This window comes from Thamnophis elegans, chromosome 2, assembly GCF_009769535.1.
Source record: "Thamnophis elegans isolate rThaEle1 chromosome 2, rThaEle1.pri, whole genome shotgun sequence".
NCBI classification, from domain to species: domain Eukaryota; kingdom Metazoa; phylum Chordata; class Lepidosauria; order Squamata; family Colubridae; genus Thamnophis; species Thamnophis elegans.
This window is the reverse complement of record NC_045542.1, coordinates 91,783,979-91,924,989: the sequence shown is the minus strand read 5'-3', so window position 1 is coordinate 91,924,989 and position 141,011 is coordinate 91,783,979. Positions and strand designations below refer to the sequence as shown.

Below are 141,011 nucleotides of genomic sequence, written 5' to 3'. Positions count from 1 at the left end.
ATTCTGATTCATGTTTATTCTTCAATTCCCACATCAATTTATCCATTTCAGTGCAGATCAAAATTTTCCTAATTATTTTCCCTTCATGTGGAGTTTCTCTATTTTGCCACTTTTGAGTAAAGATCATTCTTGCTGCTGTGATGTGTGTGTGTGTGTGTGTGTGTGTGTGTGTGTGTCACAACCCCTGGTAAGCCCCAATTATGGGAGGAAGCTAACTGCTTCCAACATCTGTCAATCGGCTCGTCACAAGAGTCCATCACGACAGAAACACAATATTTTTACTGTTGCCTTTTGTTATATTTGTGTTTTTATTTATTTATCAGCACAAATAAACACACACACACACACACACACACACACACACATATATATATATATATATATTAGATTTTTACAACCCCTGGTAAGCCCCAATTACGGGAGGAAGCTATTTATCAGCACAAATAAAAAAACAACCATCCATATATATATATATATATATATATATATATATATATATATATATATATATATATATATATATATATTCTGCCTGAGAGGCAATAGAGCACAAGTTCGATTCCCAACATAGGGTATGGCTAGCTGATGAGAGCTAAATAGCTTGAAATAGATCTATACTAGTCTCCCTTTATTTATTTATCAGCATAAATATAACATATTATATATATATATATATATATATATATATATAAAAATATATATAGTTAAAAAGATAACCCTCTTGTATTTCTTGTTTATAATTCCCAAGAAAAATAGTTCCGGTGTGAATTTTATTTCCTCTTCGGTTATCCCTATCAACCACTTTTGGAGATTCTGCCAGTATATTTTGGCTTTTTGGCATGACCACCACATATGGTTGTACGTGCCTGGTTCTTGGTCACATTTCCAGCAGTATGGCAATTCTTGCAGGTGGAAGGTGACACCTATAAAACATCTTATATAGGTTTTCCTTATGCGGTATTGACAATGTTATTTTCCTGTTCTTTTCCCATACTTCTTGGCATCTGTCCAAATCTATATTATAACTAAAGTTTATCGCCCATGCAACCATTTTCTCCTTGACCTGCTCTTCTTCCATCCTGTATTCCAATGAGAATTTGTAAATCTTCTTGATCAATTTATCATTTGTCCCCAAAAGAATCTTGTCTATTGCCATCAACTCTCCACTAATACCCCACTCTCTCATATCTTTCAAGTAGCGTGATTGGATTTGGAGGTAAGACCACCATTCCAGATCTATCCCTTTCTTTTAAATCTTGCCTTGTTCTTAATCTCCCTTCTTTATCTAGTAGATCTTTATAGGTGACCTGTTTTTCCTGATTAATAAGGTTGGAATGCACTACTGCTTCTAGGGTTGATAGCCAAATGGGGACCTTGCTATAAATTTTCCTCTTAAATTTATTCCATATTTCTAATAACGCCTGTCTGATGAAGTGTCTTCGGAAATATTGAAGTGCTACCTGTTTCCCATACCACAGGAAGGCATGCCATCCTAGATGCAATCTATTATTTTTAAAATCAATCCATTCTTTTACCCAGGTTAGCATAGCTGCCTCCTGGTATAATTCCCATTCTGCTACACCGAATCCTCCTCTTTCTTTTACGTCTTGCAAAAGTTTAAATTTAATCCTGGGTTTCTTCCCTTGCCAAATATATTCTGATGTTATTTTATTCAGATTTCTGAGGTTACTTTTTATCTAATTTTATGAGAATGTTTTGAAACAGGAATAATAATTTTGGAAGAATGCTCATTTTGATCACTGCAATCCTTCCCGTGAAAGAGAGTCTCAGATTTTTCCACATCTCCAGTTCTCCTTTTATATGATTTAATAATTTAATATAGTTGTCTTCTTTGATTGATGTGCACCTTCAATGATTGCATTGTTCCTCCAGGTTGACTGCACTCTGTCTGATAGACAATCTGCTTGAGCACTAAATGATGAGCAAACAGAGAACTATTTCCTACTAGTGTTTTATTTTTATTAGATTTGCATCCCACTCTTTTCGCGGCAACTCAATGTACCTTATCCAGAGATCAGCTTGAAGCTACTCCCTCAACAACCTGTTAGGGCTGGGAGACAGTCATCGGCCCACAGTCATCCAACGACTTTCACATGAAGCACATAAGCCATAATCAGTACTTGGAAGCTCAGATTTAGTGCTCTTTCAGACCATGTTCAGATAAAAGGAGATCAGGTTTGGGCAGATTTCTAAAGCCGCATTCCCTAGGAAAAGCACAAGTACAGAATATTAGTGGCAAATAACTGAGCCCATATTTTCCTACTTTCCAGCACTGCTTTGTAAATAGAAGAGCTCTCCAAGCTATACTGGGCATGTAAAACATGATATTATGCTCCTTTCACTGGCTCAGCTCCCTCTTGCATTCTTTGGTAGTCATATTGGAGATTCTAGGCTGAATCCAAGGTTACAATGGCTGCATCCGTCCAAAATTTTCTTTAGAACACTGTTTCTCAACCTCAGCAACTTTCAAATGTGTGGACTTCAACTCCCAGAATTCTCCAGCCAGCCATCCTAACTAGCAAAATCTGGGAGTTGAAGTCCACACATCTAAGAGTTGCTGAGATTTAGAAACGTTGCTTTACAGTATTTTCCAACAATACCTTTTACATACTTAAGAAATTAATACTGTATATCCATCCATATATGTATTTCTAGTCATCATTACTATAATGGGTAAGGAATGTCTTCATAAGTAATTGTGAGAAAAATATCCCAGATATATTTTCTACATATAAAAAAAAACTGGTCAAGGAGACTATGATCAACAAAAAGCATCTATTTTATTACACTTGCGCAAGTGGATTCCCAAACAAATGAGAATGAGAATAACTGCAAGGTACATAGGCGCCGAGGTGGCGCAGTGGTTAAATGCAGCACTGCAGGCTACTTCAGCTGACTGCAGTTCTGCAGTTCGGCTGTTCAAATCTCACCAGCTCAGGGTTGACTCAGCCTTCCATCCTTCCGAGGTGGGTAAAATGAGGACCCGGATTGTTGTTGGGGGCAATATGCTGACTCTGTAAACCGCTTAGATTGGGCTGAAAGCCCTATAAAGCTGTATATAAGTCTAACTGCTATTGCTATTGCTATATACACAAAATGGCGTATCAAATGTGTCATAACTTGGATACAAAAGTACAGTTGCGTGCAATAAGTACAATGTGAAAAATACATGGAAATTCTCCGAATGTTCCAAAAACTCCAGGTAAATTCCAGTAACATACGTGTTCAGAAAGCCCCCAAAGACCTCACTTTTCTAGAACTAAACAATGAGATCATTACCGGCTTTTCGCAAAACCTCTCCTGTTCCAACCCATCAGACTATTCCTGATCAGGTCACTGTAACTTTCTGATTTTGCTCCAAGCTGTGATTTTCCAGAGTAGCTTGCTGCCTAGTCAGATATTCAAGATAGAGTCTATCAGGTTCCTCAAATAACCTCATCCAATATACTCAAATAACTAGGATTTCATCCCTATTCTCACAATAAGATAACAATATTAATAAAAATATTAGCATCTTATAATTTTTTGACGCCTGCAATGGAAAATATACCCCCATTCTGGATATGTAACTTGTAATTTGCATAAGGGTCAGGTACACCTTAAATAGATGTTTATAAGGCTTCCGGAAACAGCACTAATATGGCTGTAACTAAAATTGAAAAAAATAGAAATATAACAATATCTAAAGTATTGATAAGTACTTCGTATATTTATAAAAGAGTGTTTTTAAAATCCTAGCATGGGAAAGCACAATTACAAATGTCAAAATTCCTAAAAATAATTTCTCCAAATATTACCAAGAATGGCAGAGAAAATATAATGACTTTTTAAAAATTAAATAAGAGGAATACTTAATATCTACATGGTAATGAAGCTATTTTAGGGCAGCCAGAAGGGTTCCCCAACCCATTCCATTAAATTACAAGAAATTAGTGAAAAGGCAATGGAGTCAAGTTTTCTTTAGTAATGGAGTATTCTGATGTCCAAAAACCCAACATTCTTGAAAGTGACTCTGTACTCTGTTCAGTTAAAGAAACATTGCTTCACCACAATCCTTCCACTCATGATAAAATGGTGGTTGAAAAATAAGGATATCTTTAAAAGATATATACAACGGCAGATATTATCCTATGAATGCTAGCGTTTGCAGATGACAGTTGAACCTATTCTGCAGGAGCCCACATGACCTGTGACAGTTGTGAGAGGTGGACTGATGATGAAGTAGCTAATTTGAGGGGCTTTTGAGTAGGTGAGACTCTACTTCATGGCAAGCCTAGGCACTACCATTAAGTACCACTGTGTCAGGGGTAGCCAGGGTAGCCTAGATTTGGGCGGCCGGGGAGTGGGGAGATAGGCAATTGTTCCTCTTTTGTTCAGAGGTTTGTGTAACACACTAGCAGAGTTAAGTTAGACATTTTCTGAATTTTTGACATGCCAAGCCCAAAAGGTTTGCCATCACTGCTTTAGAAATGCCTACCTGCAGTGACTAAAACAACTCACTGAAGGTTGCCCAGGGTTGTATGAGAGGATTAAATTTTTGAACTATCAAAATCTTTTCACCTCTGTTCCATGTCAAAAGGTGGGAAAACTAGCACTTTGTATCCAGGAGTAAATAATTGTCTGGAGGGAAAAACCCACAGAATTGAGGCTTTCCTTTGGATTACCCCCCTCCGCCGCTACTGCAGTGAAGGAGGAAAACAGAATTTTTCTCCATTTTTCTCCATTTCTGTTTGCCTGAGTTACTTTATTTGTAGAATACCCGCACAGATTTTTGAGATGCAAAATGTCTCAAAGCAATCTCAGATGGAGCTCTAAAGTATTATTAGCAGGGTGGTGTCCCTTTGACTAATTGTATGCAAAAAATGTTTGAGCTGCCAGTAAGGAGGACCTGTAAATCTGGCAAACCACTTCTCCTATTTATGTCCTGAGATCAAAAGTTTACCTCAGCTTCAACCAGAGAGCAAGCTGGAGATCCTACCCAAAAGGAAAACAGATTGCCTATAAATTTGGTGTACCATCCTTGTGGTGATCTCCCACCCCCACTTTAGCTGAGTGAAAAATGAATTATCCCAGCTGTTAAACACAGACAACAGGAGAACAAAACCCATGTGCTGGTATATTCTCATCTAAGAGCATTGGGTTTGAGCTGTACATATTTGCATTATAAAAGAGATGTAGACAGGTGGAAAATCCTTTTGTAAGAATAAACTACAGCTAAATCTATTGCAAAAACCAACTTACAAAGTCTGTCACTCACTTCTAAAAGAAAAGGAATAGCTTGTAAGAGGCTTTTCTTCAAATTTCACCAAAGCTCCAGTATTTAGAAAAAATACTGTTCCCTTTTTGAACTTTTCTCTGTTTCTAAGCCTTCACATTTAAACACACATTGTTTAAACAAGAACATGTTTGCTATGTTTTTTTTATAAGTCACTTTGGGATGCAGTTGAATAGAAAGAAGTATAGAAGCACATTAAGTAAATGAAATATAATTGGTTTTGATAAGCATACAGCTTGTGACCCAAGCTCCTCTCAGATGAATACTTCCATTTAGGAGGAGCCACCACTGGTTTCATAAATCTTGCAATGGAAATTACAGCTTACCCTGGGACTGTGAAACCAAAGGGTTGTCTGGCATGGCTCCACAGTACTCAGAGGATGTTTTCAGTTTTGTAGACCACAGAGCTTGCAGAGTTAATTGTACCATCGCAAAGAGTGTCACGTAAGATTAATCTTTCCCATAAAATAAAAGCCACACACCAATATACTTGCCACTTTATTTATTTAGTTGGATTTTTTTATCCTGCCTTTATTGTTTTATAAATAACTCAAGCATCAACACATAAAATGCTCCTTCCTCTTATTTTGTCCAAAACAACAACCCTGTGAAGCAGGGGTGGGTTTCTTGCCCCGTTCCAACCGGTTTGGTTGGAACGGGGCCAGCGGCGTCCTCGTGCACGCGCGCGGTGCACGCATGCGTACTAACGTCTGCGTGATGCTCCAGCTGCTCATGGACGATCGCACAGGCGCTGTATGCGTCCTGCGCATGCGTGGAAGCGCAGAACTCGTCAAAACCGGGTAAGGACCGCGGACGGGCAGGCGCGCCCTTCGCCGTTCCCGGAAGTTACTTACTTCCGGGTTCGGCGACCAACCGGTTCGCAGGGACCGCCACGAACCGGTTGAAACCCACCCCTGCTGTGAAGTGAGTTGTGCTTAGAAGAACGTGAACTTTCACGTCTAATATAGGACTAGAGCTCACAGCTCTCCTGGTTTCAAGCCTGGTGCCTTAGTTACTAAGCCAGTGATGGCGCACACTCGTCTGGGATGCAACCCAGAAGAGGAGCTGCCCAGGGAGCATGTGCACTGGCCAGCTGGTCTTCCAGTTGCTGCCGCGCATACGCACACAGCGATTAACTGGCTGGCGTGCATGCTGACTCCGGAAAACGGAAGACCAGCTCTTCCAGTTTCTGACACTGCCGCACGCATGACGGCCAACTGATCATTGTACGTGCTGGAAGAGGAACGGGTGATGCCACGCCAGGCGACATGGCCCCACGCGCCACTTTGAGCACACGTGCCATAGGTTCACCATCAAAGTACTAGACAAACTATTTCTCATATTTAACATAGTTAATATCTAGCCTCAATCCACTTGATAATGAAGAGACTCTTAGCTACTCTCTGCAGTACTGTGCATCTGGTTTTAAAAAGAGCTGCCAGCCTCTTGTGGTTTGTTATTCCTATCAGCAATAGCAATAGCACTTAGACTTACGGTATATACCACTTTACAGCCCTCTCTAAGCGGTTTACAGAGTCAGCATATTGACCCCAACAATCTGGGCCCTCATTTCTACCAACCTTGAAGGTTTAGATGAGATAGGACAAAGTAAACATTACAATTATGATTAAACAAGAACAATAAAATTAGAAGAGAACATGCTTCTGTTTGGGAATCAAAGTATTATCCAGAATGTAACTTCCTTGCTGCTTAGAACTGAATTCATTGGCTGCCCAAGAGGAAGGTTGTCCAGTAGGTCAAAAAGAGCCCTGGTGCTCTTGCCTATTTTTAGCAAGCCTGCATTTGTAACCTCCTTATTTAGCAATCCACCATAAGGAGAGGCCAAGTGTGTATATCACTGTGTATGCGAGAGTTTGGAGGAGATTGTGACAAAAGATGTGTTCATGGAACATATTACGGCTTCACACCAGGCAGGCAGTGACAACTGCTTTCATTATCTTTTGCAAAGGATTAAGCATGGTAATAAATAGTAACGGTTCAACATGACTTTCCCTTCCAGTTATCTATTGATCTGCTTCTGCTGAGATGATAGCAACAAAAGAGAGACAGTGTAAAATTTACACTGTGAATCATCTAGCATGGCTTGATTGTTAGTTCCTTGTTAGCTTTGAGAAATGTGTGTGTGTGTGAGTGAGAGAGAGAGAGAGAGAGAGAGAAAGAGAGAGAGAGAGCTTTGTGTATGTGTGTGCCTACATGCGTGCATGCTTGTCTTGCATGGGCTAGGCTGGCCAGCCAAATTTTGTCATTATAATCATCAGAACAGACTATTAAGCAACTCAAGAATATTCAGTCACTGCATTTGCTCATGTGTTCCACAACTGCTTGCCATACTGAGTCTTTGCTGGCTGGCTTGATACAGCTCTTGGTTAGACTTGTGCAAAACTATGGCTCATTTCATCATAGTTTATTGGAAAAGTCACCTACCGCCTGAGAGTGCAAAATGCACAGTGCGAACCACAATAGCTAAATTCACATAAGCGCCTAACTTTTGGGATTGGTGAGTACATTTGGAATATTTAGTTTTGGACACTCCTAGAACATGGTTGCTAAGAGGTTATTGTTACCCAAATACCCTGTTTCCATGAAAATAAGACCTCCCTGGATGATAAGCCCAATCGGGCTTTTTAGCGCATGTGCTAAAATAAGCCGTCCCCAAAGATATTGCAACACAGCAGCAGCCATGAGGTAACCACGCTCACCGCCTCCTACACCTCAAAAATAAAAGACCTCCCCCAAAATAAAGCCAAGTGCTTATTTCGGGAGTCAAAAGAAAATAAGGCCCTGTCTTATTTTTGGGGAAACATGGTAGATTTTTAGAGGAGTTATATCCAGCTATAACATAATAAATTGCTTGCATCCCTTTTCTTCGGCTCTCCTGTAGAATTTCACTTCCCTCCCCCTTCATAATTGCTCTTTTTCCAAGGCTGATGGGCAATTCTCCAGGATAGTAAAGATTTACAATGTAAGACGGGCAGCTATAGAAATCTAATAAGTAAATAAACACTGAGCTGGTGCCACATAACATTTTTGTTTTTTTTTTAAGAATTCCTGCAGGATTTGTTTTGTATGGTACAATTCTTTATTACTTCTTTTTTTTCTTTTTGCCTTGCCAATAATTCTTCACTTTCTCTTTTATTGTAATTTTTAATTGTTTATTTTATTTGTAATATCTTTGAAATAAATAAAAAAATCAGAAAAATAAAAAAAATGCCTACAGGATTTGTTGGAAGTTGCCATTTTGCATTGCTACATGTCAGCTTCACATATTTAATGTAGAATATTTATCTTTTACCTTAAAGGCAGGTGGGACAAGGAGTCATGTGAATGTGGGAGATGAATGTATAGGCAGGTAAGATAAAAGCAGCATTCAAGGACTGAGGCGAAGCCTGTTTTGGATGACGCTGCACTTCCCCTGAAAAATTTATTCAATTTGGGAGTGTCCCTTGATTTTCAGGACTGATGGATTTGCAGATGGAAGCCATAGAGAGAAGCATACTTTCACCCTACTGGTAGCTCATTGTAGGGTTATTGTTGTAGTCTGTTGGCCACCGGCCTCTCCAGGAGACAAATCAGATGAGGAGGAGGTATGCGAGTCAGGGTCAGCATCAAGGGGGAAGAGGGAATGGAGCTGGGAGAGAGAGGGGGGGCAGAGCTTGGACCGTCTATCAGCCCTCAGATGGAGAGCCAACAGCCTCCAGGACAGTGGCTGATGAAGAAGAGAAGGAACAGCTGGGTCCAGTGCCTGATGCGCAGAAGGCAGAGGAGAGGAGAGCAGTGGAAATCTGTGGGCCGATCCTTGAAACCGAAGAGCTACCGCTGCTAGCGAAGCCCCACCCTAGTTCTGATGATAAAAGGCAGGGGGCGGAAATGAATACATGTGGCAGACAACTATTCATCTACCTGTTAGTCTGCGGTGAGAGAGAAACTTTTCCCAGGGCTGCTGGCGCTCCCAATAAAGGAATAATTGATTTAACTACAGAGGAATTGTCGTGTTTCAGCAGCTGGGTCAGAACAGTAATGTCTAGTGCCAGGGTGTCAAACTCGCAGCCCGCAGGCCAGATGCGTCGTGCTGGTCATGCCCACTCCCATTTTAGCGAAGGGGGGAAAGTCGCGATACATCACATGATGAAAATGTGATGCCGCCAGTTTGACATCCCTGGTCTAGTAGGTCAAATGTAACTCTTGTGGAACTCACTGGCAAACCTCTCCATGCCTTGCTTTCTCCTGGGCCTCAGGCAGTTTTTAAATAACTACATAAATAAATACCATAATGTAATATGCAATGAATCTCTCATCTTGATTATTGCAAGTCCTAGGTGTGACTCTCTTTGAAAAGTGTCTGGAACAAAATGCAGCAGAAAACCTTGTGCAAGGTACAGCAATCACATGATGCCTGAACAGGAAGAGCGACACTGGCTGCCAACTGATCACCAGATAGAATTTGAAGGGTTAGTGCTGACTTTTAAATAGCTTAAGGCTTGAACATCTGGGGACAACCTCTCTTGCTGTGAACCTGTCCAAGTTACTTAAATCGGCAGGAGAGGCCCTTAGGAAAATGTCCCCTTGGCCACAAAGATGTCCATCCAGCATATTGAAGAGGAACTTGCGCCTTGTGTAAGTCACAAGCTCTGGAACGTTCTTCCAGAAAGGTATCTTTGACCGTAGCTTTCCCAATACTTAAAAAAGTGGCAGAGACCTACCGTATTTTTCAGAGTATAAGACGCACCAAGATTCTGAAGACGCATAAAAATTTTTAAAAAGTTTTTGCACTTTGCAGACCTCCCAAAAATAGCCCATTTTTTGAGAAAACGGGCCTGGTTATTGTCAAAAAAGGGGTATGAATAGCCTCTAGGAGGCTTGTAAAGTTCTCCTGGAGGCTTGGGAGGGCAAAAACAGGCCTATTTTTGTCAAAAAAAAAAAAGGCATGCATAGTCTTTAGGAAGCTTCCAGAGTGCCGCTGGGGGCTGGCGGGGCAAAAACAAGCAAAAATGTCTTGTTTTTCACTCATTTTTGCCTTCCCCAGCCCCCAGCAGCACTCTGGAAGCCTCCTAAAGGCTCTGCAATACATTTTTGCAAAGGGGGCGGGGTTTTGGGAGGCCAAAAATGCTGTATTCAGTGTATAAGACGCCCCCAGATTTTCACCCTATTTTTTGAGGGGAAAAAGGTGTGTTTTATACTCTGAAAAATATGGTATTTGTTTTGTAAACTTTAGTTACCCCAAGTTTATTTTCATGTTTTACAATTTGCATTTTGTTTAATTATGCTAACTGCATAAGCAGAAAAACAGGCCACGTATTTAATCAGGAGAATGAGGATGTCCACCCAGCACGATAACTTTTTGCAATGAATAGTAATGCATGAAGAAAGAGGCATATGTCTGAAATCAAGTCGTTGAATCAGTTCAGCAAATCAATGAATACAAATATGTTTTCATATTCTCAGGGATTATAATGCACATTAACTATTTGAAATCCTTACATCAAGAAGTATTGTTTTGTATTCTTACACCAAGCTTGCAAGTAAAGAAATTATTATAGCCCATCTTTCCATCAAAACAAAAATCTTTCCATCGAAACAAAAAAAAGCAAATAGTTGAAATGCAGTTAAAATGTGCGCAGAAATGCTGAACTGATCCTCAACTTACAACCATTTGTTTAGCGACCATTCAAAGAGACAGCAACATTGAAAAAAGTGACCTAACTATTTTTCATAACAACCACTACAGAATTCCTGTGATCAACGTAATCAAATTTCAGGTGCTTGGGGTCTAGCGTGATCCACTTGTGCGACTCTCTGACAAGCAAAGTCAATGGGGAAGCCAGATTCACTTAACAACCGTGTTACTAACTTAACAACTGCAGTGATTCCTATAACAACTGTGGCAAGAAAGGTCATAAACGCACTTAACAATTGTCTCATTTAGCAACAAAGAGAGGGAGAGAAATGCGCCTTCTGTGGTGGTGTTGCTCAACCCTTGGCAACCTTTGAGGTCCACACCTCTTAAAATTCCAAGGTTGAGAAATCCTATTCTATGAGAAGGAATTTCTAGCTTAGGTGTGACCGGATGGGTAGGTGGATGCAAAACACTAATCAGCATAATAATCTGGAATTTAGCTAAATTTAATTTAAGATAAGGTTAACTTTACTATCTGCTCTTCAATATGGTACAAATAGTCCTCGACTTACAACAGTTCATTTAGTGACCAAAGTTATAAAGGCACTGAAAAAAGTGACTTATGACCATTTTTCAGAGTTACAACCTTTACAGCATCCCCATGATCATGTGATCAAAATTCAGATGCTTGGCAACTGGTCCATAATTATGACCTTTGCTGTGTCCCAAGGTCATGGGGTCCTCTTTTGTGACCTTCTGACAAAGTCAATGGGGAAGGCAGATTCACTTAACAACCAGGTTACTAATTTATCAACTTCCGTGATTCACTGAACAATGTGGCAAGAAATGTCGTAAAATGGGGCAAAACTCGCTTGACAAATGTGCCATTTAACAACAGTAATTTTGGTCTCAATTGTGGTCGTAAGTTGAGGGCTACCTGTACTACATAAAGCCTGACTTGCAAAGACAGAGCCATATAAAGGAAGGAGAGGTGGGTGACAACTGGCATGAGTTTGTGACCATTGCACTCTTCCGGGGTCATGTAGTCACCATTTGAAACCTTCCTAGCTGGCTTTCCACAATGGGGGAAGCCAGATTCACTTCATGACCGCATGGTTCATTTAACAACTGCAGTGATTTGCTTAACAACTGTGGCAAAAAGGTCATAAAATGGGCCACAGCTCACTTAACAACTGTCTTGCTTAGGAACTGAAATTTTGGGTTCCGTTGTGGTTGTAAGTTGAGGGCCTGCATTGGTACATGGTAGAACTTCTCTATAACTCCAAAAAACGCTGCGGTTCAAAGAAAAATTGGGATCGGGAAAAAATACTCTCATATAACTTTTCACATCATACATCCACTGAAATGTTCTCCACACACTGGTGAAAATCCCCCTGAGATCTGCAATCAGATTGTCTGGTGTACGGCTCAATAAACTTGCGACATTGAAATGGGACATTGAAATTGCAACAAGGACAACTTATGGATCAAAGGTGGTATTCAGCTGGTTCTCTCTGGTCCGGGCGAACCAGTAGCGACTGCTGCGGGAGGCTCTGCCCAGCCGCCTTGATGTAATGTGCGAGCCCTGCGTATGCGCAGAAGGCGGTGCGATGCGTAGAAGTGGCACATGCGCTCAGATTTGTGAACCGGTAGGGAAGGTAAATGAATCCCACCACTGTTATGGGTGTAATTTATGATGTTTCTTCTGATCTGAATGCCATGCAGTCATGGTAGCTAACCAATTATTTAATCATTTATCATTTAACAAGTAGTTTAAAAAAAGTCACCGCACCTAATCTCTTATATTGACAAGGCAGGTGCCTGCTCTTGAAAATAACATTTCAAGTGCCCACTTCCTGTTTCCTGTTGTATTCGTTTTGATTTAGGCAGTTTGTGAAATACAGATGCAAAGATTACAGTTATACACAGTTTCTGTTCCTGAAATTTCAGTCTATATCGTGCAATTCACTTAATGGTTTCTTCTACTATGTTATGGCCTCAAAAAACAACAACATGGGCAACTATTCTGGTAGTCTATCACCTATCTTCTTTCAAATGGCCGGGTAACTAGCAATGAGTACTGAGCTCCTATAACTTGAATTACGTAGTAGAAGAAGAAATTCTACCGATGGTACAAGTTGGACATGCTACACCTGCTGAACTTGCTTTTCTGTACAACCACTGAAGGCATTTTTTTCCATTCAATCATTTTAAATGACTCTTCTTTTTTCCCATCCACTGATTTACTGAAATTCCCTTTCATTGTGGTCCGTTCTTGCTCCTGCTGTCTTTTCCTCATTCTTCTTTGCAGAAAAGAAGCAATTGCATGCTCAGCTTTGGAAATAGAATAAAATTCCTGAAAAGAAGCAGGGGTCGTCAACAAACCTCCTCCGATTTCACAGGTTGAGGCACACCATCGAGAAGGACTACCTCTCATCTCTTTCACCACCATTCTCTCCTTGGGATGGAATTCTAAGCAACTCTTCGTTTGTGATATATTTGTATTTATTAAACTGATATCCATCCTCTCGTTTAGGACTTCAAGATATAATATTTCCACCTTCTCTATTTTTATTTATTTATTTATTACTTATATACCGCTTCATAGGGCTTTCAGCCCTCTCTAAGTGGTTTACAATTTTTTTTTTAGCAAATTGAGTCAGCAACTTGCCCCCACAGTCCGGGTCCTCATTTCACTCACCTCGGAAGGATGGAAGTCCGAGTTGACCTTGAGCCGGTGAGATTTGAACCGCTGAACTGCAGATCACAGTCAGCTAAAGTGGCCTGCAGTACTGCACCCTAAGCAACCAAGTTCACAGAAAGCGTAACGGAAGCCTGGAACCAAGTTCCAGTGGAAGTAGTGAGTCAATCCTCAGTAACTGAATTTAAACATTCTTGGGATAATTGAATTGAATTTTATTATATGTATGCCGCCCTTCTCCAGGAGGGACTCAGGGCGGCGAACAACTCAAAAGGGAAAGGGGAACATAAAACAGAATACAAGTAATTAAAATAACCAAGAATCACAACAACCATACAAGTCGAGAGGGGAGGGGAACTCATCAACCCCAGGCCTGCCGGCAAAGCCAGGTTTTGATGGCTTTTCGGAAGGCCTGGAGAGAGGTGAGGGTCCGAATCCCTGTGGGGAGTTTGTCCCAGAGGGCCGGAGCTGCCACAGAGAAGGCCCTCCCCCGGGTAGTAGCCAGGTGGCATTGGCTGGTAGACGGAACCCGGAGGAGGCCAACCCTGTGTGATCTAATGGGTCTTTGGGAGGTAATTGGCAGCAGGCGGTCTCTCAAGTACCCAGATCCAATACCATGAAGGGCTTTATAAGTTACGACTAGCACTTTGAAGCGTATCCAGAGACTGATCGGTAGCCAGTGCAGCTCGCAGAGGATAGGTGTAATGTGAGTGTACCGAGGTGCACCCACAATCGCTTGTGCGGCTGCGTTCTGGACGAGTTGAAGTCTCCGAATACTCTTCAAGGGCTGCCCCATGTAGAGCACATTGCAGTAGTCCAGTCTTGAGGTCACGAGGGCATGAGTGACTGTTGAGAGCGCCTCCCGGTTCAGAATAATAGAGGTAGAAAGGACCTTGGGGTATTCTAGCCCTACTCCCTGTCCAAGCAGGAACCCCCTATACTGTTCCAAACAAATGGCTCTCCAGTCTTCTTCTTAAAAGCCTCAACTGATGGAGCCCCAGAGGTGATATTCTGCCAGTTCGCCCTGGTTCGAGCAAACTGGTAGTGGTGGCAGTGGGAGGCTCTGCTCACCCGCCCAGAGGGCGTCACGGATGCTCTGCGCATGCACACGCTCCCGGTTCCAAGCCGGTAGTGAAGATTAGAGCATTTGATGCCTGTGGGGCACCCACAACTGCTGAAGGCAAGCTGTTCCACTGGTTAATTGTCCCCACTATTAGAAAGTTCTAGGTTGCTTCTCTTCTTGATTAGTTACCACCCATTTCTTCTTGTCTTGCCTTCTAGAGCTTTGGAGAATAGTTTGACTCCCTCTTCCTTGTGGCAGCCCCTGAGATATTGGAACACTGCTATCGTGTCACCCCTAGTCCTTCTTTTCATTAGACTAGACATACCCAGTTCCTGCAACCGTTCTTCATATGTTTTAGTCTCCAGTCCCTTAATCATCTTTTAGCCTCCAGTCCCTTAATCATCTTTCTGGCTCTTCTCTGGACTCTTTCCAGAGTCTCAACATCTTTTTTTATATATTGGTGCAAAACTGGATGCAGTAGTCCAAGTATGGTCCTATCAAGGCATTATATAGTGGTACTAACACTTCACGCATTAATTGGGAGTGTTTATCCTAATTGGATAAGCACATATCCATCATCTGATAAAAATAAAAAATAAGTAAAATATAAAAATGATAATAATTTAGAAAAATAAATAAATAAAGTGAAAGTAAAACAAAAGTGAATAAAATCAAAGGGCTGACTCAATGGATCATTAGGTCTTTTTCTGCTGCCAGTTTTTTATGTTTCTAAGGTAGCTTGAGCTACCAGAGAAGAATTGGCCCAAAGTTACTCAGAGAATGGCCATAGCTGAGGGTGAACTAGAATTTTAATGTGCTCATTCTTCACTTCCATTACTAGACCACACTGGCACAGCGGGCCGAATGCCTAGACCAGGTAGTACTGAATGGGGATAGTATTAAAGTTAGAGGGGAATACTTTGTTTTAAATTGCACTTCCACTTTTATCCGCCAGGTGGGGTATCCTATTCCACAGGGTTTGTTCTGATCCCACAGCACTTGAGCAGCTGTTCATCTGCTTTAGCTCATCCCTGTGGCATCTTTTGCCACATAGTTCAGGAAGGGACCAGGCACCTTTGCACTAACTTTGCCTACTCCATTAAGGCACAGAATCAATAATATCTTTGTTTAAGGGGCCATCATTGCTCCCAATCAGCAAAGCTTTCTTAGACTGCATTCAATTCCCCAAAACCGAATAATCCAAAGTTAGCTGAGCCAACTATTGCCTTTTTTCTCTCTCTTCAGTTTGCACCTGCTCTTCTTTCGTTTTCAGCAAGGGATTCGTGTCTTCCTCACTTCCTGCCTTTTAAACAGCCTTTGAGATACTTTAATTTCTTCTATTCTGACGTTTCTCACGATGCCTTCAGCATTTCGTTTAAACAGACGGATGCTCCAGCTCCAGTTCTGAACCATTTGATTGCTCCATAACAACAGTGCTCTTACAGAAGCTATGGCAAAACAAGCTATATATATATATACAAAAGATAAATTGTGTAGGTACATAGATCTGTTTATTTTCAATAGAATCATGAACATGGGCAAGTAGAATGAAATCTCTCTCTCTCCCTCTTTCCCTCCCTCCCTCTCTCTCCCCCTCTCTCCCCTCTCCCTCCTTCCCCCCTCTCTCCAATATATCCAATATATCCAATATATCAAAATAAACTTGAAATATAAGATAAACCTCTAGATAATTCAAAGATCCTTTAAATGCAGATAATTTAACAGTTTCCTTTTTTGTAGCAACAAGCAACTGCTTTGTACCTTTCCCTGGGATTCTTCCCAAGCGAGACTTCCCTATCCTTCTTGATGAAGGAAGTTCCTTAAGGGGTGAAATCTTATCTTGCCTAACCCTCCCCCCCCTTTTAAATGGCAACAACTTAACAAACAAAGCTCCTGTAATTGAAGTCAGTAACCACAACACTGCCTGCTCCAGAACCCCCGCCCTCTCAACCTCTGACGTGACAGATCGTATTGCAGGGAATACTAGGCTGGACTGAGAGGAGAGGACCACAGTGCTAAGGGACCACAGCCCACAAGGGTGGGGCCTGGGCAGTGCGGTCAAGCCCAGCAAACCCCCATGTCCATATCCAGTGTTCTGGATTATGAATATCAATGAGCCAAGATGGAAAGAGGATAGCTATGTGTTCTCTCACTGAGAGATTCTGCCTTCTTGCAGTCCTCCCTGTAGAGACGGGGCCAATTCTGCTCAGGCAGTCAGTTCTTGCTCTCTTCAATAGACAGACCAGGGCTTAGAGGATGGTGGTTCAGTTTAAGTTGAATGATGACTGATTGCAGCCTGTTTCAGATAAACCGAACACTGGAAATGCATCATATCACACATTAAACATCAAGTCATGATATATAAACGGCAGTAACTGGCAAACACTAGGACTGTGTGTGGTTTGGAATGAGGGAGAAGACACATTTCAAAATTTGCCAGAATGTAAATGTAATTTCTGCTGCTTTCTTGAAGCAGTCAGGCATTCTTCAGATTTCTGTGTGATCAGGAAAAAGGTGATGAAAGAAATGTCCTTCTGGGTTCGGCTCCAAGTGGGGAAAAAGAAACTGGAGACATGGAGGCTGCTTGGAAAGATGGTTTATTGTTGGACACGACCACATGGCTTGAGCCCTGAACAGAAAAGGTGATCACATGCTTCAATGTTGGTGGAGAAGAAGAGAAGGGCTGAGGGAGGGACTTGCTAAGCTTTTTATAACCTGTTCAGTCCCACCTCTCTGTTTCCTGTTCCTGTGTAAGAAATGTATTCTGATTGGTTGTCAGACTCCCATGGGGCCATGCAGGGGCAACTCTCTAGGCTGTGTTTTGAATCCAGGTTTGGTTGAGTTCTCAGATGCCATGTGGTCAGTTGGGGCCAATATTGTCATGCTTTCCTGTAGCTGAAGTGGAGAAGTCTTTATTATGTAAAGTGGACTAGCTTGGTCTTCTTAATGGCCCATTAACAAAGTGGGGATGGGCAGGAAGCTACAGGCAGCTATTCTGTCTTTTAAAACGTGTTCCTTTCTTTTCACATCCAGAGAAATATTCTGCCTTTTCAATATTTCCTAGGATATTTCATTTTTCTGGGAGTGGGTCTGGATGATAACTTCCTACAATGGAAAAAAGTCGCTGCTGCTTTAGCAGGTTCAATTTAATGTGCCAGTAGTCGTTAAGGCACCAGGCTAGAAGTCAGGGGATTATGGGTTCTTGTCCCGCTTTAATCATGAAAGCTGGCTAGGTGACCTCGGACCAGTCTCTCTCTTTCCCTCTCAGCTCACAATATTGTTGTGAGGAAAATAACAGCAGGAAGGTGTGTTGGAAATTATAATAAATCAAGGTATGTGCCTTAAGTTATTAATATGCAAATAATCAGGCAGGATATAAATAAATAAATAAATGTAACTTTTGTATTAGCAGATTCCTTGAACACATTACATCATAAACCAGAGCTTACTACTCACAGTGGTTGGTTCACAAAACATGCTCAGCCCAAATCATAACAGCAGCAGCATAATGGGCACACGTGGCTTAGAAACCCTTTTTGTGTTACCTCTTTGTGCTATTTGTATGCTGTTTCCTGCTGGAATTTTGGTGCAAAGCTACCACTAAAGGCAAAGAGGTTGACTCTGGTGAAAGTTTTCATCTAATACATGAACAAGTTCTTGCACAAATAGTTAATGCCAATTTATATAGCAGTTTATGCACCAATTTATTATGTAGCAGTCATTGGAGTCCATAGGATGGGAAATAAATGACAGCATCTGCATAATGAAGTCATCACACAAATCACCACTTAAGTACCTGTGTCAAATGTCAGGATGAAAGTCTGTAATGGCTAAATTGTGTGTGTCATTGTTTTACTGTCACTGTGGTTTGCCGCAGATGATACTGCTAATAACTTCATCTCAGACTAATGTAATCAATTCATTAATGTGTGGTTGGATTTGTATTCCAAGTTTCTACCTGAAAAGGGAACTCAAGCAGAATGAGGCATGAAGAAAGTGCAGAATACATGAATAAAATAAAAGATACTGTAAAACCAATTTTAGAATGCATATATGTATGTATGTATGTATGTATGTATGTATGTATGTATGTAGATGTAGATGTAGATGTAGATGTAGATGTAGATGTAGATGTAGATGTAGATGTATTGTGTCACAACCCCTGGTATGCCCAAATATGGGAGGAAGTATACTGCTTCCTTTCTCTGTCTATCGGCTCATCACAAGAGACCATCACGACAGAAAGCCATTATTTTTACTGTTGCCTTTGTTACATTTGTGTTGCATTTGTGCTGATAAATAAATAAAGGGAGACTAGTATAGATCGGTTCCACCACAAAACCGCGGACGACAAAATCGCGGTCGACGAAAGCGCGCATTTGACGTCATCACAGCGCGACGAAAACATCGCGCTGTGATCGAAAAATGTAAAAATAAAGCGAAAACCTTACCCTAACCCCCCCAAACCTAACCCTAACCCTAACCCTAACCCTAACCCTTAACCTAAGCCTAAATCTAACCCTAAACCTAACCCTTAACCTAACGCTAAACCTAACGCTAACCTTTAACGTAACGCTAAATGTAACCCTAACGCTCTAAACCTAACCCTAACCCTTAACCTAACCCTAACCCTAACCATTACCTTTATGTGAATCGGCTTGCTTTAATTTTATTTTTATTTCAATTTTTAATTTTTTTCGTCGCGCTGTGATGACGTCAAATGCACGCTTTCGTCGATCGCGCTTTTGTGGACCGCGGTTTTGACGGGTCACGGTATAGATCTATTTCAAGCTATTTAGCTCTCATCAGCTAGCCATACCCTTACTGGGAATCGAACCTGGGCTGTATTACATAGTGGCTAATATAACTGCCTGATATGTAATACAGCCCAGGTTCGATTCCCAGCAAGGGTATGGCTAGCTGATGAGAGCTAAATAGCTTGAAATAGATCTATACTAGTCTCCCTTTATTTATTTATCAGCACAAATGCAACACAGACACACACAGACACACACACATCATGATATCATTAAGACAAAATTAAAGTCTCTTTCACATTGAACTTAATGATAAGGAACTGCAGTGACAAATCCATGGGTTTTCTTGGCAACAATAGGAAGCCGATTTGCTGGTTTTGGTTTTTCTGGGTTCCTTTTTCAACTGTCCAGTTTAAATCCCCAGGGATTTCCAAATGATCTCCCATCCAAGCGCTAATTAAGGTCTGGGGGGGGGGAGGAATCAGCCGAGGTGGACTAGTTGCTAGTCTCAGACCAGGAAAGGTTACCATCTGGACAGCGGGACCTGACCGCGGTATCTGTTTTTGTGCGAAAACGAAAGCACGGCAGACTTTTTCGACAGGGGCTTTTCTTCTGATACTTACGGCGCTCGGCTGCCTAAGCATGAAGTTGAAACGGGCTGTTTTCAGGTTCCGTTTCAGGGTCTTAGAGGAGGCAGCGAGCGAGATGGAGACCTCGCCTGCCGCCGCTGGCGGCGGCAGCTGGGACGGCGAGGATTGCCGCTGCCGCCGGTGCCCTTGGTCTTAACCCCTTGACCCCCGCAGGACTCCTTCCCAGCCACACAAGCAAAGAGGAATGGGCTGCAGGGAGAGTAAACCGGGCTGCTGTGGAGCCCGAAGGAAGGTAAAAAAAAAAAAGCGCGCGGGGCAGGGGCGGGAAAAGTTACTCGGGGCTGCCGGGGTGGCATTTCGGGGTGGGCTGGCACCCTGGTTTCTCTTGACAGCCATGGTATCGGTCCCGAAGATGAATTGGGGCGTGTGGAGTCTTCCCCCCCCCCCGATTTCTTACAAACTCATTCATGTGTACACACACGTACACACATACACACACTTTGTAGTGCCACGAACTTCAATCTGTTCGCGAATCGGAGGCGGGCGAGGCGTCCGGGAAGGGGAAAGGAAGGAGCTCTTTAGCAACAAAGCCCAGAAGTTTGCGACCGCAGCAGCGACAAGTGGGTGCGTGTGAACAAATTCAGCGGCTATTCAAGCTTTCTCTTCTTCTTCTCCGCCTCCGCCCCGAAACCAGGCAGATTATCCGAACGATGGCTGGAGTCGAACGGACCTTTCGCCCCTAGCAAACAAAGGGAGCCCTCCTTTCCAGCTACAATGCGAGAGGGGGGGGAGGAGGAGGGGGAGGCTGCAACAGCCGACGGCCAAGTCAACTTTTAGAAGAGATACATTACAGTCCAAGGGATGTTTGCTTCTCGCTTGTAAGGCTCGCGATGGGGTCTAGGGTGAAGTTCCCGTTACCCCCCCCCCCAAGGAAATCTGTGTGTCTCTACCTGATCGCGCATAGAGGTCCGTTGCTCGTGATCGCACATCCTGCCCCAGATTAACTTCTCACTAAATCGCCTTTAATTCAGTAAACGGTAGGTTTTTTAAAAAAAAATCGGTTTAGAAACATCTTGGCTAATATTTATAGGCTGCATTCACACCAAGAGGGTCTTCTATAAACCAGGATTTACAAATCACAATAGCTGACTTCATACTAAGCTAGAACCAGCAAACTTCGCAATAGAATAGAATAGAATAGAATAGAATAGAATTCTTTATTGGCAACAAGTGTGATTGGACACACAAGGAATTTGTCTTTGGTGCATATGCTCTCAGTGTACATAAAATAAAAGATACATTTGTCAAGACTCATAAGTACAACACTTAATGATAGTCATAGGGTACAAATAAGCAATCAAATCATATTAGGAAACAATCAATATAAATCGTAAGGATACAAGGAGCAAAGTTACAGTCATAAGTGGGAGGAGATGGGTGATAGGAACAATGAGAAGACTAATAGTAATGCAGCCTTAGTGAATAGTTTGACAGTGGTGGGGGAATTATTTGTTTAGCAGAGTGATGGCATTCAGGGAAAAAACCTATTCTTGTCTCTAGTTGTTCGGGTGTGCAGTGCTCTATAGTCGTTTTAAGGTTAGGAGTTGAAACAATTTATATCCAGGATGTGAGGGGTCTGTAGATATTTTCACAGCCCCCTTTTTGACTTGTGCAGTATACAGGTCCCCAATGGAAGGCAGGTTGTTAGTAATTGTTTTTTCTGCAATGTATGTTTCCTTGGTGTCGTCTTTGCCATTGTGTTGAGTAAACCAGGATTTTAACACAATGTGGATGTTTATGCCACACTGAGAAACTTATCCGAGGTTTTCCAAATGGACTGTTAACATAATGCGGGCACTTATTTTGAATTCAGTATCCAGAGGCAAGGCCTAATTTACACTTGCTGGATGTCTAGGAAAAGAAGCAACATCAGTATGCAATTTTCAACTGGAAAAATAAAAATAAAATCTATCTCAAATTGTAGAACAGGCAGTGAAGATTCCACTAACCTTCTCCTTTGTTTTAAACAAGAAAGTTTCTACCAGGCTATTATCTTGTATTTAAAACGATGCTTCCAACCACATTTTCAGGCAAATAGCAGTGCCTGTAATTCCATCATGCTTATTTTGGGGTCAGGATGTATTTGTTTAGTTTAAAGATATGAGCAAGGGCAGCTTGATGGAATGGCAAGGTACTAACTTTTTATAGAAGTCGTTATCTTGAATTAAAGTCTTACTAGGCAACAGGGCTATGTTGTATAAAATCTATATAAAAAGTTTTGAGTAAAGTTAGATTTAAAAAGTTTGTGCAGCTTTTTCTTTTTTAACCAAATTCTTTAGCAAAATACAGCATTTATGGGACATATTACAGGGCTAGTTATAATGAACTATATGAGAATGATGCATTTTGAACACTGAATGATAAATAGATACTAAACTCAAGTGAGAACCATTTGTGTAGTGGTTAAAGCTTCAGGCTAGAAACTGGGAGATAGTGAGTTCTAGTTCCACCTAAGCCACAAAACCAAATTGATGACTTTGCTAGTTCACTCTCTCTCAGACCTAGGAAGGAGGCAATGGCAAACCACTTCTGAAAACTTTGTAGGACTTGTCCAGGGAGTCTCTAAAAATCAGCCATAATTAAATGGGAGAAAAAATTGATACACTATCTAATCTTCTGATTCTAAACAGCATGATTCTCGTGAAATAAAAATGCATATAATGATGAAATCCATCTATAAAACCAATAAATAGCAAACAAAACATCCATCTTTCCTTTCCAGCAACTCCTTCACCACTGGACTGATTCTTCACTACAGGTAGTCCTCGACTTACAACAGTTCATTTAGTGACTGTTTGAAGTTACAATGCCACTGAAAAGAGTGACCTGTGACTGTTTTTCATGCTTATGATCATTATAGCATCCCCATGGTCATGTGATCAAAATTCAGATGCTTGGCAACTGACTCATATTTATGACGGTTGCAATGCCCCGAGATCATGTGATCCTCTTTTGCGACCTTCTGACAAGCAAAGTCAATGGGGAAGCCAGATTCTCTTAACAACCATGTTACTAACTTAACAACTGCAGTGATTCACTTAACAACTAGGGTAAGAAAAGTCATAAAATGACTTTAGGTGAGCAAAACTCACTTAACAACAGAAATGTTTGGCTCAGTTGCAGTCATAAGTCGAGGACTAACTTTACTTCTTTCAAATGGGCCGTTGCTTCTGACTCACTTGCTACTCTTAAGTATAACTGTGTGCAGAAATAATGAGAGGAGAAAGAGAGAAGGAGGGAGGGAAGGAGATGGGTTAAGTCAGGAGTGTCAAACTGGCGGCCCGCCGATCGGATGCATCTCGCGCAGGCCATGCCCATTCCAGCTTTGTGAATGGGGAAAATGCTGCAAAATGTCACGTAATGGCAACGTGCCATGGCGAGTTTGACACCAGTGGGTTAAGTCACCAGGCTAGAATTCCAGGGATCGTGAGTTCTAGTCTGACCTTAGGCATAAAGCCAAGTGGGTAACCATGGGCCAGTCACTCTCTCTCTGCTCTAGGAGAATAACAGTGGCAAATCACACCTGAAATCTTGCCAAGAAAACTGCAGGAACTATTCCAGACAGTTGCCAGGAGTCAACACTGACTCAAAGGCATAATAAAACAAACAAACAAAAACTCTGGTGAGTCTTTTTGTTCTGTACCTAACTTGCACAGTGAAGATGAAAGAGTTTTGCAAGATGCAACTCTCTGTTTCTAAAAAGAAGTGCCACATTCCCGATCATCAAACCACACACACAAATCCACCATAATTACTGATAGACGAAACTAATGCTTTGCCCATGAGCAGAAACACGATTGATCAATTATTGGTTGATTCATACGGTGAACACATAATCCCTACTTGAGGCCGTGTTTCACCTGACTGAACTTTGGGCCCCGTGAAAACGATGGTGCAAACCTTTGCAAAAAGTCATTGCAGCCATCAATATTCAAAATAAACACATCCTGCTCAGAAACGCCTATGTTTGCCTTTACCTACTTTGCCCATTTCTCACATTAAGAAGAAATCCCAAAAGACAGGCCTGTTGTTCTCTGTGTTTGGAATCCATGCTTTGAGTTACTAAGGAACGTCTTGTTTTTTCCCGTCTTTTCTTTGGCAATGTGCACCTGTAAAAAAAATCTGCTTCTCAATAAATATGCTTAACTCAGTTGCATAATACATTAATCTCCTACATGCAGTGAAAACAGTTCTGTGCCAGCCCGGAAGAACTCTGAGAGAAACTTACATCCAGATTACTCTATGTCCGTGGTGATGAATCTATGGCACGTGTGCCAGAGGTGGCACGCAGAGCCCTCACTATGGGCACGTGCACCCTCAACAGCTGCTCTTCTGGTTTCTAGCAGGCAGATGCGCACCAGCCATCTGGTCTTCATGGGTGCCGGAAAACAGCCAGGAAACAGCCCAAAAAGCAGCCTGAAAATGGCCTGAAAAACAGCCCAAAACCATGGCTGTTTTCCAACCGTTTTTCACCCAAAAAAGGGCCTGAAAACGGCCCAAAATACAGGCATGTCCGCACCACTGGTCTTTGGGTTTCCGGCATTCCAGCACACATGTGCAAGCACCACATACACACATATGCATTTGTGTTCCGGTTAGGGCATTTGGTGCTGAAAATATAAGCATCACTGCTCTGTTTTAAAACCATCATGTGAAAGGCAGAGGTCCAGAATAGGAGGATTCCTTTGAAAGAACAGGAACTGGAAAATACCATGAACCTAGGTTATTGTTATTAATGGACTCAACTTACTTTTATGTATGACAAATCAAGTGAGGATTTCTCACAAATCCCTTACAAAATACGCCATACCTTATCAAGTGTGTCCTTTGCCCACAAATTATTAAGATTGGAAACAAAACGTATTTTATTTTTTGTGCTGGTGAAAGGGAAAAACAGTGGTAAATACATAATTGTTTTGGGGCCTGCTCCTGATTTTGTCAATTAATCATCAATACCATTGCAAAGCCAAAGGTATCCTGCAGCCCATTTGGCTGACGCCTAAAAAATAATTGATATGTACCTTATTCCGATTATATTCCAAAGGAAATAAATAACTTTGCAGTCTGCACAGATGCAGGTCTACTTCTCAGCCCCCCTCCCCCTCCCTTTTTAATTTCCCCCCACGTTTTCTAGGGCATCAGAAATGCACAGAGGTTTGCATCTGGAAGAGAAGAGGTTTCTAGCGAACTGGTTGCAACTACATATATGAGTCCAGAATCAGGGACAGCATTAGGACATGCTGCTTTGACTCTGTTCTGAAGTGAAGTAAACTAGAAGATAAACCTCTACAACAACGTTTCCAAGCTGGGACCACATTGGAAAGGGTGAATGCAATCCCAACAGTTACCATTGAGTACCATTTAAGATTAATGGTGCCACATTCTATAGCTTTTATTATTCAACTGTTTAATTTTAATGTATTTTGGATGAAGAACAGAGAGGAAATCAATTATTCAAAAGTTTATGTGAAGAGATTCACACAAATGTATCTTTTCCACGCTGAGTACATTTAGTGATAGCTATTTTATTTTCCATCATGCATTGTCTATTTCTATGATGGCAAACCTATGGCATGTGGGCCACAGGTAGCACACAGAGCCATATCTGCCGGCACATGAGCCGTCGGCTTCAGTGCACAGGCACATACTGGCCAGCTGATTTTCAGCCTTCATTTTTGCCCTCCCTAGGCCCTGGAGGCTTTCCTTGCCTGGGGAGGGCAAAAATAGCCTCCCCTGCCTGGTATAGCAGGAAACACCAAGCTCAGCTTGGAGGTGAACATTGTGGGGTGCGTGGGGGATGAAGCATGGAGGGGGGTTGTGCAAGCATGCGCATGTGGGGGTGCGGTTTGCATTATGGGTTCCGTGCGCGCACTCACATTCTTGGCACCGAACAACAAAAAGTTTAGCCATCACTGGTCTATTTTGTCCTTGTATAGCTGATCTTTACTATCAGAGATTTTTTAAAATTGTTATCTTCTTTTTTTAAAAAAAGGCTCAGGCGAGATTCAATGGAATTAACCATTTGTCCCCTTGCAACCAATTGCATCCATAAAAACTCGCAATGTCAAAAGAATAGCATGCACCCACTATATCGCTGCACAAATAGCACAATGATGCAATGGCATCCTGAGGTCTGATAGAAGTCCATTAAATCATGTCCTTTGCATGATGATGTCACAATGTACTCTGCCTCTCTCCACAATTGTCCAGTCAAGAAGGCTAGTTCAAGTGGCAAGCAGGGCAGAGTTTTCCACCTCACATAATGGCGCAACTAAATAAGCCGTAACTCTGGATTCCTTTGTTTTATACAACATCTTGAGCCATAATTTCTTTATTTGGGCTTAGTGCATTGTATGAATCTACTAAACCCTGATCTCTGAGTTAAATCAACTGTGTCAAATTGGCACCTTTAATCTGTGTGTTCTGCTTCCAAAGTGTTTAGTGATGGCAGGTGAGCTGGTAATTATGAGAGTGTTCAAAACTGTATAGTGTCAACCTACACAACTGTAGTTTACACAGCAAACCGAAATGAACCAAATCCATAAACATGTGCAAGAAACTTTTGAGATTAGGGCCAGCTGGTAGTATCCAATATAGAATGTTGTTTCTTTGGTTTGCTTTGTGTTGTGCAATTCCAACTATTGTAGTTGGTAAACCATGATTTATAGGTTAACATTATGACCAGACCATACTACTAAAATAGAGAAGGTTTGATTGTGTGAGCTAACTAGATAGGAACCAGCTGTTTGGGTAGGGCTGTCATAATATTCCATGTAGCAGCTTCTTTGCCATTTCAAGGGTGTGGGCTTTGTCATCTATTTTTGTTTCTTAGAGGAGAAGAAGATAAGGAAATGATTGTGTTGGTGCCACAGCCAGAAGCCCACAGGGATTTGTAGCAAGAGGAATGCTGGCTGAGCTGCCCAGAGGATTGTAGTGTTACTTTATATCAGGGGTTGGAATTCAGCTGCCTGGCACAGGGGGAGACAACGTGTGTTTATAGTCTGATCCCTGGTGGGGAGAAAGGCTGAGAGATGGCTGGCCTCATTCCAGAACCAGATTAGATATCCTGCACTACTGGGGAACAATCCTGTAACAAGCTAGAGTTTTATGAAACGTAAGCAGGCAAAGTCTGAACAAAAGGGCAGAAATGAAAAGGCACAGACAGGACAAAATGTGTGGGAACAAAAAATTTCTGAAGGAATTTTTCTTGCATTCTTGTGACTCCAGTTAATGAAGTTTCTTTACTGTATCTGAGATGATTTACTGGATCTTTAGACTTAGAATAGCCTCAGTTTTTAGCTTGCTTCCAGATGTCTTGGACTACAAACCCTATAATCTATACCAAGCATACATGAATTGCTGGACAAGCGTTGAAGTTAGAGTCTAGCACAGTTGGGGGATACCCAAATAGGAAATGTTAATCTATGGTCCCCTATCAACTACAGAGGGAGAGGTTCTTTTCTCAGAGATGTGTTTATTTGGATTCTTGTTTGTTTGTTTGTTTAATTTCTAGGTTGTCCATCTCAAAGCAATTGGTTTTTGGGTGGGGTATCAACCGAGACCCAGGGGCAGAGTGGCTGGATGGGCCCTTTCATCAGGGACTCTATGGTAAATGCACTGCTGCACTCATGTCAGAAAAACCAAGATGCTTCTGGGTTGTAAGGATTAGCCGGAGACATCACTGTTGCCCAGTTGGGGGGCACATGCCCCCAGCAGGAGCTGGTACAAAGGTCAGGAACTCAACCTGTCCCACAACAGCTGTCGGGTCTCGAACAAAGGCTTGCTATTCTCCAATCCAGGATCCCAACCACTCGAGCAACCGTGCTCCTTTCAGAGACACTGCCCACGGTCATGGTGTCAGACCCTTTAAGTTGGTGATTCGTATCAGGCTCTTTAAGTTGGCCTCCAGAGATTGTTGCTTCTGTCTCAGTCTCCCTGCTGCAAAGCAACCCATCTGGTTGAGCTCCAGGACTCGGTAGCTGAGTTGGCAGCAAGTCTTTAATCTGACTTCTCTGGACGTGAAGCAATAGGCATCTCAGGAGTTCATGAGCCACCAGGTCTGATCCAGATAATTGAGGGCCCAATGCATTCCATCACTTCTTTGTCATAGTCACATCACTTTCTGATTAGCCTTAGAGCCGTGATGGTGAACCTAGGTGGCACGCAGAGCCATTTGTTAGGGCATGCGAGGCGTTGCCCTGTCAGCTCCAGCACACATGTGCGTGCTGGCCAGCTGACTTCAGCCTTCAGCTTCCCTGAAGCCTCCGGAGGGTGAAAAAACAATCCAACGTGCAACCCTGAAATTCGGGAATGAACTTCTGGTTTGTGCATTAGGCTATTTTGCTCCCTCCGGAGGCTTCATGGAAGCCTCCTGAAGCCTCCAGAGGGTGAAAAACGGCCCTACAGGGAACCCGGAAGTCTGTTCCTGAACTTCTGGGTTGCCCGTAGGGCCATTTTTTGCCCTCTGGAGGCTTCAAGGTGGCCTCCTGAAACCTCCAGAGGGTCTCCAGGGGACGGGGCGGGGGAGACCATTTTCGCCCTCCCCAGCTCCTAGAGAGCCTCTGGAGCCTGGGAAGGGGAAAAACGGGTCCATCGTGCGCCAAAAGCAGGGGAAGGGCGGGGATCACATGCACATTCACAGGAGGGTCACGCCCATAGAATTATGGGTATGGGCACACCTGTGCATGACACACACCCCGCGCTCTCCCTGCTTTTTGCACACAATGGCAAAAAGTTTAGCCATCACTGCCTTAGAGTGTCCCTAGAGTTCTTAGAGTACTCTTAAAGCACCACAGGTGCTTGGATGACTGCTCCATTCAAGTGACTGATGGACCCAGATGAGTTCCAAAGGGAGCTTGGGGTACTTCTTGAAGGTTTGATGCATGTTGTGGCTGAAGTCTTAGTCACTGCATAGAATGAGGGGGTGAATTGGGTTTTGGATCAACTATGCTACCTTTCCTCTCCAGCATAGCCTAGGTGTCTCAGTTAACAAAGGCACTTGGGGAGATGAAGCAGAAGAGGTCACCTTAGTCCTTTGGAGCACTATCCCATGGGACATCAGGGGAACATCTATTCTTTTAATCTTCTGGAGGGCTGTGAAGACATGGCTTTTCATGCAAGCAATGGGCTAGGATGTTTGCTCTTGTGCCTGGGAGGAAAGGCATGTTTTTATTTATGTTTCATGAATTGTTGAGAGATGCCTAGAGAGTTTGTATGAATGAGTGACCAAATAAGTCCAATAATAAATAAGTAACCTAAAAATGAAAAAAAGAGATTTTGTTCCTCTTAACATAGTTGCAAAATTGTCTCCCACCTCATTTTGTAAATAATAGGACAGACCTGCATTTAACCCACACAGCTGTGCTGCTATTTTTAACAATACAATAAGAAATGAAAGATAGTTTACCATTTGTGATAGTACATTAAATACTAAGCTATCATAGCAATATAAATTGATACATTTGAATTGTAGTGGCCAGGGAAGCTAACAGCATGAAATTTGACATGGGTCTGAGATCTTACTAGGTGGTTAAGCATCTGCATCTCTTGAACACATACCTGTAAAACTCAAAAAATTAGAATATCATGTAAAAGTTCATTTATTTCAGTAATGCAACTTAAAAAGTGAAACTAATATATGAGATAAGATTCATGTCATGCAAAGCAAGATAGTTCATGATGTGATTTGTCATAATTGTGATGATTTTGGCTTACAGCTCATGAAAACCCCAAATCCACAATCTCAATAAATTAGAATATTACATGCAATCAATAAAACAAGGATTGTACATAGAACAATATCGGACCTCTAAAAAGTATAAGCATGCAGATGTACTCAGTACTTGGTTTGGGCCCCTTTTGTAGCAATTACTGCCTCAATGGGGCATGGCATGGAAGCTATCAGCCTGTGGTACTGCTGAGGTGTTATGGAAGACCAGGATGCTTCAAACCGGCCTTCAGCTCTTCTGCATTGTTTGCTCTCATGTCTCTCATCTTTCTCTTGGCAATGCCCCATAGATTCTCTACGGGGTTCAGGTCAGGCGGGTTTGCTGGCCAATCAAGAACAGTAATCCCATGATCATTGAACCAGGTTTTGGTGCCTTTGGCAGTATGGGCAGGTGCCAAGTCCTGCTGGAAAATGAAGTCAGCATCCCCATAAAGCTCGTTTGCAGAAGGAAACATGAAGTGCTCCAAAATCTCCTGGTAGATGGCTGTGTTGACCCTGGACTTAATGAAGCACAGTGGACCAACACCAGCAGATGACATGGCTCTCCAAATCAACACAGACTGTGGAAACGTCACACTGGACTTCAAGCATCTTGCAGTGTGTGTCTCTCCATTCTTTCTCCATACTCTGGGTCCTTGGTTTCCAAATGAGATGCAAAAGTTGCTCTCATCAGAAAAGAGGCCTTTGGACCACTGAGTAAGAGACCAGGTCTGTTTTTCTTTAGCCCAAGTAAGACCCTTCTGACATTGTTGTTCAGGAGCAGCTTGACAAGAGGAATACAACATTTGAAGCCCATGTCTAGGATCCATCTATCTGTGTGTGGTGTCTCTTGATGTACTGACTCCAGTCTCAGTCAACTCCTTGTGAAAGTCCCCAACACTTTTGAATGGCCTTTTCCTGACAATCCTCTCCAGGCTGTGGTCATCCCTGCTGTTTGTGCACCTTTTTCTTCCACATGTTTCCCTTCCACATAACTTTCTATTAGTGTGCTTTGATACAGTACTTTAGGAACATACAACGTCTTTTGCAATTACCTTTTGAGGCTTTCCCTCCTTATGGAGGGTGTCAATGATGGCTTTCCGCACAACTGTCAGGTCAGCAGTCTTTTCCATGATTGTGCTTCCTACTGAACCAGACTTAGAGACCATTTAAAGGCTCAGGAACCCTTTGCAGGTGTTATGGCTTAATTAGCTGATTAGAGTGGGACACTTTGAGCCTAGAATACTGCACCTTTCCACAATATTCTAATTTTCTGAGATTGTGGATTTGGGTTTTTAAGAGCTATAAGCCATAATCATCACAATTATGACAAATCACAGCTTGAACTATCTTGCTTTGCATGTAATGAGTCTTATCTCATATATTAGTTTAACCTTTTAAGTTGCATTACTGAAATAAATGAACTTTTGCACAATATTCTAATCTTTTGAGTTTCACCTGTATTATTGTGTTTTTAAATATGCATTTAAATGTGTTTTGAATAACCAAATAAAATGAGATAATGACTTCCTATATTAGCCATCCCCTTAGTCTAGATTACAAGAAGTACTTGACTACACTTCAAATATGTCTCCAATCACGCTAATTGGAAATCACAACTTTTGTAGTTCTACAGCCTGGAATATATGGTATACAGATTGAATGCTATATACTTAACAAAAACCACCCACAGTCACAATAGAAATACATATTTTTTAGAGTATACATATTCTAATTCATCTGTGAATCAAGCTTGCTAGAACAATCTTAGTCAATGCATTTTAATTACAATGAAAGGCTATTGAATGATTGATTGTTCTCTACCATGGAACAATCCATTTTGTCCCCATGCAAGGACTTTTAATATCTGTTTGTTTGTTTGCATCCCACCTTTAGTATCTTTATAAATAACTAAAGATGGCGAACATAACTAATACTCCTTCCTCCTTCTCCTATTTTCCCCACAACAACAACCCGGCGAGGTGGGATGAAGTGAGAGAGAATGACTGGCACAAGGTCTCCCAGATGCCTAAAGCAGGACTAGAACTCACCATCTTCTGATTTCTAGTCTGGTGCCTTAACCTCTTGACCAACTGGCTTCAGAATATAATACGTTACGGCTCTCCCCAACTATGACAGCCACTATGCTTGTTTGGAATGATGGGAATTGCAGTCTGGCACATTTCTAATGCATAAAACCAGTAAAAGTTACGCTATGCCAAGAGATTTCTACACTGGAATTTTCCAGAGATGATACCTTATCATTTAAGTGGTCTCCACACTTAAAGACCAATTGGAACACAACTGCCTTTTCTCCCTCCCTCCCTCCCTCCCTCTCTCTCTCTCTCTCTCTCTCTCACCTCTCTCTCTCTCACACCTCTCTCTCTCTTGCAGTGGCTAAATAGAGAAGTTAACCATTCTTCCCAATCACTTTCTGCCTCTGATTGTCAGTATTACACCATCTCCTGCAGTCTGGAATGAGAGGAACCGGATCCTGTCTTTCCTCTATGTGACATTATTTCAGGATATGAAGAGTGCTATCATATCCCCTCCTTGTTTGTCATTTTTCACAAAGGAACCTATGCAGTTCTTCAGAGATTTATAGCACACCGAACATAATGGAATGAAGCCTATTCTGTTGTGGCTGAGTATTAGCTGATATGAATATAAGACCAAGTGGCCAAATATCTGTTTTATGGCTTTTAATCATCAAGGGCTATTCTACAGATTAGGAATTTTAGACCTAATTCAAGTACCGCTTAAAAATCGCATTTGTACAGCTGTAAACGTAACTGGTGAATGAAGTGAATGAAATAATTTGGTTTTCTCAACTTTAGCTGTCTCCTGACACGATTCCTGAAAGTCTTAGCCAGCCACTGGGGATGAGGGGTGGGGGCTGGAAATGATGTGAGTTATGGTTTCAGATATATCTGGAGGAAGGATGAGAGAAACTCGTGTTCAGAAATATGCAATGCACAATGTATAGAGACACCTAAGAGAGAGTTACATTGTAGGTGGTTCAGTGGCTAAGATACTGAGCTTGTTGATCAGAAAGGTTGGCAGTTTGGCGGTTAGAATCCCTAGTACAGGTCTCCTGTGTGCACAGGGGGTTGGACTAGAGGACCTCCAAGGTCTCTTCCAACTCTATTACTGTTTAGTTCTCTGCCGAGTGTAATCTCATTGGCGAACTCAGATGTTTAGGTTGGACCTACAGCTCCATCTTTTTCTAGTCTGTTAAATATTGTTGGGATGCTTAGGTCATTTCCTTTCATGCATTCCACCCATCTTTAAGTTGGAAGATTAGCACATAAAGCATGAAAAAAAAAATTCTGGCCCCTTAGTTGAATTTGATTGTGCTTTAGCCAGCCATAAGTGTAAGACAGGGTTGAGAAAACTGCGGCTCTGGAGCCGCATGTGGCTCTTTTATCCCTCTGCTGCGGCTCCCTGTTGTTCAAAATATGTGACACCTGCCAGAACGTGACTTATTGAGCTCTTTGACCCTGGAAGGCCAACCATGGATAAATCCAAGAAAAGAAAAGTTTCAGAAGAGAACAGAACGTTTAATTCAACTACATATGCTAGTTTTGTGGCTGCTCAGGAAATAGTCAGGCATGGGAAAGGGTTTCTGGCTCCCCGTGTTTTCTTTTCTGTGGGAAACAGGTCCAAATGGCTCTTTGGGTGTTTAAGATTGCTGACCCCTGGTCTAAGCAGTAGTACCATGATTGCAGAAGATTAAATAGGAAACTGTATTATGTAAAGCACAATCGGCCTAGCAAAATTATTTGACATCTATGCTGTATACAGGTAGTCCTTATGACCACAACTGAGCCCCAAATTTCTGTTGTTAAGTGAGATGTTTGTTAAGCGAGTTTTGTTCCATTTGCTCCATTTTACAACCTCTCTTGCCACAGTTGTTAAGTGAATCACTGCAGATGATAAATTAGTAACCCAGTTGTTAAGTGAATCTGGCTTCCCCCACTGACTTTGCTTGTCAGAAGGTCGCAAAAGGGGATCACATGACCCTGGGACACAGCAACCGTCATAAATATGAGCCAGTTGCTAAGCATCTGAACTTTGATCATGTGACCATGGGGATGCTGCAAAGGTCGTAACTGCGAAAAACAGTCATCAGTCACATTTTTCAGTGCCGTCGTAACTTTGAACGCTCACTAACCAAACCGTTGTACGTTGAGGACTACCTGTACTGTTATTTCATTGCCCCCTGATGTTACATTTTGATATCAGCAGACGCAATATAACAAATATAATGCAGGTAGTCCTTGACTTACAACCATTTGTTTTTGTGACCATTCAAAGTTACAATGGCACTGGGAAAAAAGTGATTTATAATAGTTTTTCACACTTACGACCACCAGTGGTGGGTTGCTGCGGGTACGGCCCGGTACGGCTGTATCGGTAGTGGCCAGGAGAAGCTGAGAGCATACCACTACGGTGGCTCATTTGGCCCACCCGCCGACCCGCCCTCTATTGCTGTTTTTATGGGAAATGGAAATGTGCGCCTGCGCGCACTGCATGCAGCGCCTGCGCGAGCCCCAACAAACAGCTGGTTATTGCAGCAGCAGTGGACTGCGCATGCGTGTGCATGTCTGGCGCATGCACGAACAGACCACGAGCAGCGTACCGGTAGCGACGGTAAGAGCAACCCACCACTGACAACCACTGCAGTATCCCCATGGTCACATGATCAAAATTCGGACACTTGGCAACTGGCATGTATTTATGATCATGTGATCACTTTTTGTGATCTTCCGACAAGCAATGTCAATGGGGAAGCCAAATCCACTTAACAACTGTGTTACTGAAACTTAACACCTGAATTGATTCATTTAACAGCGGTAGCAAGAAAGGTTATAAAATGGGGCAAAAATGCCTCTTAGCAATGGAAATTTTGGGGTCAATTGTTGTCCTGAGTCGAGAACTATCTGTAAAATAAGACTGTGTCTCAATTTGCCTTATATCCTCCTGACCGCACAGTGGTCCACAAAGAAAGAGGCTTTAGGAATTATCACTTTAAACATAAGACAATTTTGTCATGTACAGAATAATCAGTACCCAGCTTTGTCTGTGCCTCCCTCCCCCCTTATGTTTCAAGTTAAGTTTTTCCTAACTGGCAACTTCTTGAAAATGTTTTGTACTAATGTTTCTCCTTTCCTGGGCAACAAAGGTGGGTACTTTGAATGAGCCATGGTGGTGCAGTGGTTAGAGTGCAGTACTGCAGGCTACTTCTGCTGCCTGCCTGCAATTTGTCAGTTCAAATATCACCAGGCTCAAAGTTGACTCAGTGTTCCGTCCTTCCAAGGTGGGTAAAAATGAGGACCCAGATTGTTGGGAGAAATATACTGATTCTGTAAACAGCTTAGACAGGGCTGCAAAGTACTGCAAAGCGGTATAAAATACTGTAAAGCGGTGTATCTGTTGCTATTGCTACTTTGGTTGCAAAATGGATGTAGCCCCAAAATCAAAATCTTAAGTCTTTATTTACATCCTTATTTAAAATTAGGCTGAGATGGAAACTCTGACAGTAGCAAAGCTTAAGGAGATGGTAAAAACAGTGGATGCTGGAAAAAAAGCATTCCTGAACTGATGATATCGCTGCTTGAACTGCAGCCTCTGCTGGATATGGGTGAGTGCCAAATATTTGTAGGAATTATTAGGTCTGAGATTCTGCCCAAAAACCAGTGATAATTTATTGTCCTCTGAAGGACAATGCACCCTGATTTCAACCTCTGGAGTTAGCTATAAAAAGCAGCAAATTATTGTTGAGTTACCAGCTGGGCTTCACCCGGTTGCCCAGCTGTGTGTTGTGATTGGCTATCTAGCTGCTCCAGGAGAATTATGGGCATATGTGATGTGAAGTTTGGGTTAAGGGGAGGCGTCTGGCACAACTATTGGAAAGTGTGCGTTGCACCCTGGCTCAGTGGAGTGCAATGCCAAACTCTCGTCCCTTGTTTGTCAGTTTCTTAAGCCTCCTTCATGTTTTCCAGCTGCTCCTTTCCCGACACTCCTTAAGGGAATTGGGGGGGGGGGATTTTCTCAGCTCAGCTAAGGTAAAGGATGGAGCCAGCTGCAAGGACAGAAAGCAGAATGCAAAATAAAAAGAAAAGGGAAGCTGAACATATTTCGCAGTCCACTAAAGGGAATACGAGGGTGGATGTTACAATCCATTTGTGTGTTTTCAGATGTGCAAGGATCTTTTTCTTAAAAACTCTCTAGGTTTCACAATGTGACCCCAGAGTAGGAAAGACAATGGTCCATCATAGCCCATTTAATCACATCTGCTGTTCAGGCTGTTTCTGCGTCTATTTCAACTCTGCAATTAATTCAGTAGAAGTATTTCTCAACCTCAGTGATTTTAAGATGGACTTCAATTCCCAGAATTCCTCAGCCAGCAGAGTGTCTGAGGTTGAGAAACACTGCAGTAAACCATGTGTCAGATAAACAGATAATCTTTGTCAAGTCCTCTTTGTAAGTTGTGAAAATTGGCAAAGGTTTATGACCCTTTTTGCAGTGTCATTAAATGAATGCCACGGTCATAAAGTGGCCAATGCAGTCGTTAAGCAAATGTCGCAGTAGTTTAACCAATCAATGGTATGCTATGGATGTGGTTTTGCTGAAAACTGGAAGTAAATGCCAGTTTTCAGCAAACCATTGTACAACATGGTCACATGGCCATGGAATGCTCAAACAGTTGCTGAGTTTGATCACATGGTCCTGCGAGGGCCCAACTGTTCATATTTTGAATCCAAATTGCAAGTAGCCCCCACATATGTCCATTATAAGTGTGAACAGTTGCTAAGTGACCAGTCGTAAGTTGAGGACTACTTGTATATTGCTTGGTGTGCTAAGCTCATAACTTCACTGCTTACTGTGCAGGCTGGTCTGAAACTGAAATTATTTGCTTTTTCCTAGCAAATTTTTCACATAAATTTCTCAGAAATGTAGCAAAGGTTTGTTTGAGTGCAATTGCCATTAAAAGAGTCTGGGTTTGATTCTTATGTGATTTAGTGACACTGAACTTACTTACTTACTTACTTACTTTCTTTCTTTCCTTCCTTCCTTCCTTCCTTCCTTCCTTCCTTCCCTCCATTCCTTTGTTTTTGTTTTTATTTTTGTACAGTACTATTGCAATGTTTGTTTACTCAAACATTTATTCAATTTGTATGGCCACCCATCTCATTAAATGACTCTGGGCAGCAAGCAATCTTCAAATAAATTAACAATTCCAACCACAAATACAAAAATTAAAATGCACGGCAGCTGAGGAAGATATCACAATCAACAGTCACTTGCATAGCCAAGACACAGCACCTTTTACCCACTAGGGGCCCCAGGTGCAGGTGCAAAACCAGATCAGGGCATCCCAATATCCAAAAGAAGAATATCCACAAGGTGGAATATGCCTCCTGGGTCTTAGGCCTGAAAGCTGACTGGATGACTTAAGGTCAGTCACCTTCTCTCAACCCAACTCACCTCACAGGATTGATGTTGTGGGAAAGCAGGAGGAGGATTTCATATGTTTCCCATCTTGAGTTACTTATAAAAATGGGATTCAAAATCTAATAAATAGATAGGGTCCCATTGAGACCCAGAAATTACCCATCCTGCCAAACTGGATGAAACATGTAGAAACATCCAGAAAAATAGATAGTCCTTCAAGTGACCTGGTCCCAAGCTATGAAGGGCTTTCAAAGTGACAACCCACACATTGAATGGGACCCAGAAGCACTGGGCACCAGCAAAAAAATTGCCTCACAAAGTAGTAGTGATACATGTGCCAAGGAGCCAGCACTACTTACCCCATTCTCCACTAGTTGAAACCTCTGAATCTTCTTCAGAGGCAGCTCCATATAGAACTCATTGCAGCAGTCCAATATTATCAAAAATCTCCTTCTGTGAGCAGTTCTTAGCAGTTCTTCTTTTCATAGGATCCGAGACGTGATGAAGCATAGGCAGTATGGACAAAAGCAACTCAGCTATATGTACACGGTGAACACCTATAGTTAAAGGCAGAATAAGATTTATTCTTGTAATTTGCTTCTACCAGGCACTATTTTTTGTTTTATGTGTGAATAGTCTGTTTTTTTTAAAAAAAAAACACCATACATTTTAAACAATGTATTTGCATCTTGGAGAAACAATATGGCTTTACCTTAATAGTATAACATAAAACATATGGATGAAATGATAACTTAGTTTCCCTAAGGATACCCAGTGCCATGTCACAGCAATGAGATGCTGTGTGATGCTTCAGTCTGTCACAATTAAAGGGAGCATTACTTTAACTCATGGCAAAGATGTAGATAACAGTAGACAATTTCTTACAGTCCTGATTCAGACCATGCTACATCTCAGCTATTTTCAGCCTAAGTATATAGCCAAAACTGATTGGCAGGAAGTCTTTCCAAGCCTTACCAGGAGATGCCAGATACCGAATGTGGAATCTTTGACATGCTGCTTACCAGTGAGTTAGAAGTCTTTATGCTTGGTATTAAGAAACAGGTGATTGATGCCTTCATCTTTAAGAAAGACTTAGCAAGTTAAGCCCAATTTATTAGATAATCTATTGGTAAACTTTGCTTGTGATCTCCCTGTAGGGGAACTCCAAGGATATGCTGTTTCTTTATGGGGAAAGTCTGGCATTTCCTGCCAGGAAATAGGTACTCTACCATGAACAATAGAATGTTTTATAAATAAACGGAATAAATTCTGCCTAGATTTCATGACCTTTGCCTCAAAAGTGGCAAAACAGAGCAGTTGTTTTTCCAACATGATGAGCTAGCTGTGTACCAATAATGTCTTTACATGTGGTGGAGAAACCTGAACTTTAGCAACAGTCTGGTGGCTTCTGCCTCTAACACAGAGGTGTTAGAGGCCTTTTGGACCTCAGGGACCACTAAATTCATAATTCTAAGTCTCACGGACCACTATGAATTTTTTAAAATGATAAATAGTATTTAGTGAAATATAAAAATGCAAATAATTTTTCTGGGGACCAACAACATTTTCTCATGGACCACCAGTGGTGACCACTGCTCTTAACACACACACAATTTTCTTTTGGCAGCAATGATACCAAACACAGAGGATATACAATTGATTTCACAAGATGGTAAATAAGGACAGTTCTTAAGTGAAAAAGGAACTGATCGTCAATCTGAGGATTTATGAACTATGCCACCATTGAATAATTTGCTGTTAGAAGAATTCAGAGAATATCCCATGTTGCCAGCATCAACATTTCATCAAAATGATCTGTTTCTGTCAGGTTTTTGTCTTTGTGACCTTTCTGTCCTCCTCCATATAGTAAATTATAATTCTCTTTGTGTCTTTTATACAGAAAGAAAGAAAAACTCAGTATAACAGAGGACCAGCTTCCTGTGAATTGATAGCACTGAAGAATGAAGGTACAGATAGTTATTAATTATTTTGAGGCTTTTCTATTTGAAAAATCACTGAAGGATACCTTTGTTTCTGAGGAAGTAGTGGCTACACATAGAAAGTTCTTATTATTTTTGGAGATGAATTTGGGTGCAGTAATATGAGAACCTGCTGTTGACAGCTATAATTGTTGAGCAGAGAACTTACCTTTCCCCCCTCCTAACTCATTCAATTTGATGGAAGAAAATTTGTTCTCAAAGGAGAAGAGGATTCTGGTAAAATTGTCATGGAAAATATGAGTGTCATATTGTTGTATTTATTCAGTTATGATGTAGCTAAAGATGTGTATGTCATCCAATCTTCTCTCCAATGATCTGCCGTTTACATGGCTTCTCACACTTCAATTAAATCCTAAGGAAAAATATCAAAAGGGAAATTTCCGTGGGCTTTTTCAGTTGTGATAGCCATAGTACTTAGACAATAGACATATATACTACTTCATAGTGATTTACAGTCCTCTCTAAGCGGTTTAGAGAGTCAGCATATTGCCCACAAAAACCTAGGTCCTCATTTTACCAACCTTGGAAGCCTGAATCAACCTTGAGCCCATCAGGATCGAACTAGCAGTCAGCAGTGAGTTAGCCTGCAGTACTGCTTTCTAACCACTGCACCACCTTGGTTCTTGTGATGCTATTGTAGTGCTAATAGGAGCTTCTAGGATTATTGGAAGACTCTTTCTTAGAAAAATTTGGATAAATTGTCTGCCCAATTTCTCTGCCAGAAATTGAATGGAGAATTTAAAAATGTAATTTGTGCCTAGTAGATTGCCGAGCCACTGTGCGGCTGTGTGGTTGGTCGGAAGAAAAATGCCAATGTGTGTACGCACATGCATAGCTATTTCTGCAAAGTATAGAATAATCTGAACTTTTATAAACTTCTCTAAATATTCAGGCCTTCAAATAAATTATTCTCTCAAATATCCTCCTTCCATGCCAAAAAGTAGAAGATTGGAGATGGCATTGAGCTTATATCTCTACTTTTCCCCATACTCCTTCTCATGAAAGACTTATTGGAGCCTCAGCTCAGCAGGGAGGAGTTACAGAATAAAACTGGTGAAAAGAGACTACCACTTCTTCCTCTCTAAACTTGTTTCTCTTGGATGGACCCACTTAACAGATAGGGGATTATAAGTTGTAGAACTGAAGCTATTATGCATACATATTTAATGAGATACTTTGTTGTTGTTGTTAGTTGCGAAGTCATGTCTGACCCATCATGACCCCATGGACAATGTTTCTCCAGGCCTTCCTGTCCTCTACCATCCTCTGGAGTCCGTTTAAGCTCACGCCTATTGCTTCAGTGACTCCATCCAGCCACCTCATTCTCTGTTGTCCCCTTGTTCTTTTGTCCTCAATCTTTCCCAGCATTAGACTCTTCTCCAGTGAGTCCTTACTTCTCATTAGGTGGCCAAAGTATTTGAGTTTCATCTTCAGGATCTGACCTTCTAAAGAGTAGTCAGGATTGATCTCTAGGACTGACTGGTTTGATCATCTTGCAGTCCAAACGACTTGCAGGAGTCTTCTCCAGCACCATAGTTTAAAGACCTCAATTCTTTGACGCTCAGCCTTTCTTATGGTCCAACTTTCACAGCCATACATTGCAATCGGAAAAACCATAGCCTAGATTATATGCACTTTTGTTGGCAGGGTGATATCTCTGATTTTTAGTATGTTGTCTAGATTTGCCATAGCTTTCCTCCCCTGGAGCAAGCCTATTTTAATTTCCTGAATGAGATACTAAGGACTCTCATATCCTTAGCATCACGAGACTATCAATTCTTTTTTACTGTACAGGTGAAATTTTCTGAGATTGTGGATTTGGGGTTTTCATGAGCTGTAAGCCATAATCATCACAATTATGACAAATCATGGCTTGAACTATCTTGCTTTGCATGCAATGAGTCTATCACATATATTAGTTTCACCTTTTAAGTTGCATTACTGAAATAAATGAACTTTTGCATGATATTCTAATTTTTTGAGTTTCACCTGTATATCAAGAAATATAGGGAAACTGTCTTGCTTCAGAAGGGATTTAGGGAATACTAGACAACCAGTGCCCTGTTGGGTCATATGTCCTTATCCAAACAGAAGCAGAAATACCCATTGGGAATGAGTGCAACTTCTGATTTCCTGTCAGCTTCCCTATGTAAATTTCCTTGTGGGAATCTGGCAGGGAACATAAGAAATCTCCCTTCCTTTCCCTTCCCTTCCCTGCCTGCTGGTAAGTGGTTGCTGAGGGATGGGGGAGGAAGCAAGGGGTTGCGAGACTGACTGGAAATCTGTCATGGAACTTTGAAAATGAAGATCACACTGAAGCAGCCACAACTTTCCCACATATCATTCCCTTGGAAGTTATGGGTCCTGGATTTTGGATGCATTCTGTAAGTTAGCCTATTTAATGCACCTTGGGTCAAAAAAAATGTTCCTCTGTGATGCACCATTAAAGGCCATTACGAGAGATTTAATAATATGCAACCAGAGTAATGGCTTATTGATAACTGATGGACATAAAACATTCATTTCTAATTTGATAAGAGATTTTACCAAATAAATTTTGTTTGAACCACATTTGCTCCACGTAATGTAGATAACCCTTTGCTCTATACCCCTGTACCCTCACCCATTATCTAAAGATGCCTTCCATTCACAAAGCCATTTTTGGTTCTTGACATAGCATCTGGGAATTGCAATCCTAATAAAACATATCTGTCTATGTCAGTAGCCTGTAAATAAAGGTAATGTAGGAGCCTTTGGTTGTTTATTGCATGTGAATAATGTGGTGTCAAACATCATAAATATATATTTGAGTAGAATGAAGTAATGGATTAAGTAATACATTATATATTATAATATATAGTATATTATACACACACACACACACACACACACACGGTGGCTCAGTGGCTAAGACGCTGAGTTTGTCGATCAGAAGGTTGGCAGTTCAGCGGTTCGAATCCCTAGCGCCCTGTAATGGAGTGAGCTCCTGTTATTTGTCCCAGCTTCTGCCAACCTAGCAGTTTGAAAGCATGTAAAAATGCAAGTAGAAAAATACGAACCACCTTTGGTGAGAAGGTAAAAGCTTTCCATGCACCTTCAGCATTTAGTCATGCCGACTACATGACCACAGAGACTTCTTTGGACAGCGCTGGCTCTTCGGCTTTGAAACGGAGATGAGCACTGCCCCCTAGAGTCGGGAATGACTAGCACATAGGTGCAAGGGGAACCTTTATCTTTACCTTTAGTATGTGAAAACCTGGCAATCATCTTCTCCTTAATGTTACTGAGTAGTCATGCACTCTCATCTCTGCAAACAAATAGTTATTTTTTTTAAAATGTAGGTTTTTCAGGCCTAGTAACATATTAACCCCAAAGTTCCTAGCTTAAGCTTTTCAAGTTACTGAGAAAACCTTTAGATAACTATTTATTCTTTATTTAGTGCATCAAGCTGTGCATGAAGTGGGTTTGACGGTTTCCTTTTCTTATATTCTCCTTTCCCACTTTGCTCCGGTGTTGCTTTTGTTGCACTTATAATTCACAGGTTCAAAGAAATCGAATTCTTCCTTAAATTCTGGGGAAATATCTGCTATGGAATTGCCTGCCTTATACCAAGTGCTGTGTGAAACTCTTTGCATATAAATAGCTCTGCAAACTAGATACCCCAGGTTTCCATAAAGCATTCGCAGAAGCTGGGAGATAGCTTGTATATTTTCGTGAACTTCATGGTGACCTAAGAAAGACTCTGTCCTAATATGGACACAGAAATGTGGATCTGGAGCTTGCAGATGGATTCCATCTATAGCAAGCTGGGTGTACATCTGATCTGTTGTGATTCAGAAAATGATGCATGCATAGGAGATTGGCATATATTAACCCTCTTCTTACAGAGTGGGACATAGCCTCTTCTGTACCATGCTATATACAAGGTAGACATAAAGTAGCAGCAATGACTTGTGCACCTGTCTAATGGTAACAAAGAATTAGTAACAACTGCAGGGTATTCCTAAAAATACAGATAGTCCTCGATTTGCAACAGTTCATTTAGTGACTGTTCGAAGTTGTAATGGCAGTGAAAGAAGTGACTTACGACCATTTTTCACACTTATGACCATGGTCTTTTGCAACCTTGTGACAAGCAAAATTAATGGGGAAAAACCAGATCCATTTAACAACCATGTTACTAGTTTTACAACTGTGGTAATTCACTTAACAAATGTGACAAGAAAAGTCATAAAATGGGGCAAAACTCACTTAATAAATTTCTCACTTAGCAACATAAATTTTGGGCTCAGTTGTGGTTGTAAGTTGAGGACTACCTGTAGTCTCATATGTATCCTAAATTTGATTTTGGAATAAACTCTATTTGAGAAAACGATTTCATGTGTGTTCATATGGGTAGTATATTAATCCAGGATTGTGTGTGTGAGACCATGATAGCAACCTGTTCTGATTTCTTATCATAGGTAGGTTTAATTATTGACTTTAATTATATCACTTAAAATAAGGATAAAACTTCTCAATGTTCAAAAGCTTTGGCAGATGGGCTGGCTGAAAATTCCCTAGAAAATTCCAACCCAATCAATCATTGTGGGAAGTAAGCAAAGTTTGGGAGAGGTGAGTTTGCAACAGGGATTAAAAAATTGGGAGGGATTCAAAGAAATTGCTCAGAGAACCATTGCATAACATGTTGGTACAGTTAAATAATGTTAGATTCTGGAGCAAGTTTTATGCCTTCCCTGCTTTATTATCTCCATGTACTAATCCTTAGTGTTCTATCAAGTGTACTGTACTGAGACGCTATGCTAATCACTTCGTTGAGGTTTTTCTTTTTGCTCCAAATCAGGGGTGCGTTGCTGCCATTACTGGTGCACATTTGCACCTAAAAAGGTCTGCGCATGCGCACAAAGTTAGAAAAGGAGAAAAAAATACATTTTTTGCAATGAAGATTGTTCTGCACATGCTCAGAACTGAAAATCAAGAGAGCGCCACCACCGATAGAACCAGTTCGGGGGTGTGGCAGGCCGAGTTACTACCCACCTCTGCTCCAAAGGCTTTTGCTCCAAAGTTATTATTGTAAAAACATAAGAGTTCTTACAAATACCTTGGAGAGGAGGTGAGGGCAGGAGTTGAGGAAAACACTGAACTCCGTTACTCAAAATTACACTTCTACACACAGGGAACATCAGTCAGCATGCAATACGCTGCCATTAAAAAAACAACAACCAAGGCTTTAAATATTCAGGATCACAAATCTACTTGGGAGGAGCTGTCTTCCCCCACTCATCCAGAGTAGATTTTTCTGGGTACGTAAAAGAATGCTTGGATAGAAGAAAACAGATTCTCCTGCATTCTGCTGACAAATGTGTTCCCATCAGCCGAAGCATGTAACAGAATTATACTGAATATTTCTTTCTAGCTCTTGAGCTATAGTGTATCCATCCATACAATGTCATTGCTCTCTTGGAGTATGAATGTTTATAATTGCAATATAAGCAGGTATTTTTCACTAGTTCATAGTGTCAGTAAATGATAGCGCATGTGACTTAACATGTTACGCTACACCAATTTTTTGCTCTAAATAAACAAAACTCTATGGCTTTCCCAACAAAGAAGCAAGACCAAATTCCAGTTGTTTAAATGAACAGCATTGAGCGCTTATTATAGCTCATCCAGGTTTCTTATACAGTGGTGAATAATGAAAAGACTGCAGCGAACAGATTTTGTTTTCATTTATAAATATTAATTGGGTTCATCTGGGATTTTAAAGAATCTCCTTTCCAGGTTGTTAGGTCAGATGTGGTATTCAGGACAGAATTCTATATTCAAGGGCATCAGTTGGTTTGATCAAAGACCTGAGATACCCGCAGCTCATTCTTTGCATGTTCCCTCTGAATTATTTAGGGAGTTTTAATTCCTGACACGATGCATGGGAATCCAGATTTATGTAACCCTCTTCCTATATTCTGTACTGCATATAACATTCATAAGGCCTCATTAACCTCATGACAGACTAATATTCCTATCTGTCACTGATTGCAAATGGCATGAGAGAGTAGCTTGTTTAAGCAAGCAAATCATGCATGTAGAGAAATAAAGATTTGTTACTTCCAGTTTATATCTGATGCTTTTCACAGACTCTTCTAGATCTAGAGGGACCCTAGACATTGTGTGTGGCTGAACGAGCAGTCTTGCTAGCAAGGTCAGATATCCCAGAAACTTCTTCAGAAATTCATGTTCTTCTGTACACGTAGTCCTCAACCTACAACAGTCGTTTAATGGCCATTCAAAGTTACAATGGCATTTTTAAAAAGTGGCTTATGACTGGTTTTCACACTTACGATGGTTGTGACATCCCCATGGTCACATGACCAGAATTCAGGCGGGCAACTGACTCGCATTTATGACGGTGGCAGTGTCTCGTGGTTTTGCGTCTTTCTGACAAGCAAAGTCAATGGGGGAGCTAGATTCATTTTACCAACTGTTTTACCAACAGAATAACTGCAGTGACTCCCTTAACAATTGTGGCAAGAAAGATTGCAAAACTTACTTAAATGCCTTACGTAGCAACAGAAATTTGGGGCACAATTGTGATCGTAAATGGAGAACTACCTGTATTGATAGAACATGTGGTATCTGTTCCCAGAAACCCTTTTAGATAACAAACTGGGCTTTGATCACAATGTTGGAGGAAAAATAACAGCATAACAACCAAGATGGGGAAAGGGAAAAGAAAGCCACATATATGTAATTCTTCTTTTCTCCCTTCTCCTTGGACAAGCCAAGACAGATTATTTGCACAATGAAGCAGAAAAAAGGAAGGCTGCACTGCTGGAGAAGCAGATGGAGGAGACCACAAGGCTCCAGCAACAACAACAGGAAGAGGAAGATTGTCTGAAGGAAGTTCACCATGCTCACAGACTTAGCCAGGACATTCAACTCCAGGTTAGACCTGCCCGTTCGATATGCATCTAATTAGGTGCTCACGTATATTTCCTTTCAGTTTGGAATTCCTTTTCTTCTGTTTTCTGCAGTAATCAGATTCAGATATGCCCCTAATACACTCCTTGGGGACGCCATACAAACTCAGGATTTATATGCCTCCCGTTTTTGTGTCACCTGAGTAGAGTAGTGTTGTATTTGAAGATGAACAACTTTGTTATATTACTCAGTTGGTTTGAACTCACTGTTTTTAAAGACCACATATTTGAACTCACCTGGGATCTTTAAAAAAACACAAATAAAAATGTTAGTTTCTCCGTGTACATTGGAAACCTCACCAATTTGACAACTGCTCTTTTCCTTTCCTACAATTTCCCCTTTTCTCACTCTTTGTGGAAAGTGGTACTGCAAGAGAAATCCCTGTGGGTTTCCCCAAATTTGGGGAAAGTTTATCTACTTCCTTCTTTCTCCTTTAATAGAAGCTGTTCAAACTGAGGAGAATTAATTTTCTTCAGAGCTCACCAAAATAATGTTGCTTGGATAAATATGGAGACATTAACAGCTTTATTATTTGGCTCCTGTGTCAGTAGACTGTGGGCCAGTTTCTGCTAGCAGTAACTAGCTGATTTACAATAGTTACCACCCAAGACTTGTAGATATGGGCATTATTATCGAAAATGAGCTATTCTATTTCTACCTAAATTGTCATATGTTGACAGAAGACTTCATTGAAGTCTGCTGTCTACCTATCCTGGTGACAAAATGTTCAGAAACCAACCCATATGTTCAGAGAAGAAGCGTTCACCCTCATCCTACACCCAAGCTACAGATATTTGCCACTATTGCAGACTAGACTATCCTTAACAACCAAAGGTTGTTGGTTGACTATGGATATGAACTAAACATGAATTAATCTATCATTTTTCATTCATCAAATCTGCTTCTTTATCTCTGTGCCATAGTGCTTTGTTAATAATTAATAATTCTCCATGATGAAAACACACTTTTTGCAACTGATCTTTTTTTTTTTTTGGCATGGGTCGTCTCCCCCCCCCCCCCCCCCCCCATTAAAAGCCTACCAAATCTGTTTGATCTGATGTTCTAGTAGGGGAAAAGAATGCTTCTAACATCAGAAGAAGAGGTTAAAGAAACAATGATAAGATGGACAAAAAACTTTGGATATACAATAGAATTAGAAAAATGGCAACAACTACGGGAAAGGAAATTGACAATGGCGACAGCATATAAAGAGAACTTATATAAAATGTTTTATAGATGGCACATGAAACCGGAAAGATTAGCAAAAATGTTTAAGGATAAATCAGCTAAATGTTGGAAATGTCGCCAATTACCAGGAACATATTATCATATGTGGTGGACATGTAGGGATGCAAAAAGCTATTGGGTTAAAATACAAACATGGTTAGAGAAAATAATACATCAGCCCATAGAGGTATTGGTATTCTACCAGAGAAATACAGTAAAGAAGATTCATATTTGATTGTACAAATAATAAAAGCAGCCAGAATTATATTTGCACAAAATTGGAAAGCAGACAGAATCCCTTCGGAAGGGGAGGTAAAAAAGAAGATATTAGATTGTACAGAAATGAACAGGTTGACATTGAGAATAAAGGACAAGAGGAATCAGTGTACTATAGGACATGGGGACGATTTTATGTTTGGCTTGAAAAAAGATACAAATAGAAAGAGAAAGGAATAAAGCATTAAACAAATAACTCGGACGACACATTATTAAATCAGGGGGAGGGGAAGTAAGAAAGTATGAAAATGTAAATATACAGACGGAAAAATGATATGAATTGACAAATGTTAAATAGCAAATATAAGAATGTATATTTAAGAGTGAATTTGAAAGGAAAAATAAAAAACTTTTTTACAAAAAAAAAAGAATGCTTCCAACATCACCAGTCTCTATTCAAAATCCTATGCAAGTGTATTCCGATGTAAATTCATTAGGGTTACTCATAAAGCTGCATAAAATTAAAATGCTAATCTGGCCACTTCCATTTCAGTCAACTGGGGGGTTTGGGAGTTGTAATCTAGAAGAGAGCAATTGAGGGAAACCACTCAAAATTCTTTTTGGATAATTATAGTGCATGTTTTATGATAATAATGTATTTTTTATTTATCTGCAGCTTAACCTTTTATAGTTTTCCCTTCCTTAGGTAGAGAAGGAGGATTTACAGCACAAACAATTCTCTAAAAAATATGATATGTTGAAGAGAGAACAGGAGGAAACACTGCAAAGTAAGAATCTAAAACATGTTTATGGTATCCGTAACATTTCTTCTGTTTTTGATTTTTCAAAAATAAAGCACCAATGTATGCCACCTTGAGTTATATAAAAAAGGCAGAAATAATAATAATCATCCAGATTAGTGTAAAACAAGTCTGTAACAAGTCTCTGCCAAAGATGAAGGCTCGGAATGAAATAACTGTGTCTCCCCAAATTTAGACAGGTCCAGGTTTTATTTATTTACTTAAAATATGTATATATCCACCTCTCTTATAAACAATCCTGGGCATCTCTCAATCAAAAGTTCAAACAACATAAAAACCACAGTAAACTCTAACATATTAAAACATTAATAGCATCATTGACTGAGTTGGGTGGCCATAGAAATTGAACAAATAAATGAATAAAAATTAAAAGCAATCAACACCTGATACCAAGTCAAACTTCTAATGTGCAGTCACCTATTCTTATCCCATCACTTTGGGGAAAATCTGGATCTTTATGGATGGCTTTATGGAAGGCTAGGACGGCAGAGAGCTGCCAAAGGTCAGGGGAGAGGCTGTTCCTTAGGGCAGAGGCTATTACAGAAAAGGCAGCCATCAGATGGCAATATTTAGGGGAAAGGAGTAGGAGACTGGCCACGGTATGAGGTGCAGATGTCCTTTGGGGCTTCCCAAAGACATTGGGGATCCCTTGCCTTGCAGTTTAATACTTTGTTTGAATGACAGAAAAACAAGCTAACACTCCAACAGTGAGGTTGCAAAATTGTCCATTGGATCTTCTGCCTCTTAGTGCTTTTCTTTGGGATCCTATCTGCCACAGATAGCTGTCCTTTATTAACAGCATAATTAACAAGCCTCTTTCTCCAGTTTTATGGGAAAGATATAAAAAGGTGGCTGAATGACCAAAGCATAAGTAATAACCACAGAAACTCAGCAAGAAATGGCAGGAATACCATCACATTTATGAGAACAATTTTTAATGACTGGTCTACTTACCACCTCTAAAAAAGCTTTAGTCATAATTTTGCTATACAGAAAGAGGTACCTATTGATTTCTCTAGAAATTGGTGGTATTTGCAGGAAACCCTTGGCTCATCACCAAAATGACATCTCCCCAAACTAATTTGCCATCATTCACTTCTTGTTCCCTATAGATAGCTCATATTCACTTGAAATGCAATACTGTAACAATGTGGCTCATTCCGTTTTTCAGTGCCTTCTGGTTCTTTGTCCATACAATTTCCAATGATCTGTTTGCTTTCTCTGTCTGCCTCCTGGATGTGACTCAATACGAGTGATTTGTCAGTCACTGCCTATAAAGAAATCACGGATACATCAAAATGGAGCTTGTGCTTTCTTTTGTTCTGACCCCCATTTTGTCTTTCTCTTGCAGACCTCCAGAAAACACATGATCAAGAGAAGCTGCTCCTAACCGAATCCTACCAAAAAACTCAGGCATCTTTGCAGGTATCAGTTTCTCTGCTTCAGGGAAACAGAAAGCTCCAGTTTCAGTTCAGCAAGTCAAGATGGCAGCAAAAAAGCCTATACTTATTTGATCTCTGTTTTGATCTGCATTGTTCTACCTGGTCCCTTCCCAATGTGCCTCCTTACTCTGATAATTATGGAATTGTACTTTTGTGCTTCTAGAGGACACAATGTTGTGAGATGTACATTGGATCATTCTATTATATATTGCACTTTGAGGAATTGAGCACGGTGAAGCTAGCTATAGGTGTGTGGTAGTAGAAAATTATAATTGCTATTATGTTCTTGTTTGGAAACACCAACATCCTAATTAATCACCCATGGCATCTTCCAGAGTCTTCTGCTTGTAATAAAAGTGAAACAGGGGAGGTCTTGTTGTGACATCACAACAATGGCTGGATGATGCTATAATATCATTGGTGGAGAAATGTCCAAAACCAATAATATGGTAGTATAGCGTTCCGACTGCTAGGGCTTCTGTATCAGAAATGGCAAAAGGAAGTTTTGTCCCAAATCATTAACCTTTGAGGTTCTGATAAAATTAAAAATGAGGTAGCCAATGGTGAAATTGACTCATTCCAGCACTATGGCACTGAGAATGGAGAGCAGGGAAGATACGATGAAAGTCATAAAGTAAGACTAATCTGTCTCATCTTTCTGCTCCAGGAGACCATTGACAAGCTGACTTCCCAGCTGAAGGCCTTTCAGGAGAAAATGAAACGGGTAGAAGAGTCAATTCTGAGCAGAGATTATAAAAAGCACATTCAGGTGACTTTACACTGTGTGGGATATCTTGATCTTGTTTATTTAAAGGGGGCAAGTAACAGAGTCTAAACAGCAGGGTCTTCTGAACATATCAAAATAAAACCACAATTAAAAAGTTGGAGGAATGATACTTATATGCTTTTGCTTTCAGCAGCCATTCTGCACTATAAGATCATAAAAACAATTACTTTTCACAGTTCCTATCGCTGCTTGATTTAGTGTGCTTGAAACTGATTATGGATAGTCCTTGAATTACAACTAACTAATGTGGACATAAAGCATAATGTCACATGATCACACCACTTAGCAACAGTAAACCCCGCAGTCCTTGTTGCTATTGTCATTAAGTGAAAATAGTGGGCTGTTAAGCAAATATTTTCTCGCAACTTCCTGTCAGCTTTTCACAAATAAACTGAGCATGGAAGCTGGCAGGAAGTTGCAAAACCCATATGGCTTGCAAACAGGACAAAGACATGCAAATGGCTACTGCTGGGTGGGGGAAGGAGCAAGGAAGTGCAGTAGTGTCTGGGGAGGGGGTGCAAGCATACACAAGTGGTAAAGGACATGCAGTGGAGCATGGTGAGGTTTGGGGGTGACTGCTGCTGGGTAAGGGAAGGTGCACAAGATTGTACAGGTGACCAGGAAAGTGTGGCGTAAGCACACAGGCTCAGAGTAGGTGCACAGGTGGGAGAGACTTACCCAAGAGTCGTACAACCTTCTCTGCCAGCTTCTACATGACTTTGCTTGTGGGAAGCCAGCAGGGAAAGTTGCAAATCATATCACCTGATTGAAAGATGCTGCAACCATTGTAAGTGCAAGTGCAAGTAAGTGCAAGACACTGTGACGACGCGAGTTTGACACCCCTGCTGTATAGGAAGCAACCAGCTACTTGAATTGCACCTGGAAACAAATTGACAACCAGTGAAGCTCGCAAAGCACAGATGTTACATGGTCCAACCAAGGCATGCCCATTCCTGCTCTGGACTAGTTGAAACTTAATGCCTTTTTTTACTAGCTATTTTGGCAACTTATACTAGGTGGGGTGGAACAGAGCCGCTACAAATAAATAAATGCATTTCTCTCCTTTTTTAAAATAAAAACCTTTAAAGGACTATGGGACCCCCAGCCAGTTCTGGGAGCAAGAACTAGAGAGTCTACATTTTGTCATTGAGATGAAGAATGAACGCATCCACAGCTTGGACAAGAAGCTGCTGAACCTGGAAATAGTGGTGGGTTACTTGTATGAATTCTAGATGTTAACTGGAAAGACTGATAAGAAAACTGAATTTTGCTTCAAAAGAGAGTAAGTGAGAATCACCTTTCCCAATTGTGTGCCTCTAGATACTGTGGAATGAAAAGAATATAGGTAACTGCCTTTATCTAAGGGTCCTTGCAATTGACCTTTTTTTTTCATGGGCCGAGTCATCTAATCCAGTGTTTCTCAACCTTGGCCACTTGAAGATGTCTGGACTTCAACTCCCAGAATTCCGGACATCTTCAAGTGGCCAAGGTTGAGAAACACTGATCTAATCTCACTATTAAAATGAAGAATGGCTTGGGAAGGCTCTTTTAGGACATGTTGATGCAACAGGAACTGGCATTTTCACACTTTTATGAATAGGCAGCGTTCCCAGAGAACTGACAGTCCATTAATTTCCCCTTTCTGGCCATTAGATAAGCAAAGAAACATCTCAACCAATCAGTAGTCATCTAATTGGGGATGCCTTATCCCACCACTGATTTGGGAGGAATTACAACAAAGCCCTTATCTTCCATTCTCCAGAATCAGCAAGCTTTTTTCAACTGGCCATACTAGATTCCTTTATGCAAACCTGCCATCCCCTCCTTGCCTTAGTGGGATAACAGGAGCAGGTAGGTTGAATCAGGGGTCTCCTCCTACAGCTTCATAGGCTGCCCTTTGCATTCAAGGCTATGATTCACTTCCACTTTGGCAGTGGTTCTTGTTTCCATTTGGCACGCAACCTCCCAAGTGGAATAGTAGGAAGGAGGGACCAGGTGACAGGCTAAGCATCTAGTGATTATGTTGACGGATCACTAGGGGACTCAGTTCTCTTTGTGAGCAGATCCATGTAGAACTCAAGATCAGATCACTGATAATACAAAATACATTTTATTTGTACTGGTAAGGATTCTTGAGGGATATGGATAGGCATTTTTCAGCCCTAATTAGAGCTGTTGGGGATTGGGAACTCTTATCTGGAACCTTTGACCTCCCCTGCAAATCATGTGCTTTTTCATAAAGTTACATGCTAATGCTTGGAGTTGTAATCCAAGACTTTTAGAAGGTGCATTTGCGCTTGAAAAATAGTTTACAACCAATAATGTTCTTCTGTTTCCTACAAAAGATTCCCAATTGATTTGCAAGTGATTCCCAATTCTCTACAGATATGAGGGCACAGACCAGGATTTTATTAGTGCATGTACATAAATCTACAGTTTCCAGGGTGTAAATATGTTTAGGATGATCACATTCCCATAAAGTTCTGCAGCTTGCTACTTGGTCTTTATGTCACTGTGAACTTCTTGCATGCTATACCTTTGTTGTATCTGAGGTTTGCTCACCCTTCTGGTCCTCTCTTAGATGGAGTCAAACTTACTACTTGAAGAGAAAATTAAAATTCTACAACAGGAAAACGAAGATCTCCAAGTACGGATGCAGAACCACGTGACAGTGACAAGGTGATATCTTCATTACAGAACATAAAAAATGTTATGTTCTTTAGTAGATTTTTATCTCACCTTTATTACTTTACAAGTAGCTGAAGGAGCAGAAGATCTTGTTTTTACCACAACAAGAAATTTGTAAACAGGGTGGGGTCCAGAGAGTGTGTTTGGGCCAAAGTCAGCCAGCCAGCCAGCTTTTATGCCTAGGGCAGAACTAGAACTCAGTTGCCTAGTTTTAGCCTGGTGCTTTAATCGTTAGACCCAAACCAGCTCCCATTCAAATATGATTCCTTGTTTGATCAGTTTTCTGTGTCAGTGTAATCTGATGACTATGGGAAATCTTTTTATTCCCCAAAGTCTCACGGCTACTGTACTTAGTAGCTTTAGAAACATGTGAACTACTAAATTCTTGGGCAGTTTTTTTTTAAATTGATGTTTACTTTCAAGAATATATTATGTGTGATTTCTCCTAGTAGAAGTGGGTGAGTGTTTTGTGGCTTCCATATGTTTTTAAACTGCAACCTTCCATTATTCATCCCAACTGTTAGACTAGCTGGGCTTATACAGCACACTAAGCCATAATGGCATTTCTCTAGCTTTGTCTTAAAAGTAACTATATTTTGGAAATCATGGTTTATGACTTATAATGATATATTCAAGAAATTATGAAATCATGGCTTAGCATCTTGCGCAGACTCAGGCTACAGCTGATGACAATTAAGAGTTCACTAACATTTGAAGAGCCACAAATAAGAATAGAATCTATAGGACTTTCTGGCTCTGGAATTAACTGGGATTGTCCTCTGATGCCTCAAGGATCTTCCTCCAGAGTGAATCTTGTGTTTCGGGGACCATGCAGAGTATCAGCAATGTTAAGGGGTAAATTGGGTATCTTAAATATCTTCAAGGAATCAAGAACCCATTGTGCTAATAATCCCCAACCCTTCACCAATGCAGAAAACAATTAAAATTATTAGATCCAATTAGAAAGGGATAGAAGTCTACAAAGGCTTCAGAGCCCTTCTAATTGAAAAGTCTTTAAATGTAGCCACTAAGTTGTGCAATTTTTACACTTAAGTTTATATAGACGAAGAGGCAAATCCTTGGAAGGAAAAGTGATGCATACTTCTTTCTTTCTATCTGTACACTGTGGTCTAAGAACTGTAATTCTTCCCATGCTTTAACAGGCAGCTGTCTGAGGAGCTTCTGACCATTCGTGAGGCCCTGGAGAAGGAGACCCAGCTGAGGGAGCAAGGTCACCGAGAGAAAGAGGAGCTCTTGTACAGGGTGCTTCATGGAGATTCAGGCCACTCCTTTTCTATCTCTACTGAGACTTCACTCATTGCCACATAGCACTTTGAGAGGCCAAAGACACTGGTGTGGTATAAAAACAGAACAGGAGGGAAGGAGACCACAATGTGACTGTTTCATCATTGCATTCTACTCCAGAGGTGTTCAGATATATTTTTTTAATCCCATGGACTAAGGTGGCCTTCAAGGGACATGCCACAGGTCACTCTCCTCTCTGACAAATGAGGGCCAGACGTGGGAGTAGAGATAACATTCACATTAAATAAATTAAATAATTCCCTGATTATTTAAGAATTTTCCAATGTATTGGTGCAGAGGGGAACATGCCGAAAGCTGGCAAAAGGGAGGGCCTGGGTCCAGGTTGTACACCTCTGTGCTGGCCCTGGTGTTATTATTCTATGGCCTAAGGACAATTCTTGTTGGGATTTTCTCTTATGCCCTTATTCTTTGAAATCCTGAAAAATGGGATTTTTCCACTTTACTTTGAATTTCAGGGCTAGTCAGGGAGTTCACCCTTCAGATATTTTGTGGTATTCAGCAGTCAGACCAGGTCTTTCTCTTCTCCTTCTCCCAAGAATTAGCAGAATTAACTACCTCATATAATAGATCATGTGAGGGGGTAAAAAAAAAAGAAAAAAAGGAGTAGGAGCTGCAAATAAATTGCACTTCGCACAGTCACATATCTGTGAGATACTAGATACTAAATGAAAGGTTTACAGTTGATTTCAACTGATGGAATTAGAGCTATACCAAAATTCTAAAGCAGTTGGCTTTTAAGCCAGTGCTTTGTAAATTTGAAAAGATGTGTAACTAAGTTTCTTTCTCCATTGCATCTTTCTTCTGCTGTGCCTTTACATAATATTTCTTTTATCTTGTGCCTAGCTCATGTGTGACTCAAAAGCTTAAGTCATCCTTTGCTGTGCTGGGATTAAAGTAGTACAATATTTTCACCTTATTTCTCATCTAGTAAAATCAGGGAGCTATCTATATGAGTAGTGCCTTAAAGCTAGGACAATTGTAGGATTATCACCATAGTGTTAGGATAGGAATTACCAGTGGGACAACAACTTTATGATTTTCTACTGATTTAAGGATGGGTGGATAGCACTTAACACAGTAGTGGAGAAAGACCTTAAGGAAGAGGTTCTTAATCTGGGTTGACTGCATTCCCAGGAAATGTGAGATGCAATTTCAGGGGGTATAACAAAGAGTGACTTATGTCCCTTAGTGACAGGTCACATGTCATAATTATTGTTTTAGAGGGTGCAAATATTAACCAAACATTTCCTGGGGCATGGGACATAAAGGTTTGGCAACCACTGCTTTAAGTAAAGATTTTGAGATTTTTCCTGCCACATGGGGCTGCATATCCTTGATCACCTTTCATATCACTAAGAAAAGCTTTTAAAAATTACTCAGTTATGTGAGCTTGATTGTTCTGGGTCTCCTCATTTTCTCTGTTGTTAGAATTATGATCAGTCACTGACTATATCCTCTTATTATCTAACTTTCTATATCAAATAACTGGTTCTCACAGATTTGGAAGACAACGGGGAAAAAAGAATCATTTTAATTAATTTGCCTTCCAGAATCAAACTCTTTTGTCTTGTTTGACAGAGTCTCTCTTTGCTGGTTCAAAATTTTGAGAATGGTATATTAGAATGGTTCTCAAAAATTGAACAGAGATCAAAATTCTTACTGTACTGACTGTTTGTAAAGCTGATAAATGACAATGCCCTCTACTGATTGTAGGGTGGTGCTACAAGTTACATTAAAAAAGTGATTGTCAAATTGGAAGCACTGCTATAGACATGTAATAATTTAAATTCAAGGAAATTGGATCTTAAAATGTATTGTTCTAATGAAGAGATTAAATTGGTGTTTATTGTGGTTCTAGTGCAATGTAGACATTGAATGAAGTGAATAAATATTGGTACTTAGTATTGCTATATATTCAAGGAAAGCTGATATAGTTTTATATTGGAAAAACATTACAGTGATTTAACTAACTTCTGAACTGCCCTCTAGATACATGCAGTGATCTGTGTGCTACAAAATCTGATTCTGGAGTGACCCTCTCCAACATATAATAATTTCTATCCAATTGAACTAATTGTTCAGGGCAAAACTGTTCCTAGATCACGAGAGGTAATTTTTTTCACTCTACTCTGCCCCAATTAGACCACATGTGAAATATCACATCCAATTGTGACATTGCAGTTCAAAAAGGATATCATCAAACTGGAGCAGATTCAGTGGAGGGTGACCAAGATGGAGAAAAGTTAAAAGTATCTTGGTATATTTAGCCTACATAAGGGAGGGGAGAAATGATAGCAGCCTTGAAATATTTGATGAGCTATCACATAGAAGAAAGAATGGTTGTATTCTCTATTGCCTAATATTATAGTACCAATGGATTAAAGCTACAAGGAAGTAGATTCAGGCTAGATATTTGGAATATCTTTCTGACTGATGTCCTTTGGTAGAATAGGCTGCTACATGAAGTGGTAAGTTCTACCTCACCAAATAGTGGTCAGCTGTCAGAGATGCTCTAGTGCAGGGGTGTCAAACTCACGATGACATATTGTTGTCAAGTGACATCAAACTTCCCCCCCTTCACTAAACCAGGGGTGGGTGTGGCCAGCACATCATGCATCCAGCCATTGGGCCACAAATTTGACATCCCTGCTCTAGTGGATACTGTATCAGCAGGAACTAGACCACCAAGTTTTACTATGATTCTAGAAAAACTCCATAAAAGCTCTCATTATTCAGCACCAACACTTATGCAATAACTGATTAAAAAATTTCCTGGGCAACATTGTTCTGTCCATTATTTTGGTTGGTTCTCTTAATTTATCATATTGGCCAAGCCTAGTTCTAAAGAAGTGACTTTTGTAGGAACATCTATTATGTTTTTCAGAACGATTTATCCAAAGGAATATACAGGCTTATGTGCCACGGCACTACATTATGCCAACAGACAATGGATAAATAGTGTCTTATAGATACATATTGAAGCCCAATGGAACATAGGATTGCAGTTTGCAGGACCAAGTCATATACCTGGGTTCTGAAATGAGGCAATGAAAGATAATAAGACCTTAATGAAAAAATAGTAGGTGAGAAGTGATTCCCAGTGCAGCAGACACCTCTTTGACCCCAATGATACCTATCACTTTTGTCAACCCCATTTACAACTGTAAATTGTGTTTATTTCCCTGATCTTTAAAAACCCGTTCAGGATTGGTATTTGGTTTTGGTTCTTTGCTTGCTGTAAGATGTAAAAATTAGGATTTCTTTGCATTTTCATATTATTGCAAACATGAATCACTGTGACATGAGTAATATTTGAAATGGTCATCATAGCGACAATGCTTACAAAAACTCCAGTAACAGTACAGATTACAGGAAATGCATTTAATCTCATCTTTATTATTTTTATGAATAATTTATAAAGAGTCACTTTGGATAGTGAGATAGGTGATGTATAAATTTAATATTTTTTTTAAAAAGCAGCAAGCATACCTATGTAATACTACTTTCTCCTCTTATTTTTCCCATAACTCTGTGAGGTAAATTGGTATAAGAGTGAGTGGCAGGCACATGGTCACCCAGCTGACTTTCATTCTAAGGTGGGACCAGAACTCAGTCTCTTGGGTTTTAGCCTGATGCCGTAATCACTACTAGACCCAACTGCTAGGTAGAATCACTAGATTCAAATATATAATTCCAGATAAGTCACAGATGGCAACAACAACAAAATACTTTCTTTATCTCCTTACTGCCATCTACTGCCAGGTTTTAGCAGCTCAGTTCCCATAGCTTAATTATTTCCAGCAGTAGCTATTCACCCATACAATTGTGCATTAGAAAACCACTTTATTAGCAAGCACATTATCTGGCTTTACTGTATTTAAGTTAGAGAGTCTTCAATTTACAGTACTACTAGTTACAGAATTGAAGTTTTAATAAGAACAAATGGAAGTCTTCTTCCTGGACTAACTCAGAAAAAGGCACAAGTTTAGCCACTGCTGTTTTTCTCTATATTTTTATCCAGAAAACCAGTTAATACAGTTTTTATGAAAAATATTATTTAAACAAGTATTTGCATTTCCCCTGAAACGCCTTAATAGATGCCTTAAGATATGCTACTTAGCAATGGAGATAAAAGATAAAATTATATCAGAAATATTCACAAAATTCACAAATGTTATTTTAAAATATCATTTTATAGATGTCTATTTTTCTTGCTGTGTGAAATTTATTTCTGTGAACATATCCTTTTTTTCTTAAAGCACTCCAGAAATATACTGTGATGTTTATGATTAAAAATATGAGGAAGGTAGTATTTACATGTTGGTGCAGCTAAAAGTGAGGGCTAGACCTGGTCTGATCTACAATCGGATAATGGTCCTTTTCATGAGGTGCAAACATTTAGTAATGGCAATACTTTATGTTCAGTAACAGAAGAACATTTCTACCCATTTCCTAAAAGAGACACTCTCCTTAATCCAAATTCCAAAACCATACGTAGTCGATATCATGAAAACAAAGCAAATATCTTCTACTATGAAAAGGGGTTGAGAAAGTGTGTTCAGAGACTGAAATTTACTGTTTGGATGAGCTATATATAAATAGCCAGCAAACTCTCTTATCCAGGGGTGAAATCCAGCAGGTTCTCACAGGTTTTGGAGAACCGGTAGCGGAAATTTTGAGTAGTTCGTAGAACCGGTAAAAAGTACCTCGGACTAACCCCAGAGTGGGGTAGGAATGGATATTTTGCAATATCCTTCCCCTGGAGTGAGGTGGGAATGGAGATTTTGCAGTTTCTTTCCCCTGCCACACCCACCAAGCCATGCCCACAGAACCAGTAGTAAAAAGTTTTTGAATTTCACCACTGCTCTTATCCCTATTATTATTCCTACTATTGCTTTTCTTTGTGTTTTAAATTTGTACAAGTTGTCTTGTGATTGTTATGAAAGACAGAATAATGAATTAAAAAATATGAAGGCTTACATAAAACTGTAGCTAAAACAAATGTGGATCATTGACAATGTAATTCTTTTCCTACCCTTATGCTGGTATCTATAAGAAAAGGAAATTATTTAGGGGTAGGCTAACCAGCCAGCAAGACGAGCCATTGCTTATTATTGCTTCATTTTTCTCTTAGCCATTCTGAGAAACCAGCCCCATCATTATTCGTGGATCACGATAGTCTTTTGTTCACTTCTCAAAGAGAATAATGCCACAGATCACCTGTAGACCAAAGGTTTGGAAAAATTGTTCTGCAAGGCAAACTCATCTCACTACCTACATCCTGCCTAGTAGCTCCAAGTGAAAACAAGAGCAATTTCTGGCTCTCCAAAAAAGGCACAAGGGACACTGCACTTGTTTCTGGTCTGAAAAGATGCTGTTAAAGGGTTGCTTGGTGATTTGGGAGCTGAGATTTGGAAAAATTGGAAATCAAAGAAACATGTCTCCTTTTTTCCAACACTCTGGCCATTATAGATTCAAATATCAGCTGCCTCTACTCTCAGGAGTGCCTTATACTAGCTATGAAGATACCAAAGTGATGAAACATTACAGAAAAATATGTAAGGGGTAGGGAATGCTCAGGATGATGTTCATGGCATTGTGATTCAAGCTCCACCATTTTGGTAATGTGTAGGTTTTCTGCACTGGCTCTGCAGTCTTCCAACCATCAAGCAAGCCAAAAGTCCAGAGATCTGCTAACGCAGAGGTTTTGGAAGCCAAGTGTCCTTTTTTTACCTAGAGCTAGAGATGACAACTGTAACAAAATAAAGACATGGCACAGATCAAGGCTAGGAGTCTGACAAACATAACAAATCCCTCTTCCTCCCAAAAAAGAACAAGAGGCACAATAACGTGAAATCTGGAATTCAAAGCACCACACAAGGTAAGCACCATGGCAGAACTTGAGACTAGAAAATTTTTACCACATTCTTTTTTTCAGGGAGGCCAATCAAGGAGCCAGGCTGAACCACCTCCCAGAAGCACAGATCAGCTATGTTGCTCATTGGAGTCTATTCTCCTGTCTGCCTGCTGCTTGACTGGTCTGACTTGTGAAGTTCAGCCCTCTGATGCTGTATCTTTAAAACATGCCTCTGCTTGGGACTGGGTGGGTAAACCTCAGAATCTAAAAGGCCTGTTAGTAGGTTCAGCCAAGGATTCCTGCAGGCTTGCTAGACCTGCCTCAGCAAGGGTGGAATCATTAGGTCCAACATCGCTGCAATCACCTCCTTCTTTAGTCTAGCTTGTAAAATATACTGTATTTGAGATTCTTGTAACTTTGGTTCCCCTTTACCTTGTTTAGCACAAACAAGTCTGTTCTTTCGGTTGTTACCTTTTTCTGTTGTTTTTATAGCTGTTTTCTTTTAACAATTGTTGGGTTGTTATTACCCAAACCCTATATGCAGGTTGTGGGAACACCAGAGTTTAAGAACACTTGGTCAGTTTATGGGTTAGTTTGTCCTCTACCGCAACCTTCATCTAGCGAACATGATTTAATTATCTGTTGTTGCTCTAATTTTCTTCCAAGTCAGTTTTTGATTCTTGGTAACTGTCTGGACTATTCCCTGCAATTTTGTTGGCAAGGGTTTTGGGGGGGGGGGATTTTTTTGGACGTAGTTTGCCCTTGCCTCCTTCCTTAGGTTGAGAGAAAAGGACTGTCTTAAAGTCACAAAGATGTGAGATTTGTGAGACTAGAATTAATGGACTCTAGGTTTCTAGTCTAATGTCCTAACTTCTATACTAAACTGGCTTTCATTTCTGTTACCTATTGAGAAATAGAAGTAAATGGATAACATTGTTATGAAATAAGCCATTTCACACCATGGTTTCCTTAGAGTCATTTTTTAAAAGTGACATTTGAATCCGTGCTCATTTACGGATTAACTCATTTATTAAATGAGTTGTTTTCTCTAGAGATGAATCTTTGTTCTTCTTGTTTTCTGTGCTGTGACGAATTCCATAGCCAAAGTAAATGAGAAAACCTGAAACACATAGGATAGCAGCATCACTCTTTTCCACTCAAAACGTATAAGGAGAATAACTCCATCACAAACACCCATATAAAATAACATTTATAGTGATATAGTCTATGGCTGACTTTGTAAATAAAATGCTTTTTATCAAGGTTATCAAAGTTAATACCTCATCCCTGAGTCATAATTAATTTACCTACAATTGACCAAAATCAACATAGTGGTAAGCCAAAATGTATCTTATTTGCTTTCAACTCCAGCCAGTTGTGGTTTGTCCAGCAAACCAAGATTAAACAATGGTTCACAACTCACTAAATCAAAACCTCAAACCATAACAGCATAATAATGAAAGAACTACATTTCTGGTGTTATTGGCCAGTACAGTAGCATCCTTATTTTATGAGTAATATATGATCTGGATCTGAATTACACTGCACAGGTCCTTGATGGCCTGTACATCTCATTGTTTTGATGAGGTGCAAACAGATTTAATTGAAAAGCATCAGTGATACCCCTGGTAGATGCATTAACCAATGTTTTAATTTAAAATTTAATCTGCCCTATAGCCCCAGAAACCAAAAAACAGAATAGGAAGAGGTTATTTAGACAACAGAATCCATCTCCCTGCACAGTGAAGAAATCCACATTCAAGCATCTCAGACAAATGGTAGTTTAGCCTCCATTTGGACACATCCAATAAAGGAGAATCAATCACCCTTCTGGATAACTGACTCCACTATCAAATAGCTCTTTGTAACTTCGAGGAACAGAAAAAGTTGCAACCAAAACAAAGGTGAGATAAGCAGGAATGGAATTTGACAAAGTGTCTCAGAATTGACTTTCCTTGTTCTATAATCCTTTCTTCTGTCAAAGAATAAGTCATAATTAGAATTTAGTAACTCTGGTGAGATAATAATCAAGAATTTTATCTTATCAGGTATTCAAGGGACACAGATTGACAAATCACGATTTGAAGCCTATTAAGTACATTTCTGCACTTACCAATAAGCAACCATACTGAGAACAGAACCCAGGTCTCATAGCTCAATTGGGCCATCAGAAAGCTATTGACGAAGATACTGAAGATCGGTAGGAATGGCAGGCATGGTACCTAAATTAACACACATATATATTTAGGCCTTAGACTTTAATAAAAGTGTGGTCTTCTATAGGCCTCATATGACATACCAACATTTTTTTGAGATTCCCAAACTCTTCGAAAATGGGTGAAGTCAAAATTATCTGATCATTTTCTGCAACATGAGAGAGTGGTTAATGGGTGTTTTAAGCTTTGCATAGACTTAAAATATCCAATGTATTTCTTAAAATCTATGCAAACCCAGATTACACAACTCCCATCTTATGCCTAAATAACATGCCATCACCACCACCACTCCACCATGTTGTCTTAACAACAACGCTACCACCATGGGCAGAATTCTTCAAATCATTGAGTAAATGCTAAACTACTGAAAGTATAGAACAGCTTTGAATCATGAGAGGGACAAAAAAAGAAGAGGCAGCTCCGTTTAAAAAATATACACTTTGACTTAAAAAAACAACTAGAGAAACAGAATAGAGTACAAAGAAACAGGTATTGGGCATTCTCTTCACAGGTGTAGCCTTCAGGAGATTCTACCCAACTAAACTTAATCTCAGCATTAACAAACAACCTACCCAGGAAATATGTCAACAGTGTCAAAGTGTTTTTTAAACTCCATTCTGCCACTGGAACATGTCAGGGGTGCATAAAACTTGTTAGATTTGTCAACCATTGGTTTAGAATGAGGTCAAGTGTCTGTAGTGATTTGAAATAAGGAGAGGATAGAGATTGGTAACAGGAACAACAAAAACTGAACAAATCTGCTTCATTTGTAGATGAAAACTACTTCAGTTCATGAATTGGTGGCCGCCCAGTGTTCATACCTTATGCACATATTTGGCTTGCTAACCAAGCCTTTTGCTGCTTACCATGAAATGTACTTTCTTCTGATTTTGAGGCTGTCTCCAAATGACCAGCGATGCCAGTAGAATCCCCAGCAAGTTGAAAAAAAGGCAGACAACACACCACAGAGTCCCAGATGTCAAACATGGCAATTTTATGGAGGTCAGCACGCACACAACACAGATGAGAAGAGCTGGATAGAACATAATCTGTGAAAAGCATGCAGGGGACAGGCACATTTTCCTCATAAAGGACCGGACTATCCTATACATCCCTTTACATGCAATGAAAAGCGTGAGGCAGAATGGCATGATTGTTTAATCTAAAATCCTTTAGGAAGTAGTAAAACTGTTGTAAATCATTAAGCTAGTTGTGCCATTTTTATAGGGTTATATGGCAGTTTTGAATGTTGTACAACACACATATGATCTGGCTGTTTCTATTCCAAGTGATAGCTGTAATATTTAATCCATATTTATGCATTTATTTGATGCAACACTTTTCTTATCTGTTTTTATACATTTAGTAAATAACAAGCTCAGAAGTAATGGTGCCCAAGAGCATCAATATGGATGTTATGTTTGGTCATGGACTCAATGACGATGAACACAATGAAATCTAGATTACATAGGATGCTGGTGATTTGAATTTTATTACCTTAAAATAACTGCTTGCAGTCTGAGAGAGCTTTTTGCTTTTAAGGTGGTTGGATTTAACCAGAGGAGTTCACACTATGATTATGTTTTAATTTAAAAAGCATATCTATAAATGTAAATATAAATGGTGCAAATTACAACAGTTAATTTTTTTAACTAGTGCATGATAATATTTGTGATTAAATTATAAATCTGCATAATTTTTGACACACTGATCTTACTGTATATACTCAAGTATAAGCCTAGTTTTTCAGCCCACTTTTTGGGCTGAAAAAAGCCACCTCGGCTTATACTCGAGTCAGTGAAAAATTTGTCCGAAATGGAGGAGAAAAAGGGGCGGGGCCATGCCGCTGGGTGACGCTCGTGAATGGCCCAGCGCCCCTGTGAGTTTCCCCTCCCTCTGTGTCAGTTTGCCGCGCAGCGTGCACCACACCATCCCCCCTCCTCACGTTCTAATGTAATGCAGGGCTATCTTACGATTCCCCTTCCTCCCCCTCCTCCCGCTCTGCAACGATGTCCCACCTCCTCCTTGTTATGGCAAGCAGCCACATAGCGATGTCCCACCTCCTCTGGTACAGTGATCCAATGATAGGAATCACTGTGCCATGTGTCATAGGAGGCGGGACATCATCATCACAGCGGGACATCAGCATCATGAGGTGAGTGAAGTATTTCATTGAATACACCGGTATTGTGTGATAATAATTTGTTATGCAGAGCAAATTTTTACAATGGCTACTGTATATTTAATGGGCACAGGCAGGCTGTATATGTTATTCAATGGGCAATGGCATTATTGGTATCTATTTTTATTTTTGAAATTTATCGGTAGCTGCTGCATTTCCCACCCTAGGCTTATACTCGAGTCAATAACTTTTCCAGTTTTTTGTGGTAAAATTAGGTGCCTCGGCTTATATTCGGGTCGGCCTATACTCGAGTATATACGGTAATTTTCAAACTTTTTAAAGCTTCAGAAACCTATTATAAAACTATTGGAATGCTTTGGTAGTAATGTTTTGAAAATACTTTAAGATGTCTTTCTCCATATAAAAATAACATTTCCCTACATTGTTCCAATTTATGGAATGTTCTTTCTCAGGGATTATATTGGAGCAAACTTTCTTTACCTTTAGAATCATAGTTATGGGATAGCTCTTTCTCTTCTCGTGTTGATTCTTAATAAGTTTAGTATTTTTTTAATCTGTGTTTCCTTATTTTTCTACTTAGTATTTTATATTTTGGATATTATCTGTCAATTGAACCCATGAATATGCCCATGGACATTTCAGGCTCCCTATTACTTAAATTTTAAAGATTATTTTTAAAAAAATGGAAGGAAGGGAAGGTAAAAAGCTGGCTAATTTCAAAACAATCCCTCTAATGTTCTTATATTGACAATAATAGCTCTAGGATTCCCATAAGCATTATTAGAAAAAAATAAAAATAAAAAGAGTAGGTGGCTGAAGATTTAAAGAAAAAAGGAACATTAGAGAATATCCTGAAGGGCTAGAGGTGGTGATAGAAAGCAACCAATTGGCTATCTATCTAATGAATGTTTCTGACAGGTCATGCCTACTATTTTCCTGTACGCTGCTTGGAGAATCCAAACATGGGTTAAATTCTGTCTGACTGCCCTGGACTGAATTGAAAGATCTTTAGCCACGCCTCCTCTTCCCGATTCTCAGATGGACATGTTTTTAGTGGTTCCAGAATATCAACAGAAATTTAACCTTAATTTGGACTTTCCAACCAGATAATTTTCCATCCTGCAAGAAAATAAGGTCTGTTTAAAGTTGTTTTTGATTCCCTGGCTTCTGCTTGTTGCTGATGCTTGTTCCAGGCTTCTCCGGGTGCGGGGGCTTCTCCGATTTACTGGAGGACACGAGCCGGCTTGGGAGCTGCTGCGTTCACATTGTGTATTGACGCAGCAGTCAGCGGAAAGGGGGCCCAGCTGCTTGCGCTAGTTTCAGAGTTTGGCGCGACGGTCAGTGGTGCGAGGACCCAGCCGTCACGCCATTGCCGTTACTAAGATGATGTTGAAAAGCCTTTTTATAAAAGATAAACAATTCTATATAGAATAGAATATAAAGACATAATATCATTGGATGATTTCAGGATGATGTAATGAAATGTCATAATATAAATTTACTTCAAATTTAATATGCCTTATATTGAAAGGATGTAATAATAGCTAGACTTAATGGATGTTTAATAATTATAACAATTTGTATACATGTATATTAGATTGATGATACTAATAATGGGGAAAACATGGAATTGAAAATTATTAGAGAATGTTATTAATGCTAAAATAATAGAATGACTTAGAATAGGATAAAAAAATAAGTCTTTATTATTGGATATATTGAAGATGACATAATGAATCATTATAATATTAATGGTTATATATTAAGAATACCTTGTCTAAAATGGAGAGACAATAGTGATAATCAAACAAAGGAAGCATAATAACAATGTATACAAAGATATCTTGATTGACAATATGTGAATTTTGATAAAATCCAAGTGATGACTATGGAAAAGACACAGAAAGACCTTGTAACCAATCGACACACTATATGTAGTTGAAGAGGCTTTTATGTTATATTTGTTGTGTGTTTGTGTTAGTTTGAAAAAAAAATAATTTAAAAAAAACACAGCATAAATTGGCTGGAATTAAAAGCGGCGAGGCTAGCTCTCGTTCACTTTCAAATGACCCCCCAGGGCCAACACATGATGCTGTTAATGGACAATGTGGCCACCAAGGTACATGTCAACTGCTAGGGGGGCACTCACGCCAAATCCCTGATGGCGGAGGCGGGACACCTGGGAAAGTGGGCGGAGAAACATCTGTCGTCCCTTCGAGCGGAGCACATTTCCAGGGTGAGCAATGTTCAGGCCACGATCGATCATTTGGAGTAGTGTCTGCACTCGGACATCTTCCTCAAGATCACATGAAGGTTCAGCCATCCCTCAGTCAACTTGTTTGCCACCCCAGAGAACACTCACCTCCCTCGCTTCTTCTCCAGGTACAAGTCCCCGAGGGCAGAGGGGGTCAACGCTCTGCTTTGCCGCTGGCCACCAGGCCTCCTCTATGCGTTTCCACAGCTGCCTCTCCTTCCCAGTGTCATCTGAAAGATCCTCACAGAACAGGCGGAAGTTCTTCTCGTAGCACCATTTTGGCCCAGACGGGCCTGGTTGCCAACCTCGTGAGCCTCTCCATGACCAAGCTGTGGAGGAGTTGTCCAGAGGAGGTCTCTCTCAGCCAGGGGGCCCTATCACATCCGGAACCCCAATGGTTGCAATTTGCCGTTTGGCACTTGAGAGGGACCTCCTAGAGAGGGACAGGCTCTCCTCAAAGGCCATCCAAACCATCCAGGCAGCACATCGACCATCTACTACCAGAATCTACGAGGCTACCTGGTCAGCCTTTGCAAAATGGTGCACACCTAAGCAGATAAACCCCGCTTCAGTCGCTATACCACAAGCTTTGGACTTTTTGCAAGAAGGATTGGACCAGGGATTGGCGGCCAACACGTTACGTCACCAAGTTGTGGCACTGTCCACCGTCCTCTGTCCCAGCGATCACCTATCCCTAGCATGTCATTCTAAGGTCCGCAGCTTCCTGGAGGGAGCTTCCAACTTATGGCCCCCGGTCATTCATTGATACCCGATGTGGGAGTTGAATGTTGTGCTTCGGGCTCTAGTCAAGGCTCCGTTTGAGTCAATTCGTACCTGTGACTTGAAGCACCTAACTTTCAAGACAGTATTCCTGACCACAATCACTTCTGCACATAGGATTTGGGGGATGGCGGCCTTGTCAGTCAGGGAGGACTTGTGTGTCAGACATCCAGACAGGGTCGTCCTCTGCTTGGATCCTTCATTTCTTCCAAAGGTCAACTCTTTGTTTCATCAGAGCCAGGAAGTCATTCTTCTGGACTTTTGTCCTCACCCAAGACATCTTACGGAATGCAGATGGCACAAGCTGGACGTGCGTTGAACCATTCGCAAATACATCAAGCGCACCGCGGTGTTCAGGCGATTGGAATCGCTTTTCATTTCCTTTCAACCTGCTAGCTACCATGGGGTGCAAAGTCACCTCCACCACCATTGGCCGATGGTTGCATGCTTGCATCGCCCTTCCCTATCAGCTCCAGTCTAAACAGGTGCCATGATGTATCACGGCCGACTCTACGAGGAGCGTCGCATCCACAGCAGCCTGGGCAACTCAAGCGCCCATAGAAGAGATCTGCAGAGCGGCTACATGGGCTTCGCCATCCCAGTTTGTCCGAGCTTACAAATTTGACAAGTTTGCGTCAGCGGAAGCAGCCTTTGGGAGACACGTCCTTCAGGGTATTCATACCACTGGAGAGACCATTGAATCAGGTTCTTTCTGCCCTAGTGACATTTAGCTTAGGTATGTCCCATGCTTGGACTCTCCAAGCAGCGTACAGGAAAATGACCATTGGCTTACCTGAAGGGTCCTTTTCTGTACGCTGCGAGGAGAATCCAACCCCGCCCTAGGGTCTCTCTCTCACAGTTTCCATGTTTATACGCATTGCATTTCTTGATGTGGATTGTGACTTTATTACCGGACTTGACTTATACAATCTATGTTGACTTGAACTAAGAACAGACTCAATGGAACCACGTTTGAACAGTGTTACAGGCCCATACCTTCATTGAAAAATCTGAGGAGCTGGAAGAGGCGGCGTGGCTAAAGATCTTTCAATTCAGTCCAGGGCAATCAGACAGAATTTAAGCCATGCTTGGACTCTCCTCACAGCGTACAGAAAAGCACCCTTCAGGTAAGCCAATGGTCATTTTAACTAGGTAAATCTTTCGCCATGACATCCATTTTCTAAAGAAACCAAAAGCATGCTCTCACAATTCTAAATGTGCCCAACACTTACCAAGAATAAATACTGCGTATACTACTAGTCGGGAAGAGTGATGGGATGGGATTATATCAGGGTGTATGAGGAGGTCTATCCAGGCCATTCTACTTACAGTTGTCTTTTCTATTGGGTCTGGAGAACTAGGATCAGGTTGGTACCTGCAAAAGAATTGAACAAAAAATCAATGGTGTCTTATTTCTTATTTCTATGGAATTGGCATACTCAGGTGGTGTTAGTAATATGTCAGAGCCACTGCAAATAAAGTCATTTTCAGAGAATTAAGAAGGCCAAGGGAGGCCATGGAGACATATTAGCATACTAAACTATAGCTTGTGGTTTTGGATTCTGATTCAAATTCCTCCCTAAAATTTCCACATGTAAGAAAATGACAGTTGGGTAAAGAGGGAAAGGAAGATGCAGAAATATGAAACTGCAAGGAAAATCTCCATGGGAGTAATGACCCAATGCTCCAGGAGCATCAACGCTATTTGTGGAAATTAACTGAATATGGAAAATAATACATTACACGATAATACATCATTAGTAGTCTTCTAATATTGAGACATTCTATATCCAAAGAACTGTATGAATATCTGGAACAGTATTCAATTTGGTAACAATAATTACAGTGCAGGTTACTGTATTACCTGAGAAGTAGAATGGAAAGAGCAACTAAAGTGTAGGCCAGCAGTGTTCCAATAGACATCACATCAACCAAGACCTTCAGATCGAAAAGGACAGCCAGCAGTGCTTTGAAAACAGAAAAGGGTATTTACTGCAAGAAAATCAATTGAATAATTTATATTATTATAGACATCTGTATAAGGACAAGATCTTCATTACTTTGCCCAAAACAGCTCTTGCCATGGTTTCAGTCTCTTGAGTTAGAAATTAGGTAAGGGAGAAATTCTGTGTGAACAGGGGGTGCACTTTGAAAATAATTCAGAGTACTCTGAAATCAGCACCTCTCTGCTGTTCAGTAAAGCACCCAACGTTCTGGTTTTGAGTGAGACTATAAAAAAAGGCACTACTTCAGGGAGTCAACTTACGATAGGGTCAAAAGCATTTCTAAACTGTTTCTGAAGTATGGACACCCCTAGCCATGATCCAAAAATGGTCAAGTTCAACTCAAGGAATATTTATGCTCATAGTTATTTTTTCTGGAAAAACAATACCTAGACTTACCTGAAACTGCTCCAGATACCAAAGTTGCAATAACTGGATTTTGTTGGCAGTTCACTCTGGCCAAAACATGAAAGAGAAGTCCATCCCTGGCCATTGCATATAAAATTCGTGGCATTGGGAACATAGAACCCAATAAGCTACAAAATAACCCCAAGACAAGAGTAAAATATCTCTGTTAATAACTCTTTGTTTCCTGTGGCAATCTGCATTACATGCACTGGAATAAATTTTGCAAGAGAAGAAAAAATCTACAGCTTCAGGAAAAATGTGAATCATGGAATTGATATTTTGAGAATGATATACTTCTTATAGAGCTTGATGATAAAAGAGTGTTTTAGGAGATCATTGTATTTTAACCTCCATTATGCCATACCTGATAATAAGTAAAATGATCTGCAACATGTACTTGACATACCTGAGACACATGAGAAAGGAAGTTTTATACTTATAGTGATTTGTTCTTATACAGTAATAAGCAAAGCAGGTCCATTAAGAAGCCGATCACATAAAGCAGTGGTCCCCAACCTTTTTATCGCCACGGACCAGTCAGCCTTTGATAATTTTACCGTGGCCCGCTGAGCGTGCGCAGGGGTGGGGGGGCATTGTTCGCGACGACACATTGATTGTTTATATATCAGATTGTTTTGATTAAACAACTTTTATTTTATTGTATTTAAACATGCCTTACAAAATAAAATACAAGAGCGCGGAGCACGCGAATGCCGTGGAGAGAGAGAAAATAAATATATATATAAATATATAACTGTTTGGGAGTAAAAGCGGGGGGGGCGCACCCGGCCGGGGGGGAGGGGGAGGAGGAGGAAGGAGGGTGGGAAGGAAGCTGGCAAGCGAAGAACAGAAAGTAATTAGCAAGGATTAAAACGACCTGCCGGAAAAAGGAGAGGGGAAAAAAAAAACACCAGATCTGACGGCTAGTGTAGCCTCCACCGGAGGGGCTGCAGAAACACACACCGCCAGTCCTGTCCTTCCTTTCCAACCAGTCTCTCTCCGCGCGCGCATACACACACACACACACACCACACAAACACACACCCGCCGGCAGATATGCACGCACACACACTTTTTTTTTTTTTGCAATTGGCAGAACTACGGTTTTCTTTCTTTTAAAAAAAAATAATTAAATGGAGGTGGGGGGTGTGTGGAGAGAAAGGGAGAGAAGCGGACACATAAAACCGAGCCGCACTCGCGAACCACAGCATGCATCTGGGTGACAAAATTGCAGGGAGAAAGCAGGAAAAGCCGAGGAGAGAGCAAAAAAAGAAAAGAGCCAGACCAAGCGCGGCAGGGCGGGTAGGAAGGCGATGATGATTGGGGGAGGTTTGAAAAAGCAGATCCAAGCGCAAAAGTTACTGAGTCATTTCAGCGGCGGCCGGAACAGTTTTCTTGACTCCCTCCCTCTCTCCCTCTCTCTCTCCTCTCTCATTCTCTCACTCTCTCTTTCCCTGGCGATGGATCGGTGCGGGAGGGGGGAGAGAGAAGGGAGGAGACGGCGAGGGAGGGAGGGAGAGAGAGCCGAGGGTGGGACCAAAGGGGGGGGAGAGAAATGCATTTAAGAGGAGCGGATTTAAAAGAGCGATCATGGCCCCCGCCGCTGCGCGGCCCGGTGCCAGGTACTCCACGGCCCGGCACCGGTCCGCGGACCGGGGGTTGGGGACCACTGACATAAAGGATGGGCAAGCTAAAATGTATTATGTACAGTATCTGCCCTCTTTCGTTTCATTGTTATTTTTGTTTTAATCCTGTTCTTATGTAAACTGCTTCAAATCATCAGAGAAGCCGAGTAAAATGAACAATAATCAATTACTGTATTTTGTCTAAAAAAATCAAAACCAATGAATTATAATGAATGGCCGTGGACTCAAAATAATCAGATGGAAAAATCTGCTCACAAAATGCATAATTCATTTACAGAATTTGCTATCCTGAAATATAGTGATTGCCACATATAAATTTATTAAGTGCTGATCTACCAGTGTCTGTTAATGACATTTAAATAGAACCCAAGTTTCACAACCTTTAAAATAAATGGTTAGCAAGCAACATTGTGTGACATGTTGCCTTCCTGCCTTTGTCATGGTCTTGGACATATCTGTATGGCAGTAGTGGTTTTCAAAAATTGTTCGAACCTACTCTGTGGGTGTGGCCTCCTTTGTGGGAATGGCTTGACGCCCATGTGACCAGATGGGAGTGGCTTGCCACCCATGTGACTGATATGAAGATGCTGACGACACTTGTCAGAACCTCCTTAAATTACCTCACACACAGCACTGGCATGCATGTATAGGAATATGATGTAAACTTGTTTTTTAAAAGCCATCTTTGGTTTGCGTTAAAACAATTTCAACACACGCAATGTTCTGATTGCACCACAAACGCAGTAGTCATCCTTACCTTTCACAGAGGCACTGAGTTTTATAAATATGAGCATGATAGTGTAGAATAATCATATCCAAGGACCAGTGGTGGGTTTCAAAAAAATTTGGAACCTCTTCTGTAGGTCTGGCCTGCTTTCCGGGTCCACTGGTGGAACCTCTTCTAACCAGTTCGGTAGATTTGACGAACCGGTTCTACCGAATAGGTGTGAACTGATAGGAACCCACCTCTGCTGTATGGTTATAGTTAAAACATCCTAGGCAAGATGGTTCTTGTTATGTTCTTAAAACATAAGGATACGAGATACCTTTACCTGGTTGTAAGTGCACAGAGTGATCCCACAGCAACAACGTACTTGGCTGATCTCCATCCAATATATTCAAAAGCCACTGGTAATGGGCTTAGTGGATCCAAAAGGTGGTAGGGCATCATAAGGGTCAAGGCAGAAGAAACACCAAAATATATCAGGAAACAGATGAGAAGTGAGAAAATGATTCCCAGGGGGATAGATTTATGAGGATCCTTCACTTCTTCACCTGTTAAATGCAGACATGAGAATCCCCAAGATCACTTTGAAATATATACACTTTCATACTTCTGATTATTTATTTAATAATTATATGAATTGTGCACAGATGCAAAACCAAATTATGAAAGAGAAATAAAGCCCAAAGGAAATCCTCTTTTAGGTACCACTGGTCACTCACTGGGATTGGAAACACTGAAATAATATGGCTTTAAGTTGCTTCTAGACTCAGTGATTAGGGGACATAAATGCCTCAGGGAAAGAACTCTGAAAAAGGCCTGTCTCCTAATCAATCCGTTTCTTTCAGTAGGGTGGGAGTGTGTGATCCAATGGTGGGATTCAATTTTTTTTACTACCAGTTCTGTGGGCGTGGCTTGGTGGGCGTGGCAGGAGAAAGATACTGTAAAATCTCCATTCCCACTGCACTCCAGGGGAAGGTACTGCAAAATCCTCATTTTCTCCTGATCAGCTGGGACTCGGGAGGCAGAGAATAGATAGGGGCAGGGCCAGTCAGAGGTGGTATTTCCAGTTCTCCGAGACTCCGAACTACTCAAAATTTCCGCTTCTGGTTCTCCAGAACGGGTCAGAACCTGCTGAATACCACCTCTGGTGTAATGCTTACCACTCTATCTCCATATGACTAAATTTCATGGGCTAATTTATATCTGGCAAAGTATTGTCTAATTATCTTATTTCAGACATAAAAATGTAGAGCATTTTCTATCTTCCTGTTAGACCAATCGAACATAGGATAGCTTTAAAAGGACCTATATCTCTTCTTGAAGTCACATCAATTTATATAATAATAATTTGTTAAATTTGTACACTGCTCAACTCTCAACATCTCTGGCTGGCTCACCACAATTAAACAAATAAATTCCAATTAAGATAAAAGTGGGGGAGCAAGCTCAATAAATTAAGGGGTCTCACTCTACCTTGCCAAAGGTCTGGGTCTTCACAGTTCATCTAAACAACAGCAGAGTGATGGCCATCCAGATCTTGGGGGGGGGGGAACCTCATTCCAAAAGGCAGGCACTGATACAGAAGAGGCACATTTCCAGGGTCCAAGTAGATGATATTGTTTAAACAAAGGAACCCAGAGTGTATAACTCTGTAGGATCCGATCAGCCAGGCAGATATTATGAGAAATAATTATCTCAAATAAGCAGGCTGAATGCCATAACTGCCAAATAGGAGTATCAATAATTCAGATTTGCATTGCCCTTACTTATCCATGGATTAACCATTAAGCAAAATAAGTACATGCTTATGGTGCCAAGGGAAGAGGGCACCATAGAGTCGTCCCCCTGCTATCTTGCCCTTAACTTTTTCACTGCCATGCAATATTTTCCAGTTCTTGTTGAGACCTGGAAGGGCCAAGGGCACCATTGTTAGGCCATGTGTAAGACATCAATTGGCCTTAATCTGGCACTGTTCTTACCTGTAGTTGCAATGCAATCAAATCCAACAAAAGCATAGAAACATGTAGCAGCTCCAGCCAGAGTGCCTGAAAAGCCATAGGGCATGAACCCTCCAGTTCCATATTTCCAGGTTTCATTGCCAGCCACAGTTTGGTTACTTTGGGGAAAAAAACCCACATTAAATCAATCAATCTGAGAAAGACCTGAATTGGTACAGTTGATTGAATTGGGGCCTGTGAAAGATGTATGAATGAAAGGAGGATGTACAACAAAAGTATAGATAGGAAAACAGTGGATGTTCAAGGATAGAAAGAAAGTATTTTAAAGGAGTGTTTTTTTTCCTAGGGTAATCTTGTTGAATTTAACTTCTAAAATAAATTAAAGTGCTATGGAGTATAGAAGAAGGAATGTTAAACTGGGAAATGTTAAATTCAAATCCTAGTTTATCTGTGAAGTCCATCATTCTTCTTTAACTTAACCTATTTCTCCAGATACATGCTATCCTGATTTCTCTAGAAAAGGAGAGATTCAGCTCACAAATGAAATAAATTCTAACAATAAACAGAAGTACCATAAATATGGTACCTTGCAGAGAACATTCACATACTTAAAGCTTTTTCTTTCTTTTTTTGTAAACTGATTCTGAATCTTTTGAAAATATATTTTGTGGACATTTGTTGGTTTTTACATGAGCACTGATTAAACTAGTTTCTTACCTAAGGTTACTGTCAGTTAGCCTTTGCAGATCATTTTGACTTAATCTCCAATTTTTCAGATCTCCTTTCAATAACCCACTAATTGTTATGAAGATAAGGATGACCAAATTAATAGTTGTAAAGACTTTATTCACTGTAGTAGATTCTTTTATACCTATGGAGAGGAGGCCTGTGGAGTAAAAAAAAACATAATTAAATTTGTGCTAAGATCTTATTGTTGTTAGGCACTATGCTTAATGAATTGCATATGGCACCGTCTGAAAGCATATGTCAAGAATATCTGGACATAGTGTAGAAAAAGCTCCCTTTGCAAACTGAAAGTACCCTTGCTGGTTCTAAATAGCTTGTAAAATATAATTACCAAAAGAACCAAATAGAGATATTTTATTTATTTATTGGATTTGCGAATGCCACCTAACACCAAAAAGATTCTGAGCGGCATTCAATAAGTCTAATACATAGATTAAAAATTAAAACTACCTAATTGTCCAGACCAAAATAATACTCCCCAATAGGCAGAATTTCAGCAGTGCCTAGGCCTAGAACCCAAGCCAAGTCTTAGCAACTTTTATGGTAGAAACCAAGGAGAGTGGGAGTCTTATCTCTAGGTTAGGGTACATTACAATTTTAAAGGATGGGGCTACATCAAGCACTTCAAATAAAGTAATAATGGATTGTGGAGGTGCTTGTTGTTAAAGGGACTACAGATCAGAATGCAGGTTTTCCATGTCAAATGTCTTCAGTGCAATCTTCAGTATCTCCCAGCAATGCTGTGAAAGGTTTCTGGAGTTCTGAAAGCAGTCTGTATAACCCAAATGGAACATGGTCTGCTCTGAAATAAAGCAGGCATGTTATATTGTTACACAAAACATATCTGGGAAGATAGCTAGAAAATATTTAGAAGAATCTCACTTTTTAAAGCTCGGGGAGATTTGGAAAGCAAATAACAACCTTTGATTTAGTACTTTAGTACTTAGCAAATGTCAATGTCTTCCTGTAGCTTTTTCAAACCCTATGTCCTCCCAATGAGTTGGAATTTAACACCCAAAATTCACATCCATGCACATTAATTCAATAATGAATAAGAAGCCATTCCTTGTCCTGAAAACACAGGGCATGCTAGCAGGCATAATAACAACAGCAGCAGTAAATCTAGTGAGCTTGTGAGTGGCAGCTGCAGGGTTGGGTAACTGTAACTGAGATTCTGATATCATCATTTAGGGCTGCCTAAGATGAAGAACAAAGGGCATAGTGAGAAGATAAAATTGTTTGCTTCTAGAAAAATGGTTAAATTGACATGGGGTTGGTTTCTAATAGTTACAAGATTGAGAAAGAATCGTGAAAACATACTTGTCACCAGAAAAATTAGGCAAACAGCAAAGATATCTGGATATTCAGCCAGACCTGGGATGTTCAGGGTCAGATGTATGTTGAAAACATTCCCCAGGTTTTTGCCCAAAATCTCATCGAAAGTAGCACTCCATGCTCTGGCTATACTGGAAGCTCCTATAGAGAACAAACCAGGTATACTAAACATTGTCATATATCAGGCAGAGCATATCAAATTTAAAGAACAATATATTTGCACAGTCCTATCATCTCTTCTTTGAGCACACATTTACATTGCACAGGAAGATGTTGATAATTGCTGGATTCTATGCAGGAAGGGGAGGAGGGGCGGAGGAGGAAGAGGAGAAGAAAAAAAGAAGGGGAAGGAGTTGTAAGTTCAGAGGCAGCCTAAGACAAAAATTTAGTGTATGACTTGAGATGGGTGGCTATAGAAATTGAAAAAATAAACAAACTCACTCCATCACTTTTAACACCCCACTCTTATACAACCTAAGATGCAGAGTCCAATTCTTCAATTTCACACAGACCCACACAAGCAGAAGAGGGCTTACTACAAAGCTGCCACTTCAGTGAGTTGGCTTTGTGCCTCCAAGCATTCACAGGTCAAAAAAGAAACCTCATGGGCAGAATTACGCTAGTGTTTCTCTTGCCTAGTCTACGCTGCATGGCAGAAGGTCTTTAGATTCGACAGCATTTTCAACAATGGCATTTTCCAGGGCAGCCCAAAGAGATGGGGTTTGGAAGCTAAACAGGCTACAATACTAAACTTTATTCTCTCTAGAAATTCACATCTACTTAAGCACTGTCTGGTTATCTTTTCTTAGGCCTAAAGAGCCCTGATATAATTGAAATCTAACACAGTACTAGAATGGAGACACTCATGCCATGATAATACCAATTACATAGGACAATAGCAGGTTCCACCCAGTGACGAATGCACACAGCTCTCCAACTGTGATGTAGCTGTACAGATATGCTGATCCTGTCAGAGGCACCCGGGCTCCAAATTCAGCATAACACAATCCTGCCAAAATGGATACCATAGCAGCAATAAAAAAGGAAAGGATAATACTAGGTCCCGAGATATTCCTGGCTACTTCCCCTGCTAAGACATACACCCCTGCACCTAGAGTACTGCCCACCCCAAAGGCTACTAAATCCAGGACAGTAAGACAGCGGTGCAGGTGTGATTCTCTGTAGCCATTGGCAGTTATTACTTTCCGACGAGAAACCATCTGAAAGAGGGAGATGATGGAACTCCAGACTGGCATCTGAAACAGAAAGAGAAGACCCAGATTTTCTTCTATATGTGATATCCTTTCAGATATTTGAAGAGTGCTATCATGTCCATTCTGCGTCAACTCTTCTGATTAAACATAATGGCAGCATATGGTCCAGATTTGATGATAATCTCAACAATTGAGTTTCATTCAGATAGTCATTTATATTTATCTTATGAATCTTTGTTTTTATTTTTTGTCTTTTTCTTCAGTATTCAATGTATAATTTTTACTTTTGTATGTCACTTATTCATTTTTTTTAAAGCATACTTTTTTTGCCAGCTTGGGAACTGGAGGAATGCATATTAACATGGCTACTAGGCGAAGAAACTGAAAGATGTTTTACATGTAAGCTCTTACCTTACAAACTTCAGTTATGTGCAGGGACAAGCAAATGAAAGCAAAACCAAAGATCTTGAAATAATTATTTAATGCTGCATAAAAACTCATTCTGGTGTACTTTGCAACCAACATTTCCTTAATCATTTTAATGTATGCCATATTTTGATTTAGGTGAATCAATCTTAGAAAAAGCTAATTTGGGGGCTGCGTAGAAAATAATCTCCTGATGGAAACATACAAATATATTCAATTAACCTGAGGGTGGTCTATATAGGGCTTTGGAGCTAGTTCCAGATTGGTGTGAATCCCATGATATCCCACAATAGTCTTACTGTAGAGCAGCTACAGCATAGTCCTTGCAGAATTGCAGTTTATTTTGGAAATGCTGGAACTCTGCAAAGCTTGGGGGCAGGTCATTTCTCATTCTTAGAAATGTCTGTTCGCTGTTATTTTCTTTTCCCTTCTAACTCTGCAATGTCTTTATGCTGAAGTTTGTGAATAGAGGGAGAGAAAGCTATAAATAGTCTGTCCATCTAAGGAAAATATGCACAGTGGGTGAGGGAAGGAGGGCACTATTTGAATTTTATAGTCTGTGCTCTCCTAATGGGCAGCTGCAGAATCATCTGGAGGTCTTGGAGGCTGGACAGCTGCAGGCCATTGAGAAACTGATGAAAAGGATCTGGAGAAAGTTCAGGAAGTGACAAGGGCAGATGTGTATTAAAATACTCAGATATTCTCAGACAAAAATGACTGAATAGAAAGGTTGAGTCTTTTGCTGTTCTCTCTTCAATCAGTAGGTTGCAGAATTGGGTAACATAGTAACCCAAGGACAATTTGAAGATGGGTTTTAAAAATAGACTTTAAAAAACTGCTATTCATACAATAAGCCATCATGGTACCTATTCATGAATGTCATGAATGAAAAGAAAATACTGAAGATTGATGCTTCAATCAGAATGATCAAAGCTGGATAAAAACACAAATCAACGCCTATTATTTGACCTGAAGTCAGGTACGGTATTCTTTTTCAATTGTTCTTCATAGCAATAGCAATAGGATTTAGACTTATGTACTGTTTCACAGCCCTCTCTAAGCGGTTTACAGAGTCAGCACATTGCCTCCAACCATCTGGGTCCTCTTTTTACTGACCTCGGAAGGCTGGAAGGCTGAGTCAACCTTGAGTCTGGTGAGATCCAAACTGCCAAACTGCTAGCAGCCGGTGATCAGCAGAAGTAGCCTGCAGTACTGCATTCTAACCACTGCGCCACCGTGGCTCTTCATTACGCCTTTTTCTTGATCTTGCTTTCTAGCAATTAATCTGCTTTTATACTTGCATCTTATTTTCTGCCTTACTTCTCCAGACTTTCAAGATGCTCACTTTAGATCCTAAATATGGATTTTGATTTGTAAACATGACAAATGATAAAGGAGTGTTTTTAGAAAGGAAGATTATTATTTCAAATTAATCTAGCCCCTTAGTCTGTTTATAACATTCCCAAATCAACACCCTAATCACCTGTTATCTGTTTACACTTGGTTTTTCGACTTACAACCCCAACTGGGACCAGAATCTTGGTTATTGACCAAAACGGTCCTTAAGTGAGGTGACCATGTGACTGCTTTTTTCAATGACCACAATCCCAGCTCTCCCAATTGGCTAAATGGTCATATGGCTCACGCTTTGACCACAAAAGGCTGGCACAGGGGGTGAGGGAGGCTCTGGGAGGCCTTCCATGGTAGAGATACAGGTACCTGTAATTGTACCTGTACCTTTTAAAGTTTAGTGTCATTTTGGTCTAGTGGTTAAGATACCATGTTAGAAAGCGAGAGGCCCACCTGACTTTCATAGCTAAGGCCTCTGAGAGATCATGTGTTCTAGTCCCACCTTAGCCATAAAAGTCAGGTGAGTGACCTGGGGCCAGTCATTCTCCCTCAGCCCAACTTACCTCACAGGGGTGAGTTGTGAGGAAAGCAAGAGGAGGAAGGTATATTGGATATGTTTCCCATCTTGAGTAATTTGTAAAAATAATAAAAACAAACAAATAATATACAGGCCCACTGGCATGGGGAAACTGCCAAAGCTGGGAGGACTGGCCCCTCTCCACACTCTACCACACCAGGGAAGTCCACCAGGGAAGTCCGAGCCCTTTTCCCAACCCACCCTATTTTGGGTTGACTTACTTTTGCCTTTTTGTACCACTGCCTTTCTAGCCTACAAAATGATTGCCTTCACCAGCATTCTGGTCTGAAAAAGAGCCTTTCTAGGCTTTATCTTTCTAGAACAAAAGAGAAAAGAGCCTTTCTAGCCTTCGGAATGAAATAGAAAAATCGCCTTTCTAGCCTTCAGAACTTTTCTAACCTTTTCGGCCTAAAAGCTAGGCAAAGCGATCATGCTGAAGGCTAGAAAACTCTCAGCGGCCTTCGATACCATCGACCATGTTATCCTTCTGCGACGGTTACGGGAGGTGGGAGTGGGAGTCACCGTCTTAAGGTGGTTCTCCTCCTACCTCTCGGACAGGTCGCAGTCGGTGTTGGTTGCGGGACAGAGATCGACCCCTAGGCCCCTCAAATATGGGGTGCCGCAGGGTTCAGTCCTGTCCCCCCTCCTATTTAATATCTACATGAAGCCGCTGGGTGAGATCATACGCCGGCACAGGATCAAATATCATCAATATGCGGATGATACTCAATTGTATCTGTCCGCCCCATGCCAACTCAGCGAAGCAGTGGAAGTGATGTGCCAGGGCCTGGAGGCTGTCAGGGTCTGGATGGGAACGAACAAGCTTGCACTCAATCCAGACAAGACTGAGTGGCTATTGATGCTGCCTCCCAAGGATAGTCCAGACATTCCACTTCTTAGCCTGTGGGGTGAAATTATACACCCCTCAGAGAGGGCCCGCAATTTGGGTGTCCTCCTGGACCCGCAGCTGACGTTAGAACACCATCTGTCAGCTGTGACCAGGGGGGCAAAAGCCCAGGTTTGCCTGGTGCACCAGTTGCGGCCCTACCTGGACCGGGAGGCACTTCGAATGGTCACTCCTGCCCTCGTCACCTCAAGACTGGATTACTGTAACGCGCTCTACATGGGGCTGCCCCTGAAGAGTGTTCAAAGACTGCAGGTGGTCCAGAATGCAGCCGTGCAAGCGATATTGGGTGTACCTAGATACACCCATGTTACACCCATCCTCCGCGAGCTGCACTGGCTCACCATTGGTCTCCGGACGCGCTTCAAGGTGCTAGTCGTTACTTTTAAAGCCCTACATGGTTTAGGACCTGGCTACCTGAGAGACCGCCTCCTGCCACTTACCTCCCAAAACCCAATAAGATCGCACAGGTTGGGCCTCCTCCGGGTGCCATCGACCGGACAATGCCGGCTGGCGGCCCCCCGGGGGGAGGGCCTTCACTGTAGCTGCGCCAGCCCTGTGGAACGATCTACCCATAGAGATCCAGACCCTTACCACGCTCCCGGCCTTCCGTAAAGCCACCAAGACTTGGCTGTTCCGGCAGGCCTGGGACTGTTGATTAATATCCAGCCCCTCTTAGACAGAATGGATGGTGTGTAATTTTAATAATTGTATCTCTTATCTTAAATTTTTAAATGCTTTTTATCTTGCCTGTGAGCCGCCCAGAGTCCCAATGGGAGTGGGCGGCATACAAATTTTATTAAACTGAAACTGAAAACTAGAAAGGCTCTTTTAGCAACTGCAGAAAAAGATACAGAGAAGTCAACTTGGGGATGGCAGGATAGAAAGAGGGCCTGGGTGGTGGAGAAACCTAGCCAGAGGGCAGGCTAAGGCCTAAAGAGCCATGGCAGCTTTATACATACCAATGGGCCAGGTTGGGGAGGGCTGGACTGCTGTGCCCTTGCAGCTGTAAGGGTGGGCATGTCGTCAAATGCTCAAATTTTGATCATGTGACTGTAGGGGTACTGCAACAGCTGTAACTTCAAGCAGGGACTTGAACAGACTCAAATGGACATTGAATGAACAGTTGTAAATTGAGGACTACCTGTATTCCAAAATACTTTTTTAAATTCTTAAACTCTCCTGGCAGAGAGCTTTCCTTCCATCTTTCCCAAAATTAAAGCCTTTTCTACAGCTGGGTCTATAATGCATCCGAAATACAGTGAAACAATCTAATTATGTCAAGGAATACATTAATTTTTATTCCCAAATTATCATGATAGTAGCCTTGGAATGTTATTACAAAAATGTATTGAGTTCCCAAAACAGTATAAAATAAAACAAGTGCTGATTAAAAAAAAAGTCAGGTGTCATGTCAAAGATTTTCAGAAAAGGAAGAATTATAATAGACATATGCTTTAGAGGAGTGGTTGGGACCCCTTTGGGGGGGGGTCGAACGACGCTTTCACGGGTCATCTAAGACCACTGGAAAACACATATTTTCAAAAAAAATACAGAAAACATAAAATAATTATATGGTTGGGGGTCACCACAACATGAGGAACTGTATTAAAGGGTCGTGGCATTAGGAAGGCTGAGACCCACTGCTTTAGAGCAACTCCCAATCTGATGGTTATAATTGTTTGGAATGATAGCAAAAATGTAGTTCAACATAAATAGAAGGCTGCTTTGAAGAAGGAAAGCTGTTTTGGAATAAACTGAGAATTCCGGCTTTGGAATAATTAGCAGTTAATGTTCATGATGAGAAGTTAAGTTAGTCCTTGCCATAATGTGCGTTAGACAGATGCCCAATTTTCATACGAGATTGCACTTTTAAAAATAAATTACTCATCAGAGGTTAATCAGATTAACCTTCCTCTTTCAAAGGATTTAAGAAAACCCACACTTAGAGGACAAAGAGGAATTGGTAACTAGTTACCAAGTTACTGTTATTATGAGAATGAAATGGTTGCTGTGCATCTGGCATAAAGGCACACACTGTGGTTTGCAGATCTCAACACTGAAAACTAAAAACACAAGAAAACCATGTATGCCACATCAGAAGAATGAAACATTCAGTGTTATACTTTATTTAATGAAACAACATTTGCTGAGGGACAGGAGGCAAGCAAAGCTTTTTCATACATAAAAGATCATATTTCATTGAGCCAGAAGATAATGTTCTTTTAAAAAAAAACCTGGGAAAATTATAGTTATCCATATATGGTCAGAAAGTTAGATTCAGTGGGATGTTGCCTTTCATTTAAGTCATATGACCCATCTGAGGTTTTGAGCTCTTGTTCATTGCTGCTGCTGGTGCTAATGTTTACTAGTGCCAGGTCTGCCCTCTCTGGTGGGGCCTTCCTTGACTTTTGGCAAGCAGGAATAGGCCCTACTATTAGGCTAACTGAAGCTGTCAATTTTGACAGCTATTTTGGAGTAACCTCACATAGGTAATTAGTAGATTTTTGTGGTGACTTCTAGAGAGGAACAATTTTTCTGCATTAGATGTCAATAAAACTTGGTTATTTTTGTGGGAGTTTGTCACTTTAGAAAATTGGGTATAATTTCTTTTTTCTACCTTCTGCTGCTGCAGCAGCAGCAACAGCTACTACCGCAGCCAGAAACTTTTCATTAGCACCATCTTGCAGGTTATGAGGCAATAGCCAGCATTTTTCCAAGCTGTTAAATCTTACTTTCCATTTTCATTAGGGCTTCGGAAGGATGCTACACCAACAACACAGTGGAAATTAAAATAACATTTCCGTGGCATTATTCATTATCCATGCTAGATGGAGACAGAATTAAAGAAGGTCAGGACAAATCTCTATGGTGGGCTCATGACAACTGCTCAAGAATGCTGGACCAAGTTCTAATTAGGTTATTTAGATATTCATATCATCCTACCTGGATGATACGGACTAACTTGAGTCAGTCTTCCCTAGCCTGGGCCCTTTATACCGTGAGATGAACATGACCTCAAAAGTGATTTTCTTTGGATATTCTGTGTATTAATCTAATCACTTCCTTGCCACAGTGGAGGAAAGTGATGTAAGTTTAAAGGCTGCATTTTTATTTAAACCCAAGACACATAATAACATTCATTTTCCAGAAAAAGCTGGGAAAACATTGGGTTAGGTTGCATTCTATTAAGGATTAAGTACATTTTTTGTGTGCGCTAGAGGAGGGGGCATTCACGTTCTTGCTGCACTCTAGTCTCATAAACATGCTTACTCAGAAACACTTCAACAGAATTCCATCTGCCTTAATGCTGGACCCATCTGTAGAAATTGCAATTGCCCGATTAATCAGAACCCCCTTCTCTCCCCAAAGCCTGTGAAGAAGGCGATCCTAACGTTGTTTGAATTCAGAGACAAGATACATCTTATGCAAGCCATTTTCCTTACTGGTGTACTCTGGGTAGCGTCTCTTTTCCCGGCGTGTTAGACATGCAAAAAGAGGCTCGCCCTCTATAGCGAGCGTGGCATTTCTCTGCAGCAAACATATTTTTCTCCCCTCCTCCTCCCCTTCAATCCCGCGCGAGAGGGGAGCGAGGGTGTTGCCAAGGGCCGGCCAGAATTGGAAGATTCCGAGGCTTGTGACGTCGCGGCTCGAGCGGAGCTCGGAGGAACAGCTGCATTGCGCCGAGACCGGCCTGCCTGCCTTTGATCCCTGACCTAGGAAGAGCCCGGTTGCCTAGCGGTGGATCCTGCGGCCTCTCCTTTCAACAGCCTTAGAAAGCAGAAGAGGCATCGGCCCAGCAAAGTAAGGATTTGTATGCCTACTTATAGCATATAGCGCTCTCTCTCTCTCTCTCTCTCTCTCTCTCTCTCTCTCTCTCTCTCTGTGTGTGTGTGTGTGTGTGTGTGTGAGTGTGTATATGCACACGTGCCTGTGCTTAAGAGGATATGAACAACCCAGCAATTGTACTGGTAGCAGCTGCTAAACAATCTCATAACTGATTTAAGAGGGGAATACTGCCATATGGATTCACACAAGGAGGAAAAAAAAAACCCATCGCTAATGACTTTTCTGTATAAATTTATATTTATTGGGTGTGGCTCAAATCCAGGGTATGCGCTGTTTGATGATTCTGTCATAGAGAACTTTTTTTTCTTTTCTCGTTTTCCTCTTTTTCCTTTTTTAAGCCTGTTATACGTGGGGAAAAAAGTTATGGAGTTATTTTGGATGGTGTTGCTGTACTAAAGAAAATATGTTGAGGAATTTTTTCAACATGGTTCATGCCAGTGAAAATGGTTCCAAAAAATCCCCCCCCCCCCCCGCGTCTAATCCAGTCTTTGCATCCCTTCATTAAAACAAAATAGGTGTTGGTTTAAACTGTAACCATATTCTAATCTGAGAAGTGAAACTGTACCTTGCATCTGTAGGATCTTGAAAAATCTTCACAAACTTTTTGTAAACTGACTGATAAAGTGAAAGAAGGCAGATGCTGCCTATTTGGGGGCTTTATTTCTGCTAATACTGTATAGTTGCATTTGAAAATTATCTTGTTTTAACTAGTAAGCAGGCAGAGTTGAAATCTTATGGGGGCCCTTTTTGAGGGAAACAATTTTTGGCCTTATTATCTAAACCTCAAGATGATGTGTTTGGCAGAGACTTTTAGTTGTAGGAATTAAGTCTCATGGAATTAAGTATTGGAAAAAGAGAATAAATAAATATTATAACATTTATAATGTTGCTTCTTTTTGTTTTTAAGGCATTGTCATCTCTGAAAATAATTACCAGGTTGTTTTATTAGGAAAATTTTACCCAACTGTGCTCACTTTCAAATGTTCCACAGAATTTCCAGCCAGGGTGAAAAAGACTATCCCATTTAAGACAGAATAATATCTTTTCAGTGAAAATGCTTGCCATGTAAGTGGGCAAAGGCATCTGAATGATAACTCTAAGCCCCCTATTGCCCCATTCCCCTATTGGCTCCCTAGGGGCTGGGTGGGGTCCTGGATATCAGACAGTTCCAGAAAGTTTTTTTGTACACTTACTTGGAAAGAATCCCTTCTGAATTATATGCTACACTGTTTATTTAAATTGTAAAGTTGTTTTCCGATGCTGCAGGCAACAACCGTTTTTAATTATTGCTTTCCTAGTAGTACATGACTTAAAGTCTTTTTAAAAAGTGCTGTACTGTTAGACTGTTGATTTGTTAATGAAAACTTCATTTTGATACAGATTTTTAGCTGCATGAAGTAATGGTGAGTGAGTACTGGAACAATAGTTAAAAATCTGAGCAAGATGCCTTTTTGTAATTCTCTTCTTCTTGCTGTCTTTAAGAGATCTGGCAGTTCTCAGGAAGGGACTAAAGAAGAGAAAAAGCATAGTTACTTTGCAGTGTCTATGATAGAGACCCTGAATGCTTGGAGGGAAAAATCCTGACTGTCATCAGAAGACTGTGCTCCTATTTATCATTTAATTTCTTACTGATTTTTCTTTTGTAAGAAAAAAAAGCAATAGAGAGACAGGGGAGGGAGGATCAGATTCCCCCCCCCCAAAAAAAAACATATGAAAGTTTTATTTAAAAAGCAGGGTAATAATCATACTAAAAACTTTAATCTTGAAATACCTGCAGACTGTTCTTAAAAGGTTAATTATAGGCTATTAACTCAACTTTTTTCTCCCTTTGTGGACATAGTTGCAATTTCATTCATTTAATCTGGCAAATCATTTATGGGGCTGCTTTCAACATTGCTGTTTAAACTCCTGAAAAAGAGTTTTCTCTCTCAGACCAGATCAGATTTAAAAAAAGAGTTTGCAACAGACCAGCGTTCCTGGACAAAATCCAATTGAATACAGAATGAATCTGGGAACAGAGAGGTCAATGTTTCTTTCTTGACTTCAGTTAATGAGAACCAGGTTTACAATTTCATTGTCTGCTTTAATGGATCCTCTTTGGGTGTCGTAGTATCTTTGTGAATGGATTTTTTATACAGTACATGTATTTTAGAACTACACCTTTGATGCCTGCTGTTATAATACTTTATGGTGCCTCCTTTCACTGTTTCTATTTATCCTTTACAGTAGTCACATACATTTTCCATTCCTTGGTGTATTTGTCATAGGAGGGGAAAGAGTCTGATTTTTTTTCTGCAGAATGGAAAATCTAACACTCCACTGTAGCTTTCCATGCAGTAGTTCATATGAGAATAGTAGTGTGTTCCGTTTTATTTTACGTGAGTGCAGAATATCTCTCATCAGAATACTAAGAAATATGTATGTAGGCGGAAGATTGTCTTAGTCATGTAATTTAGGTTATTAGATACCAGGATGATTTGTCATATTTAATTCTCATCAGCTTGTGTTTTACTGGATGTCAGCATAGGACAGATCCTTTTTTTTCTTATCTGGTCATGTTAAAAAGTTATGCAAATGAGTTTTCTCACTATGGCAACATGAAATGCAAGCTACATAATTTTAGATGATAAACATATAAACTTGGAACAGAAAATGAACTACAATCTGTCTGCAATCAAACTAAAAGTATTAATTTCTCACAAGCATCCTTACCACTAAATTCTATTATTCTGAACATAGCAACAGCCTTATTTGATCAATATGTCATCCTTGATGGATCTATGCCAAATCCTTCTTACCAGAAGTACAAAGCATTGTTTTCTTCCACAAGTGCATTCAGTAAGCTGTGGAGATGTACAGCTGTTGTTTCTCATTCATCCTGGCTCAGTTATTTTCTGTTTCTGTTGCTTCATATGTTTAAGCCTGCCTCATGTGCTTCCCTTTATGCTGATTTTTCTTGACCACATTTTGGGAGATATGCCAAAGGAGACATTGAAACATTACTTTGTTCACTATGGAGAGCCTTGAAGATAGCAGCATGTGCTGGCTGTGATATTGTCTACGTGAAAACTAAACAAAGCCAAAACTGGTTTAGTTTTAACTACTCACATTTGGTTACATCATGTCTCTATCTATCTAGGTTAGAGTGAAGACCAAATGTCATGCCTACTCTTAGTAGAGCCAAGGTAAAAAAAAAAAAAATGGCACAATTAATTATAAGCATGCATATATTCTAACCAAGAATCATAAGTGGATAGCGAGGGACTTTTATAGAAAATAACATGAAAACTTTAGTTTTATTAAATATGTCTTTTCATATTCCACCCATCTCTTTTACATGTTTTGTTTGCTTTAGGGATGACCTGGATCATCCCTAAAGCAAAGGTGAGGTCTTTTCTATTTTAATAGCCAGCACAATTTATGGTTTCAATCAGACCATCTGAAGTATGCAACCATCTTTTGTTTGAGTGGAGTCTCTTTTTCTTCTCTGTTATATAAATTGTACTCATATAAATATATTATCAGTCAACACAAAACAGTGACTGATATTCCAGCTTTGACAGTCCTCTCAGATTTCTGTTGTACTGCACCACTAAAATTTCAGGTGCTTCACAGTACCATAAAATGATGCAGATTAAGGGAAGTGAGAATTCATATGCTGGGTTCATACATCTTGCTAAATCATACATTGGTTTGAAATCCATGGGAATCTGGAAGTCAGTATTGTAACTTATTCAGCAAATTATTAGTTAAAATAAATTGTGATTTAGTATGATAGAAGAACTTAGTAGTATATTTTCTGAAGGAAATATTTTGCCCAATCAAAAAGCATTCATAGCTGAATTCTACCATAACAGGCTAACCAGGAAAAATAGCCGGTATTGCAGATACATGTTAAATGATAGAAAATGTACCTACTATCTAATGTATGTAGGCAGCTGATGTGTGATGATCACAAATGCCTTTCAATTGTATGTTTCTTAGTTTGATAAATTCACACTTACTGCATGCACCATTATATTTTTATGAATTCCTGTGAAAAGCTGAAGATATGCAAGTAGTTAGTAAGAAGAAATAGGTGCCATATTTCCTTACATTGGCACTTTTGCTAAAGACTTCAAGAGGTATCTTCTCATTGAATCATATCCTTGTGTAGACTGACTGCAGTGCAGTGAGGCATTGCCGTGCATTTTTACTAGCTGGGGAGGCTTCATGTATCATAGAAATACTGTAGTTGTGCTTAACAGTGATTGTCATGCAGCTGTGCTGAGTGGAAAAAAATATTCCTCTTTGTACTTAGAAGCTGATCCTGACCTGCCTCCTTTAATCCTGCATTTTTTGCATGTCCTTTCTATAAATGTATAAATGCTTCAGAATAAAACACTTGAACTTGTTTAATAGATGTGGCTTCCAATTAAATGTATTGTCTTTTTTGCCATCAGCAATTATTTTTATGTCTTTATTATCAGACATGTCTTGTCAAACCAAATGTTAAGAATTCAGAACGAATGCCAAGGGACAAGTATTATTTATTATAAAAAAGATATCTATAAATAGCAAAATTGCAAATAATTCCTGAATATATTCTATACATGCGCCTTTCTCAACACTGGAGCAGTAAAGCAAGGTATTGAAAAATAAGTTAGTGTTCCTATTCAAATATATTTGGTATATACTGTGGCTCTACATTTAATTAGCTTTTGCAAAGTTAGCCAAGAATTTGAGGAATTATAGCTGCAACTCAACTGCAAGGGGCCAGATGGTGGAATCTGATGTGAGTTATGTAGCTTTTCATAGGCTTTATTTCTGTATGTCTCTCAGAAAGGAATACTTTAGAACCATGCTTTCAAAGACTAATCAGTTTTTTTTTAATTTACAGCATCCCAAACTTCTGTAATATTGGGACAGAAAACATGTCAAACAAAGGAAAGGTAAGAAACATTTGATGTCTAGTTATGGAAAAAGCCAAGAAGTGATGTTCAGATACTGCTTGATCACAGAACATCTCTGCTTTTCATTAAGGCACATGAGTGTGAGAAACAATTATGGCTGTCTTATAGAATCTTCTGATAGAACAAGTTAGCTTATTCAAACAGCATGATTTTATTTTTTTATTTTTTATTGTGCGCATAAGTAGCAGAGAGGTTCTGTGCTCACACAACTAAGGCACTTGTTTGGAATTATTTTCAAAATGTAGACAATCCTAATACAGGTAGTCCTCAACTTACCATCACAGTTGAGCCCAACAGTTCTGTTACTAAGTGAAACGGTTGTTAAGTGAATTTTGCCCCATTTTATAACCTTTCTTGCCACAGTTGTTAAGTGAATCATTGCAGTTGGTTTTTCCCCCATATATTTTTATGTTTTTTACATTTAAAACAATGCAGTACTGCGAAGTCGAAGTGACCATACATTCACATTATATACAGCTAGTCTCAACCATTGACAATTAGCCTACTTAATACATTATCAATCCTTCTGTCCAATCACAATATATAGAGTTTGTTCCAGTCTTGTCACCTTGTCTTATGCCAGTCATAAAATCTGTTCCAGACTTCAAAATATTCTGATTCCCCTTTATTTTTAAGTTCAAGAGTGAGCCTATCTGCTTCCGCACAGGCCAACACTTTTCTGATTATATCTAGCTCTGATGGTGTGTTTTCTTTTTTCCAATATTGTGCATAAGTTATGCGTGCCACAGTTAATACATGTATAATTAAATCCCTCCGGTATTATACCTAAGAGAAAAATTTCCGGTTTAAACAAGATTTGGTCTTCCACCATTTGTTCTAACCATGATTGAATCATTTTCCAATAATTTTTTACCTCATTGCACGTCCACCACATATGATAAAAAGTGCCTGGTATTTTTTTACACTTCCAAATCATTGCAGTTGTTAATGACACAATTGTTAAGTGAATTTAGCTTTCCCTTGACTTTGCTTATTGGAAGATTGCAAAAGGTGATCGCATGACCCTAGGACCCTGTAACCATCATAAATATCAGTCAGTTGCCAAGCATCTGAATTTTGATCATCTGACCATGAGGATGCTACAATGGTCATGTGTGAAAAACAGTTATAAGTCACTTTTTTTCAGTGCCATTGTTAACTGTTGTAAGTCGAGGACTACCTGTAGTTGTTGCTTAGTGGGTACAATGATCATGCTGAGCTAAGAATTATGGGTATTAATCCAATACCCATCCAATCCAATACCATAATCCAATCCAGAAAGAGAAGATTGTTCTTGGGCTTGTAACCATAAACAGATAAACATAGGAAGTAGACAGTTTGATTGCTAAAAGTACAGTGCTCCTTATGCAGAGCAGGGCTTTGAAATCCCATTTGTTTATGTAGACTTGTGACTATTTCTGCCTTCTGATGGGTTTTCTATTGCCTCTTTTGTTCGGGAACGGACTTCCGGTTTGCTTGTAGAGCTGGTTTAAGTCCTCTGGAGCCTTCATGGGCCTTCCGGAGGCTTCCCTGAAGGCTCTGGAGGACGAAAAACAACCTTGTAGGGCCGTTTTTAGTCCTCTGGAGCCTTCAGGGAAACCTCCTGAAGGTCCCTGAAGGCTCTGGAGGGCTTAAACGAGGAAACTGGAAGTCCGTTCCTGAACTTCCGGTTTGCCCATAGGGCCGGTTTTTTGCACTCTGGAGGCTTCAGGGAAGCTCCTGAAGCCTCCAAGGGGGACTGTTTTCGCCCTCCCTAGGTTCCTATAAATCCTTTGGAGCCTGGGGAGGGCAAAAATGGCTTTAAAAAAGCCTGCTGGCAGCTGACAGGGCAACACCTCGCATGCCCTGACAAATGACTCCGTGTGCCACCTGTGGCATGTGTGCCATAGGTTCACCATCCTGGTTCTAGTGCAAGATTTTCATCAACTAAGAACTCAATGCAGGCTTTCTTAATGAAGATAATGATATAAAAGAAAATAAATGAACTTTAAAATCCATGGTGATACTGTAACTTTTTTTTCTAAGCATCTGAGCAAGAGCTTGTTTGGGGAAAATTAATCTGCGTCTGAAAATGCATGAAGTTTTAGGATGAAAACTGTCGTAAGATTTGAGAATGGCAGCTGAGGTCATGCTGGTACCATAGCATCCCAGATAATTGATTTATGATGCACCAAATGTGCTGCTGTTCTGCTATTAGGAATTTGTTGCCATATATTTTTCATCATATTGCATTTCTTTTCCTTAAGTTAAACTATAATTTGATAAGTGTGTTGACAAAAATTGTAAACGTATATTGTTTTATATTCAAATTAAGCATTAGCAGTAGTAAGGAATGCCATATGGAGTACCATTTTTGAAAGTAATATATGTGTATGGATCACCAGTGGTAAACTTCCTGCATTACAATTATTATTTATTTAATTATTTAATATGCACTCCTTTAAAAAGAAAAAAGAAAAGCTGAATGTTCCTTTGCCATACCAGAAAGTACTGATGTGATTTTTCAAATGATGAAAAAAGGAGTCATTTCTTGATAATATTTGCAATTTTGAGAACTTTTGTGTTACATCTTCTTGTAAAAATAGGCTTTCTATCAAATATACCAGAAGAAAATTTATTGTGGAGTGCATTCCTTTGCCATGCATGTTTCATATTTGTTTAAAACTTAAGCGTAACTGATAGGGATGCCGTTCAAGTATCACCTGACAGCTGAAAGAATGCATTATAGATAGCATGCGGTGTTAAAGGAAAAAATATGTCTTACTCAGGTGCCTCTTTAAAAAATTTGCTTTCAAAAAAAGTGTGATTCCTGTATAAAATGGGTACCCAGAGAAGATTTACAGAGAAATATTGCATTGTTGGCTTAGCATAGTCACATCTGTTAAAGAATATGGATATGCCTGAAGCATTCTTTTTTCTTGTGACCAGTCTAATCAAGGGTAAAATCCAGCAGGTTCTGACAGGTTCTAGAGAACTGGTAGTGGAAATTTTGATTAGTTCGGAGAACCGGCAAATGCCACGTCTGGCTGCCCCCAGAGTGGGGTGGGAATGGAGATTTTGCAGTATCCTTCCCCTGCCACGCCCACCAAGCCACACCATGCCCACAGAACCAGTAGTAAAAAAACTTGAATTTAATGTATGAACCATTATAATATAATATAAATGAATTAATTAATGAATTTATTTAGGATATAAAATGAAGATTACACTTGGAGCTGCATTCTGCTCAATTTAAAATTGTGATTCAGACTATGTCGCTTTCTTGCAGATATGTTCAAGGCAGAGGTGGTATTCAGCATGTTCTGAACAGTTCTGGAGAAACAATAGTGGAATTTTTAGTAGTTCAGAGAACCGGTAAATACCACCTCTGACTGGCCCCACCCCATCTATTCTCTGCCTCCCGAGTCCCAGCTGATCGGGAGGGAATGGGGATTTTACAATATCCTTCCCCTGCCATGCCCACCAAGCCATGCCACGCCCACCAAGCCATGCCCACAGAACCAGTAGTAAAAAAATTTGAATCCCACCATTGGTACAAGGCCTTTGGGTCCTTATCAATAAATAAAAATCTCACAACATATCTAAAGGTTGTAAGGGTTGGCAAAACCTGTCCCTTCAAAACTAGGACAATCAATAGAGTATAGGAGTATAGGAGATTGTAGGAAGACAATTTGCAAGGTTTCTCCATATGGTGGTTGTATGTGAATATTGTATTAACAGATTCCAGAAGGAGAGAGAGGAGTACTTGAGAAATGATTCACTCTAACTCACTTTCAAATATCTCAACGAATATTGTAATAAATGGAAGTTTGGAAAGTGGAGGAAAATTTCAATGTGGAAGAAAAGATGGCAGTAAATGAGAGTCTGGGTTCTGTTCTTTTTGTGATAGCCCCAGAAGATGTGAAGATGTGGAGGCATGGCACAAACATAGTATATAAGAAGTCGACATTGCCAATAGAAAAACCTAGGACAAAGTAGTTCTTCTATTTATAACTTCAAGACGCTGGCCATCTGTCAGAAAGCCAGAGTGACTCATAGATGCGGGGGAAGGGATATGGGGAAAGAGGATCTATTTTAATTATACAAGTGAGATTTCAATTGGAGTCTGTTACTCAGATGCTTTAAGGTCCTAACAATGTTATATCCCTGCTTTGCCATGGTCACTTCTGCACCATTATTTTCTTTTTCACATGAATAGTTCCTCGCTCAAGGCCAGGTGCAACCTGGGGAAGTAAAGGAATTGTGTTATAAAGAAATGTGGCGTGTGATAGTTCCCATAAACACAAAGAATGGACGTTTCAACTCAGTCATAGAAATTGAAGTGAGCTGCATTCTGTGACTGCCCCATTGGTATGTGTTTCTAAGTATATAGGCAGCCAAGTGTTAGTCACAGCTGTCGATGTAGAGAAGAAATTGTATGTGCTACAGTATCATTTATCATCCTACGCTTACCTTTATCATCACATAGAAGAGAGGCTGCATCTAGTGAGAAGCAGCTGGGAGCTGGCTGTGGAAATTGCAGCTCCTTCCTGAAAACAATTTGTTACACTCTTTATTTTGATTTGAATCATGGAATGACTGTATGGAGGGGAGGTGGTGTAATGGACTACAGTGAAGTGGCAGTTTCCCAGGAAGGAGGGAGCATATTCCAAGGAGGGGAGGGGAGGGCTGGACAAGAGATAGTTCATACCAGAGCTGGACTGGATCGTGGGAAGAAGAAAAAGAATTAGGATATCCATTCCCTAGAATCTCCCGTGATATATCCATTAGACTAGGCTTAGTCTGGCAAGATTCTTTCTATATGGTGTAAGCAAGTAAAAAATTGAACTTTGGTTGGATTGTGTTACATCATACTTAGCTTGGCCTGACAGATATTTGGCCTGAAGAGAACTGTTCCATGTCTATGGAGATTCTCGGTTGTCCAGGTCATGGTGGTCATGCCCCAAATATGCTTTTCAAAAGGCAACCGAGTTTTCTTTATTTTTTTGCTTGAAGATGTTTCACTTCTCATCCAAGAAGCTTCTTGAGTTGTGCAATAAACTTCTTCAGTTATTCTTTCACTTCTGGGATGAGAAGTGAAATGTCTTCAAGGAAAAAACAAAGTCTATTTGCCTTTTGGAAAGCACCTTTGAAGAACTGCTCCATCTTTTCTTTCAGAACAAATAGCTTCGGAAAATAACGGGGAAATGTCCCTCCCTCCAGTTTTTCCCTTTTAAACCCCCCCCCCCCCAGGCCTTCCTATCTCTAGATGGAACATCAGCAGCTCAATAAATTCGCCACTGATTTGATTGTTATTTCATACATAATACTATATTCATCTCTATCTAACTGTCCCAAAGGAAATAAAATAAAATAAAATAAAGGCACTCTTTTGCAAGAATACATGTAATAAATAATTTACTTAGTGTGCATGTACATTAATGCTCAAAATTGTTGGGGAATGTCATAGTTCTGAAATTCTTGCTATGGTTGAGTTTTGTAATCTTAAAAATATATGTTGGATCATTTGAGGTATTTGCTCTAGCTATTACTCCTATGCAGCTTAAATAGAAATACTACAAGTCCATATAATTTTAGATTTTTGTGAAATTCCAAGGAGGAATACTACAGTTCTGGAATTACCAGCTACATGCTGTTTTATTGTCATATTATCATAGGAAACTATAGTTCTACTCTAAGGTACATTGATTAAACGTGGCCTGCATTGGAATACTGCATCCACTTCTGATTACCACAATACGAAAAGGACATTGAGAAAGTAGAAAGAACAAAAAGTTAGAAAGTTAGAAATAGAAAGAACACAGAGTTACAAAGATGATGATGGGATTTTAATGCTAAATCCTAAGAAGAGTGATCAAAGAAATTTTCTTTAGATAAGCAAGGGAAGAAGATAGACATAGTTGTTTTCAAATATTTAAAAGGCTTTCATAAAAAGAAGGTATGGATTTATTCTCCATAGATCCAGAGGTAGGACAACAACTAATGGAAGTTTTGCAGAAAGAGATCCAAGCTTGAAATAAGGGAGTTCCTGACCATGAAAGTTATTTTTTTATTAAAACATTTTTTTAGACAGACAAACAAAACATAAAACCATCTTCCATTACATACAGTGTGTCAATTGGTTACAAGGTTTTTGTGCAACTTGGAGCTCCAAGATTGCACATCGTATCGTCGCGACGTCAGCTGCAACACCCCCCCCCCCCAAAAAAAGCAAAGGTTCTTAAGCTATTTGGCTGGAATGGTCTGAGGATTCCATGCTTTGACAGGTGTTTGAAGTAATAGATCTCCAAGGTCTCTCTTAAATCTATGATTTTATGATTATTGTACTTTCTATAGATGACATGTTTCAAAATTAATAATAATTTGATTTTTATCTTTTTTTAATCCTAGGCTAGAAGATATAGGGGTTCAGTGAACGATTTCCCAAACTTTGATGCCAACCAGGATGCAGAGGCACTATACAATGCTATGAAGGGATTTGGTATGTCTTCAATGTTACCTCCTATCACTATGAATGAAAATTTGTTGTGTTTTTCATGTATTTTGAAATGTTTTACACATGTGATTTAAAAAAATCAATAGCAGTGTTTTAGACGTGAAGCCAACTAGAAGCGGCAATGGCAAATCACATCTATAAATGTTGCCTAGAAAACTGCAGGAAGTTGTCCAGGCAATTGCCAGGAATAAAAAATGGCTTGAAAATACCCTCCCCCCACAACACCAAAAATAAATTCAATAAGAGCACTCCATATCAATGACATCATCTGCACATTTTCTTTTTCTACGGAAATTGTGTGCAAGAATGGTGAGAAGAAGAGAGAGATTATCTGTTTTCTAGGTTTGGTATACAAGTACTCTATTTACAGGAGTTCATTTAGTCACTGTTCAAAGTTACAACGGCATTGAAAAAGTGACTTCTGACCATTTTTTACACTTACTACTATTGCAGCATCCCCATGCCCATGTGTTCAAAATTCAGACACTTGGCAACTGGTTCATATTTATGACTGGGGTCAAGTGATCACCTTTTGTGACTTTCTGACAAACAAAGTCAATGGGGAAACCAAATTCACTTAACCATGTTATTAATAACTGCAGTGATTCAATTAACAACCGTGGCAAGAAAGGTGGTAAACTTGGACAAAATTCACTTAACAACTGTCTTACTCAGCAACATAAATTTTGGGCTCAATTGTGATTGTAAGTCCAAGATTACCTATATATATTTTAAAGCTGCTTAGCTTTGAAGAAGCTAAAACAACACTGACACAGTGATGGCCAATCTTTTTGACAAAAGTCTTGTTCGTCACATGCCTTCTTCTATCCATAAGTCTATTTTGCTTAGTCATGGAGTAATACAGGCAGTTAGTAGGTGTGACTCAGCAGCAGACCTATAAACTAGCATCCCTACTTGAAAGTCACCTAGAGAAATGTTTCAAGTCTTGCACAAGATCAAACCAGCAATTTTATGCTATTTTATAAGCCGCTTGCCTGACAAATTGGTTGTAATTCTTTTAAGGAATTCACTTATTAAAATTATGACGACTCTTAAAGCATGCACAGACTTTTCTTAAGGTTGCTGACAACCCAGAAAGCCACAGATTGATTTAATGAACAGCACACATGTCCTTGGCTTAAAAAGGTCTAAAGTACTTTTTCCAAAATACTTTCAAAATATGAACAACTCTACTATATTCTCTTATTCTTGTCCAATTCCTCGTTCCTTTGTCAAATTGAATATTTGGAGCACAAAAGAAATTTTGCAACTTAAAAAAAATCCTATTAAACATTGTAGCTCAGATTAGTTTGAGGAGAAAATGGTAGGATAGGCATTCTGATAATTCTGGGGAAGGGAAATTTAGGCTTTTATGTTTATGCCGATGTACCAACAAAGTAAAAATTTCCAAGCAGAACTGTTCAAAATGGTAAAATAGTTCTGTTAAAGGACAAGTGCAAGAATACAGAAGAATTGATTCTCCTTTCCCATAATACACAAAGCTGCTTCCTTCCTTTCTCTCTCATTTTCTATGGACTGTAGTAGAATGTTATTTAACTCCCAGCTAAGCATGGCTGTCAATGTGCTTCCGGTTTTCTCAGTTCCAATTCAAATTAGAAAATGGGACTGTTATCCAGATTTTTTCAAAGGTGATTCTAATGCATGTTATATAACTTTGCTGTCAGTTTTGGGATCCTGTTATCGTAAAATGACTGAGGCTTTTTTTCCCCTGCAGGCAGTGATAAAGAAGCTATACTAGATCTCATAGCATCCAGGAGCAATAAACAAAGAAATGAGATCTGCCAAGTATATAAGGCTCTCTATGGAAAGGTCAGTCTCAGAATGGATAGGAAAACTAGAAAAAAAAAGACTTTATACAAGGCTTGTAATTTCACCTTTGAATACTGGATTGTGAATGGCTGATTTCCATTCCTGCATATATCTTGACCTCTCCTATATATGAGAGGAATTTTATCTGATCTTATAGATGTGGATGTACTTCACTACATTACTTTTCTACCTCAGAGATGGCGAATGATGGCCTCTTTATTACTTGTGAACTTCAACTCCCAGAGTTCCTGAGGAAGCATGAGCATGGCTGGCTAAGTAATTCTGGGAGATGAAGTTTACAAATCATAAAAGGACCATCCCTGCTCTACATCATATACATCTGGTTCTTAAGGCTTTATTCCACAGTCATGATAGCCCAGTAATCAGACTGAGTTTTTACTTCTTTCAACTAAGAAACCAAGGATATACTCAAAACAGAATTTTAGAATCTTTAATCATGATGCAGAATTGGCAGTGGTGAGCATATATTTTAATCTGGCAGCTGCCTCCATACTCCAAGAGGGGAGACCCTTCCCATCTCCAAAGTATTGTACAGGATATTCATACATCTACCTATATGACCCTTGTTGAGGAATAAGAGTAAATAGATCACGATAAATGAGTCCCCCAAACACATGTGTTACACAAACAGAATAGAAACAGTTTGTATTGTAAAAATTCCTTGCTTTTAACTACCACTTCTTTGAATCTCTGGAACTCAGGAGATAAAGTGTCAGGCTTGGAAGCCATCTTTTACAGTGGGTCTCAAGCCTGCCACATATTCAAACATATTCTACTGTGGGAAACTGGGAGCGGGGGAGTGTATGGAGCATGGGAGATATGTAGCCAAAATTCTTTCTCAGAGAGTCAAGGTCCTTTTGTCCCTGCACCTGACATAAAGTAGGATAGGTTTCCTTTTGCAGTAGAGATATAAACAAGAAAGCTTTTTTTAATAGTCAAAACAGAGGATGAAATAAAATAAGATTGGTCTCTAATGCTGAATCTTCTAGTTCATTCACAAAATTTTAGGGGAGTGGAAAGAGTTTTGGTAGCCACAACTAATGAATTACTAGGGTAAGAAATTGTTGACCATTTTGTGACATTCAAATCTCATAACAATTCTTTCACATATTGGGTAATAATAAGTTTGTCCTTAACAGTGGTACTCGCATAGATTAGATTTTAATTTTAAAAAACAGAAGTATATTTTTTGCTTTCCACTAGAGAGATGCAAATTAATATTTAACAAAATTAAGTATATTTGTTCCTGCTTCCAATGTTGAATTCAGTTTTCAATTGATTCTAAGACTTTATACTTTTTTGTGATGAGTGGACTTCTAACAAACTGAGCAAAGCAAATTGGTTTTATTTTTTATTCCTTACCTTTTTCTTCCTTTTTATTAGGACCTGATTGCAGACTTGAAGTATGAATTGACTGGAAAATTTGAACGACTGATCGTGGGTCTAATGAGGCCCTTGGAGTACTTTGATGCCAAGGAAATCAAAGATGCTCTAAAGGTAAAGAAAGAGTTTGATTATGGTTGTCATTATTTATGGAGCTCATGAGAATATTGCTCTCTTTACTATACTTTTAAAGTTCATTTTTTTTCTTTTGAGGAGCATTTATTTATTTATTTTTTCATCTTTTTAAGTAACAACGCATTGTGGCTGATATAGATAAGTTGTATTCTTTATTCCTAGGGCATTGGGACTGATGAGAAGAGCCTGATTGAGATTCTGGCATCACGGACCAATCAACAGATTCATGCTCTGGTGGAGGCTTACAAAGATGGTGATTACTACAAGATCTTTGTATTGAGTTGGCTTCAGCTACTATTAATCCACGGCTGTTAAAGTTGCAATAAGATCTACAGGATCATGCTGGATATTATCACTGAGATGAAGTTAGCAGTTTTGGTGTCTTCTCTCTGTCTCTAACAGACATCTTATCCTGAATATCCTGGAGTAGTTTACAAATTAAAAGTTTTAGCTTTACCTCAGTGATGATGAACAAAGGTCCTTTCAGCTTTTTGTTCAGTTTGTACAATTATCTTGTTATATTGCTTTTATCCTTGTGCTGTTAGTTTGTGGGGGGATATATTTATGAATGCTTGCTCAGTTTTGTTTTTGACTAACACACAATGCATTCGTGAATCAGATGAGAAAAACAGCAAAGTTTGTTAGTAACTGTTGAATTCTTTTTTAGCATATGAAAGGGATTTGGAGGAAGATGTCATAGCAGATACCTCAGGACACTTCAAGAAGATGCTCATTGTACTGCTTCAGGTATGTTGGTCTTTATGCTCTCTTTTAACATTTATTCCAACATTTATTAGCTTACTAATGGAACTGATTCATTGTTTATTGTTTATTCATTGTTTATTTCTATAGGGAAACAGAGAAGAAGATGATGTTGTGAGTGAAGACTTAGTAGAACAAGATGCCAACGTAAGTAATGGTAGTGCCTATGTGATTCAATAAAGGAAGAATTTGATCTTTTTTCAAAGAAGAAATCCAGTCCTAGAAAAGAAAGCATAGAGGGTGATCTAAGTCCTGTGTAGATAATTTTTGTAAATTCTGACGTACTTTTTCTCTGCTAAACTCTCAGAAACATCCATTTTAGTGTAAATAAGAATAGGTCTGATAAATGCTTGTTTATATTACCTCAATCAGTATTGGTCGAATTTTTGGCAGCCTAGCTCTGATTGGTTTCCTACATTCTTTTGATGTAGATAATATTTATAATTTCTCAATGTAAAAGAGTAAAGAATAGGACTTCAGAAATTCTGAATTGAATACTAAATTCAAGAAGAAATTTCTCATTGGACTTCATAGCCCCAGAATTTAGATTGATCTGTAGATATATTCCTGAGGCTTTGACAATGCACTATACATTTGATATATTGTTTTGTTACATATTTATTTATTACATGTATATAATACTTTTTCACCAGGAATTCAAAGTGGCAAGCATAGCAATCCTTTCTCCAATTTTCCTAACAAATTTCCTATATAGTATAGATAGGTTGGCTTGCGAGAAAGTGATTGGTTAAAAATCATAAAGTGGTCTTAATTTTTTACTGAGCTATCAGATCAATACTACATATCAGTTTTGAGAATTCAGTAATGCTGACTCAAGTTATATGGATCATTATTTTATGTTGGTTTAGAGCTTCCAGATGAGAAATGCTTTGAAAATGTTGATGGTAACAGTAGTTGTTTCCTTTGTCCGGTTCCTGTTGTCCTGTGTACTCATGTTTTCCTGTTGTCCTGTGTACTTATGTTTTCTAAAAGGACTTGTTAGAAGCTGGAGAGCAGAAATGGGGCACAGATGAGGCCCAGTTTGTCTACATTCTTGGAAACCGAAGCAAACAACACCTTCGGCTAGGTGAGCAGGAACATTGCTGTACAAGAAATAGTAATAATTTGAATCTCAAGAATCTCACATTTTCTTACCTACTTGTGATCTCTTTTACCAAGGCATCATATGTTTTCCTAGTATGCATAAGTGATTGGTGGATCGGTGGATACGTAGATAAGGAAGGAAAGGAGGGAAGAAAGGAAGGAAAGGAAGGGAAGGAAAAAGTTACATTAAGATCATTCTTTAGAATCTGGTCAGCAGACCACATGGACTGCTGAGAATAGCTTTCAATTACATCAGAGTCTGATCTGTGATATTGTACTTGAATATTTTCATCACCGAAATACAGATCCATGAATTTTATTCTTCTTCCATAAATACGATAAGGTAGTGCAAAAGGAACTGATTCTTATTGCTTATTTGCTTGTTGCTTGTTAAATCATGAGCCGTGGTGGCACAGTGGTTAGAATGCAGTACTGCAGACTACTTTTGCTCATCACTGGCTGCCAGCAGTTTGGCTGATTCAATCTCACCAGGCTCGGGGTTGACTCAGCCTTTCATCCTTCTGAGGGGGATAAAATGAGGACCCAGATTGTTGGGGGCAATATGCTGACACTGTAAATTGCTTAGAGAGAGCTGTAAAGTGGTATATAAGTTTAAGTGCTATTGCTATTTGTCATCACCTGTGATCTCAGGAGGTGATGACATAAAGATATTTCTAGACTTTGCTATCTCCTAAGACTTGGGTTTTTGTTTAAATTCTGTTACACATAATTATAATTACAGGGCTTCCCTTCTAGTAGTAATGGGTACACAATGCTGCTAATACCAATTTTAAACACTATGAAATGGCAGTAATGTTAAGTATTCCATTCAAGTTGCATTGTGATAATGAGGTAGCTCTATATCAGACAAGTGTCATTTGGAATTCAGCCAAAGGTACTTTTGATATATCAATCAGCCAAAAGCATGTTTGTGTATGAGAGAGACTGAATACCTATCTCCCACTTTTTTCAGTCTTTAATGAGTATCAGAAGATTTCGGGAAAATCCATTGAGATGAGCATCCGAGCAGAACTATCTGGGGACTTTGAAAAATTGATGTTGGCTGTAGGTAAGCTGGATCCTATCTTATAAAGTATTTTTGAAGAAATGAAGGCATGAAGGGATTCAAAAGCCAAATTAAATATGGGCATGCATGTAAAATAAGTACAAGTCTCAAAATACCAAGTTCCATACTTTGAAAACATTATATGTATATATCAAGAGGCACTTTCGTCAATTTTTCTTCAGGATGAAATAACTTTGATTAAGATGAGAAAGATACATAATGCCTGTAATTTACTTCTATGAGAAAGATCTAGAGGATTTCCAAACATCTAGCAAATTCATAGAGGGTATCTCTTTCTCCGATTGCTAATAATCACACCATTCATGGTTAAGGGTAGTAGTTGTATCTGCAGAGAGAAACTCGGGTTGTTCAGAATAAAACTTAGCAATAACATCTGAGGTTTGAGCATTTTCTTTGTGAGTTGAGTGTATAGAAATCATGTTAGAAATAATGCGATTGGGTGTCCAAGAGGAGGGAATGGTTCCCTGTAACTCTACTCAGGAATGCATCACAGTGCAAGATTGAACAGCCTTTTTTAATCACGTATGATGCCAGACTATAGCTTTTGAAGAGCTTCTGGAAATGCATTTTTGACCTACAGACCTAAAACTCTCTCCCAATGCTCTCTCCACAGTGAAAAATATCAGGAGTACGGCTGAATATTTTGCTGAAAGATTGTTCAAAGCAATGAAGGTGAGTACCACTCCAGGTATTCTAGAAAATAGCTTTCATCTCCTACTATATGTATCTTCTGAACATTAGGAGGACCACTGTTGACTTTTCTATATTTTAACTGTTTGGACTTTTCTAATATAAAAATTAAAACATTGAATGGAAATTTAAACCCACTTCCACCTTATTTAGTTCCAGGGAATGAACACTTAGCCAATTGTAATAATTCTACCTTATGATCTTTACTACGATAGTTTATAAAAGTGAGATGCTAGCCTTAACTAGTGTGCTTTGAATCTGCGTCAGCTCAACTATACAGATTCTAACTCTGCACAGGATATTATGCCATCACATGTTTTTGAAAAGGGGTTTTGGAGTTACTCAATAAATTAAGTCTATTTAAACAGCCAAGTTTGTATCATAAATGTTATTGCAACAAGAAGCAACTTGCTTTAGCTTTCACTAGTCACAATTTATTATAGGTGTAAGGTGTAATGAATATTGGTACAAAGAGTGATACAAATAAATGTTTGATTTTTCAAAAAAGGTCAGGGAACAAGAAAAGTAAGAAAATGTGTTTTAATATAATCCATATTCCTAATACTAGATTTTTTATTAATTTCTTAGCCAAACATTGATTTAAGCAAATAGTATTAACAAGCCATATTTGGAGGAACATATTCAGAATAACATATGCAATTAATAAATAATAAAATATAATCAATTTATCATACTGGGTGTTACTCAGTTACTACCATTATAGTTAATAACTTTAGAAAATGTTGCCTTATTCTTCTAATAAAATTATTGTAAATGATGAATCAGTTCCTTACAATTGCGCTTATAGTTTATGAACACTATTCGAAATATTCCAGCACTATTTTGTCTAGGATGCCCTATAAATGTTTCTGTGGCTGAAAAAAGTCTGACTCTCCTAAAGCTATGAGACACAGGTAGCATGTGCTATTCATATTATATCTGACATTTTGAAAAATAATTAATTCAACTGATTGACGAACTATTATATAAGTCACATATAGAAAGAAGAAAAAGCCTTTGAAGTTGTTTTGAGATGCACATAACGATTGGAGATAGCCTCTCTTATTGGATTCTAGCATCTTCTATAAACATTAAAACTTTTGAACATCCCATGTCCCTTTGGGATTTTTGTGACCTTAAATGATTCATTCTAGGGTTTTGGGACAAGGGATAACACGCTGATTCGCATCATGGTGTCACGAAGTGAGATTGATATGCTGGATATTCGGGAAATATTCCGGACTAAGTATGAAAAATCTTTGCATCATATGATTGAGGTAAATATTGTATATTTGCACTGCAGAGGATGTGTGAAATTTATCATAGCGGTTTTGTTTGTATTTATAATGCACTGAATATTATTAAGAAAGGATCTAGTGCTCCTGAAGGTATCTTGTATCTCATTGTTCATGTTGTGCTTGGAAGAGATCGTCAGCACAGAATAATTCAGGCAGCCTTAGAGAGAGATGATTGGGTTAAACTTTCTTTTGTGAATGTTTAGGTTAGTTTTCGTGGCATGCCATTTAGGTTATATAACTTTCATCTTAAGGATGATTTGCACTTTGGTTATAATTGTGAAGAGCTGAGTTTTTTTCTCTCCCTTTCACAGAGTGACACATCAGGTGATTACAAAAAAGCACTACTGAAACTGTGCGGGGGAGATGATGAGTAAGTTCAATTCTGAAGCATGGTTTCTTGTGGGGGAGCAATGATTTTTAAATGGCTCTCAGTTGCCGAAACTCTTTTTGGGCCTGTACTTTTAAAACTATTATTTCCCAAGCAGAATATGATTTTTTTTTCTTGCAGGGCTAATTTCTATCATAGCAAATACCTTCCCCCCAAATTTCAGTAGTTTTTCTAGAAAGTGATATTTTTCATCTGAGGATGGTCGGTTGAACTATTCTTGGACAGCAGGCCCTTCAGCTCAGTTTTTGTTGACAGGCTAAAAATGTGTTTCTCTGCCTGGAAGGACTTCAAGCCTTTTAAAATACTCTTAATATTCATATTATAATTATGGGGAAAATCTATGTGGTTACTAAGAGATGACCCAGCATTGATATTATAATGTGTTTTTAATCATAGTACCTCAGTCATAAAATGAAGTAGGAGCATATTGCTATGTGTTTTGAAATGCTCTGATTAGCAAATAACTGATTATTGTCCTTTTCCATGATTAAGTCTCCATAAGCTACATCTAAGCAGGTTCGGCTTCCTCTCTCTTTCTCTTTAGCTCCATATCAGAACTTGATCCAGTATGTGGGTATATACTGCTACTGCCCAAATTCAGTAGTTGAACCTGTGAGATTTTATATACACTTTGGACCAGCCTTCACTAACCTATTGCATTTCAGATACATTAAATGTTAACTCTCACCACAGCTGTGATTGCTACAAATGTTAATTAATGTAGTTGGGACACTAGAAAGTAGAAGAATGGATGAGAGGATGGCTTGGGCAAATTTCATATGTCAATACTATGATGACCAATATTGGATGACCAATGATTTACTAAGCACGAGGACTACAAGTGTATCATTTACATAGTATGGGAATCAATGCAGAGAAGAGTGGAATAACAGCAACACTAATATATTTTATTTTAAAGAGAGTCTAGAATCCCTTGCATTATCCTATTCATGTACTATTTTTGCAATTCTCAAATGACATTGAAATAAAGTATTAAATTGAAGAAGTAGCCTTCCAGGCTATATTTGATATAAGGGGTACCTTCATTCGTTGTCTTCCCACCTTTTCATTCAAAACCCAAAGTTATATTGATGTTTCTTTTTTATTCAAAAGCAAAAGATTGAGCTCAAGCAAGATTGGGCCTAATTTAAGGTTTTAGAGTTAGCATAGGCTTTTAATAATTTCCCTATGATCCTAGTATGGATTAAGAAGAACTGCAGTTGCCTTTTGCAAAGAGAAGGGAAAAAAGACCCTCACTTTTTTCTTAGGAAATATGGCAAACACACCAATTAGCCTGCTTTCTGCCATGCCTCTTATAAAAATGTACCAAGTTATTACTTGGTACATTTTTTGTCTCTTATAAAAATGTACCAAGTGATAGATGGGTGGATGGATGGATGGATGGATGTTGTTTGGGAATTTAGTTTGGAGAGGGAGGATGGGACAGTGTGACTGCACCAGCTAATTTGCACAGGATGTGCATCTTCACGTTTTACTGTGTCTCTGCAAATGTCATCCACCTTGTATCTTTCCATCCCTCCCCTTCCAGTGCTGCAGGTGAGTTCTTCCCTGAAGCTGCGCAGGTGGCCTATCAGATGTGGGAACTTAGTGCAGTGGCCAAAGTGGAGGTTAGAAGCCAGCCTTCCCTTTTCCTACCTGTGCCTTGCTGGCTCAAAACTACAACTGCTTCACTCTATCCTCTGCTAATGCTCTACACCTCTTGGATATTTTGCCTACTTCTAAACATGTCACTTTAACTAAAATGCATTCATAGAAAAATTATTTTCTCCTTCCTTGGTTTTTCACATCATTAGGAATTAACATTTGAAGATGTTGCTTATTCCTCAGTATAATAGGATATCTGATGATAAAAGTAAAAAACAGTCCAGTGGAAGTACTTTTTTGTAAGTGCCCATACACACCCAGCAGAATCACTGCAGCTTCATAAATGCATCTGCAATATGGATCCTCAGAGCTATGTTAAGAAAACAGCCCATAGCTTCTGTTACAAAATCAGATTAGCAATAGATGGGTTTTCTTCCTTTGCTTGTTTTGCTGTGTGAGCTATTGAACTTACTAAACATTTCACTAATTATTTTTAAAAGGTGAATTCACAAATGCCCCTCATTAGTGGATTATTTTACCAAGTAAACCTGCTCTTTTCTCAAACAATTCTTCCATCATGACATGTTACTGCCTAATACAAGGAAACAGACAATGATTAGATGTAGTCACTGGAATGGGCTCTGTGAATTCATCCTAGGCTTTTTGCATGTAAAACAGGTGGAGAGTCAGTCCTAAAGAAATCACGTCATTTTGAATTAATGTCTGGAAGTTTGCTAATGTAATCAGAAACAGGCATTGAGAATTTGAAATATCGTTGAAAGATGCCTTCTTCTGCTGACTCTGGGAGATGCATGAGCATGGAATTTATCCTGCTTTTCTCCAATTGTTTTAAATAAAATAGCAATTGTTAGGAGATGGATGGGGGTGCCTTATTTGAACGCCCTTCTGCTTGGCCCTCTTTCTGTGCCTCTCCCCTTTTAAAATGCATAATTTTAATTTAAACTACTCTTACTTTTCTACAGGTGAAAGGAACCATTTTTCCAGCTGCAAATTTTAATGCTGATGCTGATGCAAAAGTGCTCAGGAAAGCCATGAAGGGGCTTGGTAAGTTACCCTTTGCAACGCTCTGATGCGGAGCAAGAAAAGTCACTCTTTTTTTTTTATTCAGTGTTAAAGTAGTAACATTTGTAGACTTTCCAAATAGGAAGCATTATTTCTTGTCCAGATATCTTCCTAAGGCAGGCTTTGTTAGCTGAATGCTTTTAAAATGTAGGTAATTTTATAGATCCATTCCTCATATCCAGTCATTCTAGGAACGATGTAACCTGCACCTCAAACTTGACATGTAGAACTCTGTCTCTAGGTTTTGTTCTACTAGAATCAATACCCGATGTTAAAAACACTCTAAAACAGTGGTTCTCAACTGGTGGTCTGCGGACCTCTGGAGGGCCACAATGTTTTCACAGGAAGTCTATGAAGGATAGAAGACTTGTTATGATTTAAATCATGAGTTAAGTCTTGGTGGTCCGTGGCCACAGTACATGGCCACAAAAACAAGGGTGAAATTCAGCAGGTTCTGACAGGTTCTGGAGAACCGGTAGCAGAAATTTTGAGTAGTTCGGAGAACCGGCAAATGCCATCTCTGGCTGGCCCCAGATTGGGGTGGGAATGGAGATTTTTCAATATCCTCCCCTCAGGAGTGGGGGGGGGAATGGGGATTTTGCAGTATCCTTCCCCTGCCACATCCGCCCACAGAACCAGTAGTAAAAAAAAGTTGAATTTCACCACCGCACTAAAGGTATTTAATCGCATTAGCAATAGCATTTAGACTTACCACTTAACAGTGCTTCACAGCCCCCTCTAAGCGGTTTACAGAGTCAGCCTATCGCCCCCAACAATCAGAGACGGATGATCGTCTCAGAAGGATGGAAGGCTGAGTCAACCTTGAACCTGGTGAACTGCTGGCAGCCCGGCAGTCAGCCAAAGTAGCCTGCAATACTGCATTCTAATCACTGTGCCACCACAGAGGGTCCATGGTGAACAAAAAGGTTGAGAACTACCACTCTAAAACATTTGGCTACTAGTGGCTTATGGTTCTCCCTCAGGCCACTTGCTTCATGTAGCTGATTGGAGAGATTGATAATCTGAGTAAATCTTAGGCAGCCGTGAAAGAGAAGCCAGTGCAATGCCAGCAGTGTACAGTGCTGAACTTGCTGCACATCACAACTGTTTATGTATTTTAGGGAAGAAAATACACAATTGCAAAGTATGTTGCTGTTGTCTGTTGCACCATTTAATTACATTTGATACAAGGCTGTGTAACTGTACAATGCAAAAAGGAATATCATTTTAAAATTAAATAAGCATAAAATGACACACACACACACACCACACACACAAACACACACAAATGTTGGAAGGAAATAGTTACTTTACTCTTAGAGGCCTGCTTACTAGATTTACACAAAGTATATGTTGAGGTGATGATCATACTCCTGAATCTTCATTCATGATAGAAGAAATGTCTTTCAGAACAAACCTGGTTAACCTTCTGATTTTGTGATTCTAGAAAAAGAAGGATGGTTCTGGTGATCCGTCACCATCTAAAAATCATCCAGGCAGCAAATGCTCCATAAAAACAGTATCAATGCATACCGTTAGATACTGACAGTGATCAAATGATATTCTACTGCTTCCTCTAAGACCCAGGAGATGGCACTGTTGTACTTAGGGAAAATGCTCAACATAGTGATTTTTTTTATATATTTGAAAACCCATTGGTCTCTCAAGCCATTGCCTAGTCTTGATATTCTGTCAGTAGAACTTGCCAGGAAGAAAATGAGAATATATTTAGAGAATATATTCTAGAAATAGCTGAATGATTTTGTTGCTATTTGTTACGCTTCTACATTGTTCAATAAGAGGCATTCCCTGGGCATTCATTCAGAATACCATAAACCAATTGCACTTGTTCATTGATTTATTTAGGAGACTTGTTCACTTCCTGAAACTTAACAGGTGGCTTACAAATCTTTAAAAAATACACAGAATAATAAGATATATTTTTATTCATTAAAATAATAAAATCCAAAATCCAACCTCCCAAATTAGATAGTAAAATCAATGAATTAAGTTTAGTTTGGTATGGCCCTGTTGCATATAATTAATCCCCAAAAACTTTCTGGAAAAGCCACATTTTACCTCTGAGAAGGCCGTGGTGGGGGGTGGGGGCATCCTTGCTTTGGGGGGGTGGGGGAAAAGCTATTCCCAAGGAAGGAGCTGTTGCAAAGAACACCAACAGTCACACTCCTTCTTGCTCTATAGCAACTGTTCTCAGTAAGATGTGGGCTTGCAAAGTAGTTGACAAGTTAGAGATCATGGCTTGCGTTGAATAGCATGAGCATGCTTGGGGCTTGAGGGGTCTTAATGGAAATCGTTCATATGCCGTTGCATCTCAAGCTAGTTAAATGTGTCTCTCTTTGCCACTCCCAAATCTATTTTTAAGACAGGAATGAGGTTACAGTCTATAGGGCCATGTGGTAAACATCTGAGCACACTGCAGTAAATCATACCCCAAGGGAATTATTCCGGAATTTTCCACACAGAAATCAGAAGCAAGGTGCTGTGGGTATTGAGCTTATGCACTGATTTGACTTTTTTCCTCAGTCAGTTGTTTAGGGCTGAAACAAACTCTAAAGATGGTGAGATTGTAATGGGAGAGTTTGTAAGGGGTCAAAAATAATACGATTTTTACAAAAAATCCTGGAGGCAGTAAACTAGAGGGATTGGTTTTAACAAAAAGCGAATATCCTCTCTCTCTCAACCCAGTGGTGGACAATTTCCTTTTTGTTCTTTCTTGGGATTACTTCCTTGACTAAGTGCAAGAGTCAAGATTAAATGTTATTGAACTGAGGGGAAAATGGTTGAATGTGTTCTGTTTACTGGGTTCCAGGGACAGATGAAGATGCCATCATTGAGGTTGTCACACAGAGGAGTAATGACCAGAGGCAAGATATCATAAAAGCATACAAGTCTCATTATGGCCGGGTAATTAGTACAATCTCTTCTTTTGTATCTCATTCCCTTTCTCCTACATTTAGTTGATTTACTTATTGCAGGAGCACTTATGCAGTAACTCTTATAGATGCCTATTTAAGTTTGCAGTTACTTTTAAAAATAAAGAATTAAGATCATTCTTTCATTGGTTGCCTTCCCCAATTAGATGCCTTCTAGATCTTCTGCATAACCATTTCAACTGCTAATTCAAATCTCTGATGTGTGTGTGTGTGCGTTCAGCTGAACACGCATTAAGGTCTGTAGATTTCAGAATGCTGATATAAATATGTAAAGTATGCTGGAGGTCCATGTGCCAATAGTCTTTCTTTTTTGAAAAAGGAAAACAGAAAATCTAGCTGCACAGGAAACAGCAAAGAGGAGCATGATTATAATACTTGGGAAATTTGTAGAACTTCCCCCATTATCTTTCTGAAGCTTTTGTTTGTTTTGTGCCATAGCATTATTTTTATGCATGAGGCATTCAGGATGGAAAATATATTCTCCCTCCTAGTTAAATATCATGGACCAATCTATTACTCAAATCACCATTAATCTCTATTGGTCTTTTTTTTACCATCTTGCTCAGTCATGTCTGAATGTCTAACCTTCAGTTAACAGTTTTAGGCAGGAGATGAAAAGGATGAGTTGAGTTATGTATCTTCCTTGAGTATGGCAAACTGACCTATAAATCAGTGGTGGGTTCCGGATCCCGTTGCAACCAGTACAGTGCAATGGGGCTGGGCTTCCACCACATGCACACGCGCAGCACGCGCACACGTACTTACCGCCTGTGATGCTCCGCGACACTTCAGCTGCTCAGCAGAGCATCGCGCAGGCGCCATATGCTCCATGCGGATAAGCCCCAATCAGCTCAAATACAGGTAAGGCGGGCAGGTGTGCCCTCCGGAGTACTGTACCGGAATGGTACCTGGTGCTCCCAGCAGGCACCGGTACGTCCGTACTGGGGCGTACTGGTCGTATCCCACCACTGCTATAAATATAGAAGAGCGTTGAAGGATACAGTGTATTAACTATTTGGGCACTTGTATTTTTAATTGCAGATTACTTTTAATCTGTATGCAGATTTTGACTCTGGAGAAAAGCCTCTTAACAAAACAACAATTATTAAGCTCTTATTATTATTAAGCTCTACCTGCATGTGGAGCAACTACAGCTAGAGTCTGTTCTTAAGTCAAAGTATGTATTCTCTATTGGCTGCCATTCTTCCTTCCTGCTCTAATCACAAGAAAAAGTTAACACCCCAGAATATTGCATGCATTATTAAGACAGATCTAACGAACCTGAGGGGTAATATGCAGCCCAATAGAAGTAGATGGACTTTCATTTCAGAAAGCCTCACAGTTGACCATGCTTGCTAGGACTTATGTGGGATAAATTTTAAAAATAATTGGATGCCCACAAGTGGCCAATCCTTGCCCCATCATATTATGTCAGAGCCTTTCTTCTAAGGATCGTCTTCCTCACTGGTATCAATGTTTTGGAGTTTTTTCTTCTTTTAAATACAATTTTATTAGACTTTTGAAAGGAAGGAAGGAAAATGCAAAGATCAAAGAAAGGGTTTTAAAGAAAAGGCTTCTAGTTTTCTTTTATTGCAGTTATAAGTATAAAATTATATAAGTTAACAGCTTTCTCTATGATTATAGCATTGTTTACATTTTCTCTATAATGTGTTATATTTATTCTAATCCTCAAAACCATGTATCATTTTTGCTGTTCCTGCAAAAAGTCAATAACGGATTTACAGTCATTGTTAAATTTCCTATGTCTAATTTGGCTATGTTTCTTTGGAGTTTCCAATTTGTTTTCCTTCATGAATGTCTCCTGTGATAGGACCTTATGGCAGACCTGAAATCTGAAATATCTGGACCTTTGGCGAAGGTTATTCTTGGACTGATGATGCCACCAGCCTTCTATGATGCAAAGCAACTGAAGAAAGCCATGGAGGTAGAGCAGATTTCTTTTTAATGTAGTATTTGAAGAACAGAAAGATAAATTTAATCCATACGGAGAAAGAGTATATATATATTTTCTCTATATATATATGTATATATATACACACTCAATGAGTAATTAAGTCCTTGAGAAAATGAGGGATTTCCTTCTTGCTAAAGATTGCCAGCTCAGGCTGATACGTAGGTTCAATTCTGAGCCAATCCCCCCCCCCCCCCCCCGAAGCTGCAATATCAGGACAGCGATGCACTAGGCATTCCCTATAAATGTGAACACTTAGCTGACCTGAAATCTTAATGGTGACTAAATGATCAAATATCTTTGCATCACTCCAGGGGGCTGGAACTGATGAGAGTGCTCTCATTGAAATTTTGGCCACACGGACTAACCAAGAGATTCAAGCAATTAATGAAGCCTATAAAGAAGGTAAAGGGTTTCTTCAATAATTCTTAAGGGGCAAATGGATGTAGGAGACTAAGAATCCAGAAAGTGTTTATCAGTTGCTGTATAAAATGCTTACATTTTGCCAGTACACATTTTATTTACTTGCTTGCTTACTCATTGGCATTTTCCTCTAGTGGTTCCAATCTAATAGGATGGCAAATCACTGCTATATTGGCAAAAAAGACAAGGTAGACTGTCCTTATAAATAGCAGGAGTTGAGCCTGATTCAAAGGAAAATTGGTCATATTGGTCTGTTTATTGCATCAGATCAAGGTTAGAAGCTACTGACCTTCAAGGGTAGAAGCTACTCAGAATAAAATATTCCCATGGGCTTCATTCCATATGAATGTCCTATTCACACACTAAGAACTGGAACCAGTACTTTGATGGATGTTTTCTAGTATTAAGTCTGCATATAGTTATCCTTGAAGGATTAAGGAGGGCCAGGCATACAGTAGGTAATTTTTGAAGGAGAGCACTGGAAAAATCTCAGGGATACAGGCTAGACTGAAAGTCAAAAAACACCGTGGCAATCCAATTTACATTTTTTAAAAGAAAATGGGTTTTTAATCACCAGGAATTGCACTGGAATCCAGAGTGTCTTTGAACATTTTCTTCTGCTTTTGTGTTTTTCCAGCTTATCATAAATCTTTGGAGGATGCACTGAGTTCTGACACTTCAGGACATTTCAAAAGGATCCTAGTCTCCCTGGCACTGGTAAGAGTCCCCCCACCCCCAAATGCATTCTTAAAGCTCCTTTACTTAAAAGATAAGTGTTTTCTGTCTGATATTTCTTAACATCTAATGATCTGATTCAGTTTTTAAACCACCTTTAAAAGTTGCCATATTTTAATTTAATTTTTATTCATTAAGGATCTTGTGAATTTGATAATGGTACATTGAGTCGGAAAGAAACAATTCTATGAGTATTTTTGCATGCAGGGACAATAATGCTGCCGAGCTGTAATGGACACAGGTTCAAATGACAATTTCTGCCTCAGTTTCATATAGTCATCATCAGAAAGCAAGCAGGCTGTATAGGATTTGAAAGTTGCTTCAAATGGTTTTGTTTTTATTTATTGTGCAACAGTAGACTTTTAGAAAGCTATTTGCATCAAGGTGATAAAATCTAAAATTGCTCAGCACATGGATACAGTTCAGATAGTATTCATTTGGTAGCTATAATTTATTTATCCTCAATAAGAATGATAGAAATCTCATTTTGAAGAAATAACAAAGTACGATGTTTTCTGAAAAAGGAGTGGAGAGAAACTATATGCTTCCCAGGCATATAAAATAAGATATGTCACTGGAGAGCAAAATTGCAAAATTTGGGCTATGCCATGCAATCAAACTCATTGGAAAAAAACAGCTATGTTCAGCAGGAAAAGGAAACAAGGCTGCCCAAAAGCATGAGACACCAAAACTGACATTAGCCAAAGCATAAAACAACAGAAAGAAGCTGTACAAGATTGGAAAATATGGAGAGAGCTGGTCCATAGAATGGTCAAGAACTGGACATGATTGAATGGATAGCATCATCATCAAATAATGCTGGGAGTTGTAGTTCTGCAGTAGGTGGCGTGTGGTGCTATCAGATCCAGCTGCAAAAATCTAAACAATTAGATGGCTGTAAATGAATACAGAAAAGTCTAATTCTTTGGTGTCATCTAGTAGGCACCCAAATTTTTTAAACCCACATTTTGTAGCTCACAGCATTGCTTCAGGCCTATGGGCAATTAAACTAGTAGCTCCAAGAAAGGTGGTTCATTATTTAAAGATGTTAATTTCTGGCCCATTCCCAGGGGCCTATTTTTTTTGCATCTTGTTAATAATTCTCAATGTCTAACTGCAGGGTAACCGCAGTGAAGGAGGAGAAGATTTTGCAAAAGCTCATGCCGATGCTCAGGTAGGTAAAGACACATGTGCAGGAATGGTTCTGCTGTGCCTGTTGCCTTTCTTCCATGATATAGATTTGAAGATTCTAGAGTTGATAATAGGTTAATGTTGAGTTGCATGAGCTATACTTTGCCATAAAAGATACCCCCCAGAACAGAGAGAGGAGGAGAGAGCATGTGAAAAAGCTCCATTAGAGTTCTTGCTCTGAGCTCATACTGTATATATAGAAACAGATTTGGAACGAACACCATGCAAACATATGATTTATTTAGGCTTTGTTAAGTAAGCTACAATTATTTGGGCTCACACAACACTCTAAGCCCACACCAATGCCTTAGTATCATGTGTGAACCCAGTTGCACTTTGCAGGTAATTCATGCATGTCAAATTTTAATGTGGGTTTTAATCGAAGCTTTTCATTTCCCAAAAAGTAATAACCATAACCCATCATATATATATTTTGCAATTCCATGTTAAGGGACACTCATATTAAACATAGTTAAAATTGGTTAAGTAATCCATTTTTAATACATGCCAGATTCAGGACAGAGAGCAAATGTTTATACAGTAAGTCACCATTTGAACTCTGGATAATGTGAAGTGATGCAGTTAGGACTGTTTCCATGAGAGGGAGTTCTAATGTTTCTGCAGGCTATTGCATGATTTTGAAAGCAATGCTGCATCTCAATAAGCAGGGAAAAGAGTTGCAGAAGCTAGTAGCCCAAATGTGAACTTTTTAGCCAGATCATAGAGAACCTAACACTTTCTGTATTCATTCAATGCTTAAAACAAGCTGGGCATGCAGAATTGCTTCAGATAAACAGATTACATTATCCTTGGTGTGCTATAATTTTAGCATGGATGGCATATTCTCATGCTGGAAGTATTTTTCTCAGGCCTTTTTTCTTCACATTTTTTGCACATTGATTTCTGGTGTCTTCCACATTTCTTTGCCCAAATAATTTTTCTGCTGATCTCTTCAATTAGCTCATTGTTCCTTTTTCTTTGCTGTGCTTTCATTTTTTATTGAAAGTTGTGGGGATCAAAGACTTTAGCTTTTTTGACAGTTGACAGTTTCCTTCCTATTGCCACATTCCTCACATAGAGGCATATACTGATAGCAATAGCACTTAGACTTATATACTGCTTCATAGTGCTTTACATCGCTCCCTAAGCGATTTACAGAGTCATCATAGTGTCCCCAACAATCTATCTCTTCTGTCTGTTACAAATTAAGGGAAAAATTACAGTTCTTTGTTGAATGCTGATGCTCTAAGGATAAAGGAAGTTTTCTGTACAAATTTGAAGTTTAAAGAAAACCGTGAAGACAGTTTTCTATGCTACTATTTGAGAATGTGGCACCTCTTTAATGAAACAAAAATTGTGAAGTTTAGAAAATGTATTTAAAAAACAATTGTTTCAGAAAAACCACCTACTAATAAAAATGGATAGGTATGCATGCTACATGTGCACATTATGTTGCAGCTTTTTAATCTTCCTCCCCCACTTGGAAATTTTCCTGGAGCTGTCTCTGGAGCAGGGAGAAATATTATCAGTTTCCTGAAATGATGGAAAGGGGCTCCTGTGTTGTAGGATCCTTTTTACTAAATACATGTAATCAGAAAACATTAGAACAAGCATCACTTCTGTGTCTCAGGCAACCTTCCTTTATAGAGTTCTGCTTATTTCTGTTTCCATGCTCCTTTCAAGATCTCCTCTCCCCCTCTACTTTTGCATTAATTGGAAAGATGGCATACCTTTTTAAAATAGAGAATTTCCACTCATTGTTGAAAATAAAGTTAAGGGATGTATGCATGATTAGCCCCTTCAATATTGAGGAACTTCATCCGATCAGAGTATCTGAATACAAAATGAGAATGGAACGCCTTTTTGTTGCCATAATTAAACAGGCTATATTGGTGCCAATGTCATCTTGAGATTAGAATGACCCAATTTATTTATGAAATCCCTGGAGTGACCTGTGCCACACCATCTCTGACCTTGTTCCCTTCCTCTCCCTCCCTCCCTCTCTCTTTCTTTCTGTTGTCAGGTGGTTGCTGAAACCCTGGTGAGTGCCTGCCCTTTATTTTTCCTTGACATGTTCTGAATGTCTGTCACTAGTTTTCCCAACTGCATTGCCCAAAAATTATTGAAAGCAGCTTTAGCACATTTGCAAGATGCAGGTTGGGGAAGGATGATCTACAATACAATTGCTTTTCTTACATCAGTTTTTAAGGAATGGTAGAATTAATACATTAAATGTAAAGTGTGGGTGAAGTTTAGAGTTGAATTAAGTGAAGGCTCTGCGATTATTATCACAGAGAAAGCTCTTCGGTCAACAAATGGCAGAATACATCAAGGTTGACACAATAGCAACCAAAGGTCCACATGTTATACTATAATTTTACTGTGTCTGCTTGGGAATGCCAAGTGGACAGAAAGAAAGAGAAAGAGAGACGGTATTTTCAGCTGTGCATATTGTAACCTAGTCTTTAAGTGGTCTTTATAAGTCTACCTGAGGTCCCTTAACTAGGAATGCCAAAGATTTCAGAGACTTTTTGAATGAAAAGCATGCTGCCTGTTTTTGAATGACAAAAGAGATGCACTAACAATTCTGATTGCTGATGCTGTGCCTCTCTGGGCTCACACAATAATATTTTCCAAATCAATATTAATTTGCTTCCCCAATTTTAGATATTGTGCTGTATTGCCTTGGCTCATGTGCCTTCCCAGCCTAAGATGACTGAAAAGAAATTGTATGTGGATAGAATTACAGATAGTCCTCACTTAATGACTGCAGTTGGGACTGGCAACATGAGGGTTAAGTGAAATGTCACAAGACGGGGCTAGACCTTTGATGTCAGTTCTTCAGTCATTAAGGAGATCACCCACAGTTGTTTAAGCATGGCATTACGTGACTGTGACTTGCAACTTACTGCCGCTTCTTCATTGACTTTGCTTATCAGAAGCTGACTGTGAAGCTTCCAAATGGTGATCAGGTGACCACGGGACCCTGCGATAATTATAATTTTGGTGACTGGTCATAAAACCTTTTCAATGTCATCATAAATTTAAATGGCTGCTAAGCAGTCATTAGGCAAGGACTACCTGTATTATCAGCTGTTGGCTTGTTTAGGCTTCATTTTTCACCTGCGCAACTGGAGGAGTGTGCTAGTTTGAACTTACTGCCCAGCAGTAGAAGGGCAACAATGAACAGTTTGGAACCAGGAACAGCCTACTAACTATCCCATAAAGAGAATTAAAGTTAGCGGAATATAATTTGTACCGATCTGCTGAATGTGCTGTTTATTTCTCTGTGTATAAGAATATGCACAGAAATGAATTCAAAAAAGTACCTTTCCTTATTTTGTGCTAGATAGAAAAGCAGCTGGATACTTACTTGGGATTGGGGAGGAATCAGACTCCCTAACAGAGATGCTCATGTTTTTTTTACAAAATTAAATCTGACTCTATCTCTGTAATGATTTTTTGACATGGAAATTCTTATGGTCCATTAGTCGATCTATATGAATGACAGTATGTTCTGTACTTACTGATAAAGAATATGCCTTGGGGAGAGAAACACAAGACTTCCATGGTGGGCTTTGGCTGATAAACATTCTCAGTCACTGCACGGTACTAGTATCAAACTAAATAGATTGGACAATAGATTTATAGCATCTTAACAATATTATGACCAACTGATTAGATTGTTCCAAAACAATCCAATTACCTCCAATAGACCGATTAGATCCCACAGATTAGGCCTCCTCCGAATTCCATCAGCCGGCCAGTGTCAACTGGCGACTACCCGGAGGAGAGCCTTCTCTGTGGCTGCTCCGACCCTCTGGAACGAGCTCCCCGTGGAGATTCGAACCCTCACCACCCTCCAGGCCTTCCGCAAAGCCCTTAAAACCTGGCTGTTCCAACAGGCCTGGGGCTAAAGAGCTGTTGCCCCCCGTCTCGAATGGTATGACTGTTGTGTGTTTTTAAATTATGTATTGTTATGTTTCGTCTTTTTATTTCCTGTCTGTACCCCCCCTTCCCTGATTTGAATTGTGAGCCGCCCTGAGTCCCCTTGGGGAAAAGGGCGGCATATAAATGAAATGAAATCAAATCAAATCAATCAACAGACTTTTGACATTCACTAGATCCTTCATTGGTTTTGCAGAAATTGTCTGATGTTTCCGGTGATGATTCGACATCCCTTGAGACCCGCTTCCTGAGCATCTTGTGCACCCAGAGCTATCCCCAACTCAGGAGAGGTAGGAAGGCAACAGGGATCTGTTGCAATGATTATATCTTACAGCTCAAAGCAATGTACATCATGTTCCTGCCTCCTATTTCCCCCCACCAAAAGCATGTACACCTTGGACTGGCCCAGCCAGTTTTCAGGCCTAAAAGAGCAGTAGAACTGAGAGTTTCTAATCAAGCACCTATAACCACCTCCCAAAACTGGCTCTCCCAAAATGTATGGTTTGTATGCCATGTTTATAATCGTGACTAAGCACAAAGTAACTGATGTTTTCAGGCTATGCAGTCGCCTGAAGCAATTGTTTGGGTAGAGCTGTCAGAACTCGACAGTGAAAAAAACCAGCAGAGAGTTAAAGTTTCCTCTCTCTTATATTGTTGCCATCTAATGGCCATCTGGATTTTTGCAGCCCAGATCTGCCAGCCTTGTGTTTTGGGGCATCACCTAAGCCTAGGGACTGGAAGGAAAGGGGCTGCTACAATCAACTTGTTAAAGAAGCGGGGGGGATCTCTTTCCTGGAGAAAGCCAGCATTTTTGGACATAAAAATTCAAAGGAAGAAAGTTCATTTAATCAGCCAAGGCCCTTCCCTGTCGATGTTAATAGTTTGTTCTGGAGGCTTTCCGTGGTATCCCTAATTGTTACCCACCTTGAAACTCAGAATAATCCTTTAACTCAAGCTTGCATTGGAAATTTAGGTTTCTTACATTCTGCCTTTAATCCCTGTAGTCTTCCAGGAATTTGTTAAGATGACAAATCATGATGTGGCCCATGCCATCAATAAACGGATGTCCGGAGATGTCCGGGATGCCTTTTTAGCTATTGGTGAGTGTTGTTTTGTATGAGTATAGTATAGAGAAATGTACTGTTGTTGTTTTTTTGCATATGGAATGCAGGCTTTACTAAAACCTCTCAGAGTGAAGTTGTTCTTGCAATGTTTTGACAATTGAGCAATTTTCTGTGATTTGCATAGATGAAGAAACTGGCCTAAGCTTCTTGTAAAAATGTGGAGTGTGGTCTTTCATAAAAATGTGGTTATATTGCAAAATTGGATTAATATATGAGACAGAATGCATGCACAGTATTGTATGCAGGTGGTGGTGGTGGGGACGGACCAATTGCCCTGGAAAACAAAAAAATAGATGGATGGTCTGATTACTAGAGATTTTCTACAGGCCAACTATCAAAATGCAACATTTTTCTGATTGTTCATTTTCAGTTTTTTTCTGTACCATTGCAAAGCTAGAAAGCTGAGTACTTTTTTCCCAAAGAATTTTTATTTTTTTATTCTCTTGCATACCATTTTAAGTATGCATTCACATAATTGGTATTCTTCTTTACATTAATCATTCTTATACATTTATTATTTCATTTAATAAGTTATAATGTACAATGTGGGTTGCTTTATTTACCATCCCTTCCTCCTTTTGAAACACATTGTTTTCCCTTTCTTTTCTTTCTCCTTCCCTTCTCTACTTTGTTCCTTCCTCCACTCCTTCTCCCTTCTTCCCTTACCTTCCTCCTACTCCTGCTCTTCCTCTTACCCTTCCTACCCTCTCTTCTCTTTCTCCCCCTTCCATCCTCCTCTCCTTATCTCTTTCTTCTTTCCCCCGTCTTCCTTTCTTTCTCTCTTCCTCCTCCCTTCCTTTCTTTTTCTATTATTGTTGGTGTATATTTCCAAACTCAGTTTATGTTTCCTTGGGATGGTATTTCCATCAGCCTAGATATAATTTAGTATCATTTCTTATTCCCTTACCTTCACTAGTCTACCCTAGGTATGTTTTCCCCTCTTTATATCTCGTTCTTGAATGTATATATATTTAATATTTTCTTTTCTGTTTTCCCCTTCTCCCCCCCCCTTTTCTATTTAATAGTGCGTCATTTGTGTACTTTATCTTCTCCCTATTTTCTTTTCTAGTTTGCTTTCTCTAGCCAGTCATAAACCTTCCCCATATCTTGAAGTACTCCGATTCCTCTTTATCCTTTATATTCATTGTCAACCTATTCATCTCTGCACAATCTAATATCTTTTTTATTATCTCTTCGTCTGTTGGTAGCTTATTTAATTTCCAATTTTGGGCAAATACGATTCTCGCTGTTGTAGTATTTTTGAAAATAATATTGATCTTACACATAATGCCGAGTGTCATTTTGGCTGGAGCATTTCATGTTACCTAGTGTAACTATGGCCAGGTAAAGTTCTTTCTGGCTCAGATTAAGCTACTGCGTATGAAACCTCAGTGGAATTGAACAATCCTTTAGTCATCTTATTTTCAGCCATTTGTGATGGGTATTAGACTCGTTTAGCCCAGGCTTTGTTCAGGCTTACTGTCTGGCCCTAGTATGGTCAAGTATACTTGGGCATTGGGTAGCTCACCTGTCACCTCTTCTCTTCACCAAGACTTACAAGAACCAATTGCGTTGCTTGTTAATGCCCTCACTGGACTGGAATGGGCCTTTTTTCTTCTGGCCTCTTCTGTGTCCTGCCTGATGGCACCCAGAGGCTAGACATGTACTGAAGAAGAGTGAAGAGGAAAGCCACATCTGCCCTTGCCCAAAAAAACTTCCTCATTCAAGTGTACTTGCAGACCAGGAAGTGGCTGCCCAATCACCCTCCTTATTGCAATTTACAGAATTGCGGGGGAAATTTTTTGGGTTCTTAGTTCCTGTTGTTAACTGTTTTTTTTTTTTTTAAATTATGAGGCATTACTATGGCAATGAAGATACACCCTTCTAGTTGAAAATCCGCACTCAAAAAATGTGCATAAAGGATGGAAACTGGGATGCAGTTCGATTTGTGAAAACCCTTTTTTTTACAAAAAAGAAATATGATTCATGTGTTGTTTGATATTTATTAGGATCATTAACATATCTTTTTGAACAGCTGTTGTTAATAATCTCATCAAGGCCTGGATTTCTTGCTTCTCATTTCCCCTGATTTTCCGGGTTACAGACCCTCATTTACTTTATTTGCTTTTATTTGTATGCCGCCCTTTTCCCTGAGGGGACTCAGGGCGGCTCACAGTTCAAGGGGGAGGGGAAGAAACAAACAAGTTACAAACATGAAAACCATACACCGTTAAAAAAGCACAACAGTCATACCATTCGAGTGGGGTTGCAAGTCTTTTAGCCCCAGGCCTGTCGGAACAGCCAGGTTTTAAGGGCTATGCGGAAGGTCTGGAGGGTGGTGAGGGTACGAATCTCCACGGGGAGTTCGTTCCAGAGGGTCGGAGCAGCCACCGAGAAGGCTCTCCTCCGGGTAGTCGCCAGACGACATTGGCCGGCAGATGGAATTCGGAGGAGGCCTAGTCTATGGGATCTTATCGGTCTAATGGAGGTAATTGGCAGTAGGCGGTCTCTCAAGTACCCAGATCCAATACCATGAAGGGCTTTGTAGGTGACAACTAGCACCTTGAAGCGCACCCGGAGATCAACAGGCAGCCAGTGCAGCTCGCGGAGGATAGGTGTTAAGTGGGTGAATCGAGGCGCACCCATGATCGCTCGCGCGGCTGCATTCTGGACCAGCTGAAGTCGCCGAATACTCTTCAAGGGCAGCCCCATGTAGAGCATGTTGCAGTATTCCAGCCTAGAGGTCATTGCCTCTCCTGCCTCTCCCTGTTTTCAACCACAGCTGTAATTCATGATAATACTTCATGCACTTGATGAAGCGTGGACACTGGTCCAGGGAAGCCTAATAATAAACATTAAACCAACTCATAATTTCATTGTGGGTTCTTAAGAGTCATGCTGTTTCTTCTGCAACAGACATCTTTGGAAATGGCTCCCTCCTCCATCTCCCTTCCTGTTTGGAAGTTCAGTTCAGTGGTGGGATTCAAATAATTTACCAACCAGTTCTCTGCCCTAATGACCACCTGGGTAGGCGGGGCTCAGTGGTCATGTGATCATGTGGGCATGGCCAAGTCAATGTCACTCAGGTCGATGGGTACTTCGTCTTAGTTGTTACAATGGTAATAAGGGTTAACTGGAGAGGCAGTTTCTGTAAGCGGGGCAATAAAGATTAGGCTAGAAACAACACCAGAATGTTTCCTTCCTGCCTTCCTTACAGGATTAGCCCTGGAAAGTGGATGGAAACAAAAGATTTCTTTCAACAACTGGTTCTCTGAACTGCTTAGAAAGTTACCAACCAGTTCTCCCGAATAGGTGCGAACTGGCTGAATCCCACCACTGGTTCAGTTCCATAATTTTACATGGGCAGATTTTTTGGTCTCTCTTCCTTCCCTCTTGCATTTGCTAAATGAAAAGCTATAGTATACTATTACCAGATTTATTTAGAAACTTACTGAGCAAGGAGTGGCTGAGCCAGAATACTTTGCATGCAGACAACTGTTGATGATTTCCTGGCAATACATTCATGTTCTCCTCTTTGTTGTCCCTCTTTCTTTGAAGTGCGGAGTGTTAAGAACAAGCAAGCTTTCTTTGCTGACAAGCTATACAAGTCCATGAAGGTAAAAACAAACATCCATTTGTTGTTGTTGCCCCAGGAAGGAGGAGTCAGTATACTAATCAAATATTTTGGTTCTTCCAGTTTTCAAGACACCAGAAGGGAGCTGATGCTATAAACAGAGACATTTTTAGGAAGCTCCAGCTAAGCTTAACTTTTGTCTGTCCTTTATATAAAGAGAATTCCTTAAGAAAACCTTGCTGGAGCTCAAGTGCAGTCATGAGGGACACATTCTCTTTTGATCATCCCACCTTTGGAACTAGGATTCAGCAGGCTAGCAGAAGCCAGACACAGTGACCCACAAAGAAGGGAACTCAGATTTAGCAATGCTGATATTTGCAAAGCAGGATGTGAAGCTTCCATTCAATTGGCTGGGCTTTATAATTGTGGGAGCAAAACTATCCTGTTACTAGGTTATAGTTATGATTGTCATCTCTTCAAAATATTTTGCAGCAATAAAGTGAGTGGAAATCCACTACTTCCTGCCTCTCACCCACCTGGTGCATTTTTAATCTCTTCAGGGTGCTGGCACAGATGACCAAACTCTCATCAGGATCATAGTTTCAAGGAGTGAAACTGATCTGCTCAACATCCGGCGTGAATTTTGGGAGCTGTATGACAAGTCTCTACATCACATGATTGAGGTAAAAGAAACTTTCGGGTTTTGTGAAAACCACTTTGCCTATTTTAATGTCATAAGTACTTTGACCTTTATCATTCGCCTCACTTTTTGCGTATGACTAATTAGTCTCATGGCAGCCTGAGTGAGTATTAAATTCAAGAGTGCAAAAAGAGACTCAATAAGCTGAAAAGAACAAAACAGATCAATCTGTAAGAGCGTGTCATGCACAGAGAGACCCTGTGTTGATATAAGAATGAGTTCATGCTCTAAAGTGTAGGTTTGTTTGACTACAGGTACATTTATTAGCCAGCCACAGGTAATCCTTGACTTAACAACAGTTCATTTAGTGACTGTTTGAAGTTACATTAGCGCTGAAAAAAGTGACTTATGACTGATTTTCACACGTATGACCATTCCAGCATTCCCATAGTCATGTGAACTAAATTCAGATGCTTGGCAACCGACACATATTTATGACAGTGTCCCAGGGTTATGTGATCACCTTTTGCAATCTTCTGACAAGCGAATTCAATGGGGAAGCCAGATTCACTTAACAACTGTGTGACTGACTTAACAGCTGCAGTGATTCACTTAACAGCTGCGGCAAGAAACATCATAAAATGGGGCAACTGACTTAGCAACAGAAATGTTGGGCTCAGTTGTGTCATACGTCAAGGACTACCTGTATATGAATAGCAGCTGCTTAATCAGCTGCTTTGCCTGGGCTGACATTATCAGGGACACCTTCTCCTTTCTCCAGTTTGTATGGAGTTTTTAATCCAAAGATCGAGTCCCTCAGTCAGGGTTCTTTAGGAATATACTATTGCAGAGAACATGTTTGAATAGATTCTAAAACAATGTTTTTCAAACCTGGCAACTTTAAGATATGCGGATTTCAACTCTCAGAACTCTCATCCTGGCTGAGGAATTCTGGGAATTGAACTCCATCCATCTTAAAGTTGCAAAGTTTGAAAAACACTATGCTTAAGGAACCCACTCTAAACTGGACGCCTCAGTGTTGGTCATGGCAGTGGGTAATAGCAAGGTGAAAACAGTAACCCTACACACCTGGAGGGCATGAGGTAGGAGAAGGTTGAATTTTAAAGATGTCTTGGTTTAATGTAAGTTTAACAGCTATGGTTTTTCTTAAAGGATTCTGTTAATGGTTAAGAGTCGTATAATTGAGTTCCTGGCAGAACTATAATTCTTGTGCTTTGTACACAGCATTACTTATTAAACCAGTTTAAGATATGCACAGCAGAGGTGGGTTGCTAATTTTTTTACTACTGATTTGGGCGCACTCCTACACTCGCACGCAGGAGCCTCCCACCACCATTACTACTGGTTCGCCCAATTCAGGCCAAACTGGCAGCAACCCACCTCTGATGCACAGTGGGTATTGAATTAGTAAATTCATTTACATTTTTGCATACTTGATGATTTGGATGCATTTTCTCATTTTTTTTAATTTTTTTTTTGGTGACTTGATTTTCCTTGTTTCAGAAGGATACTTCAGGGGATTACCGCAAAGCACTGCTAGCTGTTTGTGGAGGAGAAGATTAAGCAGTCAATTAGTGCTGTAGAAGCCCATCTTACCTGAGCTGTTGTTAGTCACTTACGTGCAACCTAGAAGTTACAGTTGCTTTGAAAACTTCAAGGATATTTTGGATTCACTGAGGTCTCACATTGTGTTAGGGAAAAATAGCTATGTTGTCACAAAGAGCTTAATATTGCAAATAGCAAAGATCACAAGGATAATCAATTCAATGGTTGGGAGGAGGGGAACTGTCTGATTTTGTCAAAGCTGACCAGTGGCCACCTGTTTAATGAAGCCATACCTTTATAGGTATATTGCGAACCAAAGAAATAAAATGTATGTTGCCGGGCACGCAGTTGTTATTGTTTGTTTTGGAACAAGGGAAGCACATGATATAAGAGAGTCTAATTTTAAATAAAGTTTGGGGCATGCAAAGATGTTTGTACTTTTCCAGCAGTTTATAAATATAGTCATGAGTGCTGACAATAACAAATACAAATAGTCTTCTTGCTTGTGAAAGCCTGCAAAGTGCTGCATAAAAGGAATGATATTTACCTTTTTGTTTCTTTATTAAATTCACATGTATTTATTAAACTAGAATACCATCAGATTCAGTGAATTACCTTACAGCAAAATGCAAGGTATCCATCCATTCTAAGACACAATAAAGCAATCATGGAGCAGAATTAAAACAACTAATTGTGGGTGGTTAAAAAGTTTGGTATATAAAAATAAATGCACCGCTCAGAGCCCCTTTGTAAAGGAGAGATGGGTGGTTAGAAAGTTTGATGTATAAATTCAACATTAAAATATCCAGAATAGATTTAGAAATAAAATTGTATTTGTGATGTGAAATAATAACAACTAATTCTAATGGCATAGCAGCCATAGTGGCACAGTAATTAGAACGCAGGATTGCAGGCTAATTCTGCCGACTGCCAGCACTTTGATTCTAACCAGCTCAAGGTTGACTCAGCCTTCCATCCTTCCGAGGTCGATAAAATGAGGACCCAGATTGTTGCAGCAATAGGCTGACTCTGTAAACCACTTAGAGAGGGCTGTAAAGCACTGTAGAGTGGTATATAAGTTTAGGTGGTATTACTATTGCTATTCATACACTGAGGAAAATCTTATGGAATAATTCAGTCTTTCCTTGATACTTATTTCACCTGAATGTAACAATCCATAAAGAATAAGGATTGGCAAATCTCATCAAATCTATGAAGTCATTGGGATTGGGGAAACAATCAATGCTTCAAACTCATTTCCCCTATCTGAAAAAGGTTTAATAGCAACAGTTCCCGGGTAGATATGGTGATCTGTATTTACATAGGTTCCTAAGAATAGTATTACTGTTCATAGGACTATTATGAGTAACCAGCAACTTTTGATACTTGAGTAACTCCAGCTTCCTCATTCAGAAGCATCAAAGTTTGTTTTTGATCCCATCTTCTTTAGTGGCCAGGCAAGCTGAATTTTAATTATTAAAATGAGATACACAAGTAGAGATACACAACTAGGAAAGAGCCCTATCCCTCCAAAAAGAAAACCTTCTAAAGCGTTTAACTTTTCTTAATTCTGTCCATAGTTAGAAGCAACAAACTCATTTGTCCACTGAGTTTATGCAAAAAAGAATAATCTCTATAGTAACTTCAATGTTTTTCTCTTCCTCACCATGATTTCTGCTCTCCAAAATAAAAGTAATAATAATCTATTCAAAACCTGACCTATATATCTGGTTTTGACGAGGGGAAAAAATCATACATAAATGGAATTGATGACAGCCTTATTTGTAGTAGCTTCTCAGTAAAAAAGTTACTAAACTAAAACATTATTTGTTCCAAGAAGGTTTTGAAGATAACTTGCCATGTCTGACTTCTTTATACATCTTGACAAAGTGAACATCAGGTTACTGGCTGGCCAACTAAACATGTCTTCCCTTCCACCACCCTGATACTGTAAATAGAATATTGCATTGCCTTCTATGGTTTTGTTCAAAGGTGGCAGCAGGATTATCTCTCACCACAGGTTGTCATCAGTGGTGGGTTGCTAGCTGGTTTACTACTGGTTTGCTCGTGCTTGCTTGCACGCACAACTCTTCTGCGCATGCGCCGAAGAGTCCAGGCAGGTGGACTACCAGTTCAGCTGAACCGGACCGAACCAGGAGCAACCCACCTCTGGTTGTCATCTAGAATGATGACTTACGATCTGCAGTACAACCATTTTGTGCAGTGGATATGATTGTGAATTTTGCCTAAAATGGTTCTCTAATAATTTCTAATCACTCCGTTCTTTTATGATAGAAGAGCCATTGATGAAATAGCAAATGGAAGAATGGACCATACAACCTACAATGAAAATAATGGGGCAGACTAATAAGAATAATTTACTAGGATACTGGGAATGGACTGTTCATTCTCTCTGAGTACTGGGAGAGTGTTGGGAAGCCTAATGGACCTTTGAATTGCTTCATTTGCTTTTGTTTTTTTCTTCTAATGTATCACTAAAATGATTACTTAATGTGGATCAGGCTAAGGAAGTTTCTGACAGCAATCTAAGCAAGAATCTCATTTAATTAGGGTAGATGTTAAAACTTCAGTGCCTGAGCCCTGAACTACTATAGCTGAATTATATCGCTTTCTGGAAATGATAATAGAAATAAAAATAAATTTTAATCATTTAAAAACATTTAAGAAACTTGCAGAAAAGAAAAGCTCCGGTTTTTGTCTGCTACATATAGTACAAGTGAAATTTGATGACACCACAGATGAGGACTTAGCAATGATGTTCACAGCTATCACAGTCATTTTGAGTGTGCTACTTTTTGCAGATTTGTTGCTATGCTATCTTTCACAAATGGCCTGAAGCAGAAGCATTAATTCCAATCATGAATATTTAAACTACCAGGGTTAAAATAAAAATTTTAAAAATGTATTGCACTTTCTTATTTTACAAACTCTGCTTGTTAATATTATGCTTTAGCTAAACAGACTGCATCTGAAATGATGAAAAGATGAATGGATGAGTAAATTGGCAGATGTGAAGTTACCAGGCATTTTAATCAACCTCGGGAAATATTTGCTCTTATGTTAGCATGTAATTAAAAGATCTTAAGATTATTTCAGCTTTCATTGAATGGGTATCTTAGAAGTTCAATATTGGCTAGAATCTTATGAGATACAGTCCTAACATACTGAATCTAGGGGAATCAGGTAGTGGCATTTATATTAAACTATCATTACATCCCACATTTTTGGTTTATTGTTATATAACGTTTTCTCTTTATGTTCTATTAATGAAGCTAAAACTTAAATATATTAACCCATAAAATAAAAGGAAGTGAAAACCAGTGGAGTTTAATAGTTGAAATGATGAGTTAGGGATTGGGATGTTCTAATCCTTAGATATGGAGGTTTGCTGAGTGACCAAGGGCCACTCACTCCCTTTCAGCCTAAATATAATCAACTTCTGCAACAAGCCAGTCTCAAAAAACCAAACTTCATATCATGCATTGGTAAACTTTCCTGTTAGAAGGCAAGTACAGAGTCTAGTGGATTCTGCAACAAAGCACAGCAAATGCTAAGAAGAAGAAAAACAACAACGGGGGAAGTCCAGAGAAGAAAAGACCCCAATGAACACAATAAAAAAGAGATGACACAACAGAAACTGATGAGGGATTATCCTTGATGACACAAACATAACGTTATAAGAACTCAGTGCAGAGACCATCGTGGCAAAATGATGCCCATTGAAAGAGTCAGAAACACAGCGAACAACTGAAAAACAGCAGCCCACAGAAACTAATGATGGCCCTAATACAACTATTCTCACACTTATCGCATTTACTTCCGTCACTACTTGGGCTTTGTGGTTTAGAAGCTTTTATTTTTTTTTTCTTCAAAAAGCCAACCAAACAGTGTAAACAAGTATTCTAGCTGGTAGATTCATTTTAGTGGGAGGACATAAGAGTTTCTGAATTCAATTTCTAATTCCAGGAGCATTTCATCTTATTGAAATCATTCCCTTCATAAGGAACGTTTAGTCAATGGGAGAGAGCAGCTGGCTGGTGTGCATGCCCACAGAGGGAGCTCTGCGTGCCAACTCTGGCACACATGCCATAGATTTCCCATCACAGATATATATACATACATACATACATACATACACACACACACACACACACACACACACACACAGATTAGATTTATATTTACTATCATTATTCCAAATGAACATTAAGGAGTTACTATTGACTTCTGAGAATTTTTCTGACCTATTCAAAATTGTCAGGTGACTTAGCTCAGGCCAGTGATCTATTTCTATATCCCTTAAAGATTTATTTTTCAAAAAAGGATCCAAGAGCTAAATGCATTTTCCACACTCAATTATACAGGCTGTGTGCACAAACATTGCAGGCTTGAACCTAAGATAGCATTCAATCAAAGTGTGGAAAACTTTATTTTTAGAAGGATCACAAGATGTAAACAAATGTCCTAATTGTCCTAAGATGATCTTTATTTTTAAAAGAACAATGGTTTATTTTATAATATCCTCTGATCTTGAAAATTGGTAGTCCAAATTTAATTCACAGAAAAAAAACCAAAGGGAAAATGCTGAGAAATCAGTGAATAGGCATACAAATCATTTGATCACATCTTTCCCACAAATGTTGCACACATCTTGTTTCAGTCATGCTATATTAATTGTTTCTTGATGATTATCCATCCATCCATCCATCCATCCATTGTCAAACATTATCCACTTTGATAAGTAATTCTGGAATAATTACTTTAATTGGTGACATTTGGGTATTTTTTTTGCTTTTCCTGAAGCTCCCAAGGGGCATATTACCAACCCTAAAATTCAGAAAGGCATCTTTCGTAAATCATGGTAGCCTGAATGGAAGAGAATGGAAGCAACGAAAAATAATGGCTTAATGTTTAGAAGAGGTGATGACCCCCCAAAAAAAAGAAAATGGAGGAAAGAAGAAGTCTAGTTATGAGGAAACAAAATGATACTCTCAGTGATTTTCACAGGAAAAAATTACACTTGCTAAAGTTCAGAAGCTACGAGATGCATACAGCTGTATTGCATGGTTTTGTCTCAGTCCAGTGAAATATCCAGGAAAACAAAATTGTGTTTCAAAAATTGCGACATTTTGGAAAAAAAATACAACCCAAATAATAATAAGTCTAACAGACTGAATCCAGATGTCTGGCACTTATTTTTTTAGCAGAATAACAACAATATTTCACATCCACTTTTACCACTGTCTGATTCCTGAAAAAAACCTGGCTTTCAGCTTCATGTACTTTTGTAGGCATTTTTGCTTTGGTCTATACAATAGAACAGTGATGGCAAACCTTTTTGGCACCAAGTGCTGAAGATGCACTGTTCGCACGCTCATCAGGGACGCGCCCAGTGGTGGGTTGCTCCCAGTTCGGACGAACCGGTACTAACGGCAATAGCAGTAGGCATGCGCAGAAGCATTGGGCATGTGCACGAGCATACCCAAACCGGTAGTAAAAATATTTGCAACCCACCACTGGGCGCTCCCCAGTAGAGAAGCCGCCAAGTGGGCATGCGCGCTCTGGAAACTGGAAGTTCATTTTCCAACATGCGGCAGCTTCTCTTTCAGGGCGCATGTGCACCGGCCAGCTTGTCTTTCAGTTACTGGTGCTCATGCACACATGACGATCAGCTGGCCAGCGTGCATGAGCATACCAGAAACCGGAAGACCAACTCTTCTGGTTTCTGGCATTGTCACACATGCAAAAACAGTTGCCTGCGCATGCGTGCAAGAAACCCAGAAGAGGAACCAGCAATGCTGCATGTGCCAGCCAACATGGCTCCACCTGCCATAGTTTCACCATCACAGCAATAGAAGCTAGCACTAAACTTCTATTTTTATTATTCTCCCCTCAACTGAAACTAAAATTATTTTACTTAATTTGAAGGAGGAGAAGATGGACTAAAGAGAAAAAAGGTTGAGGAAATATGTGTGGAAATGTTTGATGCTAGATTCTAAACACAAATCTCAGCCTAAACCAACACCCACTACATACAAAATACAAGAACAATTACTTGGGAGATGGGGCAGATTCCAAAACCTAATATAGTCAGGATGTTGACTAAACCAAACACATTAAGTTTTTGGAATTTTTCCCCCCATAAAAACTGCAGGATAGATCTTATTGAAACATTTGCTGACAACTAGAAATGTCTGCATTTCTACAGGTAGGTGCCAAATGCCCATACACAGCATTACCTCCAATTACTGTTCTTTTCTTTTCAGATTTCAGATTCATTCATTCATGTATACATACAGTTAGTGCTTGACTTACAACAGTTCATTTAGTGACTTATGACCATTGCATCATCCCCATGGTAATGTGGTTTACCTTTGGATGCTTGACAGCTGGTTCATATTTATGACAGTTTCAGTGTCCTGGGATCATGTGATCCTGTTTTGCGACCTTCTGACAAGGAAAGTCAGTGGGGAAGCCAGATTCACTTAACAACTGTGCTATTAATTTAACAATTGCAATGATTCACTTAATGTGGCAAGAAAAGTCATAAAATGGGGCAAAACACACTGAATAAATTTCTCACTTAGCAACCTGTTCTGTCCCCCCTTCTCCGCTCGTTAACAGACGACAGGCAGACAAACGTAAAAAGAACTCACTTTATCAGTTCTCGCCTCAGACTGGCTGCGAGCCCCAAAATAAACATAAATAAAGTCTCTGACGAGATAACAGAATACCAAACAAAAACTCTTACAAAGCAATGCACTTCTCCAAGTGTCTCCTTGAATCAGGGTTACAGAAAGCAAATCACTTCTCCAAGTGTATCTCAAATAAACCACGACCGATGATCAATGAATGTTGAACGAACGAAGGAACGTTGACTCCTGCAACCAGGGCGTGGCACCATCCGTCCTTTTATCCCCAGAAGATGCCCCTAACGAGCCCCAGCTGCATTGTTAAACTTGCATCCCGAAAAGACTCACAGAAGACTGCTGCTGAGTCACAACAGCAACCTAAATTCTGGGCTCAATTGTGTTCGTAAGTCGAGGACTACCTATACAGAGCAGGAGAAATTTCTCTAGGGAGTTCTTTAATAACAAGGATCAGATACATTTGTTCACCTATTGTCATGGTGTTGGAGGCAGCAGAGGCTAACTTAAAGAGGGTAACATTATTATTGTTATTGTTGTTATTATTATCATGTGAAAATGTATGGAAATTACTTATAATTGGTTCAGCAGAACAACTGGATATGTAGTCATAAATTTGATTGCATGTTAATTTGGTAAAGACAACGAGGTAGCGGAAGTGGTACTATAAAGGCAACAGTTCAATGACCAAGGTTACCTTTTCTGAATAATACTATTGTTGAGGTGTTAATATCTTCAGGTGTTCTCTTCCAGCAGCCTTGCTTCCCAGCACAGTTGTTATCTCATAGAGATTTTATCGACATTCTTTGTGTCTAAATGTTTTATAGTGGAGCTGATAGTTTATTTTCCTCGGGAAAATGGATTTGGGACGGATTATTTACTTATCTTAACTAATGCCATTTCCTTTCTACACAACACCAATTTTTCCAAGAGAAAGAAACATGAGAAAACACTGATGAACATTGAAAATATACATCTAACAAATAAAGGGAGGAAAGTCACACTGGAATTTCCTCTGAAGCTTAAGTTTTGTTTCTCTCCCATTTTCTGAAGTATACTAAGCCAAGACTTTTTTTTTCCTTTATGAAATCTATACACCATCTCAATCTGGTTATACGTTCAAGGAATTTAGATACTGATTCAGATTGAAGTGAGTTACAAGGAGAGGGAGGGATGGAGCGTGGAAGAAGGAAGGAAGGAATCCCTCTGAATTAAATGGGATTCATCATCAGAAATATGAAGAAACATGATTTGTTTCACAAATCTCTCAATTACATAACTGAGATACCATCTCAAGCAGCACTGCAAAATCGAGTTATAAATGGCTAGAACTGCTGCATATTGTATGCTTCCAAGAACTCTGTCAAACATGAATTGATTTTGCAAAAAAAAAAAAAAAACATTGCCCACGTCCATTGAGTAATGAATGGATATTTTTTGTTATATTGATTCACACCCATTTGTTCCTCATAAGAATTATGCTGGCTTAGGAGAATGTATCTCCCCCATTCAGAAAAGGAAACTCTTTCTTAAAAGAATTTCCCTCTGTCCTTTTTCTTAAACTGACTCAGAGGTGCAATGTTTTAAATACCCCTGAGGAAAGAAAATGATTAAAACCTCTAATGCCATTGACCAAGTTGCTACCATATTTTTAACACACATATCTGAAAATAATTTTAGTTTAATAGAAAATGAAACAGATTCTAACAGAAAGCAAAAACTAAACAACATATGTCCCTTAATAATGAAAAATTAAACAGTAACAGCATGAAAAAAATACAACAGACTACCACTGGGTAGGGCTACATCTAGAGACTGCCTGTCAACCACCCCTATCTAAAAGTAATAGTGCATCCCCACATAATCCTAATAAACATTTAGTCTCAGTTTGTCATCCTATGAACAGATTTGATTTCTGTTGTCTCAATTGAGGCAAAGGACCAAAGAACCTACAAATCGTCGTCTTGAGCATTTTTCTTGATTACAGAAAACCGATAATTTCATGCATGTTCAAATATGTATTTTGATTACCTACATAGGTGGTGTAGAGTTTCTGATTCACTAATCACAAAAAGAGACTACCGTCTATATAAATTCTTATCTTTGGAATAAGTTCTAAAGAACTCAGCAGGTTTCACTTCTAAGTACTATATATCTATTCTGCAGCTATTTACAATTCATTTCACCAGAGTCATTCTGTTGCCATTCTTTGTCTCTGCCGTCATTTGGGAATGGGGAAACACAGGAAAGTCATCAGAAAATCTTTGTAGATAGAAGATGAGGTTTTAGAACAAAGATTGCTGTGGGATCTGACTAGAAAAAGGTCTCTTTGCTCCCAGACATGCTGGAGGTGGGGAGATTTCAGTAGCTTTTTCCATGTTCTAATTTAAGAAGCATTCAAGCCTTTCAACCTGCCTCAGGGCTTTGCTATGAACCTGCTCACCCTGACAAGGCCATTCCAGTCAATGAATGCAATTGTTGGACCCAGAGGGCTCCATCTTTCATACCGAGATAAAAACAAAGGCTAAAAGATCATAAGGAGGATTGACTCCTGGATGAACTGATCTGTCAGGTCAGATTATTGAGCTGGCGAATAGTCTTTTGGACTGATCTAGAATTTGAATTTATAAGTAGGCATTTCCCAGTAAAGAAACGGGGGAGGGGGGGAATATAGTGTGTGTTGATGCATTTCTCAACAGCTAAGTCAGATTGAACAGAATAACAGAGTTGGAGGGCACCTTGGAGATCTTCTGGTCCAATCCCTTGCTCAAGCAGGAGACTCAATACCCGGAGTATCAAACTCAAGTTCTGGGAACTGGATCTGGCCCGCAGGGTGCTTAGATCAGACCCGCGGGGCCGCCCTGGAAATAGTGAAGGACTGACCAGCAGTGCCTCTGCCAGTGAAAACAGAGCTCGCAAGGCAGTGGTGGCTTTCCATTTTGTTTACTACCAGTTCGCTCGTGCACGTGCATGCCATTTGTGCACATGTACAGAAGCGGGTGGGCAGAACCTCCCGCCGCCACTACTACTAGTTTGACTGATCCGGGCCGAACCGGGAGCAACCCATCTCTGTTGCAAGGGCTGTGCACCGCCCTCCTGAGCTCTATTTGTGCTGGCAGATGATTGCAGGAGGCTGTCCCAGCCAAAAACAGAGCTCTCAAGTGCTGTTCATGGCCCCCATGAGCTCTGTTTTTGCTGGCAGAGGGTTGCAGGAGGCCATCGCAGCCAAAAATGGAGCTCGGGAGCCTGTTTTCAATGGCAGAGCACTTGGGCCACCACAAGTGCCCCCGACACAAGTGATGTCATGAAGGACATGCCCACCCTTGCCCCCCAAGATCAAACACAACCCTGATATGGCCCTGATATGAAATTGAGTTTGACACACCTGTTCTATACACTGTGAACAGTCCCTCAATAGTTTATCAACAGAAAAATTCAATATTTCTTATCTACTCAGCAGTATGGCATAATTTATCTAGTCTTTTTGTTGCTTCCCTTTATTTGTTTTATTAATAATTAACTAAAGAAACAACTGTAAAAGCAAAATGAAAGGAAAAGGGAAAGGGAAAAGGTACATTTGCATACATAAAAATACACACATAACATTGTAATCCCTAACTCAACTATCTTCTTATTGATCTTTTGTTGGTAATGTTGAGATTATTAGTTCATAAACTTTGTACAAAGGTTAAGGTTGAAATAAAAATTCAAACAATGTGATACAGTAATGAAAATAAAACCTAAAACCAAAATAAAAATGTACATTATAGGAAAAAGAACCGTTCAGGTTGCTCTCCTCTCCTACATTTTCCCTCTTTTCTCTTGTTTTTTCTTCCTCTGGCCATTAGCCACTAGTTCAATATTTTTATATGCTTTAAACATCAATTATCTAATGTTAACATAAGAAGAAGACCTGCTGCTTGGGATTTAATTAGTAGTGTACTTATACACATGCATACACAAAATTACAACTCTTTCTCTCAGCTAAATATGCATAGAATTGAAATAACTTAAGTATCAACAATATTCCTGCAAGGATTAAAAAAGAAGATTCGTTTTCTGGCCCTTTTGATGTGTATGCCTTTGAGGTTGCATTCAAAACAGCAAAGGGATCAGGACAATAGCTACATTTAATTTGATTTATAGTTTTAATTCTATTAGACAAACATAATTGATGTGTTTACTCTCTGTTAATGTATAAAATAATTTAATGCCTTCAAGTGGCAGGACTTCCAGGACAAGTGGTTTGCCATTACCTGCTTCTAGAGAGAATATCTGATCCAATGTCCCTTAGATGATTTTGTGACCAGATCTCAGGATCTCTTAGTTTCCAGCCTGGTAACTTAACACTACACCAAATTGAAATACTATGTTTCATTAGTACTGATTAAAAACAATTTGTCAATTAATTGAAAACAATTAAATTGGCAACATTCCTCTACCATCTTTTACTACTGCAACATGGAAATGGAGCTGTAGTACCATCATTTGCTGAATTAAAAGCCTTAAGAGTGTAACCAAAAATGTTTGACTGAAGTATTGCCCTTTTCACATGTATCCCATAGACATTAAAAAGGGGTGGGGCTTCAATCACATAGTTGTAGCCACCACCTTGACTGTTTCGACTCAGCTATGGACAACCATGAGGCTTTTGCTTCCAACAGTCCCATTTGAACCATGGTGCCCCTGTGGTTAGAATGTAGTATTGCAGGCTAATTCTGCTACCTGCTGGCTACCTGTAATTTGGCAGTTCGAACCTCATCAGTCTCAAGGTTGACTCAGCCTTCCATCCTTCTGAGGTTGGTAAAATGAGGACCCAGATTGTTGTGGGGGGGGGGGAATGCTGACTCTGCAAGCCACATACAGAGGGTTGTAAGGCACTCTGAAGTGCTATATAAGTGTTATTGCTAATATAAGTGCTATTGCTATTGATCACAGCAAGAAAGGCATTAAGTAAACACCCAGCTTCGAATCCCACAAATCAACTCTGACTTGAATTAAGATGCTATAAAGACAGATTTTTCATCCCAAGTCAATGCACAAAACCATTACACGTGTGCCAACCGAACAGCTGTGATGTAAAAAAAAAAAAAAGACCCAGCTGGGTAATATTTAGAAGCACAAACACTTAGTGCTACCATGGACTGACAGAGCTCTCCTTCTACAAGTCTCAATTAGTCTAGTTTGCATTATTTTTGTATTCCAGTTTGTACTACTTCTATAAAATCACAGAGTGGTTTGTTTTAAAGCTGAAAGTGACCTTGGTACTTTCAGGGAATAAAGGATGCTTCTACTTCTGAATACCCATGATGTAGAAGTAAGGTTTGAGCATTGATTCCTTGATCTTCAGATAATGGCATAAGCAACTGGTAAGTTAGTTTCAGAGCAAAGGATTAGGTCGATGCTTCTTTTCTCCCTGAGGCGTGACTTAGATTGATGATGAGTTACTGGGTGATTTTCAGATACAGGCCAATTTCCTACTGGGTGACTTTGAATGTCAGCCAACCAGGCATTGCTGAGGTGATGCAAAACTTGTCCTCACTGCTCTTATTGCAGGACCACAATGATTATAAGATAATTCGAGAATGTGCTGGAAATCACGAGCAGGGATCCTGCCTTAAACAATTAATCTGGGGCAGGTGTTGCTCTGTAGCTTCTAATGATCCAGAAGAGCCTTCCCATTCTTTTTAATCCTTGTCCGATTTCTCAATGTCACCTTCCCTGGCTTCTCCTTTGTTCTTTGGGGTCCTTTTCGTTCTCCAGTGCCACAGGGCCACCCTTGACTGTGAAAAAGATTCTGGCTTGCTCAAATGTACTCAGATTAACCCCGAGTATATGATTTGCATAGAGAGTAGAGATCTCAATGTTCTGGAAATCCCCTTTCCTGACCAAAACTTCCTCCCTGGACTCAGAAAACGTCATCGTTTTGTTTCACTGCTTTCTTTCAGTGCAAAGTAATGCAACACAGCGGTCTGAAAGGATAAACAAAGAGCCCCCCAGAAGATGTCAGAAAGGAGAATGTCCTGGGATATTTTCAATGCTACCCTTTGTACCCATTCTTGGCCAGCAACTAGTTTTCCTGCCTTGTTGGTCCTGCCTCTCACTTCGGGCCTTGCTTTATAGAAGAAGAGAGCTTTTCCCTCTTCACATTGAGCAGGGAGAAGTGATCTCCCATCCTGCACTTATATTTATGCTTATATTATTATTATTCATATGTACATGCATAGCTTTCCTCGATGAGAATTTACTGAACACTGCTGATTTATCAGAATATTCAAGAACATTAATGCATTGGTAGCCCTATTAATAGGCTGATCTTATTTACAGCTTACACAATATGAAAATTTCCTGGACTTCCTGGACTGGGGCTGATTGCTAAGTAAACACTTTGAGATTCAGGAATGCTGTGGGTCGTCCATGTGAACTGAATAGCGGTTAAAGGAGAACCAATAAAACCCAGATTCCAGTCCACTCACAACCATAGAAGGCTCACTGGATAACTAGGCCAGTTCTTGTGTCACACCACACAGGATTGTTGTTGTGTGGAAAATGGGAGAGGGGAACACTATGTATTTCACCAGAGGTGGTATTCAGCAGGTTCTGACCACTTCTGGAGAACCGGTAGTGGAAATTTTGAGTAGCTCAGAGAACTGGTAAATACCACCTCTGACTGGTCCTGCTATTCTTTGCCTCCTGCGGCCCAGCTGATTGGGAGGAAATGGAGATTTTACAGCATCCTTCCCCTGCCACGCCCACCAAGCCATGCACACTGTATTCCACCCTCAGCTCCCAAACAAAAACCAGAGCATAATTTTTAACAAGTAAAGAAGTCTCTTCCTCTCTTCCTCTATTTCTTTCTTTTTCTCCATGTTTATTTTTAATATAGTCCTCCGGGTTTTCAAGAACTGACTTATAGACATTGTAATTTATTTTGCAGGTAGAATATTAGGCTAGTAAAGCACCAGGATTTTTCAGAGCTTCCTTGCTTTTAATCAGTAACTCCTTGGTAGTGCTTTACTAGGCTAATAGTCTACTTACAAAATAAATTTCTGCTTCTTTTACTTATTTGGTTCATCTGCAATTCACTGAAGCATTCCAAGGCATGGATGGATGGATAGACAGATGGATGGATGGAAGGAAGGAAGGAAGGAAGGAAGGTAGGAAGGAAGGAAGAAGGAAGGAAAATTGAGCAATCATTATTTTCAGATAGATAGCTCCAAAGTGTGTTTTTCCTCTAGAATAATTCTGAATCCAATCTATCCCCAATTCTAAATCTAGGAAACACAAATACTACCCATTTGAAAGCAAACACTGGTTGAGCTTCCAATAACATAAATAGGCATCTGTAAACAGTGCAGACAAACATTCCCAGCAGCATCTGCAGCAAACCCCGGTAATGGCAAAATAATGACATGCATACAATAAGATTTCCAGGCGTATATTACCCTTATCTACTTGTCTCTTAATGTCAAGTGCAATGTGTCATTTGCGTGATGATATCAGATATCAATTTTTTGCTGCCTTCCTGCAGATGAGCACATTCACACTCAAGATCACTGAATGAACATTAATTGCCTTTGAACTGGGTTACACATCATACTGATTGTGTGGGACGATGATTTAAAGCAGGAATAGGGAAGTATGGATCTTCCAGTCTTTCTCATCCCTGGTTGGGGTTGATGAGGTTTTTTGGCCCAGCAATAAATGAAAAGCGACAGATTTTAAGGATGAAAAAATGGGAGTTTTATATATTTGGAATGAATTTCTTTATAGCTGATTTGCGTGATTCTAAATCACATTAGCAATAGTTACGAGTGCAGAACTGAGCAGTGGGGGTTTATTCCAGTCTGGTTATCAAAAAATCAAAATTGCTTGTGGATATTCACTGGAATAAAGCCTTCATAACTGTATGCTAATTATTCAAAGCTGGTACAGACACAACATAATCTAACCTTGAGATATAAAATAGCATCCAGATCTGATTTTGTGAGGTCCCTGGTACTCCCTGAGCCTGGCTGTTTTCTTGCAGACGTTTCATTAACAAACTAGGTAACAATATCACTGATCAAATCATCATGTTGCTACCTAGTTAGGTAATGAAATGTCTGCAAGAAGACATCCACACTCAGAGAGCACCAAGGACCCCACAAGTTCAGTCTTGAGCTACAGATATTCTCTTAGATCTGATTTTGAACTGTTGAAAGAAATGTCTTTCTGGATTCAGCTCCAAGTGGGGA

The 141,011-nt window shown here is 39.8% G+C and overlaps 3 protein-coding genes across 5 annotated transcripts; 2 read left to right on the top strand and 1 right to left on the bottom strand.

Moving 5' to 3' along the window:
• Positions 1-20,087: 20,087 nt before the first annotated feature.
• On the top strand, positions 20,088-55,912 carry CCDC69 (coiled-coil domain containing 69). Its single transcript, XM_032209087.1, has 9 exons — positions 20,088-20,334; positions 39,167-39,233; positions 46,045-46,208; positions 48,394-48,475; positions 49,860-49,933; positions 50,618-50,719; positions 51,826-51,945; positions 53,319-53,416; positions 54,589-55,912. The coding sequence occupies exons 1-9, from the start codon at positions 20,287-20,289 to the stop codon at positions 54,752-54,754; spliced, it is 921 nt and encodes a 306-aa protein (XP_032064978.1). The 5' UTR covers positions 20,088-20,286; the 3' UTR covers positions 54,755-55,912.
• Positions 55,913-59,546: 3,634 nt separating this feature from the next.
• LOC116503002 (cationic amino acid transporter 2-like) lies at positions 59,547-84,830 on the bottom strand. Its single transcript, XM_032209086.1, has 11 exons — positions 84,743-84,830; positions 76,811-78,081; positions 75,461-75,629; positions 74,765-74,901; positions 73,111-73,333; positions 70,404-70,540; positions 69,866-69,968; positions 69,234-69,376; positions 63,691-63,857; positions 62,722-62,830; positions 59,547-61,728 (listed from the first exon to the last, which is right to left on the bottom strand). Exons 2-11 carry the CDS (start codon positions 77,001-77,003, stop codon positions 61,616-61,618), a joined length of 1,494 nt encoding a protein of 497 aa, XP_032064977.1. The 5' UTR covers positions 77,004-78,081; positions 84,743-84,830; the 3' UTR covers positions 59,547-61,615.
• Positions 84,831-84,997: 167 nt separating this feature from the next.
• On the top strand, positions 84,998-126,449 carry ANXA6 (annexin A6). Of its 3 annotated transcripts, none has more exons than XM_032209084.1 (26): positions 84,998-85,100; positions 90,025-90,076; positions 96,488-96,578; positions 98,329-98,423; positions 99,828-99,941; positions 100,125-100,215; positions 100,630-100,709; positions 100,815-100,871; positions 101,718-101,811; positions 102,802-102,897; positions 103,529-103,587; positions 104,760-104,882; positions 105,215-105,273; positions 106,841-106,919; positions 107,880-107,961; positions 110,810-110,904; positions 112,765-112,878; positions 113,220-113,310; positions 113,966-114,045; positions 115,184-115,237; positions 117,278-117,295; positions 119,399-119,492; positions 120,207-120,302; positions 123,885-123,943; positions 124,461-124,583; positions 126,068-126,449. In XM_032209084.1, the coding sequence occupies exons 2-26, from the start codon at positions 90,059-90,061 to the stop codon at positions 126,122-126,124; spliced, it is 2,019 nt and encodes a 672-aa protein (XP_032064975.1). In that variant the 5' UTR covers positions 84,998-85,100; positions 90,025-90,058; the 3' UTR covers positions 126,125-126,449. The 3 variants fall into 3 exon arrangements, with proteins under 3 accessions (XP_032064975.1, XP_032064974.1, XP_032064976.1); XM_032209083.1 differs by having other exon boundaries at positions 126,065-126,449; XM_032209085.1 differs by lacking the exon at positions 117,278-117,295 and having other exon boundaries at positions 126,065-126,449.
• The last annotated feature ends 14,562 nt before the right edge of the window (positions 126,450-141,011 follow it).

Bases quoted from the DNA above. Each gene is read 5' to 3' on its own strand.
- LOC116503002 (XM_032209086.1), bottom strand. From the start codon at position 77,003: ATGACAATGTTTAGTATACCTGGTTTGTTCTCTATAGGAGCTTCCAGT. The intron at 73,334-74,764 runs GTAAGAACAGTG...TGCATTTAACAG, and splicing joins TGATTGCATTGCAACTACAG to GTGAAGAAGTGAAGGATCCT. The intron at 69,969-70,403 runs GTAAGTCTAGGT...CTGTTTTCAAAG, and splicing joins GGTATCTGGAGCAGTTTCAG to CACTGCTGGCTGTCCTTTTC.
- CCDC69 (XM_032209087.1), top strand. From the start codon at position 20,287: ATGGGCTGCAGGGAGAGTAAACCGGGCTGCTGTGGAGCCCGAAGGAAG. The intron at 46,209-48,393 runs GTTAGACCTGCC...TCCCTTCCTTAG, and splicing joins GCCAGGACATTCAACTCCAG to GTAGAGAAGGAGGATTTACA. The intron at 51,946-53,318 runs GTGGGTTACTTG...GTCCTCTCTTAG, and splicing joins TGCTGAACCTGGAAATAGTG to ATGGAGTCAAACTTACTACT.
- ANXA6 (XM_032209083.1), top strand. The intron at 107,962-110,809 runs GTAAGTTACCCT...ACTGGGTTCCAG, and splicing joins GAAAGCCATGAAGGGGCTTG to GGACAGATGAAGATGCCATC. The intron at 124,584-126,064 runs GTAAAAGAAACT...TCCTTGTTTCAG, and splicing joins CTCTACATCACATGATTGAG to AAGGATACTTCAGGGGATTA.